Here is a 129,116-nt window from a genome sequence, read left to right on the forward strand (position 1 = left end):
TGTTTACAATAATGCTAAAAATAATCATGGTTACGAACGAAAAAAAATGAATAACGATATGCCCGTTTAATTTCTCATTCAGATAACACTTACCATATCGTGTTTAATTGCATTAACAGAATGGACCAGAGAACGTGTTTTTTCAATCCTGTTTCAGGATTTATTTTTAGGTTCAATCACCTCTTTAGACAGGTGCTTGACTGAAAAACCGTTCACAAACAATCTGGAGTGTTGATCGTTAGTTTTTAAACCAGCTTTGTTATTTTAGTAAAATTGTTTTGAGATACGGTTAATTGATTAGGGCCACGTTTCTCTCGTTTAAGCAAGAAAACAAAGCTATGCTAGGTAGCTTCAAATCCTAATGGATGTTTATTTACTTAAAATATGTTCCGTCATGGCTTCCCTACTATCGCTATTCATCTAGGAGGGTGAAAATATTTTGTTAGGCACCAATTTACACATTTACGTAGTCACTTTATTTTCAGTCGAAATGTACAAATAGGCGTTTTATTATTCGGGGTATTTTTTTAACAATGCAGTTACAGCTAATTCAGGAAACTCTTTTGCCATCGCATGTTCCGAAAGGTCCATCAGTGGAGAAGGAATAGGATACACAGTGACACCTCCTTAACTCAAAGTCCGCGGGACCACCGAAAAAAACAACGTGTTTACCCGCAGTTGGAGACAAGCGGACCGGCGGTAACTCCCTTTACTTACTTTAACATAGACTTGCCGGTTAGTTGTTGTAGCGCTACTATTGCTTTGTGCATAAACGAAATATAGACGCATGCACACACACACACACACACACACACACACACACACACACACACACACACACGGTCTGTAAATAATCGAGTCTGGACCAGACAATCCAGTGATATTGACATCATGAGCATCGATCCACCCAATTGGGATACGATGACATGCATCAACCAAGTCAGTGTTCCTGACCACCCGATCCCTTTAGTCTCTTCTCACAAGCACGGGTTGCTGAAGACATATTCTAACCCGGACATATCACGGATCTAAAAACCAAGTGAGCTGATGTCATGGACTGCTTGTCCGCGTCCGTCTTCCTCTCAGAAACCACTGGACCAGTGAAGCTGAAATTGTACATACTTTTTCTCACCAATGATGACATCCAAGATGCTCGAATCCTATTTTCAACATGGCCGCCATTGCAGCCATATTGAAAATGTTATTTATGGCCGATACTCAGACATTCTTTGTCCAAAATGTAATGAAATTTCCTCTTTGTATAGTTAGCTCTGAGGCTAAACAGATATGTTCAAAATTGGGGGTGCGGGTGGGTATATTTGAAAATTTTACCTTTATTTGAACTGTGAACCTTGCTGTAAATTTTCCCAACATGGATTTCCTGGCATTGTAAACATTTTCTCCTCAGAAACCACTGGACCGTTTCCACCATTGATGATACCTGAATTTGTTTAAAATGTTCGAATGAATCCGATGTTCAATATGACCACTGACAGCACATTTTGTTAAGTGGCTATCAGTGGCTAGTCACATTATAAACAGTAGGTTACATGTCCATGAGAGCTACAGTGCCGTGTCACTATTTTGTACCATCCGAGAAAATCATGAAAACGACCTGCTTCTATAACCTGCACGATAGCTTGACCCAGACTGACAGTCGAATTTAAGGAACTACATGGGATTTTTTACCATACCTGACACCCAAAAATAAAAGTCTGTTTGATTTTAACCATATCTGGACCCTAACTGACACTGTCATGTAACATTAAAACATAAAACAACACACACTTTTGATTTTTGTTTTTGACGTTGTAACCTACACGACCCTGGGTGACAATTCAAGTTCAGGAAAAATGAACGTATAACATGTTATTCTCGAAATAGTTGTAAAATATATAGAAATACATAAAAAAAGATACATCAACAAATTAATATAGCTAAAATGCATCAAATATATGTTGTAAATAGTACATTTTTCGTTGTCCCGATGCGTTTCCTGTGTTATGTGTTATACAGCAGTATTTAAATACCATCAGATATAAAACAGTTGTGAATTCCCTCTCCCACACAAACGCTTTCTGATAAATGTAAAACACCGCTTCACACAGCAGGCGAATTGTCATTGGAAATGTCAGACACGTATGAAATGTGCAACAGTATTTATACATCAATATTATATTGGCATTTTCTTAACGCGACCGTTAGCCCGAAAACAACGATGTGTTGAACATGGTTACTGGACACACGAGGTCTAAGTTAACAAGGGTCCTGGGGTAACGTCATCTGGATTAACAAGGGTACTGGGGTAACGTCATCTGGATTAACAAGGGTCCTGGGGCAACGTCATCTGGATTAACAAGGGTACTGGGGTAACGTCATTTGGATTAGTAAGAGATCTGGAGTACGTATTCTAGATTAACAAGAACACTGGATTGACGGGGTCTTGATTAATAGGGGCTGAGTAGTAACGTGATCTGGATTAACAACGATACTGGGGTGACGAGGTCTGGATTACCAAGTGAACTGGGATAACTGGATATAGATTAACAAGGGTACTGGGGTAACGTAGTCTGGATTAACAAGGGTACAGGGGCATCGAGGACTGGATTAACAAGGGTACATGGGTATCGAGGTCTGGATTAACAAGGGTACTGGGGTAACGTAGTCTGGATTAACAAGGGTACAGGGGCATCGAGGACTGGATTAACAAGGGTACATGGGTATCGAGGACTGGATTAACAAGGGTACATGGGTATCGAGGACTGGATTAATAAGGGTACATGGGTATCGAGGACTGGATTAATAAGGGTACAGGGGCATCGAGGACTGGATTAACAAGGGTACATGGGTATCGAGGACTGGATTAACAAGGGTACATGGGTATCGAGGACTGGATTAATAAGGGTACATGGGTATCGAGGACTGGATTAATAAGGGTACATGGGTATCGAGGACTGGATTAATAAGGGTACAGGGGCATCGAGGACTGGATTAACAAGGGTACATGGGTATCGAGGTCTGGATTAACAAGGGTACATGGGTATCGAGGTCTGGATTAACAAGGGTACATGGGTATCGAGGACTGGATTAACAAGGGTACATGGGTATCGAGGTCTTGATTAACAAGGATATTGGAGTAACGAGGTCTGGATTAACGAGGGTACTGGGGTAACGAGGTCTGGATTAAAATTGATATTGGAGTAACGAGGTCTGGATTAACAAGAGTACTGGGGTAACGCTGTCCGACTAACACGAGTACTTGTTGGGTTTTTTTCGGAATAAAATAATGGTTTTGAACTGACTTTGTTTTTGATATTATTATATTTTTTTTAACTGTACATACAACCATTTCACCAACCACTGAAGTAATATATCTATAAGTAGGCATGATTTGGCTGTTAAATGTTAAGGTACATCTTATTTGGTAAGCCCGAGAAAAACGATCGAGTAGTTAATAACACACCACTCTCTCGGTCATTTACAAGCAAGGTATAGGTTTGTTTGTGAGTTTGTTTGTTGCTTACGCCGAAATCAGCAATATTCCAGCTATATGACGGCGGTCTCTACATTATTGAGTCTGGACCAGACATTCTAGATTGACATCATGAGCATCGACCTACGCATTTTGGATACGATGACATGCATCAACCAAGTCAGCGAGCCTGACCACCCGATCCGATTAGTCACCTACCCGTGAAGAGCCGGGGTAGAATAGGTCTTCAGCAACCCATGCTTGCCGTAACCGGCGACTATGATTGTCGTAAGAGACGACCAAAAGGATCGGGTGGTCAGGCTCGTTGACATGGTTGATTCATGTCATCGTATCTCAGTTGCGTGGATCGATGCTCACGTTATCAATCACTGGATTGTCTGTCCCAGAATCGATTATTTACAGACCGCCATCATATAGCTGGAATATTGCTGCGTTAAACAACAAACAAACAAAAGAAACATTAGTCACCTCTCACGACAAGCATGGGTTGGTGAAGACCAATTCTAACCCGAATCCTCACGCAAACTAAAGGCAACTCGGGAGAAGGCGATCCCGCTGGTCAAATAATCAATTTGTTTTGGCCTTAAATCATTACTAAGGGGAAACACCGCGATTGTAATAAATTTGAGTAACACATTTTCTCAATCGCAACATCACACATGGTTATATCAGCAACAATGGAGTTCTTTTCTGTTTTTATATAATCAGATTGTACCCGCGAGGTAAAACGACAATCTGCAGATTCACATTTTCTTAACTTTCACAAAACTTGTCAATGAAGGCCGGCGTAAATCATCGCCGACTGAGATGGACTTTTAGTACACAAATTATTGGGTAATATACACAAAATATATTGTTTAGTCTTATTTTATGAAGTCAAAATTATTTAGAAAAATAGAAGAAAATAAGACATATTTTGGAACTATGACCTTGATCAGAAAAAATACTTAACTCTGAAACATCTTTTGCATAATTGGAGGTGGTTATTCATATTTTATATGTTTTCTTTTACAATGCATTTATGAATAGAAGCTAGGAAGGGTTTTCAAGTGTGAAGGGTGAAATTGTATGTTTGCTTGTTCCCCTGTAGTATTGATGGAAAAATGGACGAATGACGTCACGAGGAGAATGAAACACTATGACTAATTGTCAAAAACTTGAAAAAATGTGTCCTCATTGTATCTTGTATTGAAATCAATAACATAATGTTTTACTCTGACGAAAACCAGACAAGTTTGGGTCTCAACGTGATGATAAAAGTGGATTTTCCTTTAACATTATGCTGACTCATAGCGTCGTGTTTTTACAGACAAGAGATAATTTTCGTAATGGTGACTTCACGTGCTGTTACATAACCCAAACGGATAGGCAAATAACTTGAATTAACAACTAAAAGCGAACAAAATGAGGCCAAATTTTAGAAGCACTTTGTGAAGGAAATGGGAAATTAGACGAAAAAAGTTCACGGCCTAAATAGAAAGGCCTGAATTCAAACGGAAAGCCTGACTTGAAATTGCCTTGGAACCTCGCACATGTTCTGATTGCGCCATGAAAAATTAACTATCCAGACTTGTCAGTTACAACCGTGGTGGTTGAGGTCGGATATTGAAATTGATTACGTACGTGTCAACTTAGCTAAAGCATCAGGCGGGTTCGGGTTTTCTCCTTTCATTTAATCGCGGTCAATCGTCTTTCTAAGCACAGGATTATCTTTTCGTGTTTACTGTACGGGACCCACTGACTGTCGTTTAAATGGGCGGGCAGCAACCACATAAAATCGTTTGCCTACCTCTAAACTAACAAGTATGATAAATGACAACTTCCCCTCCCATACCCTGCGATCCCACCCTCGCTGCCAATCCTCTTGACAGCAGAGCGCTGTAGCACGTGATGCACGAGAGGCGCTCGTCCAATCAAATTCACCTGTACAAATCGAAGTCGGCATTCTATCGTCTGCTCGCACAAAGCTACTTTTTGCCCTGATGTGAGGCAGACTGGAATTGTTGGTTCGGTTCGGTAGCCACATTTAGGAACTACGGATTACCTGAAGTTTATTCTGTTTGAAAGTGGAGGAAAATTACTTTGATTTCACAGGTGAGTGAACGTGTCATGTGAAAATATTGTCGTATCTGTTGGTGGTTGAATGGGCTTTACGTGAACAGCACAATGGAAGGAATTTCACATTATATTGCTTACCTACCTTACTAAGAGTATATCATTATCATATTTCAAGCCATGTGAACACATATAATGATTCGTTTTTCATTAATTATCAAAATCGTGGGATTCTTGTGAATGATTGAAGAACGAATAATTTATCTCAACAGGATATTAATGACTAATTCTACCCATCGGTAAATTGTTTACAATGTAAGGGAATGGTTCTTATATAACAGATAAATATTTTCTGTGGACGCGTATCCAAGTCTTCCTTCTATTCTGTGTTAGCATGGGTTTAATTGACTGTTGATGTTATGATAGTGTCAATGTAAACTCACTTTAAATTAGTAACTGCATGTGTATCTAATAACTATATATATATACATACTACTTCATGTCCGTTATCCAGTTATGGCCTGATGAGACTCGTACGTGGTACGAGTTGAAAGCGACAGCCAATTAAAACTGTTCAATCTTACTCCACTTATTTAATTATTACTATATATATAATTTTATATAGTAGGGGTAACAACACATATGTAAGTCATAAGTCGCCGATTCAAGAAACTTCAGCTTGCTCGACTAATTTCTAATGTGACTAGTGACATGTCCGTTTTAAGGAGAATTTTGTAACGTGTCGACTCCCGAAGTGGAAGAATTAGCTAACCGACAAATCTGTTAGTAAATGAATTTAGTGTGGAACCAACAAACAAACAACAAATGGTATACAATCAACAGTTGTATTACAAAATTAACTAGGTTTACAAATCAGTACAAATTACGCCACAGCAATGACAATGGCAGTACTCAATAGTGGACCCGTGAAGATCCGGGGGTAGAATAGGTCTTCAGCATCCCATGCTTGCTTGTGACTTATAAAAGTCATAAAAGGTGACTTATGCTTGTCGTAAGAGGCGACTATCGGGATCGGTGGTCTGGCTCGCTGACTTGGTTGATGCATGTTATCGATCCCAATTGCGTGAATCGATGCTCATGATGTAAATCACTGGATTGTCTGGTCTAGACTCGATCATCATACAGACCGCCGTCATATAGCTGGAATATTGCTGAGTGCGGCGTTAAACAACAAACAAACAAACTGGCAACTAATCATCGTCCAAATACAATGCAATGAACTTCTACTGAATCTCAAAGAAACAATGTAATGTAGTTACAATCATTGTTAAACAATAAATAACACTGCCATGCCACAATCTAAACAGTGTAAACATCTCACTAAGCACTAAATGTAAACCAATGTTATGGGTTGTCCGCATGTTCGATGCTTACGTCATCCACGGATAAGATTGAACATCTACGTTTTGGCATGAGATGTTTAGAGGATATGTCATGTGTCCAGTGAAATATCACGCTTCTCTCACCGAGTGACTGGGGAGAAGGGAGATATTTAAATCTCTTTTCCCCCTGTCACGAGATGAGAGAAACGTGATATTTCACGAGACACACGGAGTATCCTATTTATCATATACTTTTTGTGTATAGCCACTCGTGAAAATATCTCCTTTCCTCCTGTCATGAGATGAGAGAAACGTGATATTTCACGAGACACATGGAATATCCCATTTATTTTATACTTGTTGTGTAGTTGTCTACCGGGAAAATAAATATTTCATTACAAATGTAAAACCTTGAAACGTAAATTCTCCCTACCTAACATGAAGGAACGTTTAATCACTCCTTGTAATTACGACTTAAAAAGTAGTTCCGTGTTTGCAAAATCTTAACAAATATAAACAAAAATAGCAAAATATATTTGAGGTAAATAAAATTCTTTATCATACGTTTGGATATGATTATATACAAAAATTAACTTTAGTTTTTTTTCTTCAAATCTACGAGACCGCTGTTGGAAGCGAAAGAAAACACGCTTTTCGAAACGAACAGTCACAATTGATGGGTTAAATGAAAAATTGTACAGTTTATAACGAAACATTTTCAAGAGAATAACAAAGGGCAAGAAGCGATATTAACTCCATAAATGACATCTGTCATTATGTTGCAAAGCAATAATATTATTGCAATGTGGAACTAACGCAAAATGAAGTCAATAGTTTGTGTACGGGATGGACATTTACGATAAAGGGAGACAATTTGTGGGGAGGTAACTCTTGTATGACAATGTTCACTGCAGTAAAATATCAAGTGTTATGTTCACTCCAGTGAAATGTCAAGTGTTATGTTCACTGCAATAAAAATATCACTTTTCTCAGCTCAGTCTTTCACACTTAAGTCGTTAATAAATCACTGACTTACCAGTTCTATCTTGATGTGTGTTATCCTGAATTGTATTTGCCACGTTTAACGTACATCATGCCACCCCTTGTAATCGGCTGTTTATCGTTTTATGATTAAAATCAAAATATCAGTATACCGTGTTCTAAACGTGTGTTTGTGTAAGGTTTGTACGGGTTAGTAACTTCTCGGTCCAGATCGCCTTAGTCCACAACTTCAATTCACTGAACGGATAGGCATTTCAGAGAAAACAGGCTTTGCAAGTTTTACAAGTTCGGGTACCATAAAAACCCATTTTACACATTTGTTATGCTGACATAGACAACAATTTCAGAATATATTCTTTTGGCTTGATCGTGGTAGTCATAAATTCTACATATTACTGACATTTGTAAGAGTAATTATTACATGTTTATTTTCATTCCACGATCTATATGCAGTCTCTATACAGTATCAACATAATTGTATTACTGTCAAATTTACACATTAATGTAAGCATGACGCCGCAGTCATATAGCTGAATATTGCTGAGTGCGGCTTAAAACAACAACTAGACGTAAGTATAAATACTACAGTAGGCACTTACTACTTCCTCTGTACGAGGACACAGGGTGGGGATTGACTGAACTCTCCAAGTCTCGATGAAATACATCAAAGGAGATAGAGATTAAAAATGTGAATTCTACCTAATATTCAAGCAGTACATCGGTACCATGTTAAACATCTATTTGTCCCCAGGTGACCACAACCACGCGTGCACTATCGCCTGTGTGGTTTTGTTGTACGGCATTGAGAAATATATGGTTACTTCAAATAGAATTCTAGACATGAACAAGAAAATCCCTTTAATCCTGACAGCATCACCCCCCGTGATGTCGTCCCGTGATTTACAACTACCCTGATCAACCAAATAATGGGTATATCTGATGTGACATCACTTGATATCAAGAGTGTCATTTCGTGTGATTACAGACATTCTTGATTACAACTTTCTATAATTTCAGAAATGTGGAATTCTTCAATTGAAAAGGTTTCGACACAATTTCGACAAAGGTATCAATATATTCATCCCTGTGCGAAATAAACATCCTTCCAAATATCAGACAAATATTTAATTATGCCCGAAGCATACCGACCATACAGCGCAACACATGCATATACAATCTGCGTTGGCTAACTGCCACATGTATGCTCATTGTCTAAACTAAAATATGTTCCTGTATGTACATTACGCACAACGGTGACAGGGAGGAGTCTTCTACAGGGAGCACTTTGTTACAGATTCGAGGGATGACCATATGTAATCAGTTGATGATGTCTACCAGCTGTATTGAACATCAGATACCCGTGGCTTTCTACAAATTCACTACTTAATACAGTGCAGCCTAAATGTAATGAATTCTACTAATCATACTATATATTTGACTATTGGCAATAATAATGAAATATACAGTTTATAACGCTTCGTGATAAACGTCTTGAAACTGAACACATGGCGACGTACAGAATTCGAAGCTCCATAGATCCGAATAATATATATATATATATATGTGTGTGTGTGTGTGTGTGTGTGTGTGTGTGTGTGTGTGTGTGTGTGTGTGTGTGTGTTACAGAACCACGATAGGGCTCTGCTGTTTTACAGAACGATGGGTGATAATGGGTTCTATATGCATGGTTAAATAATAATTCCAGTCCATTCAACACTCTATTCTAACAATGTACATACGGTGACTCCTTGAACTCCAGTGAATAATAAATACAGTAGTCATCTTGGAAAGGTTAGTCCTATCCTAGCTTCTGTTCTCATCTTATATTCCTTATGGCCCATGGCATGTTAGCAATGTTTGCCACATTTTATGATTTTATTTTTTAAAAAGGTTGTGTATCTAAATGATCCTAAATGGAATATTCAGGTAATAGAACATTTTAATTTTCAAATTTGATGCCATAATTTCATTAAACCTTTCGAAATATATTAAATTTTAATATTATTATTATTATTGAATTCATTTTTTGTCTCTTTGGCCTGTCATTGCAACATATCACATAATGGTCATACCATGACGAAATAACGGTATTCGTAATGTTGATATGTGTACATGATTCATATATGCATCTTCATATTCGAGTGATCAACTCTTACTGGATGTTTCGAAACACGTGGAATGTGACGGTATTACATGGATAATCTGGACTTTTTCAGACTGTTGATTAGCTTTGTATATAACATATTGGTCCCCTTAGTTCAGATGTTTTTCATGATGTGTTGGTGTTATAGTGGCGCAATATTGTTTTCGTGAACCTTTGAAATTGAAAAGAGTTGAAATATTAAATAAAACTGATGGAATTTTGAGTCGTGTTTGCACATTTTTCGTATTTAAGCCGAGAGCTTAATCTTGAGGATACAACTCGTTATAAGGCCCTGGGCTTAAAAAACTTGAATTCCCGGGAGTAGTTGTATGGCTTGATACGTTTTCTTGAATATGAGGTGTCATTTTAGACACCGAGAATGATATATAAATTCAGACAATCAACACATGTATGCGTGTTATCAAGTTGAGAGTATCAACATATTTTTATATTTTGCTAATTTAAACCACGTTTAAACATGGACTTGTTAACTTTGTAATGGGGATTAAGTGAATGTGTGGAGTTTGTTGTACATCGCAGTCTGCAAATGAACAGCTAAACAATGGATCAGACTATCCAGTGCATGGCCAAAGCGGTCGGGTTACACGTCGGAGTTTAAATATATGAAACAGTATCCCCTTTCAACCATTTGTAGCATAATGTAAATCACTACAACGAATTCGACGAAATCTTGAAAATTATGCAAGATGTATAAATTGTATATCTTAAGTCGTGATTTATATGCTTTGCGTGATTGTATATATTGCGTTAAAAGTTGGTGTTTATTTTCTGAATGTAAGAATGAATAAAACATTTCAACTTATTTAAGCTAACCGTTTAGGAAAGTGAGACTGCATGATGTCAAATATAAAAGGAAAATCTGCTGTATGAATTTAAGTCCTTATATTAAACTGAATGACTCAATCTAATCATGTGGTAACTGATACATTCTGGTGTTGCTCCTGGCTTGAAAGGTCACGATGATCTTTGTGTCACTATATTTAGTCATACAATGTATTACCATACCCCATGTAACTAAAATGTCCCAATATCTCATAATTTAGACATGACAAGGGACAACAAACAAAATGTAATATTTTCAGCTCAGCAGCCTGAAAGTCAAGTGACACTACGAATGTCGTGGGCTGTTTCCTTTTGTGCAGTCGTGCGTCACACGTTTCTCAAATACAACTGGCCCAATGAAACTAAAACACGTGCTTGCTCCAACTGTAATGTTTTCAGGAGGTCGTTTTAATCCGAATTACAATGTGGCAGCTATATATAAAACCCTATTTATGACGATTAAACTGCAAATCCTTTTCGAAACAGAATGAAAGTATAGTTGGTATGTTCCGTGTTTTGTGATCTTCTGAATTTTTACCTATATTTGACTTTTGCACTTTGATCACCTTTTAAATTTCTCCAAATGCATATCTTTGCACTGTGGACATCATCTCCTCGGAAACCACTTGACCCAAGAAGCTTCTTTTTCCATGCACCAGTGATGACATCTGAACTCAAGAGATTTGAACGCCATATTCAATATGACCGCCACAGCAGGCACGTTCCGTTTTTGTGTGTGTGGTATTTAAAATATTGACCTTGTTTTGACCAAGTTCTTTATTTCTCTCTTAATGCACATTTGGTTCTGTAAACGTCTTTTCCTCTGAAATTGCTAGACTGAGGGAGCTGGACTTTGGCAAGTATATTTCTCCATTTGTTAAATGACGGTCGTTTGTTGACATTTTAAACTGACAACTACATAGCCAGGAGAGCTATATTGCCGCTTCAGTGTATCAATCCGATGAAGACAAGACTTATACACAATCTGATGCATCCTTTTCCTGAATATATTTACGTCCCTTTAACATATGTGGTAGGAGTGATATGCCGATATGTTCATACGGCGCTGCTCATAATTAATGGTATATTCTATCAACACGCCAAGGTGTTCATATGCCATCAGCCTGCAACAGCTTCATGATTAAACCACATATGTAAGTACATCTGAGTTTGTTTAAGGAGGGGTAAGAGTAAGACTCGCGCGATGTCTTGTTTTGTCACATTGGCAACAAAATAGGCCCGTTCCTAGTGCCACATTCTGGAAATTGTTATTGTGCGATCTGAATAACAAAACAAGAATGGTTTAGTTTGCTTCAGCCGTGAGACAGCCTACTGTTCTAAAGGGAAGAATGCCACCTAATGTAATAGGTACCGGAATTGGAGCAGGTAATTGTCGTACCAAGGCATCGGAAAGTTACTTGATTTACCCTTCCTCAGACGGCCAGGGCACAATCTAAGCAGCACTTTATTAGCATACTGGTTCCCCGATGCCTATCAAGTACCCAACCCGTACTTTTCACAGGACTCTGGTGTTTTCAATGGCTAACATGCATGAGTAATATGATTATGTTTTAAGGCCTCCCTGAACAGTATTTCTGTTATATATGTACGGCGTCTCAACTAATGAAAGTGGTTCGCTTAAAGTAACACAGGCCACAGGCGTTTGCGAGTTTGATGGAACCCATATGAACAGGTATGGTTCTGAAATACTGCGGTGAGGTGAAATGGGGTTTAAGGTCGTGTTCATTCAAGATTGTTGCACATATATAGCTACGTGCATGCTCGAGTGTGGGTGTGGGTGTGACTGCCTTTTCTAGCCGGACAAATGCCGATTTTATAGTGTTACCATGCCGCAGTTTAACATGAACACCCTACTCATACACATTATACTGACTCCGCGCGACCAGTCCTTGTTTTATCCCCTTAATGACGAGCGCAAGGCAGGGTAACAACAAGTTTAACGTCTTTTGGTGTGACGCGGCCGGGGATCGAACCCCCGACAGATCGCTCTCCGGGACAGACGCCCTACCACTAGACCACGGAGGCTGTCTGAAATACAAAGGACCATAATAAGAGTGAGTGTGGGATTTGAACCCAGGACCTGACATCTCTAGGAGACGCATCTGTCCACATCATACTACAACGTGTAATAACTGATTTGACCACCCCTGCCGCGGCCTTGTTATGAATCATGTGGTTGTAATGGTTGCAGTAAAACACAGGTTACAAACTAAAAATCGTAATCGGCGATTCGAAGCAACGACCCGCGGATATTTTTAGCTTTGGCACTTATATATACCGAGACATTTATCACAATACTGACAATAGATTTAAAAGTGTTCATTCCACAAAGCGAAGTTAGCACTATACCTATCTCAAGGCTATGTTACGTTAATATGGAAGTCGTGTAACTGAGATCACTGTGGACCCGACCCCAGATTCAATTACTTACATGCTGCCGAACTGAGAGTTCACATTGTATCTCGTCTGTGCTTGATTACCTCACCATTGTGACCAATCAAGTGGACATATTATTCCCATTGAGAGCACTCTTATGATAATTATTTGACTCTCGGAAAATCTGATGGATTCGGCGGGAACGCTGAGTAATATTGCTATATTCGGCATTACTCAAAGCACTCACTCACTCGTGTGACATGTCGGGTCCATTTCGTCTCTCTTGATAGTTCCTTTCAATAGGCAAACACCACGAGGAATTCAGAAATCTCTGCGCATGAGGACGCCTTCCGTCGTTTTAGTATCCCCCCATTAATCTGCCCACCGATTGCATAACAGATTATTCTCGCCGGTCAGATTCTATTCATGCACTCAATACATCGGATCCAGTCAATAACGCGCCCAAGCCCCCTTTCGGAGTATCAGATCCAATGTCCAGGTCGATTTCTCTCTCAATGCGCTAGACAGCAAACCCAAATATTCTTCATCAACTTTCCTAGGCACGGCGAACCAGCACCCACTCCCCCCCTATTCAACCGTCTCATCACATCGCACTTCCGTTGTCTCCCCGCCTGTCGATTTATGCCGAGTGAGCGCAAGGAACAATGGTCGACATATCAATGGGGAAATGTACAGCAGCACATACTTTCAACGACCGGTTTGCAGTGCCTCAGTAGTGTGTCGAAATAAGGTCGATTTCAGTTTGAATTGGGAGGAATCAGACGCAGCCCTAAATAACTTTAATCCAGTCTATTGATTGTTACACGTCTGCCTGGATGATAGTTCCAATGAAATATTTGCAAGCTTTAGGGCTGCTATGATCATTATTCACGCGTAATAAAGGAATGAGTGAGTGACTATGATTTTACGCCGCTTCTAGCAACATTCCAGTATTTTTACGGCGAATAACACCAGAAATCGGCTTCACGCATTTCATTAATCTGTGAAATCGAACCCCTGCCTTCCATGTGACGAGCGAAGGCTTCAACTACAAGGCTATCCAACCTACATTTTGTACTATTCATTTTTCAGAAGGAAAGTGACCTTGACTTTAAGGTCTAATGGAGAGAACGCCTTTCCAGGGAGCGGGAGGTTGGTGGTTCGATCCCCGAACGCGTCATTTCAAAATACGTTAAACGATGCTACTTGTTGTTATCCTGCCTGGCGCTCTGCATTAAGGGGCTAAAACTAATGATTGGTCGTACACTCAGTACACTGAGTTTGAATAAGGTGTTCATGTTACAAGTGCGGCTTGGTATCTCATAATGTATCAGTACAATAAATCCGGACTAGTACACACGTCGCTGTATAAGAGCAATAATCCTCAAATCAACCCAATTTCACTTCACCTCACCTGACTCACCTCGCGTCTGCAAGTCGCTATATAAGAGCAATACTTCAACCTCGTGTAGGTAAACGTCATTTTACCTCACTTCATCTGCGATAACAATGTTTCGGGTCAAATAGAATTTGGGATGTACGGATCAACTGCAGCTTCGACGCATAGCGATATCTGGTGCCACGATACCAGTCACCTATTGCTAAAAAAATATAACATGTAATGAGGCAGGAAAATTAATTTTGCAATACTAATTTCTGACGGTATATACAGAATAATGTTTGAAGCCATTGTCAGTTTAAACTTACTCAATTTGTGTCTAGAATGTCGTTCGTCAACCCCTTTAAATAGTGGTATCTGGTTTCAGCTACTATGTTTAGTTTCTTTTTGAAAACAAGTTTTCTTCAGAAGACAAATGGAACGGACACAAATTGTGAAACGTATATGGTTGTCCCCAGTTTACACACGTTTCATTCCATAATGCATGTATCATTTCGCAACTTCATTATCGATTTTATATCGCATTGTATCACGACAACAGGTATCGTTGCAGACCTAAACAGTTGTATGCACCAGACGCAGAGTTCGGCCACGCTTGTATACGCTATTGCAATCTAGGAATAATCTGCCCCAAATCACAACCGAACCTTCGGCAAGAGGACGGTCAGAAATCGAAGACCTGATTAACGTCTGTCGGCGAGGGTTTTCATCCGTGTTTATCTCAGACACTTGAATTAGAAGGCGATAATTTGAAAGATGTCCAAATCACATTTAGCAGCAAATTATTTCAGGAGATTTGGTAACGTTAGTGATAATAAAGCAGCGCGATTTCCTAAATTAGTCGATTGATTGTTAGAAAATACTCTCGGTCGAAGAGTTCAGGCCAATTCGCTTTAGAATTGGCGATGATTGCCGATAACTACCGAATGATATACTGCAGGGGCTGATTACCTACAGGGATGGCGTCTGAGTTGATGGTTGAATCCAAATTTACGCCAGTGTGTCATCGGATAAAGAATGTTATTGGATTTAGTAAACGCTTATACATTTCCGATGTATAATTCTGGGAAGACCATAACAGCAATTTCAAAGAATCTGTCGCATTTTAGGTGCTCGTTCAGTGCAGGACCGATCGTAGTGACCTCCCTTACATTTGTACCCATGACTTAACACATTGCCCATTATTATTTCACAGTGGAACTAATTCTACTCTGACGCTGTTGTACAAGTAAATGATTGAGAGACTGGCGGACAAACAAAAACAGGCTTTAATGAAGAATGTGTTTCAAAACTCAATCGTCAACAAATTAGCTGGCCAGTGCAGAGATCAAGTATGTCCAGGTAACATTAGTATGGCATCATCCGCAATTATGTCCAGCTGTTCCAATGTGGCTTGGGGTTCTGCAAACTTGCAACATCCTCAACCATACAGGGCGACTTGTAATTGTGTTAATCTAAATATGCCATGAATGTTTGATAGGTGGAGGTGAGGTTAAATGGGGTTCAGCATCGCGTTCAAGATTATTACACGCATAAAGCAACGTGCACACACGCGCGCTAGCGTTGGTGTGCGCGTGCTTGTCTGGATTAATGTCAGTTCTATGATACTAGGCCATTGATATACCATGCCGAAGTTTAACCTGGATGCCCCAACTCAGACACAGTATACTGTCTCCGAGCCGAGCAGTACCCTCAATGCCGAGTAGATGCGATTCATAACTTTAAATAACCAGCTAATCACATTCACACACGGTTGACGCGAGGAACCCATGAAAATGAAATAAAGTTCAATCAAATAGTAGCTCAAAGACGCGGCAAATTGAATCCTTTCACCTGTGACTTTGGCACTATAACTCGTTGCAACATAATTATGCGTCATGACTGGAATTTCTATTCTTATTTTCAACTAACAGCCAAGGCAAGTCCAGATCAATCTAAACTAAGTCTAGTTTCCTCGATTCCACGTGAAAGCAGAAAGTCTTTTTTAATTTAAAAAAAAAAAAATTAAATTATTTTAAATAAAGCGACAAAACCTTTTCCATATCCAACAGACATTTCTGCATAAAGCATAGTCGTTTGTACAATTCCTACTATTGGAAATGTCCTCCATATGTCTACCATAAAACTTTTTGAAAGCTTTACCGAGGTCTTGAATGTTGTAACCTTGATCAAACAACTTCGGTGCAAGAGTCGCATGCATGCTCTTTGAAATCTTGGTAGAAAGAGAAATGTGTTGAAAGACTGGGTGCAACATTCGTACAGATGTGTGTCCCTTATCATGCCAGGAAACAATTATACGATTATTGATCCTTTGGCAATTTTTCCATGTCAACATCGTGCAGGGGATCTACGTCATGGTGATTCAACTGTAACAATGCTCTAAGTGTTCTTAAACCCAACTCACTCACGCATTCACCATGTGCGACATGCGGTGTCTGCAGTAACTACGTATTAGTGCTTCTAACTACGTTTGAAAACATGTAGCCGAAATTCTTCTGTGTAACCAAGGTAACACATTTACTACAAAGGAATGTTGTCAATCAAAAGTTTTAGATATAAAATGCACGACCTTGTTACATACTGTGAACTTTTCTTTCCATCCTCATGACACGTGAATGGGAAATGGAGTTGTTCGGACATTGGAATTGAACTCTAATATGCTTCAAATCCTATCTCCGCCTAGCTAAATAGCTCACTTGACACTTGGCACTCGGGGTGCTATCTTCAATTAGACCATTTATCTGTTTACTGACATAGTGGCATCCCAACGCTTCCCATGCCCATGTGCAAGTGGTTTGGTAGATAAAAACTAAACCGATAATAGTCACTGATTTATGGTAACACTTCAAGACGCGAGGAACGGAAATAATGATATGCTGACGCATGCGCACTGTAGGTGGAATGCCGGAATGTCCCGCGGGTTTATATTGTCGCAGGTAGTCAGGGTGAGCATTTTTCGTTCTGCTCAATCTACACATAGATGCTCGTTGAAGAAAAGGAGGGACCGCCAAGGGAAACATGTGTTTGGCATAAAATATCAGGCGTACCCTGAAGATACGCAGGGATTGTGTGACAGTGTAAAGAACACACACCATGACAGAACTAACATATCTCTCGGTTACTTAGTTTTGTTGGCATGAGGCTTTTATGTTGAACACAGCAGTTCACATAATTCTACATGCGTTCCTTATATTATTTTTTTCCATTAGAATATATAGCACACGTGCTCGGATAATCATTGTCATAAAAAACCAGGCATGTGTTCTGCGGCTAAATCATCACCTTTTTAAAGCAATAAATCTATTTATAAAAACAAAGTTGGAGAATGTTACTCTTCCGCCAGAAGTTTTTTTTATCACGCTGTGACACATTTTATATGTACATTTGTAAATATGTATGAAGCTCTCATTTGGTGTATATTCAGAATGCGCGATCTTGTCTCTTGCTTTCCATCCCGTATGCCTATAATCACGTGGTGCATGTGAGTAATAATGACCTGAATTTAGACTGCATATGAGGTTGAATCCTTGAAGTTGAATGTTATCACATGCTGCATACGACTTGCACAAGTGTTCCGCCAAGAGGTTTCCTCTCTGTGTTCCGGTCCTACACGGCCCGATATGTCACTGCCGTAAGTAGCCCACGTTTTTACACATACATGTCAAATAGTTCCTTTATGATACACTAGGCCTACAACTAGATATTTCCGCGAGCTATGTCGTTTTTTCTAAGGGATGAGTTTCATCGCTAATATTTATACAAAAAGACAGGAACTCGTCACTCCACTATATTTATCCAATACTGTTTGGTTCAAAGATATACAGCTGGGGTATAAATTCATGTTAACATATGAGAGCAGTATAACTTATGGTATTGTCAACGCAACGAGACGAAACTGATTTAGCAAGGTGCAGGATGTGACGAGGCGAAATCTGATTCTCAACAGTGACAATTATTATTGTTCCTGTAAAAATGAATACCGCTGATAACAGTCCCGTGAAGATTCCGGCTCAGAACTGGTCTTCAGCAACCCATGCTTGTAATTGGCGACTAACGGGGGTCGGGTGGTCAGGAAGCTGCATTGGTTAATGCATGTCCTGTCATTAAATTCTAAATATGTTAAAACTCTAGAACCTAAACAGGTTTTAATTCTAAAAATGTTTAAACATGTTTAGATTATGGGGATGTTGTGTTCAGGTGGTGTTTATGCTGTGAGACAATAGCTCATTTCAAGTGTTAAGACCCTAAACGTGTTCAGACAGAAAAACACACCAAGTGTGTATTCCGTTTTGGATTTGTACACATTCCCGGTCATGTCTCGTACGTATGTACATTCTAAACACATATTTTACAGTTTCTAGCAGGAATATTGCTGAGTGTGCCGTTAAATAATAAACAAACAAAACCATTGATAATTCATAGGGCTTTGCGAATGACTTTGCTAAAGCAAAAGCTAACTGATTTCGTCATGCATGTCGTAAAAGCCAACTAAAATTGGGATTGGGTGGTTAGGCTTGTGACTTGGCTGGTTGCTTGACATGGTAATATATTCCTAACTGCATTGTTAAATAACATTCATTCACTATCTGAGGCTATCACTATCTATTGCCACAACGGTTACTGTGGGTTCATACTCATGTATGATTTCACCCCCGCCTGTATCGAAAACTCCCTTCTCCAAAACATAAAAGTAAGGGTTTCCCTGATGCGTATTCCGAAGTTGAAAATATGTCCGAAATAACGTGAAACATGCCCAGTACTATAGACATCCTAATGCCCATTAATGAGTACAGCTGCATGTAAGTACATTGGTGTTGTGTGGCATGCGTCTGTACCAATTAGCATAATGTGTGATTTGACTTTCATTGTTGTTTTTTGTCCACACTGTTGCGACATATACAAAATGCAAAGGTTATGCCTAAATACATGTATCTTATTACCCCCACCCATAATTACTCTACTTTCAATCAAATTACAACCACACTGTATTGAATTTCACGTACCTGCCAAATAAATTAATGATATCCCCGGGGTCGTGATGGGTAATAAATGAAGTCGACGAAAACTACGTCCAATTATCTGCCATTTAGTAAGTTTATCTACCTCGATTTCTTATTTCCTGCCCAATTTGACTACACCATCGCGTTATAACCGTATCCTTATATCTGTACAGCTTTCTGGCCAGGCATGCCAAAGTCTTCGCCCCTAATGTGTATACGACCATTAGACATGTTGACAACCTACAGAAAGCTGATGTCTCTCTCTATCGATGTTGCTGGGTTGCGTGTTTGGTGTGCGGACATTTGTTTATCTGGGAGCCGAGAAAGGGTTTAGCGTCGTATTGATCTGAACTAATCGGGGGCTGAACAAACCATGCTCTCGTTTGGATAAAGAGGGAAATGGGTGACAAAGTGATAAATTTGGTTTTTTTATGCCCTACCTGCCGCGGTACATTTAGTATCAGTTTCTCCTTTGTTGTCAACCGCTGCAGCACCAGCTTGCTTACACAGGGGAAATCATTCGTCGCACTTCGTACATAAGGTTACTGACCAATTTAGCAAAGTTTGGATGTAATGTCCCCAGATAATTATCTGATTGTTAAAATCAATTTCAATCAATCGATATTCCATGAAATTTCAATTGCAAAATTACTTCAACCTGATCCCCACCCCTCCCTCAAATAAAATCTGTTCACTTTGTACAGGATTAAGGAAATTATCACACACGATGAAGTTTATTACAATCGCTCAGACGTGGTTTTAATCGGTCAAGACACCAGAATAACCTCACGAGTTTCGGGATGTATAAACATTTTGTATGTTGCAGAGCTTATTATTCAGGTGTACACTCCGTAATCAATGTCTCTATACTACTTTGTTGTACTTCAGTGATTTCTATTTTTCTCAGACCCCCCCCCCCCCCCCCTCAAATACCCCTCAAAAACAAGAAAAAAAGAAAAGAAAAACCCAAATCCAGAACAACTAAAGAAAAGTTTCCATTAACATCAGCTCAATGTAAGTGTTAGGAAAATGCGGAATATACACTGTGATGAATATAATGATTCGGTATAAAGGATATGTTTGAAGGAATGGATATGTAGCTGGAGTGGTATCCGCAGCTCGACACACCGTGTGAGAAGGACGTAGGAGGGAGGAGGGCCTTAGTTTTTATTGCTTCACAAATTTGACACGCGATTCACAGCCTAACCGCTTTTGATTGTCCGACCTCGTGTATTTGAGCATGGGCATTTGTTGACATAATTCAAGCGTTGACGAATTTCTTTAGACCAATTTAGCGGGCCGGCTGATGTGGAGAGCCGCGGTGACAGAGGGAGGCGGTGTAACAGGCGTCTCCATTGGCTGAGTCGAACCCCAGTCCCGAAAGATAAACTCAGGTTTGTCACGCGTTTTCTGCGACCCTAGGGTCAACAAAGTTTTTGTTTCGCTGTCTGATACGAGCCACATGCTCCGCCGTAACGGGGTGGGTGTTGGTAAGTAGCGTTGACACATGCCTGCCGAGGCTCCACCAACACGCCACAGTTTACTTTAGCACCGAGACACGCTCAGGGAGTCTCAAGACATTGGAGATCTCCCGGAGAAAGGGGAAAGCCTCTGACAACAAACCAATCTTTAGCAAACCTGCCTCAATCCCCCATTCACATTTTACGCTTTTATTCAACATCCACGTGTGACTGCCATTACCTCGGGGGAACAGTTTGGAAGAGGAAATAATACCAGAGTGACTTGGTCGGGTCTCCGGTCTACTCAACCACCTTCCGACTAATTTGAACAAGTGAAATTCCGATCAGAGTTGTATTACTCAGGTAGCTGGCGGCTAGTTTGGAAGGATCATTTTACATAGTCTGCCATATGACCTTTGCTTGTCCATGCTGTGATTTGTTGGTTTGTTTCCTGTTTCTCTACTGGATGGTTTACATGTAAAGTATTGAGTTATATTCCCACTGTGATATATTGGCTCATAACGCCCGGACTCGGTCCAGGATCTGCGTGCTCTACGAGTATATCAAATCATTGGATAACAAGATTGGTTAGCAGTCGGAGTCTACTACAGCCACTACTTGAGGGTAAGGTGTTATCGTTGCTCTATTCCCCAGTCGTAAACTACCACACGCCTGATTTGCTTCCCATTCAACCATGTGCGTTTAGGAGCGTGAAACGAGAGAATGAAAGACTAGAATTATTTTCTCGGTGTGTTATGCACAGGGTATAAATTGTTTGTTCTGTGAGGGAAATCTGCAACTAGCACGCGTCTTGGTTTAATGCCCGTGGGGAAACCCTCTCGATAGTAAAGGGCGATTTTTCCTGCCCCTCTCGCATTGAAGCAAGTGGCCTATTTTCAGATTCGCCAGTGAGCCCTCAAGCCCGGCGCCTTGTTTACTTGATGATATATGAGCTCTCAACTTGGTTTTGATTATCAGGCACAATTACCTCGATGGTGGGCGCTTGTAATGAACCATGGGCTCTCTTCGCGCCAACTGACGTTCTGTCGTCTGCTTCTCGACACAGGCGCGGGAAATTAGGAACATATGCTGTTGGCAGGGCTGAGAAACGCCACTCTTCTATTTATTCTAGTCAGTTTTCTAGTCAGTTTGAACCAGTAAGAATTTTAAAGAATGAAAAATCACCCCTTCCGTCCTCTACATGAAAGGGACAGAATGACTATAGGAGCTAGCTACGATTAGAAAGCCTCGCGAACCATCTCGCTGCCTTAGAGTGTTCGTGGACTCCATGTTCGGATTAAATCCTTAAGCTCCAGTTCCCGCACTGTCCTCGAAAACTATATTCACATGCCTCCACAGATTACAACATGTAGAGGACATAGTGAGCACATCTTTCACTGATCCCTGTAGAAGAAGTCGTGGCCGCCTCCTCTCTCGGCACTGATCGCACTCTCCTCCGTCAGTCGACAGCGTTCTCTCGCTCTTCATTACTCGCAGGCTCCAGGCTCAAACACGATCGATAGATAATTCAGCATAAACATTTTGTGATGTGAAATTGATGGCTCACAACAGGAGATGGCAGGCCGGAGACGAGCATGAAATCGCCATAAAGCATAGTTGTGGGCAGATTCAGTCTTTCTCCCTGACATGAGGTCTCAGGAGACCGTACGAGGATTGCCAACCAAGATGTTCCTTCAAAACCGGTAAATCGTCGCATGTCCTTGCTTTCTGAAACCTATTTTCGCTAGTCTCTCAGACCTTAATGTCATTGGCCTTGTGTATAGTATCTTCTGTGTTGTGTTGGCGATGGTGTGGTGTCGTGAAAATGGAAATTAGCTGGTATATTCAAAGCCATCTAGGGCAGAGCCTAATGGCTTTATTACTAGACCTAGCTTAGTCGTGATGCCTACTTGATAGAATTGTTTCATTTTATTTGATCGACAGAAGATAAAACCTTGATCCTCGCAAGGAAATTGTTTCAGTCTCACAAGGAGAAATCGGCATCTCTCCACGTGGGAAATCCCAGTAGGAGCGTTCTGTGCATTAGGCCAAACAGATAGGTACTCTTTAGAGGCATGAATGAAACCCGGTGGACAATAGACCTGCTGTTTTTAGTGAATTCTTATCTTTGATTTAGTATAGAAGACTTAGACCAAGCTGTGTAATTGCATACATGAGCTTCATCCTATTTATTAATCTGGAATTTAGGAAATTGTTCTGCAGATTTGCAGATTTTTGTCTGCAGCAGCTAGTGATGTCACGTTTGGATGTTACAGATTTTAGGAATTTAAACAAAGGATATATTGGATTCTTTATGTCCTAATACAAATGCCGATGAAACCAATTTCATTTTTATGAAAATATGTTATCGATGTTTTGTAAAATTCATATCTCACATTAATGTCCGAGTAAAAGGAACCTAAAGAAGTTAATAGTGAATGGTATACGCTATACTACTGCTTTCAATATGCAGAGTGATTTACAGCTGTGTGGATTAACTAATCTTTTAGCAAGGGTATAGTTGTGTAGCGGCGCCTACACAAATTTTGATTATCATTTAGTCTCAGCAAATATTGCTTATACATCTAAGTTTCTTTTTACTGCATGATCGGTTGCTACCTCAAACAGTTTGCATCAAGGGAGTGACTTGTTTTACGTAGTTTTAAGAAACATATCTCGACACCAAGAATGGGCATCACAGGGAATCGAACCAAGGGGTTGGCATGACGAGGCGATGTTTTAACCACCAGCTTACCACACCGTTCTAGTTTGCAGAAGACGAATCCAAATTGTAAATAAAAGCTCAATTGCAGTGCAAACATGTCCACTTGCGTTTTATTAGAGATTGAAATGGTAGGATAGAACATTCAACAGAGTCGAGTGTCATAATTTAAATCTATACAAACATATTTCTTTTGGATAAAGGAGGCCTGAATTTCAGTGCAGGTATTTAGATGTGATAAACTAAGCTGTGCAAACATTAAGACAAAAAAAATCTAGCAAATATGTTGCTTCAAGATTCGGATAATATTTACTCACACCTGCTGTAAATAACGTGATGTTCGATTGCAGAACATAAATATTTACAATCCTGATATTTACAGGACGTGTTTCTTTTAAAAAAAAGTGTTTATTAATTCCTTTAGTATATGCATTAAATAAATTGATTTACTGCATAAGGTTTAAGATTCTACCTGTTAAAACGTTTCTTTTTTACTAATTATGAACCAGCGCTCATGCTTGTTAGCTTACAATATATCATGATACATATTTCATAACAATGCTAAAATTATATTAAATTTTAGTGCAAACATGCATGTTTTATGTTAAACGATAATCAGCTATGCCAGCACATCGATGGGCCAAACAATGGCATATATACACACTTGTTATCCGAGGGTTAACTGCGAACATCATGTACACTAATGCCCGATGTCAATTTGAAACAAAACTAACCTTCAATTATGCAACACTTAGTCCTTACAGTATAATTACTCCCACCAAAATAGCTAAAAGCGTTCCGTACCAACGTGACTACTATCTCAATCGATGAACGTTGCCGCCATTTTGTAGTAAATAGTATTAACCGTGAGAGGAAAATTAGTTATCGTTGAGCTCGTCTGTCGGTTTGTAATTACATTTGGGGACGCCGTAGGCAGGTAAGCTTCATTTTCCTATAGAGCTCGCTCTTTATTGATTTGGCCTTTTGTTTTAGACATGGCCTGACAATAACAATATACACTTAAATAGGTAACTCTCTCAATGTTTCAATCTCCTTCGTAACATGCATTATGTCTTTAAAAGAGAAACGAAATGTTGGATAGTATAGCAAACGTGATAAACGAAATCATTCTAATGTGCATTCCCCGCTGTTTTCTCTTGCGTTGGCCTTGTTTGACATAATGTAAACATTTAATTTAATTTAAACCTTCGTTTTCCCTCAAGTAATACATCGTCTTTGGGCAAAAGACTTACTGCGAATGAGTGATTAAACATATCTTGTATTGATATACACAGTTATTAACATCTCTAAGAAATAAAACTTGGGTAACACTGATTTACTCGGCATGCGTGCGAGGTTGCTGGGTGTAGTTTTTGTCATCTTGACATTTAACATAAGTTGAACAGACAAACAATAATTCCGAATAAGACAACAGCTATTCGATAACGCGGTGACGTCACAATCCAAACAACTTTGTTATCTTTCCAACTCAACCATTTGCAAACATCATGATAATGGCTGAGAGTGTCCATGCGTTGTAATGTTATCCCAGTGAGGCATCCGTTCAAAATTAGGCTGCACTTCGTGCATGGATCTGAGAAGCAAATACGGATGATTTAGTTTCAAAATATGCATGTGGAATAACGTTTGGCTGGTCAGATTTAAAATGAATATGTATGGCACTCCAAACAAGATGTAAAATATCGCCCGCGCGTGACTTCGCATCGGGCAAGGTTTCATTTTCCTAATGCATTTGGCTGTCACTTCTGTTACTCTGCGCGGCTTTGCTCAAGTCCATTAACAATGCTTTGTGCGCCATGGCCAGAGACTTGCGCAATCAGTTACCTCTCCAGTTTTGTTGGTTGTTTCCCTGGCCGGGAGCATCCTGGCACTGAGAGGCTCATTGGTGGCGTCGGAACCTGGAGCTAAGAGTGTGACAAATTATTTGTTTGGTTCGGTTTGGTTGCTATGGAATTCACGTGCTTCGCGTGCTGACACGTCAGTTACAGGTAGGGTTGACATGCACTACATTTAGACTAGTATATATATATATATATGGCGGGAGATTAAGAAAACAATTAGGTGAACGGAACTTCCACAACATCGTATTTGGTACCTTACCGCCTCCGTGGTCTAGTGGTAGAGCGTCCGCCCGGAGTGCGGAAGGTCCGGGGTTCGATCATCGGCCGTGTTATACCAAAAGATGTTAAAAGATGTTGTTACCCTGTCTGGCGCTCGGCATTAAGGGGCTAAAACAAGGACTGGTCGGCTCGGAGTCAGTATACTGTGTCTAAGTGGGGTATTCATGTTAAACAGCGGCATGGTATCTCACTGGGCTAGCACTATAAATCGGCATTAGTCCGGACTAGTTCAAGCAGCCACACAAACACACACACGTGCATGCACGTCGCTATATAAGTGCAATAATCTTGGACGCAACGTTAAACACCATTTCACCTCACCTCTTTGGTTCCTACAGTGAGGTGTTGCAACGGCTTTATTACATTTAAAGAATTCTGGATACATTTCCCTTTTTTGTAGTGCCAAAACTCTCTACAGACTTGGATATATGTTAATGTACAAGGTATGAGAATTGTGGTAAGGAATGGGATTTTTAACACTCCAAAATCAAGTGAAGTTGAAAGACCCGAAAGGGGCTGTGAATTTTAACTTACTGAGCTTTGACATTTCGGTTACAGAAAAAATATTAACGTATTTATTATCATATGTGGATTCAGATAAAGTGTAATGCTTGACATGCAGTGGGATCTGTCTCCTCCAGTGTTTCAAATAACACGCTCGTTATCCAACACGGTACTGTGTGTGGAATCCGAAGCTACATGTTCAACATGACAGAAATATGACGATCCGTTACGTTGATGCGAAACATACACGTCGTGAGTCTAATGAAGTGCGTGCTAACGCTCGCCATGCAGGTCTCGCGCGCTGCCTGTCTCTCCGATGTTCCAGACAGATATGTCGTTAGATGGATGGTGTGACAGGAGATTTACATCTGTAAATATTCTATAATCAGGACGTCAGCTCCACATAACGACGCTGCATGCCTGATGGACTGCCGCATTTTGAGTCGCTGGCATTTGAATCAATCCCGGGGCTTTCCTCTGTGACGCAAGACTTACCAATTGTCATATAGCATATCGGTTTTAGGGAACTGTCCTCCCTAATAGTCCTTATTATAATTAGATTTCATAACTTAAAAACAATTCTTCTTTGCCTCGAGTGGCCAGACACTGGAAAGAACCTAGGGCAGCCAAAGTCAGACATGTTACATCAGTCCTGTGTGTCAAAGATGACAGATTAGTTATGAGGATAGCAGCCCGGGAAGTATGTGTACACGGGATATGCTCTGTAAACGGTTGACAAAGTGGTGCCTAAATGCACCGATAACCCAAGGGGCTTTGTGGTATATTATGTAAGACATTCCTCCATATTGTAAGTTTATCGCTCTGCAAATAAACTCAGACCTTTGGAAACCATTAGCGTTCCATGAAGTTTCGTACGTCTTCCTTTGATAATTAAAACCAGCAAGCAGAATCATAAATCCGAAAGCTGCTGATGAATAGACTCTTATTCTACCAATTTGAGCTGATTTTTATTACTTGATGCGAGAAAGCAAGTGCAACTCCTTTTACATTGTGAGCGCCATCTAATCCAATTTTTGTGGCAGAGGGGCAGCGGTCAGGTAGTTATTTGCCTGGGATTTGAGCATTAGAACATAATACCTCAATTCTCTCACATACACGCCTTCTGTTGTGTCATAAACAATAATAAGAGCGATGAATGCCCAATTCATGGCTTTTCTCAGAGTTTCAATTTACTTATTTGGACAATGAAGTCGATTTTCGCGTCGCGGGCCTCCAACTGAGCAGACAACACCCGAGGGAAGAAGCAGACGACAGTTGGAAGACCCACAAACGAGGGCAGCTCTCTGCCAGAATGATAGAACTAGGGTCAATGGTGTAGTTACAGGGATGTAACTGAAGCTATGGCAATAAGATTCCATGACACTCCGATTTGTATTACAATAGATCCTATGCAATAAGCCCAATAGCTCATACTGCGATTTGAGAGAGACAGATATGCACACATTACTGATGGTGATATAATAGGAATATTATTCCGACCGTGGAAACCGACTCTGTGGTAAATGGACGTTTATCTCTTTTGTAAACGTTGTTAAAGTAAGACTGCATAAATTTGAATTTCCTTAAGTTGTTAATTCCAGACTACTATACGATACTATTTACTAATACATTTATCATGACTCTTTGGTTCAGTCTTGGCTACTCGAGACGTGGCTTTCATAACATAACCAGACGGAAATACATATTTGTAATACTTAATCTGGAGATGTCAAACGAATCGTCTAAATACAAAATGAAGCCGCTGTGACACTTTTAGAACAGCTAATACCCTGGGATTAGCTAAAGATTGATTTCTTAGTATCACCTCTTGTCATCAACGATTCGTATGTGCAATGGTATTTTAAATCGTGTTGCATTTTTCATGTAACAGTGATAGGCATCTGAGCACATGCTGATCTCAAAATGACATGGGCACACTTGGCGGTATAACAATGTGACGTTCAGTTACAAGGTTATAGAAACAGACTACAGACAGGGTGTAATTGTCTTAGTGAGCGAGTTGACCTTATCACCGCTTTGTGTTTTGTGTGCATGCATGTGGTAGCTGGGGACGTCAAGAATAGGTGTCAACCATTGTAACCATGTTGGAAGTCGAACCCGAGTCTTTGGGATTAGCAGCCAAGACAATAACCGCCAGGCTAGCCCATCTTAGCAAAAATGTCCATTATACATTATCTCTTTCTTTTCCCCACCAGCAGTATATATCTGGCTGTGGGGTTAGAATTATTTTCGAAACGTTGGGTACCTCATTGATTTATAGACTTTGACTGTTCCACAGTTTTGTCCCAGAAGTTAAGTGGCCAGATGACCAGCTTGTTCATGGCGGGTCTGTTATCGAGGAGAACATTAAAATGGGTCAGGTGCTTGAGTCTTGACACGTAAGTGTTATTGTGGATCAATAAACTCAACATTACAAGTAGATCAGGTAAATGGTTTAGTCTTGTCTTGGTGGGAGGCGTCTTCCATTGACCTACACCCCTGGAGATATCTACCACGGTCATTCTAAGGATACCTGCGTAGGGTTGAAGGGTGTCGATGTAGACAGGTCAATGGTGTATGGGGTTTGGAGTGAGACTAGGAGTTATTCCCCGAAACGAAAATGTTTCATCTGGAACTGAACGCTGGGGTTTGAATATGTGTAGGCTGGTATTTGAGAGGTAGATTGTAACGCCCCAGGGTATGATTGTAAATCTGTTGCGAATCAACATAATTTCATTTCAGATATTCAAAAGTATTATGTTTAAAAAAAAATGTCTTATGGTGCAAAACTCAATTCATGGATCGCAACTGGTAACCCTTGATCTCATGGTGATAATACAAATGTGAAACTCATTTATGAAATGTTAATTTTCATAAAGTATGCATATCCATTTGTTCAGGATTAATGGTAGTTCGTGTTTCTGTATTTATTTGTTCAGTGTTATTACAATAACTCAGTTGAGCAGTGGTCTTTCAGTGTCCCGACGGGAACGACTAAACCTTATTTTACTTTTAGGCGGTGCGCCTATAAATGAGCTATTCGAATCTCATACAAGTTTCGATTTGGGCCTTTGAGCAATTCAAATATCCTTGACATTAGTCTGTCGGAAATATTATGAGATGAGTGACCCACACGCTTCTGAAAAGAGTCGATGATTTCTTTTTAAATAGTTCATCTGACGCAAACCCAGAGCGAACAAGAAAACGCTTGTATGCGCATACGAAGCGTGCAGCAACAGTCATAACCTGGACTAAAAGTTGTTTATGTCCTTCAAATGCGCAAGATACCCGGTAAATCACCATTTTCAAATAATTTTGAATTACTTGCGTACATATACGCATGAAACATTTCAAAACCCCTATAGTATCACAACACTGCGTAATTAACAAACGTATCCATTTGAACTTGCGTATATGTATTTCTTTACCGATCTATATTTACTGATCGAGTGCAGACATCACATGAACTCTGCTGCAGTGAATAATGCATAAAAAGGGCACTAAGTCTCGCTTATTGTTAATTAGACATGTATATTGCTCTTGTCAGTTCCGACATGTTAAACACTTGGATGACCATTAGAAGACACCTTAATCAACATTTCAAGCAGAATTATTCTTAAATATGTCTACTCATTGGTGTAAAATCATCCACTAGACTGGACCCAAGGGAGAAACATACATTGCATACCCAAAGAAAACTATCCATATCAGCGTGAATGATAACATGTGAGTAAAATACTCAATCGCTAAAACATTTATCTGGAGCCCTGAGTTACCCTAATGATGATAGCACAGGGTAAGGTGTTGATAGTTTCTGTCGACAGTCATGCTAGGTTACCACATCGGTCCAACCTTTCCACAGCAGCAATGGATGGCTGCACAAGGGTGTTAGTCTCGAACATATCACTGAAACTTCAGACAGGCTGTTGCGTCATTTGAAAACAAAATAAACTCTGATGCATCACCATGGCTTCCTAGTTGCAAATTAAAGAGGAGCTGGGCTCGTGAAAAGCGTCAGTCTCATCAAATTTATTAATGATTTTATTTATATATATGTATATGAAAACAATTACTTATTACCGAAAATACAATGTGTCAGTTTCTCCCAGAGTTTAGTTACAAAATCTAGATCTAGGCAGGAACACGGCACCAGACCTCGAAGCTAAGTCCCCGGTTTAGAGGTTAAACTTTACTAAGTCTTCAGATAAAGTTGAAGCTCGTGTTGCAGTCCATGAAATGAGCGCTGAGATTGAATCAAACGTGTTTATTCAGCTCAATAATCACACCGGCTTATTCTTGTATTTGTTTTTAAGGTCGTGTTATATTTAAGACATGTACATAAGTGTTAAGTTTACTGACTCCCGAATATATATCGAGGTTATTCGCTTATATACACGTACGTCATGTTGGCATAACAACTATTTCAAATCTGTTACACTGTATGTTTAGCAGCTATCATGTTATGTCTATGTGCCTTGTGTGTGATATTTATTTTACAGTGAGATGTACGTTTTTGTAATATTATAGATATTTGGTTTCTGTGGACTATATACAAAGAGTTTGAATGACGCCTTTCGACAGTTATCTGTTTAAGTACAGTTATCAGATATGTTCAACATTTATCGGAATATATGTTTTTAATATCACAATGATTATTTATGTTAAGACTTGTAATTTTATGGTTGTTGTAATTCACTTTCGCCAGGCCTTCAGTGCAACTCACCACTTGTATAACTGTAATATTATGATTGTCTAACCTAATGTATGTACCTTCAAGTAACGGGTTGTAACGGAAGGATTCACCCACGAACGTTTATAACTCGTTGTGGATGAGCGTTTTTGCCATGTTCATTCAAATGTTTCCCCGGGGTCCGCGAACACGACTGACAGTTCATTGACAAATGGCTGAATTCCAAGCAGCGAGGAAGAGCAAACATAGCGCCATACACAAACATCCCGACCCACAACGCACAAAGATCAACACCTCTACCCGGGCCTACCCAGGAGTCCGCGACCCTCTACAGGCTTAGCCGCCTGTCACTCGCGCATAACTCAGCCTCACCTGTGCCTTTTTCAAAGGGATTTTTGTCGCCACCTTATTCGCTTTTCACAAGGACTTGTAGTCTATTGATGGACGTGGATTTAGCGCACAAGTCTTCCCTAATGGTGTTCAGCCTCCCTGCTTGAGTTCCTTTGTCCAGGGGCATGACGATGTCGTGGTCATACTGTGACCAGATCGCCATCTCCTGTAAGTGGATTGCGTAATACAGATTGGGTGGATAGATTGCCCTTATAACTGTCATCATTAGTATAGAGCAAAGGTGAAACAGCGTTGTTCACCTGTACACCTTTAGTATGACGTTTATGTGTATGTAGATAACGTGTAGCTCATTCGCTCCACTGCCTGTTCACTTGGGGAATACGTCCCCTAGTAGGTATTGTTTACCATGGGACCCGGTCGTGTTGGCCTCTATTGTTTCACCTGCCCATTGTGTATCTAGGCCGTATCGTGTGTACGATCTGTAGCGTTCTCAATGTGTGCCAGTTTTAATTGCCGTGTACAGGTAAGGAGACTGGTGGGAAGGAACTCAGTTCCCACTCTGTGATAGTTATAGGAGGAGCACCGCCCGGACAGTGCTGAGCTGGTGTTGACACTTAGCGTTTGACTTCTAAATACTGGATTTGGATTATCTTGGCTAAACGGCAAATCTGGATTTAAGAATGTTTATATGAAGGAAGTACTGTGACTATTTGCACGGTCAAGGTAGCCTGTATTTGGCGAGGATTCTAGCTGCGTTTCTACTGCCTCGCTGGTAAACAATTTACATTTATTCTTTCATTTTCTCGTAAGTACAATTACTAACTCTTACATATTCACGGGATATCGTCCTTATTTTACTTTGTCTTGTATTTGTATTGTTCCCCAATGCAGATACACTAAACTGTTACAGGGAAATATATCCTTGTACATATTTACTAATCTTTATTGGCCCTGCTTGACCTAGAATACGCTTGGGCTTGTTTGACAACGTGATATAGTAATGTAGATAGTGTGTAGCTGTTGACAATATAGCCCGTCTCGTATGTTGGGATCAGATACCATCTACCACAACTAAACACAATACCAACACAACTCCGATGACCTTCTGTTGAGTATATATTATTTACGCCCATGCGTTATGCTGTGTATCAACTACTCCTGTACCAGAACCTGCATATTTCATGCCCGTTTGATATTTAATATTTCTACCTACATAGTATTAATTTAGCTGCCTGTGTCTTTATGAACAGCTTTGATTATATCCGTTGAAATGTGCTCGGCGCGGTACATAACTAGAATGTGAATATGTAAAATTATATACTGGGAATATTTGGTAGTTTTTATGCTTGTATGATAAACCATAGATACGCTAATAGTTGTTATGATAATGAAGGCGATGAGGCCACGTTAGGCCGAGATGAAGATTAGTACAAACTGATGAACAGTCACATTAGTATCACTCAGTATTTCACGCTAAAGGATAGTAATTGTTTCCTTTCCTGGCATAAGTTTAGAACTTGAAACCCCATTCACTACTTCTCACAAACTTTTGCAATCACAAGATTGCTGATATAACATTCTACTGACTTTGAGTTTTGTTATTCTCATGGAAACAAATAGGTGTTTGCATGGTGCCGATGGGATCCGTCATTTCATGATGTCTGTTAATGTTGAAGAAAGAGATTTGCTTTAAGTACGCAATTAATGTTGACCAACTGTTCCACGATCGAATAAATGACTTCCTGGTGTTTATTAAGTTGTTAAGATCGAGTTGTTATGTATAATTCAATAACTATAGATGATTAATAATTCCCTTAATTATACATTTTGTGCAATTAAAGTGTATTGCGTTTCGTCGTTGACCGAAGTTCTCTAGTTTCTGTAAGGGAAACGTTGCATTTTACAAGATAATTACTGTAATGGAAAATGTTAAATTGGATTTATTTCGCCGAAATTGCATCGGCACATCAGCTGGAGTGTTTTGAAATTATTTCAACTGATATCGCCTTTTCTGTTTTTACCGATTAAATCAGTTTGTTACGATACAAATTGTTGAAGGGTCGTAACAATGGCGAAACGATTTCTAATCAATCCATGTCACCGTGCTCACTGGCGATTAGTTAAACCGAGTGAGTTCTCGGTGCTTGTGTTTCTCCTTCGTTATAAAATATTCAAGACTTGCGCTTAATCTTTGAATAAGGCTACGTATTCTCAGCTAATTGGCGCCATTATTTCATTTCCAGGACCGGATCAAGTCTAATCCAAGATAAACAAATGGAAGAGCAGGTCTTGAGCTGAGAAGTCGCAATCATCACAACCGTTTGACGTCTGCATACTGGAGAAAGTGTCGTCTGCTTCCAAAATGGGGTTGAGGCGGCGGTATAGACGGCCTACGGACAATGTATGGTATATTGCAGCTTCATGTGTGATATTCTTTCTAGTCGGGAACTTACTCATGTTCCAAAGCTACCACACCTTTGTCGACGATGTTCAACATCGTGGCAACGTCCACAGTCCACACGTCGTCGAGGTGTCCCCTCATTCGTCACTAGTCAGAGATCTCACAGACGACCTACTCAGTAGATCGTACGGCAAGACTATCAACAATCAGTATTTTGTGTTCGAAAGCAGGCTAAGAAAGTTAATGGAGGATACTCGAGAGAATGTTTATGCAGAAGGACTTTCAAGTTCCCATACCCCACAAATCCAGGGAACGCCGGTTACCGGAGACTCTATGCTTAATTGTAACGACATAGAAAATATTACCGAAAGGGAATTTATAGCTTCCGGCTGGACCAAAGCAGTGTTCAAGGGAAAGTACAAAGGAAGGTCAATGGCAGTGAAAACAGTTTATATTGGTGGTCAGGATATAAATACGTGTATACAACAAGGTGTTTCAATGGAGGAATGTTACCACAGAGCTGCACAGAAGATAGTAAAAGAAATAGTTGTGCTGCAAGCATTGCCACATGAGAATGTCATAAAGGTATGTATACTTATAGTATTCGTGAGTAATTATTGCTGAACGAGGATTAAGCCGTGTTTCAGCTATTTGCTTCAGTGTCTGATTGGGGGAGTTATATTGACCCCACTGTTGGTCATGTGCAGTTAAGGAGTCTCTTTGTTACACATAAACCAGTGCAATGCTAGTGGGTCAAAACATTGAACAATATATATCACATATCATCAGCTCTCTTTAAGGAACCCATCTCACAATGTTCTCTAGTTTCTCACGCTGTATTTGGGAAATGTATTGGTATATCACCTCTTATATGTAAGGGAGATCTCCCGTTAGCCATTGGTTACGACAATGCGTGAAATTGTGAGACGGTAATGCATTATGGTAAAGTACATTGCACAATGTGTGACATGGCTGGTTATGTATCATCGTACATTGACGGCATAGTCCATGCCCATGCTCTCAATCATCGGCTTGTCTGTCTGATATACCCGGATGATTGCTGAGTACGGATTACAACAACGCTGACACTCAAATTGTGTTACCTGATACACTAGTGACATGACAGCCTTATGTCTTGGCTAACTTCAAATCTGAAATTTAGTCTCTTCTAAATTAAGGTTGGTTGGTTGTTTTACACTGCACTCCGCAATATTCCAGCTATATGACGGCGGTCTGTAAATAATCAAGTCTGTACCAGACAATCCAGTGATTGATATCATGAGCATCGATCCACGCAATTGGGACCTAAATTAAGGGCGAAGAAGCATCTTCCCCTACAAATCCATCAATGAGCTGAAAATAGCACCCCGGCTGTTCCCTTGTAGACTTACTGTTGTCCCGTACTGGATATAATTTTGATATTATTGCTGAAGCACATGAATGGATACTTCTCCTGTGTGGTGTTTGCCAATAACTGAAGTTGAAGGCTCCATGCCAGACCCATGCGTAGATACCCACGTTAATTTTGTAAAACTAATTCCGATGAAGTGGTGGCCACGTTTTCTTTGAAAACAAGTTTTGCTGCCGAGACACCAGTAAAGTCTGCCTCGTGCAGAGCAATGTGAAGTATTGTAAATCGAAGTGTTGTTCCTGTTAAGAGTTTGGAACAGGAAGCATTCAGTTTGTGTTTGTCCAGTGGTGTAGGGGCGTGAAGCTCTTCATTCCTGGAGATTTTGGAGTACCACAGACTGTCGTTGGCAACGACGGCCATATTGAATTTGGGCGAAAGCATGTCTTCATTCTCAAATCTAAATAAAGGAAGAAACACGGATATTTGATATCAAATAAATAAACACTGGGAACATTTGGAATATCATACATATGATTACCTGAAAACTTCTATCAGTAGAGACCAAATTTGTAAAGGTAATCACAGAATAGTTATGATTAATATATGACTACGTCCATAGTGACAGTGACTAATCTCTTTAAGGTATGCAGCAAATTTAGAGTTTTGAGATGAAAAGTTATAATTGTGTATCAAGGGTATTTCAAATGTATACGCAAAGGAAACTATCACTGTAGTGTGTCCCTATCCAGAAATAGAAAGATAATTCTTTCAAGAAACTGTTTGGTTCAACATTGGAGGTCCTGGTGAGACCGTGGTGATATAATGGGTTTATATCCAATGGGATGTATAGGACAATATGGACATAATGAAAGTAATGATGGATTTCTATAAATGATGACACTACCTTGGTGAATAAATTTATTTAATGCACTTACATTCGAGTGTATTTGTTCAGTGTTGTACGTAATGGGTGGGTGGTCTGGAAGAGTAGCCATTCTCAGTATTTACCTGGGGTTGTCAGATCAAATCTCGAAGACGCTGAATAGGAGAAAGAAACTTTCCAACCTACTCACCATTTCGTATATTTTAATCAGCTAAAAAAATGAAGTTTTATTATTCTGCTCAGTAGAACAGATCAAGGGTTAAGTTGAGCGGGAAGGCTGTGATCAAACATAACTAGGTCTCCGGTCCGGGTGACGCTAGCGGCTACAAAATAGTGTCAGTTGTTATGGAAATCTAACAAGGGGACTAGCTACCTGTGTCCTCCTTACTGTCACATCAAAGAGTGCCGCACAGGTAATGACGAGCGTCTGTTGACTTCCCCAGCGTTTAAAGGGGGACGGGGAAGGATCCCCAGCGTCCTTGTAGACACTAATTTGTGACTGAGCTTTCTGAATCAGGTGCAAATCTTTCTAGATTATGGAATTTGTTGATACAAGATTCAATTCAGTCTGAATGTTCTCTGTTAATGACGATATTTTGTGCTTTACGGTTTGCATTTAAACACAGGTGACAATTACAACAAAAGTTTCTCTCTGAGTTTCCTTTAGTGTTCTATATCATAAGAGCAAGTTTATGTGGGAGATCTTTGTAGCATTAATGCTGTTCATAAAGATCGGAGATTGTCACGCGACTGATATCTCATACCAGGAGACCCAGTAAATGAGGAAGTGAGTTTGTGTAATTTGGGACATGAAACTCGCGGAGTGGTGTGATTATGCTGGTGCAGATGTTAAAAATTCACCACACAGCACAAACACTTAAATGTTCTTCATTAGGGAAATAACTTTAGAAAAATGTCTGGTAATCGTTCGTACGCTAAGCCCAGTAATAAGCGATAATCATTCCAACAGCGGAAATAGAATATTTTGTTATTTAAATAACTAAATAACCCTACACTGCTCTGGCATGACTTTCAAATCGTGACTGTTTGTGGAATGGTTTAAAATAGAAACTGCCAAGTTGCTCCCCCAAGGGCCAATTTATGTTGAAAACGATTTTTACGTTATCTAGAATTGACGTGAATTATTGCAAACATTTATCTCAGTCTATCGACATTTTGTGTTGACACACGTGGGGCGACATCATGAATTTCGGTATTTGATAAAGATTCATTACAAACTTAATTGCTCGTGCTTCCTGGGCCCAGGGATGACACAATGGAAGATCAATTTAATGTCACTTGAATTTAGCTCAAAATTGAAATTTTATATTGGCAGTCTTAAATCGGGCATCCAATCGAAGTGTACTCAACACAGTTGCCACAATCTAAGTGGAAATTGGCAGAATACTGTTCTTGATGAGCTCTGGGCTTTTGTTAAACCTAGAAATCGCTGGCCCGGCGTTCAACAACAGCCCCTATTCAAGTGTCACAAACTCGATACCCATTCACCTTCGCAGTGCTAAAAGGGGTCCCTTCTCGAGTTGATCACGATTTTAGGGTCAATACATTTCTCGAAATTAGTCGTTAAAAAGTAGCTAATAATAGGTCGTTGAGAGCGAGTAGTTGTTCCCTCTCCAATCTTTGTTTACTTGCAAGATACTCCCTAAAGAGAGGCTCTTTTACACGGCATATTAAGAAAATAATGTTTAACATGCTTACAGAAACCAGTTGATGAATGCATGCTAGCGCTTAACTGTCAATACTCAATTGTTTTCCTCTTGTGAGGAAACGGCTTTCCAGCGGGAACCTTGCCAGCAAGACGATGACTATTAGCACGCGAAACGTTCATTTATCTATTTCATAACTTCCTGTCAAACTTGATTTGGTTACGTGAGCTGATTTGCCTGTCAAATGTAATAATACCTAACAATATAAGTGCAGTTAAGAGAGAGATGGTAGGTATTTTACGACGAAGTAAGCGTGTATGAAGCTTTAATGGATTTAGCTCCTGGAAAACTTGACTCAGAACAGTCACATTTAGGAAACCCATGTAATACATTTTTGTAATCATGTATATACGGTTTTGTTTGAAATACGGGTTTTCTGTAAAGTAATGAATGGTGTAGTGTAATGTACGTTTTGATAATTACTTTACAGCCTGAAATGAATCGATGCTCATGTGGACAGTTGTCATGATTGATGGATGAAATAACAGACTCCCATAATTACTCGATACGCTGTAGGTACATTATGACTATTATTGTGCATCCCTCGGGACACAGTATATTTTTTGTGCGTCAATTATCTACATTTGTGCGTCCCGTAAAACCCTGATTGAATATATGACGCCTCAGTCTCACTTACAGACTATAGAGTATCTATTGTATACAATAATTCCATTCCCCATGTCACAACTCTGACGTTACGAGTCTCCATAATGAGTGAGTGAGTAAGTATGGTTTTATGCCGCTTTTAACAATATTCCAGCAATATCACGACGGGGGACACCAGAAATGGGCTTCACACATTGTACCCATGTCGGAAATCAAACCCGGGTCTTCGGCTTGACGAGCGAACACTTTAACCACTAGGCTACCCGACCGCCCCCTCCTAAATAAAGAAATGATGTTATTTGAGCTGATACCCAACTTTCTTCCGGCTTTACAATGTGGCAAGGGTAGGGTCAGGTCAGGTGTCAGAGCTCTCTTGAACATACACGAACGCGCGCGCACGCTCGCACACACGCACACTACCCTGCCAATCATACAATCATATGCACTGGAATATAGTGATGCATGTTTGTATTGTTTCTTCTCGTTCTTTAGGCGACAGCGTACTGATAAAATAATTTCTGTTTCTTTGCTCCTTGCAAATGTGATTTTCAGCCGTCTCCGCTGTGCTGGATTAGATCTACGCCTTACAGTACATGTCGGCTTTATATTCAAGCAATGTTTTGGTACAAACACATGTTTTCAATTCATCAAAGACGATTTTGAAATATTTGAGTTCATGAAATAATATATTGACTTTACAAAGAAATTATTTCATCATACGCTGGGGATGTAACCAAACAGCAAATGTAAATTTTCGTTCACAACAAATGCAACATTTCCATTCTCCCAATTTCCAGACAAACCAGCCATGCCTCACACATGTCGGCTCACATACCATGTGCGCGTGCTTTCTCCCGCAGTTGGCCTGAACCGTCGTTGTGTTTCCTCTACCGAGGCACAAGGAATTATCACACATGACCTCTGTATATTTTCCTTGGAGAGATTGGAGTCCCGGGCTGATGATTTGTGTATTTATCTAGATCATATCGCATATCGGTGTTTCGCCAAGCATAAATTCTGATCTACCGCGATGCAACAAAGCGCGATGTTGCTGAGCTAGGTTTCAGTGATGTGTTGTCGAGGGAATAATCAAGAGTGACGGACAACGATATGGGTCGTTTTCCTCGAACAAATGTATCACGGTTCAAGATATTTGTTTTTGTGTTATTGGTTAATATTATATGGAGGGAAATTTTTCTTAAGTCCGCTTGCACATATATGTTATAATGAAAAATCCTATTTGAATTGCAGTGTAACTTTTGTTAATTGCAGCAGTACTGAAAGGCTATGAGATTAATGAGTATGATACATACCACTTATGAAACATCAACAATGGTAATTTGTTGTGGAAAATAAAGATGTGAGTCACATCAATAAAATAATGTTTATGAATTGATTCTTATGAAAGCTTAAACAACAATCGCGCGTTATCGATTGAAGTAGTAACGACGGTGATGATTAATTAGTACGTGATATGTATTTTGTCTCATTAAAATCAGATCTTTTACTCCGATATGATATCTCTCTCTGCGCGAAGGTATCGTACCAGAGTAACGCTGATAGGATCATTGTATATAAATGTGTTTGGTTCATGATGAATACATGTTCTTATCTGAAGGATGCCATCTTATGACCGATTGCTAACTGCAGAAAAAAATTCAAGCACTCTCTCCAGTGATTGAACAGGACTTCGAAGTCAGTAATATTATATCAGGCATTTACGGGGGTAATGACTCGATTCCAGCGGCTTGTAGTTGTATGAGACTAGTGTTTTAGAAATGTCTGTTTTCTACAACGGTGTATAAATAGAGCGAAGGTCGGTGTTTTGTTTTGTTCCCGAGTTAATCGATAAGTTTGTTTTAAACCAGCTCTCCTCAGTAAAAAAAAATCTTTAATCTTGAGATGACTGACGACAGCTGCAATTCGAAGGCGTTTTACTGCTTCAAGATCAAAACGGATTATATGAATTTTTCTCTATTCCTAGTGTTGTTCGTTTGAAAAAGAAAATATCTAGATTATATTTCGGGAGCGGTATTCAGAAAGCCAGACCAACTCATCATTTTACTTGCGACACTCAAATATTATCAGATCTGAAATTATTTAAAAAAACCTAAAACAATACTATATTATTGTAATCTATATCGACCTAAATCTGTAAAGAGCATGTCACCGGAAACATGAGTATTTATGTTGCGGCCTAGTACATCAGAATTATCAATTTAACAACCGGATATTGATGTGTAAAGCTCGCTGGGACAGTAAGTATTCATCATCTCTGCTTTACGATGCCATTTATCCTTATATACCATTCCAACCAGACGTATTAATTATGATAATGAACATTGATTAAATATGTTCTATAACAGATAATTGTAATGTCAGTCTCACGCCGAACCTTATCTGCCATGCCTTTCTCGCCAAGAAATGGCAAGCAGGGACAATGATCGCTTATGTAGCCTCCTGTACACCAGACTACTAATATGATCAAGAAAGCTTCTTTTTTTGTCTAAATGCTTGCTTTGCTAGGGTAATCCTGCCCAGTTACGCTCAGTGTGGTAGTCAGTGAAACCGCAGCCTCTGGCATAGTTCCGAATCTCCAATAAGACAAGCTTGGTGTTTACACAGCCTTATTTCCAGACGAGCTAAATTCCTTACACCTTCTTGGTAGTAATACGTGTTGTGTTATCCGGTGTGCGGCTAGATGGATTAAGTCCTAATTTATCGTGTTTGCTTGGATCGAACATATAAGTTACATGATCATGTTTACGAGATATGTGGAGAAAGTAAACGCCCGGGCTATCACCACCGTTGTACTGTAAACAATAACCGACAATCTCCCACATAAATAAAAACACTCGCAATATAATAGTGATTCAGACAGACAGACAGACAGACAGACACGCACACACACATATACATACGCGCGCGCGCGCGTGTGTGTGTGTGTGTGTTTGTCGGTTTTACACCGCACTCAGCAATATTCCAGCCATATGACGGCGGTCTGTAAATAATTGAGTTTGGACCAGACAATCCAGTGATTGACATCATGAGCATAGATCCACGCAATTGAGATCGATGACATGCATCAACCAAGTCAGCGAGCCTGACCACCCGATCCCGTTTGTCGCCTTTTACAGCAAGCATGGGTTGCTGAAGATATATTCTACCCCGTAGTTTCACGGGTCTATAGATACATGTAATAGTGTTTGTTGTTTAACGCCGCACTCGCCAATATTCAAGCTGCATGACGACAGTCTGTATTTTGTCGAGTCTGGACCAGATTAACGTCACGAGCAACGATCCTCGCAAGCGGGACATTTATGGTCACACACGTAATTTACATAGATATGCTCATTAAATAAATATATAATAAACCAAGTAACATGTGCAATTGTTGTCAGTGGTCTCTTAATGGTGACCTTATATTTGCACTTGTACCAGCCGTACATCACTGTTCAAGTTGGTACTTAAGTGTCTGCTATACACTGCAGCTTCTAAAGCAAGGAATGTCGTCCCGATCGTTAGTTCTATAGCAATAGCATGTTCCATCTCATCATGGGTAAGTCGGGAAAGCCCTGAAAGCATGCTATCCGGTTTGCTCACAGTAAACTGCTATGGGTCTCGAACGAAAATCATGATGGTGTGATGTTGGTACACCCGTATTCAAAATATTTCCTCTGTAGCCGAGACGTGAGATCAGTCCCTGCCCCACAGTGAGAAACTCGCAGTTAACCTCGGTCAACTCGCGAAACACATGTAGAAACTGACAACTCAACATCTGATCTCTTGCCGAAACGTCTGGCTAGTGAAGTTGTTATTGATGTAGGGTGGGTCATTATAGTGTGAATGCTATTTTAAAAGTACTGATATTGCGTTGTATGAAACAACACGTGACACCAGTATGCATTTTGACCACTTTTATATTAAAATCTGAAGTATCACGTGATATTGCTTGTTTATTGTTTCACGCCACTCTCAGCAATATCCCATCTTTGTGACGGTGTTCTGTAAAATATCGCGTCTGGACCAGATAAACCCGTGATTGGCGTCATGAGCAACGATCCAAGCAATTGGGATACGATAATATAATGCAATAAACCATGCCACCGAACCTGGTCATCTTGATCTATTTAGTCGCCTCTTTTGACAAGCAAATGTTGTTGGGGGCCGATACTTATACCAAGAATTCATACGGGTGTATCCTAACACTGGAATAAAACAGAAGCATGATATTATTGATATAACGTTGCTGTAACATTCTAAAAATACAAAAAAAATACGTTGGCATCTTTATCTTTTCTTTTGTGTTTAAAGAAATATTGAAAGTGTCAAACATGTCATGACTTGTGTGCATACTATTGAGATAAATGTTCATTTAACCACCCTTATATGTGAGAGAATGGTTTATCTTTAATGATATAAATTCCGAAGTGAGAAAACATTTTAATTCAGATATAGGCATCATGGTATTAGATGCTGTAGGCTAGGCGCAAGTGCAAACAACATGTCATCAAAGTCCCGATCTGTTGCTATTTCTTTATAATCATGTATATTTGCATATAGGAGGATATACAGGTCTAGCAGACTCTGTTTAGATAAGACTTGACAGGCATATGGGATGTAGTAACTGTCTCACGGCCAGATCTAAACTGTCTGTCTCTCAACGTGTCAAGTACGGCCATGTGGCCCACACGTGAAGTCTCCCGCACCCGTCAATACACCGAGATTACAATCAGATCTTCCGACTAGATCGTTGTGAATTGTGCTGTAGTTTTACTAAGTAAATAGCAGGACCTGCTTAGAAGCTCGGGGCACTCTGTGTACCTGATACCAACTGACCTGTTTCCTGACAATCGTTGATCATGGCATTTCTCAAAGTGTGCATCTGTCTTGAAATAGTATGATTGGTTTAGGAACCATTGACTGAAGGTTTGATTTGGTTAGTCGTAGCCAGTTGGGGGGACAGGGGGGGGGGGGGGGGGGGGGCAAGTGAAACCTGTACAAATATTTGCCCCCCCCCCCCCCCCCCCCCCCCCCCTACATGGAAGTTTATCAAGTATAATCAGTGTAAGTGCACATGTGTGTTGGTAAAGTAATATTGAGATTTGAGGGATGAAGCTTAAACTCCACGTGCTTGTTTCCATAAATAGTAGCACTTGAATTTGTACAAGACGTTCGAGTCCGATTTTCAATACTTTTCATCCATATTAAAAAAACTATTTATTATTGTTTATCTAACACATCCATGGCTTCAGGCTTTCCTCCAACATTACCCTGACACGCCGTGATATAATGGGAATACTGTTCAGATTGGCGTTAATCCCTCTCTCACTCTTTATTATGTGATGGAACTTGGTATGAATGTAGCTGTAGTTCCACAGCTGTAGCTGCACTGATTTTTGCATTTGCTAATCGCGGTTTTCATATTTTGTGCGGAAGGCTGGATGTAATCGAACATCTGCTTGTTTGTCATATGTTAGCAGAAGTTCATTTATGAAAGCTGAGTGGTTAAAATGAAAGAGGACTTTGTCCTATTTTTTGTTGGTCAGAGTTCACAGTATCTTGTCAATAGGTATGTTGTTGAACCTGCTTCGATCAGTGTCTTGGATTTTGTAGTTCATGTGAGGTTAGGGCAAGCTTTTTCCTAAATAAAGTCCAAAAATGATTATACTAAGTAGCGGTTTCAGGCAGGTGTATGTGAGCTACATTACATCTTTCGTTTTCGCGTCTATTGGTCCCAATATGAATTTACGTGATGATGTAACTATTGATTTTCTTCGTGTCGTCATGCCGTACGCCCACACAGATACCATCTTTGAGAATGAAATCATGATATAAGTGCGTTTAATTCAAGCAGAGGTATTAGAATTTAATCTGATTCCAGCGATGGAATTATATCCGCTGACGTCCTCGGCCTGCTTTCACCGACATCTCCGCCGGCACCTGGAGCGCACAAACATCCTCCATAAAATATTCAGTTTTAATCAGGAAGCACCAGTTCTCGGTGCATGTTTTCATTGCCTGGTAATTATCTTCTGTATGTCAAAAATTATGGTTTTTCGAATTTATTTTTCAGGTTATTGGCTTCTGTGTTCCCAAGCAACGGTATGATGGTGACAGCAACACTGCCGTTGTCATGGTTACAGAACTAGGAGAGACAATCGACCTGATCAAGCTACTACAGTTATCATGGGAAGACCGACTGAGGGTATGTTCCTGTTACATTTATAATTGCTGTATGTGTGCAGGAAGCACCCCGATATTCGGGGAGTTTGCTTGTTGAGTTGGACAAGGCTTACACTGGTTCAATATCACATCATTTACGTGAAGTTATTCATGAAAACCTTCGTTTGTAGGGTATAAATCAGGTGTTCCCATTTTAATACTGTCGTACTTCATTTTTTCATATTACGGCATTTTTAGTTTTTGATAATATATCCATATAAAAAGCACACGTTGTATTTATTTGTGACTAACTGACTCAAATCCGGACCGCCACTGGGTTAGAACGGGGTAATACTATAGCAATATAGTGATTGTCGTTGGACCAGGCGGTCAGACTCGGTTATGGTACCAAGACGTTTCTGGTTTTCAGGCCCGGAGCCGATTATTTACAGGCCGTCAGGATTCAGTTGGAACATTGCTGAGTGTAGCCTACAACAAGATTTGTCATGTATGTAGAGGTCTACACTTGTTGCATTCACAACGGCTGGCCACCCTGAAATACACATCTTCCCGAGGCAGAGTGTTAACTGACTTTAAAATTCCAGTTTTCACCTTAGCCGAAGCGTGTCCCCCGCCGTGATATTGCTGGAATATTGCTAAGCGACTTAAAACCATACTCATACTATTTCTGGGCTCGATCGTAGCGCCACCAGTGGCTATTACAAGTTGAGTCCCTTCTATGCCTCGCCTATGGACCAATCAGATTCCACCTCTCGTATCACTTGCATTTGCTTCAAACAAGACGATCTGATCGATATTCAAGATATATATTGTGATAAAAGGAGTCTTACATTGCGAAGTTCATCAAATCACGTGAGCACCTTGATTAAAAACATGAAACGATTTTGAAAAATATCTGTTGACAACGAATTAGCGGTGCAAATGCTGTGCAAATCCTGCAATCGACCGAAATCTTAATGACAGTTTACGGACCGGATTTTGATTTCGTTGCGAGATTGTGATTAGACTATACATAGACTCGTTCGTCCAGCCATAATGTAATTCCATAATACCATTCTAGTTCCGCAAGGGGGGAAACTGGACTTTTATAGTCAGTTTACTCACTTGCCTTGGGAAGATGGAAATACATGTACATGGCAACGCTGACCTTAACACACCGGAGATCTGAATGCAGTTACCCACACTTGTTTTGAGCTAATGCTTGTTCTTACCCTGTCTTAGTCATGCAGTTTGAAATATTTGGGGAGAAGTGATGTATAGTCGTTTAACAGTCTGGGATGAGTTGATATCAATGCGTGTTGCTTTTGGTAATGGTTCAGATGTACGTACAAAGTAGCTATATTTTATAAACAATACGAAAATATTCCGAGTATTTTGTTTTTTTTATTGCCGAGGGTTTTATGAAATATAAAACATTTAAATCGCCGCAGTTGAATGTATTTTGGTTCGATTAAAAAGTTACATGCTGTTCTGTAAACCGGTCTTTAGAAACGAATGTTTAGAATGGTCTTTAATTGAGGTAATCCATAAATGCAACCAACCACTTGTTCTACTATGGTGAATACGTCGGATTCTTTTCATGGACATTCAAGATCAAGCTCCGCTCTCAAAATGAAGTATATTAAGTTTAATGTTTCTGACAGACGGCATTTAGCCATGAAAGTCTGCTGTTATTCTGACACCCAAGCAAGTTTATTATCGAATCATTCTGTCTAGCATGGTAGCAGACGATCTATCATCCGGAAATTTATTTAAGGCAAGATGGCGGCCGGTGGAAATGATTGATATGCAGTGATTCTGTATCTAAAATCCATTAGATTGCACGACCTCTTTTCCTTTTCCGTGGCCAGATCTACTCTTTGATGCATCAGTCCCTTATTTTTCTATCTTGGGATTTCGATCAACTCGTCCCCAGGTACTCGACCCGTAACTCCGTCACCCAATTTCTGCTAGGTCTGAAGCAGGAAACAACATATTCAAAGAAAATGTCCTGTCATGCATTTCCATCAACCTTCGCCTTAGATGTGGACAAATTACTTGCCTAGATACTCGAGATTTGTCAACAGAGCCTTTGATAGAGACGTGATTATACAGACTCCACTGTCAAAGGGGAAATAAGGGTGACGAGACTTGCCATCTTGGAAATAATGATGGAAATTTTGGTGAAATTAAAGAGATATTCGATCTTTGATGTCGTGTTCTTTGATGTAAGAAAATGAGAGAAATTAGACTTGAGTTTTTGACAGGTAATGATGACTGCACGGAGAGCACACCGGTAGCGTATTGATGGGATCTCTTTATAGGTAGGGATATCAAAGATTTTCCATTTAGCCAGTCTAGCCTGTTTCTGCATTCACAGTACATGTATATGTATATATAGAAACAGCACAAGATTACTGTCAGCGGTCAAGAACGTGTATGCAGAGGGTTGTAGACATCAGCGGAAACCTAGTTAACGTGGACCGTTATACGAATTGTGTCAGCGGGATTCCATGTACTTCCATTATATTTTAAGAAAGATTCAAGTTTACCCTCTAATAGTTTGATGAACGCACTGACAATATAAAAAAATAACGAGAACATTCTTTTGAAAGTCTAACTTTAAAGGGGAGGTAGCTGAGGGGCCGACAGTGTGTTGGGTTTTAGGTCGGATTTGTTTGATATTCTGTTTCTTGAACTTACCTTTCACGTGTAAATAGCAACCTCCTGAATAATATACTTCAACACTTCTTGTATTATCGCCAACGACATGTTTATAACCGACGCTGTGGTCCTCAAAACGGCGTTATTCAGCGTTTTACTGTTGCTTGATCAGACGCAGTAAGTCAGGCTAAACAACGACGTCCACCATTCCTATCAACTTTTTCTTATTTGGGTAAGAAAGGATTTACGAGGGAGGAGATAACACACGATAACTATGTGTATATTTACGCTGGCGTCGCCCCTACTGGTCGTAAATCCAGGCTGAGTAGCTGGTATGGCGCTCTGCTTCGGGGCTGAATATGCCTATAAATTCACCCGTAATTACCAACATAACGGTTACGATTTTGATTCCGGTGAATATAAATCAGAGGCGCGATAAAGCCAGGAAAGCCAACATCTGTGTGACGACTATATAAACGTAATCTCCCGCCAGCTTGGGGAATAAGTCTGTTTATGCACACGATGGGCTTCTTTCAGCTACGGTGGCCTGTATGGGATAAAATCTTTTAATGCCGATGACAACGATTAGAAAAAGCAAGATAGTGTTGTGCCGAACATATGACAAGTCGATTATTTCAAAACTATATGTAAAGAAAAGACATTCGTGTGTGTGGGTGGGTGGAGAGAGAGAGAGAGTTTATCCTCAAATCGTCATGTCTACAAAGAGAAGGTCCCTCATCTTTGTTTTCCGCAGTAACTTATAAGCGGATGGGTAAACTTTATATATGACGCCGGTCTGTAAATACTCAAGTATGGAGCAGACAATCCAGTGATTGACATTATGAACATCGATCTACGCAGTTGGGATATGAGATGCATCAACCAACTCAGCGAGTCTGACCCCCCGAACCCGTTCGTCGAAACACATGACGATCATAGGCGCCTCTTGTGTTACATTGCAGGCAGGATTTTTCGGCCTTAAAAATCAATGGGCGCACTTGCTGTTGACTATGTTGAACGGTTGGAGATATACTACCGACAGAAAATAAGAGAATTAAAGATGTAATGACGATAAATGTCTGTAAAATATATTTCAACATGTGGTGTGTCCACCATGTTGGGCGATACACACACGACGCCTTGATGGCATACTGTTGATTAACTTGTGTTTGGTTGCACTTTGTATTGCCCGCCATTCCGCTTGAAGAGCTACCGTCCCACACCATGACACTGCCGCCCCCATACCGATCATGGCATACCACTCGCCGCTACGTCGCCAACAACGTTCTTTCTGCCATCCTACATGACGCAAAACCTTGATGTGTCTGTAAACATTGTTGTGCAATGAATGTAATGAGGCGATCTAACCTAGGTCTCATTGCAACCCCACCCGTTGGACAGCACTTGTCCCACAGTCAAGAAGTTACACTTTCGATTTGCCAAACATTCAGGCAGCTTGGGATGCTAACGTGGAATATGTGATACCTCTATTATCAGTATAAGAGTGCACAAGATGCCCAGAGCATGATCTACGGAGTCGTCGCCCCCATTATGATCATTGGAGTGTGGGCACCATAACGATGCTCGTGGTTTTTCATCAATGTGATAGAAGTCTACCATGTGCGTTGTGCTTTCCTCCCTCCTTATGCCAACACGCCATGTCACTGTATATGTAATACTCTTCAAAGCGACGAAAGAAAAACCCAGCTCATGCCTTATTTTCAGTATATACCTTGGAGTTTTTGATTATTTGAGTCAGGACAATTGAAGGTATCACCTTTACCTTCACTCTGTTAGAGGAAACACCCCCGGGGACGTAGGTATATCTGGTGGGCACATCGTTCAGCAAGGTGCGAGTTGTTAGCGGGCTTGCGATGACAGCTACAACACACAGGGAACAGAACATGGCTATTCTCAGGCGAGCCTTGTGCTGGGAAAACGCGGCATGTTAACTGAAAGAAGCGACGAGGAAGCGGTAACCTTATCAGTGTACGTGTGTGCAGGACCATGGGTGTAATACATAGGAAATGGAGTGCTAAGTCATTTAACAATGTTCCCCCACCACTGTTATCTGCGGAGGGCAAAAAAAATTGGGAGAAAGAAGAACTGGAAATTCCCTCAACGATCAGCTAATCCGCGATCCGTCAGCGCAGTTTCCTAATCTATTTACCAGTTCCATGTTGAACACGGGGAATCCATTCTGACGTCGTATTGGGCGTTTGAATCAACTGCAAATGGATTTCGAATAGACCGACGATGTCGTCTGCTCTGAATGGCCGTTGACTGACAGCAAGAGAGAGAACATTGTTCTCTACTCGTGTCGTCTGTTCCGCAAGGGTTGCTGGGTAATTGGCGCCTAATGAGCCGTGCATCATGCGACATTCAATTTGACATTAGCATTTGTGGAAGGGAGCTGTTTATGGGCTCGCCAAGTAGTAAAACTGAAAGACCCATTATGTGGCTGAGTCTGCTAGTCTCAGAACGGATCTAGAAGACGGATACGTCCGATGTTACTCTACTGTCCCGTCTCCCATCTTTCTTTGGTCGAGTCGTACCTTTTCGGCCGACCACGGAGAGCTGTACAAACAGGCCTGACCTTTCGCTTTCCCATTGGGATAATTTGAACACAGGCCGTAGTATTGAAAATGTTGATTTATTGTCATGTGGAGTTGTCTCCCCTGCTGGTTTGATTGACGGGCGTCCCTCACTGTCATCACGTGGCGGCCAGACAACGAGCTGCCACGGTTTACATCGCCTGTGTTAGTTTAAATGTTTATTTTTACCACGAGGGGGTTGTGAAGACAGAACAATATTATCACAGCGTCTTACAGCGAAGGCTATATTCACAAGCCTATTCCTAAAACTGCAAAGGATAAGATTACGGTCGTGAATCGTAAACATTCATATCGAAATGATATTGATAAGGGAGGTAATACAGGACGCTTGCTGTCGAGGTTTGTGAGAGAGAAAAAGATGCTCATGATGTCAGTCACGATTGTCTGGTCCAGACTCGATTATTCACAGACCGCCGTCATATAGCTGGAATGTTGCGGCGTTAAACAAACAATTGAACAGGCTCACGCTTTTTCTTGGTGAAGGGTTTGGTGGCAGGGATTGTGTAGCCACACCAAATCGGGGCGGAGCAACCGAACCGACCGTCAATATTGTGGTCAACGTTCTTCAATGTCATGTTTATGGCATTATTGCTGATGGAATATTTAAACTGGGATGAACCCTGTCTCACCCACTCACCCGCATGGTGATGAGTCGTTTCGTGTGACGGGATACAGTTGTTGTCGGTTTACAAAAAGTATCTGTTCCCGCCCATGCCTATTAGTGCAACAGTACCTGTCGCGTGCTTTGAGTGACAGATATATTTAGGCCTGTCACACCTGTCCGACAGACCTGTCATGGGTAACCATCCTTGGCTGACGTTTGATTGACAGAACAGAAGATTTTTATCTCTAACTAAGCCGGCATCATTATCGAAACCAAAGACTAATTTGTTGAGATTGGGGTGTATAGTAGCGATTAACAGATGTTGGAGATACAATTACAGATCGAATTTAATGTCAGATGTGTTAGGATATCATGTCAAAAGAGACATCAGATGAACGTATCAATATGGAACAATTTCCTTTGTGTGACATTTATCCATATATTTGCCTGAACATATCTTCTTCTATGTCAGATGTATACCAACATGGTCGTGCCTTGGCAGGAGTTCAGAAACGAAATTAACTACCCACATATTGATTTTTAAGTAACACTATCTTCTAGTACTTACATACGCTTCTTGAAACATGTCATCAACATTGTAATTTGGTATCAGCTTGCTGTGACATGTGACAGTTGACATAGGCACGTTATGAATTTTGTGAAAACCTGGTGGGCCTGTTATGAAGCTTGTAATAACCTGGTAGGCAATGACATCCGTATGCCATTCTGATTGATTATGGAGAGGGCGGGACGTCGATGATGACATGGCAAGTCCAAGACATCACGTACATGTGGGATGATGAAGTGCATGGACAGGATCACATGGTGGCCAGCGCATCTCCTCGGGCAAACAACAGCACACGTAATACATGGAGACATTGCGGTCTTTGTCGTATATGCGATGCTGTTTTACTCTTCCCAACTACCAAGTGCGGGGCGCGAGTGGTCCATAATTGAGGCGCCTGAATTCGCTGTGCGGAGAGTTGCGTCCCTCAGTCGTCCCTCAGTCGTGCCAGGAATCGCCGATCGTGGGTTCACCCCATTTATTGCTCTTGGTTTGCCAGCACCATACCCGTGTTCGTGGGTTTGTACAAGGTATTTGGTCTTCAACCTGTCACTTTAGTTTTTTTTGTTTCAACCAAATTCATCAGAAGGACACTGACGCACAGTTCGTGATGCAGCTGGAACAATTTCAAAGTGGTATTAAACCCAACCCGCACACTAAATCTCAGGGAAATGTTAAGAGTGCGTTCCAAACACTCACTACCGCAATACCCTGAAGTACTGGGGATGTTATTGTCTGTCTTGTTTTGGAAAGGAATTTGCTTTTATGTTGTTTAAGGCTTCTTTGGTTTGTTAAAACTAAAATGAACGCGCAAACGTGTGGCATTTGATCCTGATGTTGTTGCAACCAGCGAGTCTCATATGACTCTTATACCGACTCTTTCTTACGTTCCTCGGGGACGTCAACACATCATTTTTTTATTCGCAGTATTTCTGCAATTTCTTATGTCAACGTGTTCAATTTTTTATTAAGCCCATCGACACCATTATTACATGTCTGCTAAGGCTTCTTCGTTATTATGAACTAATTTACGACATCTTAACCCCACTTCTGACACCAAAAATGCCAGCACTTCACCACGCACCAGAACAAGTTTTGCCTCAAACGTACTTGAAGTATACTAGACTTGGGCCCAGTCTGCCCTGGTCACACTGACAATGACGTAACTGCCGGTGCCATGAGACGTGTGATGTAATTAGTCCCTCTCGCCCCCCGATGTCAGTAACGCCGGGGGAGCAGATTATTATGTTGTAATTGGGAGGAGAGAAATAATTGAATCAGAACTCGGGCCTGAGGTCCCCCGAGGCAAAGCTTGGCGAGTCGTGGCTGGGAGCTAGACTATGTAAGATTGTTTGTATGGAGAGACCTTATCATCGGAAGTAATTACGATGTGTCTTATATGTGAACTCAATGGGAAATGTTGATTTGCCCAGATTTGCCCGGGTTATTCTTGGTGACCTTGTTTGTCTGCTACATTCGCGTTAGTGTTGGGCTTACTGAATTCTGTTGGCGGAAACATATTTTAAATTTTCACTGATAATATCTTATGGTTTGGTGGCGATTAGGAACATTTTTTATCACGTATAATTAATCATACATATCTATATAATTATCATACATGTAAGAGACATGTTCGTCTTTTAGGCGGGACAGATACATGTGTGATCAAGGGAGTTTTCTTCAAGGACTTTTAGAAACCCATTAGGCGGTTTTATATTTGTTTAAAAGGAAATTTGCTTTTGGGGTCAGCTTTTTGTTACTGCATGGTTCTTTAAGTCTAACATACAATTTATAAGAATCTAGAATTCACTGATACAGGAAAGAAGCAACAGCTTCGCTGAAACTGATACATTGATTTCCTGGCCTTGTCAAGATTTCAAGTTTCTTCAAAATCATTTGCCCGAGAAATTGCCATTCAAGATTGTAAGATGATTTAAAGTCAGCCGACTTGATAAAATTATAGGGTGTGAATGGGTTTGACGAGCAGACTGGACTCGTGTTGCCATTTCGATTTAGTGGACATGTCCTCGAGCTGTTTGTTGCCTTTGCGTGCTCACTACAACCCGTCAGTGCGTGGAGCTTAGATATTGACTTGCATGCTGGGCGCCAGACAAAGCTGAAGAGTAGAAAATGAACGAGAAAGGCTCGATTTTGTAGCTTAATGTCCGTTTTCATTGGTAATGGGGCCCCGTCGCCCCAGCTTTGTCTTGGACGAAGATAAGGTTTCCTACTTAACAAAGAGTCCTGCGCTCAAGTTTCAGGTTCACCACGACATTTTGAGACCTTCAGCTCCCTCGTCGCCGGCCATGGTTTTTGAGGGTGTCAAAGATGTTTGTGAACTGCAATTTGGATCGTGACTCATTCACGTGAGCGTTTAAAACCACTAAAAAAGCAGGAAACAGCTCCTCTGATGTCGTCCAGCCCTCTCTGTCAATGTCGAAAGACGGCCATTTTGATATGGGGCAATGCGCATGACACGTCACGTGATAAAGTTTGATTAATCAACGGCGTACATACGAGCCGACATGTGGTTTATGAGACGTGATCACCTTTCTAAGTAGCACAATCCCTCTCTCTTTGTTAAGTTACAGGTGGCGCCAAATTCGAATTTGATCCTATTCATACTGACAGGTTTCCAGTTTCACCGATGAAGTGTGAAGGAGCAGTTTCGCCTCAGCTAATTAGCAGTTTTGCGTTAACAATGTACCGGTATGGCAAGCTCACGCAGTTCGTTTCATAACATATTTGTGTCTGAAATAGCAAATGGTTTGCACTAAATTGTAGGTCTTAAGATTAACATGCACTTTTGCTCGCAATATCTCACCAGCAATTGGCGACCCAACTATATTTCGAAGGAATTCATTCAATGTGACGGCTCGTACCCATTGTTTATGATGGCATTGATGAAATTTTCACTCGTTCGAGATTCCCGATTTCCAATCGTACACCATGAACATTTTGAGCTATTCAAATGTGATGAATCAGAAATAACGTTGACAATCAAATACGTTTTTACCCCGATGCGTCAAGATTTGAGGACACCCCCACTGTAGCACCAGGGGAACGGTTTAGTCAGCCGATCAACGTAGAGGGGCTTCTAATTTCTCGGTACAATGAGCGAAGCATTCACACATGCATCTTTGATTTCTGCAGCTCGAACGAAGCCAATCAGTATGTTCGGAATGTAAACGATAAATGAGACGCCATATTATTTTGTTGTGGATATTTTATCCTCCCCTGTGTTCACATCCAACAGTGAATACCTTCGTAGAAATATTTGTGTTGTGTGTGGGTTTTCGTTTGTTATTTGAAATGTCAGAATCGAGGTGGTAAAGAAATGAAACCGACTACTTTTAGAAAGCTGACAGCTTATTGGGTCACCATGCCTCTTCATTTATATTGGTTGGTCAGTGTTCGCCTGACGCGACCTTCGCTGGAGGTGTCATCTGATCTTGACGCAGAGGTGTCGTATTGGAGTAAAAAGACCGATTTTAATCAGATTGTAACTTTGGCAAAACGATCAGGACCCTGTACCCCATGCTTGTCGTAGGAACTTACTAATGAGGCCATGTTTGTAAGTGTTAATTCGCAGCCCCATGAAAGAGAACTTCTTTAAATTCTCGTTGGAATTTGATAGCCGTCGCCGCCGGTCGTGTTTCTAATGACTACTACACAAAGACAGTTGACATTCTTCCATATGTCCCTTGGGGATTCTTTTGCACATGTCATGAAAAGGTCAAGGTCACGAAATAGAAAAAAGTCACATCGGAGGCTTGTTGTCTACACGTTTTCAAAAGGTATTTATGCGTCATTAAACTTGGTATATACCTTCTATAGAATAAGGCCCTGTATAGGTCAACGAAGGTCAACGGTCAAGGTCGGTGTCCAGCTTTTTATGAAATATGGTTCTGTCCTTGTGAGGTTTCTGAGGCATGGGTACCTCTACAGGCACGAAACTTGGACTTACATATTGACTATGAAATCTTATATTACATTTTTACACTACTCTTCTCTCTAAAATTAAAACAACTAATTTTCTTGATGCTGATGTGGAATAGAGCTAGCTAGAGCTGGCGAGACTTGCTATTGTATACATGTATAGATTGTTGTTGTTTTTATAAAATAAATAACTTCTACAGTCATGGTGCAGGACTAGCACGAAACAGTTTGTGCATACATGGGTCTTTACAAAATGTAACAAAGGTAATTTCTATCAAAGGTCAAGGTCATCTTTGTGGTTATTATTATTGTCAGTTACTGTTGCATTTTTACTTGTACAATTGTTGGATCTTGATAGGTTGTTTTCATAAATGTCAATTTCGGGAAGTGATGTTTTTGGACTGTCAGTACATGGTGGAACATTAAGACTTTACACTTGGGGTAATAGCGGTGACGGAACTGCTTCGATATTTCCTGGTAAATGCTAACACCTCTAGTTATTTTTTAAGTTTACATACTCATACGTATGTATTTGTTCACTGTTCAGTTTGATCAGTGATTTCTGTGTAAGCGGAAACAGCGCCACTGTGACCAATCAGTATAAATAAGGTGTGCTTCATTTGAAATGTACTCGCAAGAATGTCGTCTGGCAAAGTCTGCATGGCGCCGAGTGAAGTGCGATCTAGCGATGGTCCATGCTTATTCAGCCATGTAGTTCTTGTTTTGTCTCACTATTGCTGAGGATTGCTATGAGGTTTATTTGACTGGTTTTCATTTCATTCAAGAGGCCCATTACGTTAATCCTATATTTCATGTGGGTATTTTCCCCTCGTCTTACACATACCAGAGACTGTTTGTTTCCGATCATCTTAGATAATACTGCCACCTTGGGGCATAAACAGCTGATAGTGACGTGACAGGCGCGAGGCGCCCTGCATAAACAAATCACCCTCGCGCTAACCAGACGCCATCAAGACATTGGGGTTCCCCAGGGTGGAGAAACTTCAGAAACACAAGCAAGAGAAATGGGAGACCCTTAACTGGTTCTTTCCTGTTGATATGCGTAGCGATTAATGGGTAGTCATGGGTGAGGTGATCGGATTTGAAGGTCTCTAAAACATTCAATATCACGCCTTAAATTCTTAAGTTTTTGCAGGTGAAATCCCGGAAGTGATGTTTAACGAATTTTTCTTTGACATCCGCTTAAACTGCCGAAGACAACACCTTCGCTTTAAATTTCCCCTGTTCCATGGCGAAAGGGCAGCCGAATATCTTGGTGTATGGATACAATTTATGAAGTTCGTTCTTCACATACCTTCAGTGTTGTACGAAGCTGCTCGAGCCCTCCCTCGATGTATAGCCTGCCTCGATGCAGCAGCATCTTGCTCTTGTATATGAATATATCTAATGCGGCAAAAGGAAGATCATAATGTACTACAGACACCAATCTTCGATGTAATTGGACATAGTCACCTTTTTCGTAATGAATATTATGTTTTGACATGAGGGTATTAGGGTATCTTTGCAAGGGGTGGCGAGATTTTCCAAACCCCCACAATTCGATGGACTGAAAAATGGTAACCTCTTTAGGCAACAAGCGCGAAAGACAGTAATACGCAGTTGCGATCCAGTGAATCTGTCAATACCAGACCAAATTTATGGTAATTATCGTCATGGTTTCTTCCTTTAAAATCTGACTAATCTGGACTCCCCTCTGGCTGAACCGGACTAAACTGCCTGTCCAGACAGATAACGTTTTAGTTACATGTTCAAGTAATAACACCCTCCGCCACCCAATTCCCAAGCGTTGTTCAGGTGCAGGTGCACATGAGCCAACTATGTCGTCATTGCGTCAGTGCTGTAGCCCCCACGTGTGTAATAAACACACACATACAGGTGTAACAAACACACACATACAGCTGTGTAGCAAGGGCACACTCCCAAGACGGCTGTGACAGCCACGACGGCGTTCTCGCGGGGACAACTCTCGTGTCAGTCCCTATTTGTTGCTTGACAATTATTTGACTTAGTTTGCAACAAACACTTGTCAACATTTGTCATGACATATTGGTCACCTGAAACTAATTTAGAGACCATGCCAGTGTTAGTGTGTACTGTTCAGGTATTGGGAATATGCAAATAGGTCAATATTTTTGGAGCCAACCTAGTTAATGGTTTGAGAGGTTGGGACATGAGATGGTCTGTTCGGTCTGTGTGTGGTGGCAGTAGTTGCATAACGATGGAGTTTCGTGATCATGGTGGTAATGATTATGATAAGTATGGACCTATTGAGGATCGTCATCGCTACAGTTTGATTTTATTCCGGGTGTTTCTAATAGATTTGTATAAAGGACCAGTCGTGTATGCAGATGATCAACAGGACTCTCTAATAGATCTATTAAATTGTCAAAATGATTATAAAATCGTTGCAAGTGTCCTGAACCCCTACCTTGCAAAAGCAAAATATGTTTCACAAATTATCTCTGACATGTTTATTAAAAGAACCAGTCTCGTAGACAACGTTCAGATATCACGTTAAATCTTTACTACAACTATTGTGACTTATCAATACATTATCTACACTAAACTTATCAATACAGTATTAAAGTGTGCGCAGCCAGCCACCTCATGATATATATAAATGTTTATATACTGTGAATGAAAATAATATGTAATATCTCTATATATTATGTATATCTACCTCTCATGTCTATAGTTGTATTTATTCCCATATGTAGATATTTTGTACCCTGCCCTACGAGGGTGTTCTGTACAATAAAAATTCTTGATTCTTTGATACAAGACGCAATCTTCTTTCAAGTTGTGTATAACAAGGTATAGTCTTTACAGACCCTGAAAAAAGATGCCATGCAAAACTTTAATAGTTTGGCAAGTCTTCAAATTTCTTTTAATAATCCTTCACATTAAGACAGATTTAAAGGCTTTATCTTGACAAATGATAGTTTTAAATACAACCAAGCAGGAAGTATGGCACAGAATAGGTTCCCAGTACATCAGCCTTGTTGCAAAAGACGATGTAAAAGGGTATAGGTTGGTCAGGATGTGTAGTGTGACGAAGCTGGTTGAATGGTGTAACCAGATGTCGTGGCGCATTGTCATGCTGTTCACCTCTGGTTTCCTGTGTATACAGACTGCTGTAATAGTTGAATTCTTGCTGATTGCGGCGTTATGTACAGTTCACTCACTCAAAGATCATCTGCGGTATGACATGAAGATACTGAGCACCCACTGTTCACCACCCTCCTTAACGTGTAACAGAGCGGGAACAAGTGGAGGCAGTTTGTACTATCGTCAACAAACATTTCTAGAACGGCATTCATCCACACATATAGCAGCTTCACGTTAGTCGGCGGTCCGGGGCCTGTGTCGACCGGAGCACGAGCTGGTTTAATGCGGCTGTTTTAGTCAGCGTTCACAGTGAAATTCTGTTGTGATGCTGCGGCGAGATATATAGACATGGACGCACACCGTGCACGACTTGATGACATATTGTGATAGATGAAGGTGCATTGAATATTGCCATAAAAGATTGATTCAAGGAATATTAGGTTGTAAAACTGTAGGACGAGTTAGTGTATTGTTAAATTATATTGTTTCAAATGAAGTCCTGTTATGTAAGAACTGGTTCTTCGCAAGGTTTTTATATGATCTATATATAAGCATGTTCTTCATTTTATCCTCCTCAGTGTTGATCATTCTCATATGAACATGTGCGCAGAAGGAATTCAAGAAATCATAGAGCGATTGACAACTCGATACACATACTGTTCCCTGGAGGTAACGAGGTCTCGCTGTGCACAGTATATCGTAAAGTTCCAGTTTCTTGTTTCTATCGTGCTAATGTACACTCTTTTGCTTCAGATTTCTTACGACATGACGAGACTTCTTCGATTCATGTCGACTACGCCCTTCGGCTCGATGGCAATGAACGACTTCCGGCGGCAGCAGTTTGTGTTGGTCAACGGCCAATTGAAGCTGTCAGATGTTGATGACGTGGGTTTTGATGAACCCAAATGTCAAGAAGATCGGGACTGTTCTCTACATTTCTCCAGCTCCAACTTCACAAAAAGGTAACAAGATTATACAAGACGGTTTTTGTGTGGGTGTTAAATTGTCTTTTAATATTTAGTATGAGGCCTCTATGGGACCAGTCATTTGATATTCTGGTGTGTGTGTGTGTGTGTGTGTGTGTGTGTGTGTGTGTGTGTGTGTGTGTGTGTGTGTGTGTGTGTTTTCAAGTCCGCGAGTCGTTGCAGTAGCCTTTGATCTAGCGAAGAACTCTCAAACAAATACATTTGAAATAGAGAAATTATACAATCTCATTAAAATCAGATCTTAGTTCTCGTTATCGCTGAACGAAGATCTGAGGACATCCCATTAAGGGTCACGTCAGAACGACCTGTCATCCAACCAATCAGTGCGTGAAAGATCATGAAAGTGACAGTAGGAATGTGTTTTCGAATCATGCAACCACGAAATATTTAACACGGGGTATTCCGAACGACAGTTACGGGTTTTATTATTATATCCATACAATCTAGGCCATCTATAAGCCATTCCAGAATGTTCTTATCAGTTTTAATTGTTTTAATCGAGAATACGTCAAAATATGTTTCGAAGCGAAGTCGCCAGTTTGAAATTAGTGTTGTAAAGCTCTAGAAAGCTGCCTTCTGATTGGCTAATGCCGATTTCTTGTCAGTCATTTCATTGGTCGGTCAAAATTCGCGAAAGGTCGTTCTGACGTGACCCGTAATGGGATGTCCCCAGATCTTTGTTTAGCGGAAGCGAGAACTAAGATCTGATTTTAATGAGATTGAGAAATTATACAGACTCTGTATTGTAACTAATGCAGATATTGTTTATAGGGTCCTTTGCCCAGATATAACTTTCTGTAAATGTACATGAACATCCCGACTTTGTTTAATTCACCATTAAATATCACGAAGGCATGATATTGACACGTTTTGTGTTTTGTGATGTCATTTCTTGGTGTTATTATTGATAATAGCTATTTGATATCCACGGCTCATTTTAAAGATTGAATCATGAGAATCTTTTCATTAGCACATAAAAAAATACCTCAGATTCTAAGTCGTTAGACTACCCAACAAGAAATTGTTATATGAAACCAACAATCGACAAGGATACAACACGTAGCCAAAAGGATAGTGCTGTTGTTTGTGTCTCCGATGCCGACTTGGGTTCTGTTCCCTGTTGTATTGTATGGCCTAAAGCAATGCTAAACGAATATACTCACTCATATGTATGACTTATTTTGCAGGATGCCTTGCCTACATGGTCGGTGTAATGGTTTCAACGAAATGCGAAACACTTTTAACGCTGGCAGGCACTTCACAACGTTCCTTCTTCCCCACGGCGCACCGCCACTTCTGAAGTCGCTCATCGACCGGGTTGTGGACGCCTATGAAAACCTCAGCTTGGACTCACGACAGCTCGTGGACAACATGGAAAAGATCGTCAGTTTATACAAATCAGGCAGTCATCTCAACAGGACTGCTGCGACCGTCCCCCGACCAGGTACCGTAGATACTTTGAACTCAGTGCTCTTTCAGACCTCGATTTTAATCAGCTGATAACATATTCGTGCATATCAAAGGTGGTACTTATTGACAGAGAAATAAGGACTAGGGGTGTAGAAGCGAATGAAAGTAGTTGTAGTGGTAGTAGTAGTTATAGTAAATGTAGTCTTAAACGCAGCCATTGCGGTAATACAGGTCATCGAATTATATCGGTGAAGTGAAATGGGGTTTAAGGTCGCGTTTAAGATTCTTACACATATATAGGGACGTGCATGTGTGGCTGGTTGTACTAGTCCGGACTAATGCCGAATTTATAGTGCTTGCCCACTGAGATACCTTGTCGCAGTTTAACATGGGTACCCCACTCAGGGAATTTCCGCTCTCCGGGCGGGCGCTCTACCACTAGACCACGGAGGCGGTCAATGAAAGTAGTAGTAAGTAGAAAGTAACGGTAGTTGATATTCCAATTACATCACAATGAAAAGTACAGTATTGCAGTTTTTGACAGGAATACACATTTAAGAATCTTCTATAGACTCCTTGTTCCCACAGAGGCTACTTTGTGGTTATCAGTGCCTTTTGTGAAACTGAGATATTGTCCAAGCAAAACTATTAGTAACTTTTGTTAAAGGAATCAGAAGTGTTCATATGAATGAGAAGTAGACAAATTTCAACAAAAAGTATGACAACACTCAATGCACATGTAAGGATGAAATGAGTCAAAGGAGTTGATTTAGTTGTTTTCGGGATGCGTTTTTTTAATATTTCAACATGAGCAAGTCTTTAAACAAGGCTGGTGTTTAAAGGAGATGCAAATAAACTGAAGTACAAAAGAAAGTACACACCCCTAAAATATCATATATTACGCATATGGTTGAAAAAGTTGTTACATTTTTGGCGCTATCGTAATGTAATGAACAAAACCATTGAGAGCATATCGCAGAAACGTAACCTTGACATTATGATAGGCAACAAAAGCACACATTGTGAAAATGGCAATTTTCTCCATTTGCACGTGCAATGTGCGTAGAAACAGTATAAAAGGCAGTGGATTCTATCGTTCATTACACATTCAACGAAAAAAACACAAGACAAATGCCACGTTTAACAGCAGCGGAGCGAGAGAGAGCCGTGGGAATGTCCCAAGTGGGGGCGTCGAACAGTCACATCGCAAGGACCCTTGGCTGCACCAGGCAAACCATTATCAGACTCCTTCGTCGTGTCAACCAGACTGGCCAGACATCCGACCGCCCAAGAAGAGGAAAACCGAGAGTGACGACCCCTGCAGAAGACCGGTACATACGCACATTACACCTGCGCAACAGGTTCCTCACCATGGCATCAACAGCGTCGACAGCGTTAGGTCACCACATCAGCAGGAACACAGTCATGAGACGACTACAAGCTGCCGGTATCCGGGCTTATCGACCATTCCGTGGGATGACCTTGACCGCTCAACACCGTATCAGCCGTCTTCGCTGGGCAAGAAGGGTCAGACGCTGGCAACGTCGTGACTGGTCACGAGTCCTCTTTACCGATGAAAGTCGATTCAACCTCTACCATGCTGACGGTAGAGTGAGAGTCTACCGACGTGGAGGCGAGCGACTGGCTTGAGCATGTGTCCAACAATTGCATCCTTTTGGCGGAGGCAGCGTTATGGTTTGGGGAGGCATTTGCGGCGAACAGAAGACGGATTTGGTCATTCTCCACCAGACCCTGACAGCCCAGAGGTACAGGGACCAAGTGTTACAGCCGGTGGTGATCCCCTTCATGCAGGGGCAAAGGCAGGGGTTTCTTTTTCAGCAAGATAACGCCCGACCACACACCGCTAGACTCACTATGGACTTCCTGAACCGTCAGAACATTCAGCTTTTGCCTTGGCCGTCACGCTCTCCGGACTTGTCACCCATTGAACACCTGTGGGACCATCTCGGTAGACAGTTGCGACAACGTGCACAGCCACCAACCACCATACCACAGCTGGAACAGGCTCTGCGAGAAGAGTGGCAGCGGATCCCTAATGACGTCATCCGACGGTTGACCTTTTCCATGAGAAGGCGTGTCCTGGCTTGCATTAACTCAAATGGGGGTCATACGAGGTACTGAGACCACTCGCATGGCCTTCATACCTGGGACTGTCATCATTTCTACAAGTGTGATTTTTGATGAGTGACCGCCTATGGACGTTATTGTCAACTGAAAAGTTTTATGTGGCCACAAATCTTTAAATCCATTCTAAACATGTTTGAAAATGACTCAACAATGACATTGAACATTACAATCACAATAAAGTTTGCCCTGTCTTCTTTTACTGTCAGAATAGTGGGGTGTGTACTTTCTTTTGTACTTCAGTTTATATATACAGTATAAAGATATGATACAAGATTTATCTTGGGTCACGGATTTGCCCATACTGAAGTTTCATTTGAAGTTTAAAAAACGGCTATGTAACCCGTTAAACATACTTAAATTTAATCATATCAGAAGTATAAAACATGCAAGTGGAAGTCAGCCATTTGAACATGTCTGATTAGTTTCATGCCAATACTTGAAGTTTTCCGGCAACTTTAAACTTTTGACATTTCCAGTGGGCCGTGAAGAGCCCTTGTCCTACCCCATCCTTTGTTTTCCGTCCGGGTCACCGGGTTTCACTGTACATCGCGGGTTTTGAATGTCCTGATCAAACTTGCTTGAAATGTAATTAGGCCCGAGGCTAATTCACCCGTAGATTCAAACACCTTAGTTTTCCCTACGTATAAATGTCATGTGTTTACCGTTATATAATGTTCTAGTTAATGAAACATCTGCCCCCTGCCACAATCAAATTAAAGATAATTGTCTTGTCCTATTTTCAGCATTCATTCACTATAAGGAGAGTGATCTCCCCGGACAGTTCGACTATAGGTGTCGCTTCTCGATGTCGGGAGGCGGATGTACACTGTCAGTGTTTGACCGACAGGAAGCTGAAGACCTTTGTAACCTTGACCCAGATTGCAAGGGATTTGTCTTCACAAACCAAAAAACATGGACAGGTTAGTTTACAAGTATAAAGAATTAAAACAAATCTTCTTCAATCTTAAGAGATCATTTATTTGATGGGTTTTTTTATGAAACGTGTATAACATTGACCATATCGTAGACAATCTTATCTGTCTTTTTCGCCTTTGAGAAGGAGGACTTCGTGAAGCGTTTACCTTATTGGGCAAGTTCCTCGTAGCATGTGAGTGCGTGTGATCCTTGTAGGAGTGACCCATTTGTTGGCCCCAAGTTCTGCTAATCTGTAGTAATGGATCAATTATGATCCTTTATGTAGTTTCCTTAATCTTCCACGCCATAGGGTGTATAAAAAGACTGTATATCAGTGTAATACATAAAAGGAAAAGGGATAGGGGGCTTAATGTGAGAGTCGGAGATTGAAGAGTGATGTTATTGCTCATGCTTAATGCAATTGTTATAGATTTGTGAAAGCTCGTTTTATGCCCAACCTCCTTTTTCCACCATTCCATAACAAATAAGTGTCTTTGATGTGAGTAATAACAAAAAAATTCACTTTCAAATAATTACTTTTCCTGTTACAGGCCGGACGATAGTGCATTTAAAGAACGGAGTAGCAGCCCCCACACATAATTCCAAAACAGAGCTGTATTTGCGACCATCCTGAAACGCCCTGGACAGAAAAAAAACGCCGGTTCGCGATTTTCTGTGAAATACCATTGCTGTGATATGGATCGGACAATTTCAGTTCCCACATTTCATTAATGGTGCTCTTTTGAAAAATCAACCCCACTCTCTATCCATCACCGGGACAATCCGCCAGAAGGAATCGGATTTGATCAGAGTGAAGCCCGAGCGAGCGGATCAGCGGAAGTTGCAATGCGTCGGCACGCCACGCACGATCTCCACGTGCTTATGACTCATGCTTCTTGTAGAATCAAGAGGCTATGTTGCAGATTGGAAACTTTCGTCGAAGGTGTGTGGAGGGTTGTGGCAATTGAGTAGAGCAGGGAAGGAATTGATCTTCTTCAGGAAATAATAAGGGTGTTCGTAGATGGATGCTAGCACATCGGAAATTGCTCTGACTGAAACGTGCTTTCTTGGCGCCTAGCTGCCACAGACACTTTATAGGGCTATTATTGTTTGAGGCCAATTGAAAACTGCAGAGGGAAGTAATTTGACATATTTTTGAAAACTCGAATACAGACTGTTATTCTCCCTTTAGTCGTTGATAGGCTTCGTGTAACTACCAGAGCGAATACGGTGTTAGGAGCTTGATGATACTGTGGTTGTGTCCGGGGATTACATGGGCAGACAAGGATCAGGGTCTGTGGACCAAATGAATACACGCCTTGATAAAAGCAGTGAAAATACCAAAACCAGACGACATCAAGTGCGTCGCCATTTTGAATATCCCCTTAGTAGAGATATTCTGTTAGTTTAGGTGATGATCGTGATTATTCCAAAGCCTGGGAGATTGTGATGTTTACTTTAGCCGAAATCCAACAATTGATTCCGTAAGAGAGCCCCAAATCCCCTAAATTGAAGTTGAATTAAAGAATTATATCCCCAGACGGGAAAATCCATTGTTACAACTTATTACGAACTCGGGAGCGTTCCCAGTGACGTAAATCCAGAGACTGTTTTGTGTCCTGCAGATTCAGTGATTGGTGCTGTTGGTGTGGACTCGAGAGAAGTACAGAACATATCAAAACATTCCATTGTGTTGTTCAGACGGTTTGAGTGAAATCGTCTATAAATAAGCCATGTTCATTGTCATAATGTTGAACTTGCTGGTAGAGTGCGTTGTCAGGACAATCAGTAGGTGTCGGCACTAAGCGTGTTGTCGGGAGTTCGCGTTTTAGGTGTGTGAGGAGTCTTCGTCAGTGATGTAAGGATGTCGATATTTGTTTGTTTAATATAAATCATTTTTGTAACTATTGTTTGTTGGCTTTTTATTTACATTGTAATCAAGCAAGGGAATCATACACCGTCACACAGACACGGAGATCTATCTTACATGTATACAGGATTGTGGAAACTAGTACACTCATTTCCACCCACCTCTAAACAGTCGCAATTTTGTCACAATGTTTTGTTTCCGGATAAATCAGCAAGAGATTTGTCAGGCACAAAATGGGCTGGATGTCTGTCTGTCAATCAGTCAGGTACAATACTAGTAAACAGACGTTGAGATAAGCTGGTAGCGAGCTATTCATAAGATATGTCAAATATGAAGAAATATGTGTTGAAATTTGATTTCTGTTCGTGGTGAATAACAACAATTTATACTTCACTCGTCCAACAGACATGGTCGGACATGATATTCCCAACCACTACACCAGGTGCATCTCAATATACCAGCATCAGAAACAAACGGACACACAGGTCCGTTGCTTTATGTGCCTCAAATGCAAAGGTTGTGTCTTTTGACTGAAATGACGTGACTGTATCTTTGGACTGAAATGATGTGACTAGCTCAGGTTTGTTTGTGTGTTTGTTTGTTGTTTAAAGCCGCACTCAGCAATATGCCAGCTATGTTACGACAGTCTGGACCAGACAATCCAGTGATTGAAGTCACATGCATCGACCAAGTCAGCGAGCCTGACCACCCGATCCCGTTAGTAGCCACTTACGACAAACATAGTCGCCTGTTACGGCAAGCATGGGTTGCTGAAGACCTATTCTTTACTCAGATTTGCACGGGTCCTGTATCTTAGAACTGAAATGCCTTGACTGTATCTATAGTCTTGAATGTCATGGCTAATACTTTTGTAATTTCAATTAAATTCCGTCACTCGCTTCAAATGTTGTGACTATGCCTTAAACTGAAAGGCCACACCTCTGTCTTTGGATTAAAATGCCATGGCTCTGATTGGCTACAAGTGACGTAGCTGTGCCCTTACTGCGTTAGGCCTGAAATCACCTCGTACCTTTGGCCTCGGGTGTCTTGCCTCACATCTGTTTTCTGGTTCTTCGCCTGCACAAAACGCTGGGATGGCCTTTGTTTACTAAAGTCCTGGTCCTGGTTCATGGTTTGGGTGTAAGGGCTCATTCACAAATTCAGGATTTTTACTGCCGTCTTTGATAGGACCATTCCCGATTAAAATTTGTCAAAAGTCTGATCAAGATGCTGTGGTTCGTGGTGGGAAATTCACAAACAATCAGATATTGTTCAGGAAGCGTCCCGATTCAGCCGTTTCCAGCCGAATTCGACCCGATTCTCCCGTTCTCAATCCGAATCTGATCCGATTTGTAACTTTCGCATGGTAAAAAACGACCGAATCTGTCCCGATAGCGTCCCGATTCTCCCGAGTGCGATCCGACAGAGATCAGACAGTGACCGGACAGTGAACCGACAAAGACGGTTCGCATTCGGCAAGATCTGGACGCAAACGGGACTCAATCGACAAGAAATTGCAATTAACAATTCATGCCTGTTCATCACGACAGCGTAACGACATTGTTACGATTTTGATCCGATACAGCAGAATCAGTCACAACATAACGGGATGCACCATACTGTCGGGAGTGCTTGGCCGACCTCTCTGGACCTTTCCCGATCCGTAGGACTCTGTTACTGTTACGAATGGATACGACTGCGTTCAGACAATGATAGGACAATCGTCACATTCCAGATCATTAAGGATACAGTGATAGTAATCCGACTTTTTCACTCTTCGTGCCGTAGCGCTGTCTGATCTCAAACGGGAGCCATAATCGGCAGTGTGTGAACCTGGCCTAAGAAAGGTTTCATTCAGGGATATGTTGCTTTAAACATAGATGATATTGACAATAGAACCAACATCCACACGATTCTCACCAGAATATCCGTCAAATAACTCCATTTACATAATACACAGTAAGCTAAACTACCACAAAAATGACGCGAACAACCAACAAAGTTATTAAGTACGTGAGACATGTTACGTCAGTTGTCATGGGAAAGCTTCTTAGGTCAGGGAAAATAACTTTATGTAATCAGATACAAGTAGGATCTGTTTTATTTTAGTTTAGTTATATCACGGCGTGTCAACTTGGTGAGAGAGGAAAGCCCGAAGTATTGCAGGTCTAAGACGTGTCTTATGTTTCACGAATGAGCTTCACACCACAAATATATTTATTTTTAAAACAATATACGAGACAACCGCATTTGCGTCTAACGCAGAAACGTCCCTTTATCGTTCAACGATACATTCTTCTTGAGTTTGAATCCCATTATATGATCATTGGCCTGTCAACACCACAATCGTGCTCTTGGATTTCACTGAAGTGGTAAACATCTTGCATATCCCGTGGAGAGTCTGGTTAAGAATTACTCCCAGCAGTCTGTGCTAGTCGCTCGGTGACTTGGTTGAAAGCATGTCATCGTAGCCCGACGACTCATAATTTCAGTCGGGGCGGTCGGGTAGCCCAGTGGTTAAAGCGTTCGCTCGTCACGCCGAAGACCCGGGTTTGATTCCCGACATGGGTACATGGTGTGAAGCCCATTTCTTGTGTCCCCCGCCGTGATATTGCTGGAATATTGCTAAAAGCGGCGTAAATCCATACTCACTCACTCACTCATAATTTCAGTCACTTGCTTGTCTTGTCCCGACTCGTTTAGTTTCATGTCGCCGTCATACAGCTAGTATATTGCTGAGAGGGGCGTTAATCAACACACGCATGCACACACACGAACTGCACGGCCGGGAGTCTTTCTCGCCGTGATATAAATGTAATATAAATCAAGACAGGCCATTGCCACTAATCCGGTTACGGAAAAATAATGAGGTCGGGGGATTTTACTTGACAAGTCTGAGAGAGACCTTGTATGGAATTTTCTAGTTTAGGTACATGCACGTGAACACTCCAACGGCATCACCATTATCATGTCAAAAGTTCGAGAAATTCTTCCCCACCGCGTTAAAGCCATTATGAACTGCAATCAGTCGAGGCGTTGAGAGATGGCAACAAGATGCTTCCTGTCCCAAACAACATACGACAGCTTCCTCATTTCATCTGTTTATTCTGTTACCAGGCAACCAAATTGCCCGCAATTACAAGAATCTCGTAGTATTAAGTAGTCATTGTGATCAAAGAATTTTAAACTGCACGAAGCTCTCCAGTTGGATGGTTCTTGTCAGGACTAACATGCATTCAGCCCAGAAGACGCTCCTGCAAGTTTTACAACCCGGCAGTAATAACAGGGCACTCTAGTGTTCGTGATCGAGGCCACACTTTAGTGTATTTGTGTCTCAGATTTCTTCACCAAAGTAAAGAATTGACAGCGATTTGTATAAGGTCACGTGGACATAAATTTCAAGTGATAATATTTCGAGGTGTGTTTCCGTCGTCCGTCCGTCGCTAATTTTTACATTGCGACATATGCTGAAACACCCCAGCGATGATGTCTCTAAACAGTAAACACGGAATTCTGATTATATTTGAAACAAGGCTGCCATTCAGCCATATTGCTTTTGCGGTTACTACGCCAGTAGTAGTATTATGAAATTTGCCATGCAGTAAGAAGGCGGTATTCCGACTAACACATACCACAGTCGTTGGCGTATTGTGAATATTCCTATCGCTTCTGTTCTCTATCTATTCTATGTTCTTCTCTTTCCCCAATTACAATCTTTTTACATTTAGTATCTGGTCAAACAGATTAATAAAGAGACCCTAGCAGCCTCTAAATGAATTAAATGTAGAGAATATCATGCAAACGTCCTGGTCGATGTATGCGTCTTATTCTTCTTGTACTGTATTACGTTATTGAACAGACATTTAAACCATATCGAATTTCAGATTATTAGCACCAAGGAGCTCTTTTGTAGCGTATTGAATCTCATGAAATCACCTAAGCAATGATAATTTATACACAGAAATGGGAAGATGGATAGGAAGTCTTGGTTTTCTTGGAAAGTTCTAAAGTAAGAAGTTAACCAAAAAATGCTCTTGATACAAAAAATGCTACATTTAACTAATGTGGATAAAGATACAAAGGTTAATTATGTTTCCTTCTTTTCGAAAAGTCTGAACAAATAAGAGTAATAAGAAAGGTATAATCTATGCTGCCTATTCTGTGATCTGAGAGAATAGCTGCTGTTATATTTCTACAAGGGGTAGATACACACACTCACACGCTCACACATACACAGGCCCACTTACTCATTCTCAGATTCACAGGCACACTTACTCATTCATTCACAGATGCACAGGCACACTCACCCACACACTAACTACCACAGGGACAGATACACACGCTCACTCACTCATTGATATACACACTCACTCATTCACAGATTCCCAAGTACACTCACTCATTGAATGACATACACTCACACAGAAAGACTATTCAACATCTAAACCTGTAATGTGTAATAAAAGTGTTCCCTGACAATTGCTGGCTGAACAACCTAAGTGAATCCTAATAAACACACCTCCGTTTCACACTCTAAATAAACAAAACAATGGGAAACCATATAACTATTCAGTCGGTCACAATTAGTGTTACCATAGGAACGGTTTGATTGGTTCAAAATCTGGCAATCATACAGCTAACGCCAAGGTTCCTTGCGCAAATGCGGTGCTCACGGTTTCCTGGGAAAGATCGAGCTAAGCGTTGACAGATTTCTTGCAAAATCTCGACGTCTAAAAGCAACGTTTATTGAAGGTTTTGATGAGTACATTAACATGCTTCCGCTCAAAGCATTTTGTGAGATTGAAACTGAAAGGTTAAAACGTTTTCAAAAATTACTATCAGGCTTAGTGGAAGACTTCTTAGACCGTTCTGTGATTCACCTCCACAAGTGCTAAACTGACCCCTACCACGAGAACCAGTTCACCCCATACGCGCACTTACTCGGTCTAACGCGGCCACCACGTTGACGCCATGAGGCACTGGTGTCGTGTGACAAAAGCTGTAATATCGATAAAATGGTAAAAGTTCAAGGTTTAGTTTAAACTCTGCAAATGAGTCAACTCACACACCAAAGGTATAGACCCGGGGTAGAATAGGTCTTCAGCACCCCATGCTTACCGTCAAAGGCAACTATGCTCGTCGTAAGAGGCGACTAACGGGATTTGGTGGTCAGGCTCGCTGACTTGGTTGGTGCATGTAATCGTATCCCAATTGCGTAGATAGATCGATGCTCATGATGTCAGTCACTGGATTGTCTGGTCCAGATACGTCATATAGCTGGGATATTGCTGAGTGCGGCGTTAAACAACAAACAAACAAACAAACAAACCTAAGTTATAAGCATGTAGGGTCATTCGTTATTACGCTGGTAATGATAACGGTATATTCAGGAGTTTGACTTGAACCACCGATGGCAGCTGCGAGCTATCGTAGTTATCGTCGTATGTGTTAAACAAGCGGAGTGTTTATGTTAAACACGTAACAATGAGGGTAATATGTCTGGATGGTGGACCAGTGGCTGGTCATCTTCGTGTTTCTTGCCATGGAATTATTTCCGTGTTTCTGTGTGTGTCTCAGGTTGGACACAGATGAACGCCACTACAACTGCATCCGAACACATATTGTCATATATTGAGAAGAGATAATAGTGTGGAGGGTTGGGCGTCCAGTCATATATGTCTATTAGCTGTAGTACTCTTTTCAGAACCTGCTTAAGGATGAGCGCAAACGTTTAGGACGTTGTAGAATATCATAATATTACTAAGATGCATTATTCGTGGCACTCAATCTCCATTGTTTTGTTTTGTATGGATGTTGTAGCTTTTTACAATTCAAATATAATAAAAAGAAGACTCTCTGCAGTAATCTAGACATGCTAAATCAAATGAAAACCCAACGGGTTTTTTATAGCCCAAAAAGTGACGTTGCACGGACATTACATGATGGTGTGTTTCGGCGCCAGGCTTTCATGTTGTGTTTTTTCCATCTTTTCACCAAATTTCTGCAGTACCTCATTCTTTCCACACAAATCAATTCCAATCAATGCTGTTAGGAACAATTCATTTTTGGTATTAAATTTATATGGATGTCAGCAAAACTCAGATATTTACGATATTACTACGTTTGCGTTTCTTTTTCTTCTTTTTTTGCAGAATATATTTAGAAATGGTGGCCCATTTCGCTCTAATGAGAAGGGGTGAAATTACTGAAACTTTCTCATTCTACAGATACGTAGGATTAGAGGTTGCACCCAAACGTGTACAGACCAAAGCTCAAGCCTGTTCAGCATCACAGGCCAGAAAGGCGGTTTTATCTGTAAATTGTTTTCAAAGGAGCTTTGGCAACATCAGTTGTACAATTTGAAATAACTGATTCAATGATAACTCCCATTCTATACTACGCTTCAGAAATCTGGGATACGTCTCATTGTAAAGTTATGCAATCTGTTCATGCGTAAATATTTCTTAAGAATTGGAAGAACATTATTTAACGGCATGTCACGGGTGGATGTGGCAGATTCCCCAAGCAACATATTTACATGACACGGGTCATCAAATATGAGCGTAGAGTTATTCAGTTTCTACGCCTATGTATATTGTGTGTAAATCTGAAGGTTTACACTATATTCGTAATGAAATGCATGTTTAAGTTGTGTGTGGTCATTAGTCGGACAGAGTATATCTATAAGCTCGTTAACGAGTCATATACTATTCATATACGTGTAAGTACTCTACAGACCAATAACATAATATATATGAAAACCAAATGTAATATGTTGTGGGCAGAAACATTTTGATTATTGTGAACCCCTTCCTTTTAAAAATGCGGCATCCTCCTTTGGATAACGTTTGAGTAATTCGCCTTAATAATATGTCTACATTTTACCAAAAATTATGTTTTTGCATTTTCTGTCCAAATGGGTGCTTTTCTAAAATTTCCTGAAGTCCCGATTGCTGGAAAGTAGGTTTTTTTCAGTGGTTCTACGTCCAAAAAACCAAGTGGCTTTAAACCAGAATGTTCTACGTTCGAGTCCAATTAAATTCTTGAAACAGGTCATGTGACAAGGAGATAGGACAACTTTGTTCCAAATCATTTGGAGATGGAACCATATGGTTCTCATTTATCATCTGTAGAATGTGAATGTTTGGAGAGATTATTTTGTGATTTTAGCTAAAATTCTTACTTGATGAATTCATTGCACTGGGCTGTCTGAATGATGTGATCTCTCCTTTAAGTGAAAGCTTTGGTCCAGAATAATAAGAATACACCAATTGAATCTGCTAATTGGGACAGAAGAGTATGGATCTGAAAACAAATGTCCTAACTTCCTTGGTAATCTTACATAAAAATAACATTTATCTGTAAATGAGAAGATGGATACCTTTTGCTTTAAAACATATATTAATTAATTTGTCTTGTTTGTTTTATGTGAAAAACATATTGTTTGTAAAGTTAATATTATACAGCACTTCAAATTTAAAAATGTTATTTACTAAAAACTTGTAAATATTATATGTACATCAAGTAAACAAAGTATTGAAACTAATAAGCATGAACGGCAAGTGTGACCCGGGGTAGGTTTTGTCCCCTCAGATAAGTTCACCTCGTGGGGACCCGGTGTAGGTTGTGTCCTCTCAGATACGTTCACCTCGGGGGGACCCGGGGTAGAGCGTGTCCTCTCAGATGCGTTCACTTCCTGGGGACCCGGGGTAGAGTGTGTCCTCTCAGATGCGTTCACCTCGTGGGGACCCGGGGTAGAGGGTGTCCTCTCAGATACGTTCTCCCCGTGGGGACCCGAGGTAGAGTGTGTCCTCTCAGATACGTTCACCACGTGGGGACCAAGGCTAGAGCATGTCCTCTCAGATACGTTCTCCCCGTGGGGACCCGAGGTATAGTGTGTCCTCTCAGATACGTTATCCTCGTGGGGACCAGGTGAAGGTTGTGTCCTCTCAGATACTTTCACCCCGTGGGGACCAGGTGTAGGCTGTGTCCTCTCAGATAATTTCACCCCGTGGGGACCCGGTGTAGGTTGTGTCCTCTCAGATACTTTCACCTCGTGGGGACCCGGGGTAGAGTGTGTCCTCTCGGATACAGTCACCTCATGGGGACCCGGGGTAGGCTGTGTCCTCTCAGATACGTTCTCCCCATGGGGACCCGGGGTAGATTGTGTCCTCTCAGATACGTTGTCTTGTCCAGGCTCGTTTTTTTCAATGACCGCTGTCATATAGCTGGCATATTACTGAGTGCGAGGGCCGGTCGGGTAGCCTAGTGGTTAAAGCGTTTGCTCGTCACGCCGAAGACCCGGGTTCGATTCCCGACATGGGTACATGTGTGAAGCCCATTTCTGGTGTCCCCCGCCGTGATATTGCTGGAATATTCCTAAAAGCGGCGTAATACCATACTCGCTCACTCACTGAGTGCGACGTTAAGCAACAAACAAATTCGAATCCTAGATACTGCTGAACCTGTATTGGAAGTAAGAGGATACTCGCGTGGTCAGACGTGGCTGATGGCGTGGATCGTTGCCGATATCAGCCAGTGGATTGCCTGGTCCAGACTCGATTCCTTGCCGACCGCCGTCATATATGAGGAATATTGCTAAGCGCGTTGTAGGAGGCCCACCCCTGAATGCACCATGGAGTGATTTGAACCAAGGCTCAACTCACTCTAGAGTGAACATTTAAGAGATTGATTTGAACCCGCAGCACCGGCGTTAAACAACAAACGCACACTAAGCACTGAAATAGGTACCAGCGATCGCGGGCAGATGGACTTCAGTCGCACACATGTACGCATGACATAAACTTTACAAATATGTTCAGCTTATATGAGTCTGCACATGGGAAAAGTAAAGACAGTTCAAGTGGCTGTTGTTTGTGTTGGACATGTTTAAGCAGATGCTCTCTGACAGACACAGACAGGCAAGCATTGAGCGTACAACAGAAGAGTCGCGCTGAAAGAACAGGCTGGAAACAGGAGTGAGTGAATGGTGTTTGACGTCGCAGTGAGACAATATTTCAAATATATAACTATACCGCCAGTAAATAAACAAACAAGGGTCAAGTCAGCGAATGATAAGGTCTGACACAACCGACGCCATCAGGAACATGATGACACAACAATTGGCCACACCCGGTAACACACTGCGGAGACCGCCCCCGTTGTTTTGTCAATAGAACGCTTGCCCGGAGCGCGGACGTCGGTGTTCGACGCACTGACAGCGTCATACCAAAAGACGTTCAAAGATAAAACAAGCACTGGTCGGCTCGGAGTCAGTATAATGCTTTTCACTAATATCATGTTAAAGTGCGACATGATATCTCAGTGGGCTAGCAACATAATACCGGCATTACTTTAAAGGTCACACATACACATGTATGTATAGTATCTATACTCATCTCATTAGTGACAGTAAACGTCTATTATTACCTATTTTCATAATAAACAATGAAAACAGAATTTAACGTCAGCTAAATATACTTTTGATGAGCGATACATACATCGTGCAGTCAGACTTTATTTAAGAATTATATAAAGCATAAACCGGTGTGCACACAAGGCAGATATACACAAAATGACCTTATCGGCGTTTACATTTATAAACATCCATAAACGAAATTATTTTTGCGCAATAATCCAACACGAGCCCCTCCTATTCTATTTTCAGGAAACAGAAAGGCGTTCCCTATTTTTTATCAGTGTATGGAAATATTAACACAAAAGAAATTGCCTGGTTAGCGAATCAAATGTCACGGAATCACTTGAAATGTATTTTAGGGACATGTCTTTACATAGGGTACGGTAAAAGGCGAATATGCTTGTCGTAAGAGCCAGTTCTGGTTCCTACTGTGTCCTTCAACAACCTAAATAGTCTAACATATGTCTGTTTGGCCTTGTGAGGAAGCAACGAAAAAGCAACAGGATACATTTTACCATTTACAAGACAATGAATAATATACACTTGGAGCCACAAGCTAGGACAAACAAAAAAAGTACCATCCATAAACAAACTGTCAGAGTCACTCATGATTTCTAACATCTCAGTGGTAGCAAACACCAGTAGTCTGTCGTCTTCCCCGTCATTGATGCACAGAAAGTCTCTTCCATCTTCTGTCTGTGTCCACGTTCCTTCCAAGTTGACTGCTTCTCTGGTTTCTGGAACTTGTGGAATAGTCTTGGCTCTGTTTCTGTACAGGGAAGCTTGAACACTTGCAAAAGAAGGGGCAGTCGCAGCTACTTCTTCATCATAGGTTGTAAAAACTTCACTTTGAACCTCTATGCCGCTTGGATTTGAGTAGAGCTTGGATTAGTTAACAGCCTGAGATGGACAATGCCCATTCATATTATAGGGGCGAGGCAATTAAGCATTTGAATTATTGTAGGCGAAATGAGGTGTAGGCGAAATGAGGGCAAGCCCGGCTAATGGGATCGGATGATCAGGCTCACTGACTTGGTTGATGCATGTAATTGATCTCAATTGTGTAGATCGATGCTCATGATGTCAATCACGGGATTGTCTGGTCCAGACTCGATTATTTACAGACTGCTATCATAAAACTGGAATCCTGCTGAGTGCTGATGAACAACAAACAAACATAGGGTACGTTCGCCAACAGTGTTAATCCATATCTATATATCTCTATACATTTCTATCTAGATTGGTTTTGTTTTCATAAAATAAATATGTTCCACGGTCATGGCGCTGGACTGTTTAACGTTATACGAAACAACTGAACTTCATGTTACGTGTACGACTTTGTTTGATACCAAACATGGCGGAGTAAACACTTGAGTCGAGTTCAAAGGCACCCGCCTTTCTCTAATATAATAGATTATATACAGCGTTTGCGATCTTTTGAATAGGCATCTGGGTCACACACACACACACACACACGTTACAAATGGTTAAAGTGGGATCGCCCCTTGATGATATACATCTATATGATTGATATAGACATGAAGTTCGAAGTGTTATGGCTTGGATGATGTTTAGCAAGTAAGTTATTCTCCTCTAACTTGTTTTTTTCAAGCATGGTTCTGGAAAACTACCGATAGCGAAATGATTTCGATAAATTGAGACAATGTGGTTCAAAAACATTTTTGCTTCGTGTCACGGCTCTCTGTCTGTATTTGTATAGACAAAGCTGACGTAAATAACGATAAAGAAGTAATTGATTTACAAATCAGAAGCCAATGTAAATGTTCTATTATCATTTCTGTCCAACCCAAATGTCACAGAGAGGTACACAGAGATCACAGGGAAATCAACAACGGTCTAAGGGAGATAATCTATTGAAGGACAGGAACACGAGGCGCACGTAAAATGATAATAATGTAATTTAAAAAACCTGCCACGTTTATGAGACATATTCTTCACACAAAATGGAGAAGTAATAAGAACTTCACAGCAGGGCCTCTCCCTGCGAAATATTTAAAGAGGAGATATTTATGCAGAAACATGAGCCATCGTAAACAGTGTTCTCAGAAGCCATTATTTGGAAAGAAAGTTAGATCTAATTGTTTAGCTTCTTGTGAATTCGGTTTCTTAACAAAACTTTATATGTTCACGTGACAGCCACGTCTGGTACAATATGTTGTAGTAAGGTAACGATTTCACCTACTTACTCTTGATAAATAATTTCTGTTTCTGTGAAATAAACTGATGGATCGTTTACTTCTGACGCTAAAGGGTAGATTGTACGAGTGACTCTTTTAGTTTGTTGATTACCTCCCTTTGACCGTTGTTCCGTTTTGATCTCAACACGCGAGTGGCATTTGACGTTAAACTTACCAACTGCTAATACACATTATACAGGAAATCATACCTGTGGTATAAACGGTTCTATGGTGATCAAAATCTGTTGTCCCAGTTTTTTTGTTTGTAATCAACCACAAGTGAAATGATTATTTACATTGTTTTATTATAAGAAAATAATGATGGTTATGTACAATGCAATGATAATTCCAGCCCAGGTTTAGACGTGCCATGTATGAAACTGGGACATTGTCTATGTGTAACGTGGCTTACTTCAATTACAGCATCTAATTTAATAAAGCCTTGCGATTTTACGCGACAGTCATTATTGGTGTCGGGTTCACCGCCATAGCAGCACGCTCAGAGTTCTCTCCCTTAGTTGGGGCAACAGGAAGGTTGCATTTACAGGGTTTAACTCCTGTTCCATGGGGGTGTCCACATTCACATCCACTATCGGAGGTCGGGCCTGCTCTCTTCTTTGGCCGGCTGTCTAAATTGACCTCAGTGTGTTGCCTCCCGCCCTCACTGTCACGAGTCTCGCTGTCTAGGGAAGATGCGGATCCCATGGCAGAGTCTTGATATTCAGATACACGCATTTCTTCTTTGTTCATATCTATAACTACCGATTCAGGTTCCCTTGCACCTGCGTGTAGTTCGTTTTGGCTAAGTAGTTTCTCGTCGTCGGGTAGGTTCTTTTTGCGTTTGAACTGACGGAGTAGACATTTCTTCGTTTGCCAAACAATACTGAGCAATAGCAGAACCCATCCAACGACACACCCAATTTTCCAATCTGAAACAAATGAAGCAAAACAGAATCGAGTAAGATATATACTCCACATGAAATGTGTGTGCATTACAGACAATAAATCTGTGACCATGACCTTCCATTGAGGAAAGCATGCATATGCGTCATAAAGGTGACGCAACGCAAAAAATGCCTAAGACCAATCAACGTAAGAAAGTTTTGAAGGCGTGAACAAATGTTACAAAGAGGGAGGGGAAAAACCAATCCTCCCCACATATGCGAGTGCATTGTTGTTTTTATCATACCGTTTATATCAATACATGAATGCCATCTTAATCATTACCAAATAGTAACATATACCTTTGATTTCGTTTTGGAGATGACTTATCCTCTTCAAATGGATTTCCGTGTTCCTGTTCTCCGACACGTTCATTGACTCCGTTTTGTTATGTAGCTCAGAAATTTGTTTCGCGAGCTCTGTATTTTCGATTTTCAAAATTCCATATTTTTGCTGTGTGTCAGTGATCTGTTCACTGAGTTGCATGATTTCAGCGTGGCTCTTGTTCAAATGTTCCATACACTGCAATTCCTGTGTTTCGAGTTTCGAGTTTGTTTCGTTTATTTCCGATAATCTTTTTCTCAACACCACCTCTGAGCAGAACGCAGCGCAGTCACTGGGCATGGTGGCCAGGCCACATTCACTCTCCCTGTCCGAGCAGAGAAAACATCGCTCTCGTTCCTGCACACAGTATTGCCGGCCGGCTTCACAACTGTCTCGGAAACACTGAAACCCATGTGTCAGTCCAGTATGCATGGAAAGAACAACGAAACACGTTAGGTACAACTTGGGCGACACCATCTTGGAACGAACTCGCTGTCAACAATCCCGTTGCAACGACACACGTGATTACTGTGTTGTAGTATGAAGTTCCGATCTTTTTTGAAGAAACATGTAATCAACAGGAAGGCACTACTTGCACATCAAACGTTCAACAGGGTCCGTGTATAAATGGCAAAAGTTGCCTGAAATTGCTTATATCGCACATGGGAAAACCCCTTTCCCTTAAAAAACCTGGAAAACCCAATCTATTTATAAAGCTTACCCCGCGTGGAGCTAGAACATTCGATATAATGCAATGCATATGCGAGGATACTATTATTGATGACATTCGTAAATAAGACGGCAAGCAACAAGGAGATATTATATCAATACAAACATATTTTCAGTCATGCATTTATTGTACAACATACACGTTTAATTTTATATGAACCTAACGTCAAGGCGTTATGCAATATAGCTGCTTGTCACGAGGTCATGTGGTACATACATGATCAATAGGAACAGGAATAGTATGTTACCGTAGTCAGTTACCATGCTGGATAATTTACACACAAATGGTGTGGCATACATTTAAAAAATCCGTTTAATAATTCACAGCTGCCCTACCTTCAACTTGCTATACCTATGGACATGTCGATGTTTCGCAATTGTAGCTGAGAATTCTGAGAAACCGGCTGATATATGATTTACACCTGGAGAGTTGTCATTATTATATTAGGGCTCATAGGCAATGTATTCGCTTCTATATATTAGACTAACATATAGTATGTGACCTATTTTGTCACACTTTACCTTTACGTCCTCTTGACATTCATTTCCTAAATGCTGATTTAGAACAGAGCTAGCTAACCTTGCTTTGTTAAATTTTATTTTCATGAAATACATATACTCTGGTTGCAGGACAAATTATCATTAACCGGATTTTATGATTTTTTATCACATCATGTGGTAAGGTTTGTGTGTACGGAGTTATCGTAAAATGAGGTCATTACACTACTGGGATGTCGAGAATGTGGCTGCCTGCCCATCGCCCTACCCCGAATATTAGTTGGAATATTAATTGCTGATAGCGGCGTTAAATAACATTCACTCATTAGACCAAAATAAAAACAAGAAACTATTCAATATTAACTGTAACTGTGACTATGACTGTCATATTAACGTTTGTTGTTTGTTGTTTAATGCCGCATTCAGCAATATTCCAGCTATATGACGGCGGTCTGTAAATAATCGAGTCTGGACCAGACAATCCAGTGATTGATATCATGAGCATCGATCAACACAATTGGGATCGATGACATGTATCAACCAAGTCAGCCAGCCTGACCACCCGATCCCGTTAGTCGCCTTTTACGACAAGTATAGTCACCTTTAACGGCAAGCATGGGTTGCTGAAGACCTATTCTACCCCGGAATCTTCACGGGTCTGTGGCAGAGGTACTATGCACAGGAACTCGATGATAGCGTGTATAACATAATATAATCGTATAGAGAAAACAATCACATCCCTCCATATTCATAAAGACCTTGTCTATATGTTTATAGAGGGGTGTGATTTTTTCTTTACGAATATATTATGTTATACACGCTATCATCGAGTTCCTGTGCTACTATGCTGGCTGGCTGCCGGGTACATGGAACTCTGGGTAGGAGAGTGCGGTTTATCCGTTGGCTTTATCCTACCCATTATATGATAAAAGAGTTGTACACACCGGTTGTAGGTGGGGCAACCTAGGTCAAACTGATATGGACTGTCTCACGCAAGCTGCCACAGATGACCCGGTTCGACATGTAGGGTGTGCATCACACTCGTATTTGAGCCGCCCCTTGTACTCTTAGGATGCTTTGTCAGGCCCATACAATAGAATAAATATAAATAAATGTTGCGTATGTGTTGAGTATGTATCGGTAATGCGCGAAACTTCCACAACAGCTGGCGACTTTTCAAATGTTGTCGGCCAACAGCATCCTCATCTTTATACAATACACACAGATAAAAATAGCTTATTTACGTGTCACACGTTACATAAGCGGTGTACAATTTATAACGAACACGCTTATAACGAACTGACGGATATAACGAACTTATTTTTTAGTCCCGACGATTTGTTGTATAAATGCTGTGTATATGCTTATAACGAACTACGGTTATCACGTACTAAAATTAGTGGTCCCTTCGAGTTCGTTATAACCGTAGTTTACTGAATATATAAATATAAAATGAACATTATATACTCTAAAGGCAACGCCTCGCATTAATACTTATAAGACACAATAAAACAATAAATACATGTATACATTATAACGATAATTTTCGTATCCTGTACAAAACAAAGGGAGGGAAAAACTTATTATGAAACCGTCTGAATGTATGCTGCTCTGCAGTAGTAAGAAAAGCACTGTTATTTGAATTAGAGTTATTTGCTGCCAAGAGCCTCGTGTTTGATTGATCTCCACTACGTGGTTCACCAACTTCCGGTACAGGAACAGAAAATCCACCTGGGCTCTGTGTATTGTGTAGACTTGAGGAACTGTCAGAATACGAGGCCGTGGAGTCCAAAGCACTATCGCCAGATACCTGGCTGTCTCTGTTTCCGCCATTGTCAGCTACAGTGATTAGACATTTCAATTCTGTGGCATCGCGTCCAATTCCGTAAGTTTGGTCTTCAACGAGATTGTTCTGCTCATTTCCTGAAATCAAATAGGTGTAAAATAAACCATTGCCATCTACGCTATGTTTTGTATGCGTCACTTTTTTTGTATGTGTCCTTCGCCGTGATATTACTGGAATATTGCCAAAAGTGGAGTAGAACTATTTTCTGTTTGCATGCCTGTATTGGGTCTATAACGATCCATTTCACGATATGATGTGTATGCACAATGGATATCCAGTATATTTTATCTCCATTCGATTATGACATGTACCTTGACTGGGTGGCTTTTTTAGCGTCGTCTCGTTCAAATCTAGACTGGAAGAAGTACCTGTTTCCTGTATGAAATTAAAAGTAAATGAAGAAATCCGAGGTATTTTATTTAGTCTTCTTTGGTGACTGCTTCAGTCTAATTCAAATGAGATAAAAAACGATGCTATGTTGACGACAAGGTCTAACGTATATATCCTAATAGAATCGAGATTCAATGCACTGGATAATCGAGGATGATATGCATGTGGACATAAAGTTGTTGATACTTGAAAACCCGACACTTGACACTCGTCAACTGGAATGATGGGAGTACCAATCAAAGCGCTTTTGTTATTGAAGAAAATATAATGAACAACGGCTTGACAACGGTTACGCTTGCTCATACCGTCAAAAGATATTCTTCATTCATGAACATCGGTCTATGCAAGTGACAAATCAGTGAGACTGGTGGTTTTTTTAAAAATCATCTCCCCTTAGAATTGGTCGTCAGCAATTCATGATTGGAAGAGGCGACTAACAGGATCGGGCGGTCGGTCTCGCTGACTTGGTTGATGCATGTCATCGTATCCCAGTTGCGTAGATCGATGTCAACCACTGGATTGTCTGGTCCAGATTCTATTATTTACAGACCGCCGTCATATAGCTAGAAAATAGCCTGGTGCGTAATGACGTAAATTCTCTAAAAGCGTTGATTTAATAAAGAGTCCAACGATAATGTACATATTAATACAGTAGAGTACTAACCTTTTCGTTTTAGTAGCGTACGGTATCTGCAAAATTTCACTCCAAGTACTATAACCAGGAATATTGAGACAACGAACAGACTAGCAACGGCTAGAGCGATTGACTTCCACCTGATCACAGAATCATCAAACTCCCATTTCTTCAATTGTTTTCTGTTGAGATCTGTGTCATTGGTTACGTTTCGAATGCGTCCATACAATTCCTGAATTGTAGAATTATATGCTACTTCTCGTTGGTACATCGTCCGACGGGTACAGTACGAATCACAAGTAAGTGGGATCTTATCTGTTCCACACAGATGGAAAACGTCCTTGCAATGATAACAGCGCTGTCTGTTGTCTTGACAGTATTACTGGCCCCGCACGCACAGGTCGTTGTGACACCTGAACGTTGTCAATGTAAATGCGGATGACACACACGTTAAGAATACAATCTGAAATAACATCGGGTGTCTCGCCATTCTTCCAGTGATCACCCAGCAATCTTAGTGAGGTCACCACACCAACTCTAGGTTGTACAGATTGATACCTTGTCGACGTCAAACAAGTTTTAAAACTATAGGAATACACTGTAATATTTAATGTTCGACAATAACCGTGTTATAAATGTCATTGAATTATCATTTCTTGGCTATATCACCCCTTTATATAAAACAATTCGACATTTAGACAGACGTAGCTTAAACATGGTTTCTTGGTAGTTGATGGGAGCGCCTAAACACAATAGACACCTTTATCAAAACAGCAGCTAGATGTCTATTCGTATGAAGAGCGAGTTGATATATCTGCATGCCCGATGTTCGCATTTATAGGCCAGCGAGTGGCGCACCTCAAATCATTTACGAAGTCAGGAGAGTTGGAAAATCCCAAATAGCGTTGATACGTAATATATATTAGGACGTTGTTGCGAAAGAGGAGAATAATTATTTTTTTTGTTGCGTTCGAGTGAGTTGGTGATTAAAAACTGTAAGACGCTGACAATACTGTTTTTGTACGACTTGAATCAAAACCTGTTTGACTTGAAACACGACAACCTTCAACATAAATAGATATTGGGCATACCAATGACCCACTTAACGACCTATCCCACAGACGGGTGTCTTCCCGAGGCAAGAGAGTTAACTGACTTTAAATGTCCAGTTCCACCCTTGCCGAACTAGGCTGGAATTACTGGGCTCGATCGTAGCGCAACCAGTGGCTATAACAGTTATGTCCCTTCTAAGCCTCTCCTATGGACCAACCAGATTCCACCTCTCGTATCACTTGCGTTTGCTTCACACAAAATGGTGGCTCCCGGTCAGGACGATCTGATCGATAATCAAGATCTATATTGTGATAAAACTGCAATCTACCGAAATCTGCACGACAGTTTACGAACCGGATTTCGACTTCGTTGCGCGCTTTTGATTGGACTATTCACAGACTCGTTAATCCAGCCAAAATATAACTCCATAATACCAGCCTAGTTCGGCAAGGGTGGAAACTGGACTTGTATAGTCAGTTAACTCTCTTGCCTTGGGAAGATGGGTGTATGCTGGCGTGTGTGTATCTTACCTGGATCGTCAATACATGTCACCTCATGCATGCATTCTGTGTTTTAATGTATTGTGGCTGAATAGATACTGATTCTGATCTCTTCCTTATAAAACAAATCTGGTTGTATCTAAATAGTACAAGCCCAAAGATATTTGCTAGCCCACTGAGATACCATACAGAAATTCTAACATGGACACCTAACTCTGAAACCAAGATGTACTCAGAGGACAAGCATTGTCGCCTCTTGAGACAAGCATGAGTTGCTGAAGACCAATTCTAACCGAGATCTAAACTCAATATGACATAAAAGGGAACAATATGACATTAAAGGGACATTACCTGTGATTCTTTTATTCTCTCTCTCTCTTTCTCTCAAACCCACCAACTGATCCTGTTTGGATAAGGGACACAACTCTGTACAACACAATTGTTGCACATTAGACCAATGATGTCCCTTACCACTATTTGAATAAATAACATAAAACATCAACACATATTAATGCACGACTGTTAGTTTTATTTCACTGAAGCAATAAAATAATTTCAAGGATCATCATATCATATCCTGTATCCTTCAAATATTTAAAACAGTTCATTAATGAGAGTTACATGATCAAATATTGCGAGTGAATGCCCTCTAGTACCTGAATATCATCATGGCAAGGTAAGTACAACAACATAGGCACTGATCATGTAATAGCTTTAGGGGGGCCTGGGATGTCTTTCTATTCTATTAGTAAATGCTTTAAAACAAATATAAAATGAGGAGCAAAAGATTTCTTTTGGACCCACAACACATTATTATTTTGAAAAATTTAAGGCTATATAATATTTTTTTTAAATTCCCAGCCCCACCATGGTGCCTATGGCCACAGTTGGACCAGTTGAAGTCAAAGCCAACCAGCTCGAACATAAATTCTTTCATGGACACGAACACTTTGAAACTTTGTACCTATGAATACATACCTCATACATTGTACCTATGAATCCATACCTCATACATTGTACCTATGAATCCATACCTCATACATTGTACCTATGAATACATACCTCATACATTGTACCTATGAATACATACCTCATACATTGTACCTATGAATCCATACCTCATACATTGTACCTATGAATCCATACCGCATACATTGTACCTATGAATACATACCTCATACATTGTACCTATGAATCCGTTAAATTATTGGTCTAATAGAAATGATATATTACCCGGTAAATACCAGCCATGATAAATTTCTAATCTTAAGTCTCAAAGAATGGTTTGATACTGTCCCTCATGAAACGGATGAACAGAAAGACAACCAAGATGCTTCATCACTGTACATCCTTACACATGATTAATGACATCACTGTATCAGTACAAACTTCTACATCTTCCAACACAGACAGTACGTTGCATTCAGAATAATCATATCCTCATATATTTGAATTGGAACTGATTTTCTCGAGCAAGGCAAATATGGCATGTTTTGCTTAGTAATATTATGTGAAAATGATCTATAAAAAATGTGATAATAATTTATGCTGTGCATGAGCTAAAGCCAAATTGTGAATGAATAACTAAAAACATTTTTTACTAACGTTACAATTTTGTCTGTGTATTGACAATATAAAGACATGAAATATTCAAAAAATGTTTTCATCATTTTAAAACATGTCATGAGAAAAATGTTTAGTGGTTGGTTTTGTCTGTATACAATCGATGTCAAAACTGTCCAGGATTACAAAGCGAAAAGCCCTTCAATGACCTGACTTTGCCACCATGATAGGTCTTTAGTTGTCTGTCTACCAAAAAGAGCATAACAAAGTAACAAAAATCCTGCTGACCATGTCATTTTGAAAATATTCCAATCAGTGTTTACTTTTTTCAAGGCCCAACAAAAGTATCAGTATCTCTATACACTATGATACACGACACAAAATAAAGCGATTACTTAGCTTGAATATGCATTTCTCTACATACAAACTGTATATAGCTGTGGTCAGAAGTCACATGTGGTTATAGGTTGACTGAATCACAACACCTTCAATACAGGCAATACATCAATGATTATGAGAAATAAATATAAGTAACAAACAAATAAATCACAACAAAAAATAATAATGTGAGAATAATGGGTGATTACAAAATAAGGAATACAGGTTACTAATCCAACTAATCCAATGTATGAATACAGTTACTCTTTGTATTACTGGCTTCACATTTTCCTGAATACATATTACCTGTTGAGACAAATGCAGACAACTTACAAAGCACAGTTACAACACAGAAAGTGATAACACTGTATCAAATTGCCTTTTCAGACTGGGATCTCAACTGGCAATTAAGGGGAGGTAACTCTAACAGACATTTCGGACCATCACAACTTCTATTACATGTCAAATCAATTTTTCTTGTTTCCAAACTTTAGACTGAAACACCTGTTACATATATGGCTAACTTAATATTTCCTAAACAATTGCTCTTGAAACAAAATTAAATGCAAAATATAAACAAACAAACATCAACAACAAAAATGAACCAAATAGTTTTTTAAAATAAACCCCAAAACAAATGCAGTTACATTTATTTATTTCTAATTTTCAGACATTCAGACAGGCACAAGAAAGACAGTCAGGTTAACCTGTGGAGAAATGATAACGTAATAACCATGAGATACTGTTCATTCAGCTTGTGGAGGATGAGAAAAATACAAGCAATTATTAACATGCTAAATTAGAAATATAACATGAGAAAAATATTCCTCGTAAATGAGTTAAACATAAAATTTCATAAATGGAGATAAATCCAAATTTGGATTGAAGATGAGTCAAATCAATGAGTCAGTTGTATTATTTATTCTGAGGCCTATTGCTATGAATGTGTTATCTTGTATTTTTTTTAAATTGTTGACTTGGTGGCCATTAAACACATTTAACTTCAAAGCAACCATTTTTTAAAGATATTTCTTAAAAAGTATTGGTAATTGGGTAAACATAAGAAGTACGTGTTTCTTTTATATTCTCTCCCACACTGAACTTTCTTGCCATTACTGAAATGTCATGAAGAATATACAAAATGTTCTCAAAATGTTGATTTCATTTCACATTTCAGAATTCATCGTCAGTGGACCTGTAAATGAAGTAAGAGTGAGTGAGTGAGTGAGTTTAGTTTAATGCCAATCTTTGAAGTATTCCAGCAATATCATGGTTTGGGACACCAGAAATGGGTTTCACACATTGTACCCATGTTGGGAATTGAACCTTCAGCATGATGAGTGAGCACTTTAACCACTAGCCCGACCAAGTAAGATTGAGTGAGTGAGTTGGGTTTAACGCCGCTTATAAGATTATACCAGTTATATCACTGCGTGTCAGCTTAATGTGGGAGGAAAGCCAGAAGTGATGCAGGTCTCAGACGTTTACCACTTCCGCGAAACCCACGAGCACGGGTATGATGCTGACAAACACCTAGGAACATAATCGTGGCGAACCGGGTTTCGAACCCACAATCATAGGTTTCTGGCGTGCCCAGGGGATGCAACTCTGCACAGCGAATCGTAGCACCTTAGACGACTGGGCCACCCTTGCCCCCCTAACCAAGTAAGAAGACATAAACAATGAGGATAACATATTGATGCAGGTGAGCTGGCTGCAAATGGGCGGGACTGACTGCCTCAAAACTGAACATTATGAATGAAAAAGGCTTACGATATAATCATGTTATACCCCCAAAGTATACAAATATTGAAAATGTTCATTAAATAAAATACATGTCATTTATATAAACATTACAAACAAATAAAAACAATGAGCACTATGTAATGATACTTATTGTGTCATTTAATTAGCATAGTAAGGGTTAACATCAGGTTCATATAGGTGACAAAACATGATTATCTTCAATACACATAACAGAGATGTAGTTCAAGCTATCTGACAGGGGCCACGACAAGGTCAAAGGATCTAGGATCACAATCCTGCGGATCCCAGGATTCAAACCCAGGAACGGCAGATCCTGGCTGCTGTGTAAGGGATGTAACTTTGCAGAAGGGGCAGTGGTGCATAAGATCACTGGGACTTTTACAACTAGAGTATGATGATATCTTGAATGTTTTGTTTGTTGGGTGGGGTGAAGAGAGGAAGAGTTAACCATGACATATTCCTTGCAATCATCTGAAGGGCAGGGGGGACTGGAGGTGTGTGGTTATGACTAGACAATACCTGAGGATGCCAGCGCAACAGCTGATGAAAAGGTTCATGTCGAAAGAAGTATCATAAATAGATGCTGTGTCAAGACACAAACATAGCTGTTGTGACGCAAACATACCTGTCTTGTCAAGACACATACACCGCTGTAATGTCTGGATGCAATACTGCTATGTCTAGACATAACACTGCTGTTGTGACATGAACATTGCTGTTATGTCTAGGCACAACAATGCTGTTACGACACTACATAGCTGTTATGTCTAGACATAATACTGCTGTTGTGACACGAACAAAGCTGTTATGTCTAGGCACAACAATGCTGTTATGACACTACATAGCTGTTATGTCTAGACATAATACTGCTGTTGGGAAACGAACAAAGCTGTTATGTCTAGGCACAACAATGCTGTTATTACACTACATAGCTGTTATGTCTAGACATAATACTGCTGTTGTGACACGAACAAAGCTGTTATGTCTAGACCCAACAATGCTGTTATGACACTACATAGCTGTTATGTCTAGACATAATACTGCTGTTGAGACATGAACAAAGCTGTTATGTCTAAGCATAAAACATCACTGCTCTGACACAAACATAGCTATCATGCCAAAATGCAAACTTGACTATTTTGACATTCCATTGTGCTACCAATGAACAGGGAATTTATAGAAACAAACAGGTCATCATGAACTGCAATATATGCGAGAGTTAGAAAGGGAAAAGGAAGTTTCACATAATCTCACTCCACAACAGAGATGCCTAGTGATACAAACTGATGAAATAACTAAATTAATTTGATCATCAGAGCATTAGGTTTAATGCAACTTCAAAAGTAAAGAGTCTTATCATGGCAACCTTTACTTGTATAAAGTCTTATCCAAGAAACATTTAACAGTAAAGGGCCTTTTATGGGCAACTTATAAAAGTATAAAATCTTATCTTGGCAACTTTTAGCTGTATTTAATCTTATCCTGACAACTCTTAACAACATTATGTCTTATCCTGTCAGGATTTATTCTTATCCAGATAACTTTTACAGTATTTAGTCTTATTCTGTTAACTTTTACAGTATTTAGTCTTATCCTCATAACTTTCACAGTATTTAGTCTTATCCTGGCACGTCAGCTGATTGTTGTAGTTAACGCCTAATGTGATGCAGATCATAGACGTATATCACTCTGGTGAAACCAACAAACACAGGTGGGGCATGACCAACGAAGGACAACAATCGTGGCTAATTTGGGACAGACAAAAACGACATAGAACACCACATGGAGCAAAAACAAGTATGCTAAACAAAGGGAAATCCCAGCACAGGTATTGGCCAAAAATAGATTCATGGTTAAAGACACACATCATAAGGTGTTTGTAGCATAAATAAACTCTAGACACTGAAAGCATCTCTTGTTTGCAAGGCACCATTGTAGTGTGTGTCCCTCGGTAGGAAATGAGATATCATTATGTGAAGTTTTGGGAATTCTGTGTGCACACATTATATTGATGTCATGTTCAGTGATACAGGACAATGAGTACTGGTGGATACATTTAGATAATTATATAAAGTAAATGTGTACTGGCCACTGACCAGTTGTGACAATTTTTTAAAGCGTTATTTCTGAAATATTTGGAAATGAAAGTTTACTGTACCACTTACTCTGACTGTTGAAACAATGAGCAAATGCTCTGTTTGAAGTCCATGGAAAAAGGTTGAGTCAGTTTCTGTTATTCCACTGAGATGGGGATTCAAGACAGTGGAAATAGAACTTTCCCTGTGACTTACCATTCCAGTCATCCCTATTGTCTTATGCAACATCATCCCTCGCATCTCCACAGGTATACAAATTACATTTCTTATAATTTCTGGTATGATATATTTTTTAATCAATGCATCGACTGCCAATGGACATAAACCAATATTCCTCAAATTACATTCTTAACATGTTTACAAATAACACTATTTACTGTAAAGTTTGTAATATCTTCAGGTTATGTATGTTTCAAGAAAAAGGCTAACTCAGTTGTAAAATCATATTTTTTCAGACAGACCTAGTTGGAGTTTTGTTTATGTGACACGACTGCATGTACCATTTGAAATTATTTTGAGTTTTCTGGTGTATTTATAATATTTCCAAATGACTGAAACGAGATAATATTTGAGATAAACCACTCCCTTCAAATAAGAAAATGAGCTGAAGAAAAGCAAGTTGCAATATAATTGGTCTTCGTCAATAATTGGTCACTAGCCTGATCACGAAACAAATAGGCAATGCAAAAATACAATTCAAGTTACAAATCTGAACTTTCTAGTCTTGAATGTCAGGTAAAATCACTGATCAACGCAACATCCAGGTTTTACCTCGAACATAGCCTCTACCATGTATTCAAGTAGCTTAGCTTTTCGTTGAAAACCAAATCTATATTGTGCTTGCAATTCAAGTTAAGGACACATTGTTGAAAATAACACCATACCCAGCAGACCTGTGAATTAAGCATGTTAAGTCCATTAAGACAGACAGCAACATATTTCAACTTTACAGAATATGCAAAACAATCAATCACCACGGTCAAGACATGAGGTCTGTTTCCACACATTTGTGTATATGACTTGTTACAGTTTCATTGAAAAACAAATAACTATTTAACTTAAAAAAAAATTCAAAAAATTCATGAGCTTTCAAAAATAAAAATGGAAACAACAAAGTTCAATTCTGAAATAGAAAATGAAATGAAAAGTGTGAACAGCATAAAACTGCCAGAATTGTTACCATGGTTACAGGAATATTTGTGACCAGATTTGGCAGGAAAAAAGCGAGCAAATATAAAAGTAAAAGTGACACACAGTCACAACAGCATCTCTACTACTCACCTGTCAACAGACCCGACACAATCCTATATTTCAGTTAAAGATGTCTGCCAGTATTGATTTATGTATACTTACATAAGTTATGTCAGTGTTTTGCCAATTTGAAGGAAAGCAGCTGAGAATTGTAAACTTAGCATGAGACAGGCCAACTACATATTCTTCTAACCCAGAAAGTGAATTAATTACAGTCCGTTTGACTCCAAATGAGAACGATGAATTGCAAAATAACTTGAAATCCAGAAAAGTGTATGAAACATCAATACGGTACTTGACCATGAATACCCTGTACCCAACAAAATCTGAATTTTGTTTAATTTAAGACCCATGACGGATGAAGTTCTTTAAGTAACTATCATGTAATTTTGTATAGAAATGTGTACATGACACGTAGGGGGACAAACCGTGGAAGGAACAGCGCAAGCACGGTCTGCACGTGCTACACAGTGACCGTGTTCATTCATTGACAAGATGCGCTACTCAGCAGATGTTAAACAGTTGATGTTGAATGTGTATGATTTCTTTAGAAGTTAAGCAGAAAGAGCAAAGGCTTTTTATGCAATTAATAAATTCTTGAAACGAGCTTCAAAAGCTCTTGGTATGTCCCCTCGGAAACTTTAAAATGTTGTTAGTCGACGAGATACAAATAGTCAGGCCAAGGAGGTAGGAAACATGTCAAAACCACGCAAGGTTGATAAATTAGACCGTTTTCAGAGGGATCAAGTCAGACGTGCAATTGTTAAACTGCACTCAGAAAATAAGTACCTGTCCCTAAGAATTTTGAAGAAACACCTTGGAACTGACCATGATTTACGTGTTACAAAGTACAAACTATGACAGCTGTTGCATACATTTTGTTACAAATACAAAAAGATAACTGGAGAAAATAGGGCTGTGTTGTGTGAACGGTCTGACATTGTTCATCTCTGAAATCATTCCCTTCGTACCATCAAGCAGAAACGTGAAGAAGGATATGAGCCCGTCTTCTTAGATGAGACATGGGTAAATGCGTCACACACAGCCAGCAGTCAGTGGGTACCCAGTGGTGACTGTAAGGAGTCTGGTAGAAAGTTACCAATGAGAAAGGGTGAAAGACTCATAGTTCTCCATGCTGGTTCTGCTAGTCAGGGTTTTCTCCCAGACTGTGACCTCGTCTTTAGAGCCCAGGCCAAAGACAACAGGGACTACAACACAGAAATGAACGGCAATGTATTTCTGGAGTGGGTGAAAGATAAATTAGTCCCTGCTTTGCCTACCAAGTCTCTCATTGTCATGGAAAACGCACCGTATCATAGTGTGCAGGATCCAGAAAGCAAGACTCCAACCTCTAATAACCGTAAAGGAGACATGGTTACTTGGCTGCAACAGAGAAACATTACCTTTCCTTCTCGAGCGACGAAACCACAGCTCTATGAAATCATCAAAACTATGAAACCCGACCCCGTGTATAAAGTTGACAGTTACATCAAGGGTCAGGGTCACGCTGTCTTACGACTGCCACCTTATCACTGCGACCTGAATCCAATCTAGTTGGTATGGGGCATCGTCAAGGGTGACATTGGACGATCGAACACAACGTTCAAATTAGGAGACGTTAAAAAACAACTCGTAAAGGAATCCCTTGGTCGGGTAACAGTAGAAACATGGAGGCGTTGTGTGGCCACAGTCATTGACGTGATAGAACCACGTTATTGGTCACGAGATGGACTACGGCCAGCAACAGTCCAACCTATAATAGTGGCAGTCGGTTCAGGCACCAGCAGTTCCGACGACGAGATCTATGGCCGGAGCAAGACAGATTGCGACTGAAATTATCATGAGACGGCCCCTCTAGTGCTCTGTCATTTCCCCTACCACAGAACGTGCAGTGCATGCGTGCTTGCGCTGTGCCTTCCACGGTTTGTCCCCCCTACGTGTCATGTACACATTTCTATACAAAATTACATGATAGTTTCTTCATCCGTTATGGGTCTTAAATTAAACAAAATTCAGATTTTGTTGGGTACAGGGTAGCCATGGTCAAGTACCATATTGATGTTTCATACACTTTTCTGGATTTCGAGTTATTTTGCAATTCATCATTCTCATTTGGAGTCAAACGGACTGTAATATCAAATTATTGTTGGTTCTTTAGCTCTGCCTTGTTGCCATGGTTACTTCGGTGTGTGACATAACAATCCGATAATGGCATGAATGGGATGTCATGGCAAAAAGTTAAGTGAAACATTGAAAGGAAACTTTTTTCTAAACTTGCAAAACATAACACAATTTTTTCTTCCAGGTTTTACCCATCAACCAATCAAGCATATTATTCTTAATGATACTTTACTGAAATGAAGTAGAGTTTGTGAGACTAACCCAAATGCTTCTAATTTGACGCAGTGGTGAAAAATGCATTAAAAATAGAATAAAAGGCGTTCGTACATAATTTGTTAATCCAAAATAAAACATATTACAGACATCCTTAACTGCTGGTATAGTTTGTGAGACGAGGCGAGGGAGTATGGTTTAATACAATATTTAGTCATATTCCAGAGAGCTAGCAGTTTGGGGCACCAGAAATGGGCTACACATTGTACCCATGTGGGATGGCAACCCAGGCCTTCTGTTTGACAGTATTATAGGCTGAGACAGTCGACTTTTAAACTCCCTTCAGGACATTACACTATTGTTTACATATCAAATTACCGACATTGTGAAATACATACTGGTTCAAAGAGATGCTAGGCCATAGTTTTTCAATAGATATATCTACAGATTTGTTTTTAGAAAGGTCGAAATATTATATAGTTAATGATTATCCGATAATTTTATATTTTATTTGATAAGGCATAGTATAGGTCAGTTTAGCAGGAAAAATATATTCAAAATATGTTGGGTATTTACTATCTATACAATAATTTCATTTCTGACAGAGATTTTGTGGCTATTGCCTTTGAAGCTTGGCTTTTAATAGTTGAATATCTTCATTACATAACAAAAAATATCCCCTCCATCCAAAATTCGACGCGAATCCATTTTTAACATGTTTAAAAGATTCCTTCATAAATGTATAATTTTGTATCTTGATTTGTTTTCACTAATATGTTTTGGATAACACACATCTATATAATCAATAATGATACAAAGGCCGCATAGTCCCATTGTTTTCTTCAGCATTTACTAATTGGGCAAACATTAGTGCACACACGTAAAATCTAGGTTCTTAAAAAATTCTAAAAAATTAACATTTTTTTCATACAAACCATTGACACACATGCACATATTCAATATTGCACTCGAGACATCTCACATATACTGACCTATTTAAGCACGTCTAAGGAAAAGGTCTTGGAAAAAAATGACTAAATTCTGAATTCTGGATTAACTTTGTTATCAATCCACAACATACACACTTGTGTGAGTTCTACTGAATATGTTCACTAAAATACATCTGCATCCGAGCTGATAACTACAAACTGTTTTTATTTTCATGGTAGCAAGATCCAAACATGAAATAAAGACTACAGACTCATTTAATGTATTGCTCAGTCTCATGAAATACAGGCCAAAGATCAGCCAAGTATACATTTCTTCATTTCTATTTTGTTCAGGTAGCAAAATAAACATCATTTTGCTAATTGCTGCAACTCATTTCATTCCTCTAAGTTCCATAATGTAATATATTAAGAAAGATGAGAATTCTTTCCCACTAGTTTCATCACCATGTTACATAATCATGATAATAATCAAGTTACCTGACCATATTACATAACAAAATTTAACATGTCACTTAATAAAATCTTGTTACTTAATAACCATGTTACACAATAACATGTTACACAATAACATGTTACTTAACCACATTACACAAAAACATGTCTTTTTCTAATCATGTTATTTAATAACCATGTTACTTAACAACCATCATACATGATAGCACATTACTTAATAATGTTACTTAATAACGATGTTACATCATAGCATGTTACTTACCCACATTGCATAATAACATGTCACATTATAATCATGTTATTCAATAATCATGTTACTTAACCATCGTACATGAAATCAAGTTACTTAATAATGTTACATAATAACCATGTTACACAACAGCATGTTACACCACAACATAGCCACTTTATAGCGATGTTGCATTATAAACATGTTACTTTGTAGCATTGTTACATCATTATCACATTACTTGATAACAATGTTACTTAATCACAATGTTACTTAAAACATGTGACACCACAACAAAGCCACTTTTTAGCGATGTTGCACAATATTATAAACATGTTGCTTTGTAACATTGTAACATCATTATCACTTACTAACTTAATAACTATGTTACCTAATCACCATGTTACTTTTAACATGTTACACTATAACAAAGCTACTTCATAACATTATTAATAACCATGTTACTTTATAACCATATTGTTTTGCTAGACATCCTGAAGACAGGACCACACAAAGTAACCATTGCTGTCTTTTGTGGATACTTGATACTGCATACAAAAGAAGGGTATATCTGAATACAGGAAACTAATATTGATGACACTACAGCATACATACTGATTTCATATCCGAACTAATAAATAATTTGAATAGCTTTTATGATTATGAAGTAGCTTATTGAATATACTTTGTAGAATCATCAAAAATCATTAAAAAACTGGATGGTGTCCAAACCACCATATTTTCTTTCCAATACGCTAAATGCGATTATGCTGAAAAGGGAGTACCATCGAAACAATGATACTTCAAACAGGGAGTAAAACACTAAGATGATGAAAATACACCAGAATGCCACCACTTTATAAAGATATCTCCTCACAGACTCTTCACTATAAGTTTCTACTGTGTCGTAGATCATATCTTTGGCTTGTTTCTCAAAGGGAGAGAACTCTCTTTTTTCATAATACAAGCGGAGCTGTTCTTCTTTTTCGGACCAGCGATTTTGACACCAGTTGACGAGGCCTTCGGACGAGGTAGGGAAATCAACAACTGGCGTGGAATTCACATGGAAATGTATTTCTTCGGGGAAATTCCCAGTAAATACATCAAATTCCCCAATGGGCATTGTTTTGGGATATGCAACACTAATGTTGAGAACAGAATCGAGAAGTTTTTCTGAAAAAATGAGAAAATATAGAAAGGTTAGAAATTGTTTAATAACATAATCAGTGTCAAACTCTATTCAATGATAAAAAGGAGAGTAATTAAGTTAATAGTCATCAGGGATGCACATTGATCGAGCGGTCTTCTAGCAAGAATAGTGGTTACATAAAACACTAGGATCTCTGAAATTCAAAAACAAATGATTCAGGGTTGTGATTCTCCTGCAAAAAGAAAGAATATCAACTTACAAACTGTCGACTGCATGGGCGTTCAGACATTTCTGAACAAGGCCACTGTGCACGATATTTTCGACAAATAAGCCAGTTAAACAATGTTTCAGACTGTAAATTATTATGCTGGTCTTAAATAAGATGTGAGTTTGATATTAAAAAATGATTGTTACAAATAAAGAGAGTGTTTGAAAGAAATAGAAAACCAATTTCCATTTTAAAAAATCATGTTTCACTGTTATTTTTTACTAAGTTTTCTTAGAATGATAATAACTTCTGTGAAAACAGGATATACCAAATTAGGCAACAGGATACACCAAATACAGATACGATCAACCATAATGGGTCAAGTGTTAAACAAGTTAGCAGAATCTTACTTGGGAAAAATCTCATGATAAATGGCAGCCTTTTGATGAGCACAGCCTATATGTAGTGTGAGTGCAGTCAAAAGTACATCTGGCTTAGATTAAATTTTTCCTTTGTTCCACAATTTACTTCTGGAAACCATGATGTGGGAAGTCAAGTTGTGTCAGATGTTTATGTGATGATAAATTAATGTAGCCAATTTAGGGAGTGGTCATTTATTATAGGGATGGGTGGGAATCAGGGGAGGGTCACCCAAAAAATATGAGTCTCCAGGGGTAGGTCCTAAAAAAATATTTGGGGAGCATCCTGAAAAATTGGACACATTATAATATAATATAAAGTGCTTTTGCATTTTGCCTTAACAAGGACATGGGGAGAGTGTTCCAAATATATGACAAGCAATACGGAAGGGTTATTATTTCTATCAAAACCTTTGAAACACCTACATCCCCTTCGTAAAAAAAGGACGGACGCTAAGGAAATTTAATTTGGTCCTGTATTGAAACAAATGTGCAAGAGTCCAGTTTTGACAGATTCATCATCCAGGACACAGTATCATGTTCATATTTTACTCACTGAGCAATAATGCTGAGGGAACACACAAAAATATAAAAAAGGGATCCTTATTATCAACCTATTTCACTTCAGTTTCTTTAATTCTTAATTACAACGTATAAATAATGTTCTATGAAATTGACTACAAACATTTCTTTTTCCCAACATGCACATCTCTTTTGCAATGTGTCAATTTGGTGCGGTTGTTAACAAGTTAACCTAGTACAATAGAGCACTCAGCAAACACCTTATATTGCCATTTGCTGTTAAGTTTTTAAAAAATCTGAATGATTTTTATCTATCTCTGAAAATGTACTCTCAATACAGACCCATTGGCATGAATACAAACCTTCTTTCATCTGCTGGACGAGAAACACAAAGCCCGTTGTTCGAGGGTGAAGGACGTATCTATATTTAGGGAAGCCATTCTTCTCTGCAAACTTGTCACTCTTTGACAGAGTATTTGCAGTGAAGTCGGTACCCTCAGGAAACAACAGAAACTGAAAAAACATACCCTTTTTTATAGATCTGCCATTCTTTCTGGATTGTTTAAATAAAGGATGTTGAAGATGAAAGACGTCCGTCCATCCATATTGAGATATGTATAAATCCATTTCAAAGGACAGCTCACAATGACATATACATTGGCCAAATCGCATTGCAATAAACTGACATTTAAAAAAAAAACACCTTAAAATTGTATTATGGTTATGAATCTTCTCCAAAAATAATACTCTCACAAACTTTATCATGTTTACCATAGAAATAAATCAGAGCAGTGAATTTGCTACTTTACTACAAAGAAAATTCTTTTGTTTTTATGCTGGTATTACCAGCCATATCAAAGCCAGGGACACCAATAGCATTTGCTTTACACATTGTGCTCATGTGGAGAACTGGACCATGGTCTGATGAGTGAACGATATTAATGCTTTAACCTCACTGGCCCCTAATACTCTAGAAAATGTACAAAGTAAACGGTCTTCACCTGTAACCTGTAGTTAACCTTGCGGAAGTATTTCAGTGCTGCAGTGATGACTGGCTGGTCTACTTCCCACCGCCGCTTTAAGAACAGGAACGCCGCACCCTGCATAGCCCAGCCTGAGGAACAGATGACATGTCACTGATTGGTAGATATCTTATTGAACATTGAGTTGCACCAAGTGCAGTCCCTTACAAAACCCAGGAATGCCGTGCTCTGCATCGCCCAGCCTGAGGAACAGATGACATGTCACTGGACAGTGAGTTGCTTCAAGAACAGGAAAGCAGCACTCTCCATCACCCAGTCTGAGGAACACATAAAATGGCATTGATTGGTACATATTTATTGAACATTGAGCTCAATCGAGAATAGTTACTTCAAGTACACAAAAGCTGCCCTCTGAATCGCCTGGCCTGAGGACCAGAAGAAGTAGCATTGATGAGTATATACTCTAGTTGCCGTAAGCAACACAGAACTTTCCATCTCCCAATCTAAGGAACACACAAATGTCTTGCAAACTCAATATGAATAGTTATTTTAAGTTCTTTCTTCTTATTATTTCACTTCACAGTTTTGCTCGAAATGTCTTGTCAAAATAAAAAGATGCTGTGAAGGCCACTACTGCTGACAAATATCTGATTACCAATCAGATTCAAGCATTCTCCCAATTCATGGTAGAATGAGATGTGATCCATACATTATGCCCAAGCTGTTACCATGGTTACAGGAACCTACCTGGTCCCGGGACAAACTTGAGCTGGTCCTTGAGTGAGATCTTGTAATGCCTGAGGGAGCCGCATCGGAGCTGGTAGGACATGAGGAACAGCCAGTCAAGTCGTGTGCGATGGTTCATCAAGATCAGCACACTGTCTGTTGGCTTGGAAGGTCGACCTTGGACCTTGATCTTTACCCCCAGCATCAACTCATACATGGCCTGGTGGAGAGACGCATGGTGATCAGAACATAAATCAACTTCCTTTCAAATCATTACTTGTTTTTGTCAGCTCAAGGTACTTCAATGTATAAAGTTTAAAACTGATGCATGTTTAAAATCTTACATGTTCAACAACTGAATATAGGGTTGGTGATATATTTTGCTGAAGGTTTGCTAAAGTGTGTCCAGTGGTGGTGGTTGCAGCGACACACAGATGATGGTTTGGTCAGAACCACAAAGTCCATGGTTGAGTCCTACGTCACACAGACCATGGTTGAATATGGGTCACATACCATTTTGTTTGTTTGTCTGTTTGTTTGTTGTTTAACGCCAGACTCATCATCAATATTCAAGCTATATGATGGTGGTCTGTAAAATAATTGAGTCTGGGCCAGACAATCCAGTTATTAACTACATGAGCATCGATCCACGCAATTGGCATACGATGACATGCATCAACAAAGTCAGAGAGTCTAACCACCCGATCCCGTCACCTCTTACTACAAGTATAGCCGCCTTTTATGGCAAGCATGGGTTGCTGAAGACCTATTCTACTCTGGATCTTCACAGGTCACATAGCATTGTCGTATCAATGGACCATATAGACCATGGCTGAGTCCGGGTCACACAGACCATGGCTAAGGACACATGGTTTTGAAACAGATCAAGCTGATTTTGTTGAGCAATTTGTAACCATGGATGAGGTTTGAGGTCTCCAATAGGAGACTAAAATACAGTCAAAGCAGTGCACACATCTAATGTCTCCTCCAAAGAAGACAGCAAAATCTGTTCCATCAGTTCCGAATGAATCCTGGATGACTACCTCTTGACAGGTGAGACCCTTAATGGCCAATATTATGCTTATCTGCTTAGGCAACTGCGCAAAAATATCAAGGCAGTTGTAGGAATTGAGCGAGTGAGTGAGTTCGGTTTAACACCGTTTTTAACAGTATTCCCGTTATATCGCGGCATGTCAGCTTAATGTGAGAGGAAAGCCCGAAGTGATGCAGGTCTCAGATGTTTACCACTTCGGTGAAACCCACTAGCATGGGTACGGTGCTGATAAACCTAGAAACATAATCAGAGCGAACCGGGATTCGAACCCACAATCATAGGTTTCTGGCGAGCCCAAGGGACGCAACTCCGCACAGTGAATCACGGCACCTTAGACACCTGGGCCACTTGCGCCCACCAGTTGTAGGAAAACTCCTCAAGTCTACAAGTCTGTTGTTGCCATGGCTGCAATGCATGACCGTGATTTTCAAACTCATTAAACATCCTACATATGCATCATGTTCATCAGATTTGGCAATCTAGACACTCTGTTATTGTTGGCAGAAGTGTGTGGACCTCAGAGGGGATTATGTTGAAAAATAATTTGCAAGCAACTCAGTTCATCACAGTCATGATAGTTAGGTTCAGCACTTTTCAGCCACTCCTTATAACTCAAAAAGTGCATTTTATTGCAGGATAAAGCAATTGGTGCCTTTGATCTTTTAGCGAGCATGTTAATGCATAGAAATTGTGTGGCAACATCTGTGAGCATGATAAATGAAATCAATTGAAACGCCCCACTTTGAGCATGGCAAAAATATATACCGTATTCACTGTATAAAGCAATCCGCTCCAAAGAGCACCAATCTGTAAGTATACCTGATAAGCACCCCATACTAAGCAGAAAACACAGCAGTGTAGAAGGGCTAGGAAATTGCCTTATAAGTAGCTATTGTAAAAAAAATAGTTTGTTCTGTACAGCACGATCTCTGCCAACAAATTTAACTTGAGCATGGTCTTAACTTTTTGTGAATCTTCTAATTGCCCAGGACACTTACCATGAATTACTACCATGACTACAACAAATATGTTAAGTGAAAAACTATCTCAGACATACACTCTGAGCATGGTAGGGAGGCATTTGAATGTTGGCACTCTCATGAAGCTTGGGTCACCAGATTTAATTTTTGTTAATCATGATGTTGATGAATCACATTTCATATACAGATTAACTGGTTGTTGCTTCACCAAGTTGAAGTGTATCTTAGGTGTATAAACGGAATAGTAACTTTGGTAATACATTACCAGTGTCTATAGTCTAGCTGTGTGATTCACTGCCACCCAAACTCCATGATAAAAGCAGGAACATTTGAGTGATACATAAAATCAGTGGTCTGAGAAACAGCCATAGCCCCTACATGCCCTAACACTGAAACAGCTCTGTCCTATCTGTTAATGGAATGTCCTGGTGTTTCTCAATTAGAATCATGGTCATGAAATACACCGTCTGACCTGGTGTAAATGTCTACTGGAGTACTTGGTGAGTTCCTCTGCCTACTGCACACTGCATGGTAAACAAGTTTTGAACAATCATACAACCACACTGTCACATCTGCATGGTCTAACAACAAGCTAGATATTCTTATTTTATTATCATGATTATGTTCACAGATTCATTTACCTGTTTACAGCATATAAACAAAAAAATCCCTTAAATATTGAATATAACTAGTTTGATTTCTAACATTTTTCATATTACATTTCAATTAAATCATGTTAATGTCCCTGTTAAAAAAAAAACATTTGTGAATGTCAGAAAAGGGTGATATTATATATTATATATAAATTGTCATGATTGTAGTATATGTAGACTTGTAACAATTATTTTCAATATATCTGCTGCTTCTGAACTTTTCACAATTGTGAATTCATGCTTACCTTGTAATGTCAGAGAGAAAGTGAGATGTCTTGCTATTTTAAACAGGTATATTAAATTCATTACCATCTTTCATGTTTATGCATATCAACAGCATGGATCAGTGTGACAGATGTAGCAGACAAGGTGGATCATGTCATTATATGTGTCTTGTCTATGGTAAGTGAACAATTCTTGTTATACCCACGCAATTGATGATTGACCCATCAAGATGCCCTGATTATCTTTGTAAAGTAATGATAATATTACATGGATAGAAATGTACTGTTTCAAGTGTGCCACACATCTTATCTAGGCAAGAGACTTAACTGACTTTAAAAGTCCAGTTTCCACCCTTGCCGAACTAGGCTGGAATTACTGGGCTCGATCAGAGCGCCATATGTCCCTTCTAAGCCTCTCCTATGGATCAATCAGATTCCACCTCTCGTATCACTTGCATTAGTTTCAAACAAAATGGCGGCACCCAGACAAGAATATCTAATCGATAATCAAGATCTATATTGTAATAAAACTAGTCTTACATCGCGAAGTGCATCAAATCATGTGAGCACCTTGGTTAAAAACATGAAAAGATTAAGAAAATATCTGTTGAGAACTAGTTGGCAGTGCACATGCTTTGTCAATCATGCCATCGACCAAAATCTGCACGACAGTTTTTTAATTACGGGTTTTGATTTCGTTACGCGACTTTGATTGGAATGTCCATAGACTCGTTAGTCCAGCCAAAACGTACCTCCATAATACCAGCCTAGTTAGGCAAGGATGGATACTGGACTTTCATAGTCAGTTAACTCCCTAGCCTCGGGAAGATGGTGCCATAGGGCACCAGGGCTTTATGTGAAGCACAAATGTGTGTCTAGCATGCACACATGTTGAGATTTGGACACAGAACAAGAATATACAGTCTCACTCAGGATGCATAATACTTATTGACATACAGCACAGTCATTTCACCAATCAATCATGACCACTATCCATATGATCTCTGAAGTAATTGTCAAAATGAACAGTACACTACACCATTTCATTACTTTACCTGACCCTAATATTGCCTACAAGGACTCATACAGGGAGACTACTCTCGGGCTTCTATTTGGGTTGCCAACGGTGCCCGCAAGGGCTCACTAGCTGCTGTGAGTTGATTTGGTCGCTAACGCTAACTAAGATACCTGCAGCATTTTTTATTTCAGAATGCATGGATAATGCGATTGCTACTCCCTTGTTGTCATCCATGTTTCCTGGCATAACCCTACACCTCTGTATTTGTCGTCATTCACTTGATGCTCAGTTAATCAATATATTACAGGTATAATTAGGGGTATCATCACTCAGATTAACTGACATAGGTTAACATTCGGCATTTCTTGTATCTGAGGTAATTATCCAATCTAAATCCAGGTCTGAAGTGGAGTGAAATGTATGTTATGTAATTATTACGTGATAGCACAGCAAGAGAGGAATGATCAGCTGAGTTACAAAAGGAAACATCCATCAAAGGATTAACTGAAAATATGTTGATTGATTAATCACTGTTATCTTGCACAGTTGATTTGTCTAAGTAAGTGTTTACATGTGTAAGGTTTACGAAAGCAGACGGAATACACCCATATCTGGGCATAAAGTGCCTAAGTGAAACAACATACCTTGTTCAAAGGATCAGCCGATAATAAGTTGAGTTATAATATTCAGAAACGCTATATATATTTTAAAATATTAGATTGCTATTAAGACATGTGACATCAAACAAGTTTCTTTGTACAGGTGCAGATGTACGGAATATTGTTCCTTTATGTGGATATTCATGGATTCATTCTTCCAACAAGGTAATTGACTAATATTATACATATAACTTTGGTTGGTTGTAATTACGATATTTGCATTTTATTTTCATTCATTTGCTGTAGCATTGAACAGAATCATTCTTGTTCCTCTATGTTTTCATTGGGAAGTTCTTCAACATTGTTCAATGCGAGATGTTGGTAACTGAGGGCTGGGAGCGCCCCAAGAGAGGAAGAGGCATATTTTGGGTTCTGTGTTATAAGATCGAAGTCCAGACGGGAAGTTTCAATGTGTTGTGACAGGATAAGAAATAATCAAATATTTCTACCCCTGAATGTATCTAAAAGTTACATCTGACGATATAATACACACCACACGAAGTTCACCAACCCAAGTACTGAATCATGTCATAGGACTTTTCTGAATTTCAAAAAGTAATATTCATGAAGTTTTGCAATGACCCAGCCTGAAAACTACTTGGTCTAGTGTTACGTTACTCCCACAACTAAGCAAAAAATGCTAAATCTTATTGCATAAAACTATGAGAACAAGCCTGAATTAAACTGTGATGCAAGTTAAAAACATGTTAAATGCTAACTGCTAACTCATGTTGGCGATCATGGCCTAGAACACGAAGACTTTCACAAAATAACAAGTTTGTGACATGTATCGTAATGTGATTCAAGTGAAGCAATATGTATTATTGCAGCATGTATTGATACATAAAGGTGTATTGTGACCCAATTATAAAGAATATTATTTGGAAAATACAAAAATAACAAATTTGACAAAATCTCAGTGCCACTGCAAATGTTTGACTAACACTCTTTGATTCACATTTCTTACATTACATGTTTAATGCAACCTGAGTCATGGGATTTCCGAGTTAGGATATGTCCACAGCAGTGTATGCTGGTCATACAAGACGTAATGGATCAGGTGGTCAGGCTCAGTGACTTGGTTGATGGTGTGTCAACCTGCCCCGAGGGTGTGGATCATTGTTCATAATATCAATCACTGGACTGTCTGGCCCAGGCTCAATTATGTACAGGCTGCCATCATATAGCTGGAATATTACTCAGAGCAGAGGTTAACTTGGTGATGACAGGTGAACATCCAACCAAAAACAGACTATAACGTATATCCATATCTGCTTATTGTCCTATGGCAGACTGACCTTTGTTGTTTTCAAGACAATTGGCACAGTGCAGTTAAACCTGTGGTAACAGTCCACCACATGGGCAATATGCTCAATATGCTCAAAAGGTATCCAGTTTCCCTATAAGCTTACATGAACTTTCAGCTTAGGTGAGCTCATAAATCGACACATTAAACACTGCAGTAATCCCAGCAAAGCTGCTTTTATTACTTAGACTGTTGAGACACTTAGGGAATAGAGATGATAGGTTTTCAATCACTCTGGATAGTTACTTATTAGATCTCTTTCACCTTACAAACTCAAGGTGTTGTTGTCTTCATGTTTATCCCAAATAAAATAACCCTTCACAGTCTGGTCCTGTGAAGATGCCCAGCATACATGTCATGGTGAGCAATGATTACCCAAACTGAAAGTAACTAAGAATGAACAAGGCAAAAAGTGAGCAGGGCTCATTAGTACCTCCAATTTCGATTCCAACATATTTCTAACTTCAAAACAAGAAAAAAAGCAATATTTTTTCAGAAAATCCACTTATGGAAATCAAACTTTGCAATGCATCTCTCCTATTGGTATATAAACTGTACCCCTAATTGGAAAAGAATCCATTAAGCAGTTTTATTGTTATAGGTCACACTAATGTTGAAGTAAAAAAAAAAGAAAAAATCTAGGTCCAAAACATGAAAAAAATCACATTTTGTCAGAAAATACACATATCAAACTCAAACTTTGCACTGCACTTCTATTGGTATAGAAAGTGTTCTTTAAATTTGAAAAGAATCCGTGTAGTAGTTCTCAAGTTATAGGTCGCACAAATGTTGTTGTGAAAACAACTCTTTCTAAATTCAAAACATAAGGAAAAATTCCTATTTTCTCAGAATATGCAGAAAATCCACATATCAAACTCAAACTTTGCACTGCACCTCATCTATTAATATGGAAACTGGTCCCTTAATTTGTAAAGAATACACAAAATAGTTTTCAAGTAAAATATCGCACAAACATGACAAATGGTAAGTAAAAACATTCTGTTAACATGGTTAAAGTAAAACAAAATGAACACTCATGATGATGCACATTCAACATACTTCCTGAATCAGTGCATCTCAAATTTCAAAATGAAATGGCTGTGTTCTGGGCATCTAAGTCTTTTAAAATATGGATGTTGTAGACAAGGTAGAGGCCATTTGTGAAGCAGGATCAGAACTCTGTGCAATTTGCTTCATGATCATCCACTTTACCATCTCTTGCCTTCCATCCCTTACACTCAGGATGTTCAACATGTTTGTTCAGAGGAGATACAAGGAAGCATTTTATCCAAGATTGGACAGTTTCATTTCATTATTCAGAGAATAAGTAACAAGCTTCAAGTCTGAGGTATTACAGATTATTTGCCCTGAATTAATTAACACAAACATCAGTTTGTAACATTGACTGAGGGATTGAAATATAATATATAACTAAGTGGGTGGCTAAAACCAACAAAACTTAGAAATACTAAGGATGACGAACACACAGTCCTTGTCGTACTACAACTGTTAAAAGACAATAATTTAGACAATTCTTATACCACATCGAAGAACCTCCATTTAGTCTTGATTTTAGTTATGTAAGAAAAGGGAGAAATTAAGGTCTATTTGTGATCACATGTTGTGATGTCCATGATCATGATGATATCAGCTGATTTTCTTTATCTCTACCCTTGTCTATGTACGTATAAATGCATACATGCATGAGATCATGAGCATGATGAGGAAATATGAGAGAATATGGATAAGTATGCCTAGATCTATCTACATATGCTTGACACATGGCATTTACAATTCTGTTCATTCCAGAACATTCACAAGACTTAATCAAAATTATCATTACACAGATGTACCCCTCTGACCACAATACATTTATATGATGCTAACAATAGAGCAGAAAATTCTGGACAATCATCAATGTAAGTTAATGAAGACACAATGCTAGCGTGATTTGGCGGATGATCAGTGTACGCCGCGTTTATCACGAACTTACAGGCACATGCAAACGAACACTCACTTACCACTGCAAATGAGAACCACATGTACAGGAAAAAATCCAGAATACTCCTTGCCCATTTTGGCTTCAGTATTATCAAGGGAAGGAATGGCATCAAAAGCACTATGGAGCCAAAAAAGCTTGAAAAATACAGAACTGTTGTGAACACGATTCCTCCCGCTAGATTCCTCGCTCCCGGCATGGCTACTGTTTCTCGATTCACCAGCAGACTTCAAACGGAAACAGGATGTCAATTTGAACGAACATTAAGTCATGCTGTCAACAATCATGCGTTGTAGGTAATCGTTGTCATCTTTGCAATAGTGAATTGTTGATATTTCAAATCATATTTGCAGCCTACACAACCATCGACCCTTCCATTGATTTTAAAACAACGAGGTTAGGAAATAAGAGTGACCTCCCCTTGCCCTGCATATTTAGCAAGATGCAGATTAGATCAGGGCTGGGCAAGGCTATCTGATTTCGGCGTTCACATGACTGATGAAGCCTTAATCGGTATTAAGGTTGACAGTGATTTGTAACAACGGGTGTATATCTAAATAGCCATTGTTAATTGAAAATAGTCGAACATAGATTATTTTAATTTCGTCATCTTTTTCAATATGATCTTCAACATGTTCGTGTGATCACATGTTTTTTACTAATGTGTTTTATTAGTTCCGTTGGTGCAATTATATTCATACAAGTAACATAGCCGCATTATACATGTACTGCATCGAACTTTACGTTTGTTGAATGTGACAGCAAGGACATTATAACATGAAGGACCATGCACTTTGTTTTAATGGATTTCTTAAATATGAACATATAAATCACAAGGGATATGTATGGGGATTTAATTTATCAATAAATTTTCACCATTTCACGTTGTATTATTTCTTCTGGCAATACATTCTCCGACATAAAATTTGGCGACGCAAGGCTTTGATCCTTTTATACTCATAACATGAGTGAGTATGGTATTACGCCGCTTTTAGCAATATTCCAGCAATATCACGGCGGGGGGACACCAGAAATGGGCTTCACACATTGTACCCATGTCGGGGAATCGAACCCGGGTCTTCGACGTGACGAGTGAACGCTTTAACCACTAAGCTACCCGACCGCCCCTATACTCATAACATAAATGTGTCTTTTTGCTACTATTACTCTATTTTCCTTATCGTCCCAGGTTAAAATACTTTTCTTCCTTGTCGATGTACCATTCGCAAAATAGATTAATTAACTAGTGGAATTTACTGTGATTTGTGTGTTTTGCCTTTTTTGCTTTCCGAAAGAATGTTTGAGGATGTCATCATATTTACAATTAAGGTTTTGGGGATAGGATTTGAATGACGCAAAACCCAACGAACAAAGTATACCATATCGATACTAAGAAGTGCGCAATCTGTGACGAAATCCATAAGAAAAGTCATTATACATACCCGGTAAATTAAAATCTCTCAAGGCCAAGCTGAAGATATTACATTGTATATATCCCAGTATTTCATTCATATGTATATAATAAAATATATTATACATGGTAAACTATATAAACTAGTGTCCAAAAGAAACGATACCACCTGTTTGCAACGACATAAAAGAAAAACTAAACAATGCAGAAGTTTAGGATTGGTGTTATGCTTTTGAGAAAACCTTTCACAACATCTGTACAAAAATTTCATTTCAATAAAATCTGTACAACTAATATGACAAGCCTTTAAAGATGGGTGGGGTCAAAAATGAACATTTCGTTAGAGCACTGATCACAGAAACAACGGGAAATGTCACACCACACGTCTCAAAGTCAAGTCAGTAGCGGGTATGTCCACCGTGAGCATCAATACATGCCAGAACACGCCTACGGACTGATGACGTCAAACGTCTGATGACGTTGGGAGTGATGCGTTGCCATTCCTCGAGGAGACATCGTTCCAAGTCCTGGACGTTGACTGGAGGCACACGGCGACGTCGGATTTGCCGATCGAGGTGGTCCCATAAGTGCTCGATGGGATTCATGTCCGGTGAACATGCGGGCCATGGCAAAACCTGTACGTTGGCGTTGGCAAGGAAGTTCTGTGTCAATCTTGCTGTGTGTGGCCTTGCATTGTCATGTTGGAAAAGGAGTCCACGAGGCTGTTGCTGAATAAAGGGCACCACAACAGGCCGTAGGATGTCATCAAGATAACGCTGTGCATTCAGGTTTCCACGAATTACGACAAGCATCGTTTTGACGTCATCACATATGCAACCCCAAACCATTAACTCTCCACCTCCAAACGGCCGGACCTGTTGGATACAGTTAGGCGCCAAACGTTCACCAAATCGTCGGTATACAAGCTGCCGTCCATCGTTTCTGAAGATGAGGAATCTGCTCTCATCAGAGAACATAACACGTGCCCAGTCCCGCCGTTGCCAACGTCGAACTCGCCTGGCCCAGATCAGTCTGTTGTTCCGTTGTCGAGGCGTCAGGAGCGGTCCGCGGTAGGGATGACGTGGCCGGTTACCATACTGCCGTAGTCTCCTGTAGACGGTCTGTCGACTGATCCTGTGTCCCAGTGCTGTAGCCGCCGTGGACGTCGCTGTTACGGTGCGGTTCCTCAGGTGTAATACCCGGATGTAACGATCTTCACGGGGCGTGGTTACTCGTGGTCTTCCACTCCTGGGCCTGTCTGACGTCTGACCTGTCTGACGTAACCGCTGCATCAACCTGGTGATAGTGATGCGTGCGCAGCCCAACCTTCTGGCGACGTCGACGTGTGACGCTACTTGTTGGACCATTCCAACGGCTCTCTCTCTCTCTCGATGGCTGTCATACGTGGCATATCTTGTGTTCTTTTTGTTGCTGTGATATCAACGTGTCTGATCAGCCGTTTTATACAGTTTTTATGCACGTGCAGAACATGCTATAGAGGGAAATGTCACTTTCACGAAATTTACGTTTTTTCCCGGAAGTGATCACGTGTTCCCGGTATTTTTTATCGACTATGCTGTGTTTGGGATGTGCAATACGAATTGGCATGTTTTCATACTTGACAATTCACTTAGTAAAAAACAATTTTGAAAATAAGTTGGTATCGTTTCTTTTGGACACTAGTTTATATATTTTTACGAATTTCACTGCCGACTCCTGCTGTTAGAATAAATTTACTGTACATTACAAGTGCCAGTCAAAACGGACCTGCAGTAACTTAGTTTTGGTCAAGACGAACACAGTGATTTGGGTTGAGTCAAAACGTACACGGTGTTGTAAAAACGGAAAGAAGAAATATCAAATGAAAAGAAAGACTATATACTCATTGGTTTCGACCTTTATTTTTATTCGTCTTTACATTGCCATATGTTGACATAAATCCATCCCTATACGATGCTTCGCACATACAATGCACCCACACACAGCCTTCATGCTATTGTCACACGTGTCCATTTCACGTACTGACGCATTCACACACACACACACACACTAACACACGAACACACGTCCTTGAGGTTCATTGTCGGAAGAACACTGCAACACTGATCATCCGAGAAGAACACTGAAGAAGTGATCAACCGGGAAGAACTGATGACTCCTTGATAAGGATGTCTCTTTTCGTGCGACAGTACAAATTGTTGCAATCTGCCGAACACAAATCCACGGATTATAAAAAAAAATTGAGCCAACATGCAAACAATTCCCAACTGAGTAATGCTTATAGTATTAATGTGCAAATGTGTGAGGAAAGTTCAGTTGACAATAGTCGTCAGTGGGAGTTAAATCTGTTTAGAACTGTTCGGGCCACCCTGGAATGTTTTCAGTTACACATGATTGCAGAGTTGCAACCCTTATGTATGGACCTCTGAAGATTCTGGTTGAGAAAGGTCTTCATCAACCCATGCTTGTCAAAAGACGCGACTATGCTTATCGTAAGAGGCGACTAGCGGGGTCACGTCAGGCTCGCTGACTAGGATGATGCATGTCATGATATCCCAATTGCGTAAATCAATGCTCATGATGTCAATCACAGAATTGTCTGGTCCAGACTCGATTATTTACAGACCGCTATCATATAGCTGGAATATTGCCTGGTGCGGCGTTAAACAACAAACACACATTCACTCACTCACTCACTGGCTAAAAGGTAGAATAAAGCCACTCAGTCACTCATGACTGGCTACAGGGTAGACTGAAGCCACTCACTCACCCTCTGGTTACAAGGTACATTCAATTAATCCACTCACTCACTTGCTTGATACGAATTGAAGTCGCTCACTCAGAAGCTGACTTGAATTCAAATGACTTAATTGATATGGCGTATCGCCGAAAGAGATATATGTTGATGATACACAGTGATTATACTATCACGGAATGATGGCCGCTTAGTGGATAGCGTATCATAAAATGATAGCGATATTAAACAGTGGTTATCGTATCATTGAGTTATATTGGTGTTAACCTGTGAGTGATGTAGGTCACACCGTGGTTATGTTATCGTTGAATGATACCAGTATATATGATCAACAGTGCATATCGTATCGTTGAATGATGTAGGCGATAAACAGTGGTTACCGTGTCGTTGAATGACGTAGACGATAAAAATGTTATCGTATTATTTTACTGATAGGGGTGATATACCGTGGTTATCGAATCATTGAATGGTGTAGACGATAAACAGTTATTATCGTATGCATTGAATGAGGTAGGGGATTAAAAATAGTTATCATGTGGTTGAATGGTGTAAGACAAACATTAGCACTACTATCATTGAGTTGAGTTTAAAGCCGCTTTGAACAGTATTCCAGTTATATCACGACGTGTCAGATTGATCTGGGATGAAAGCCCGAAGTTATGCAGGCATTAGAGATTTACCACATTGGTGAAACCCAGGAGAAGCGGTGTGGTGCTGGCAAACCTAGAAACAATATCATTGAATGATGTTGTGGGTGGTAATCGTATTGAATGTAGGCGATAAACCGTAGTTATCGTATCACTGAATTGTTGACATCATCCACCTCGTGGTGATTCCTCGTTACAACAGGTCTGTAAATAATCGCTTCCTTGATGATGAAAATGTTGTTGGTTTAACGAGTGCTTCCGTCTGACCCGATATCGCACTCGGGTTTTTCCTTCCGCTAGATTTTAAAAGCGTCTAAGCATTTGAACACATATCATATATGAAATCTGTTTTTAGTTCATTGGAGTGTCTTGTTGCCTTCCACGAATGCATGTATTTGGCGTGAGTGAATCATGAATACTGCTAACCTCCATTTCATGGTTAATAATCTCTAGTGACCTTGATTCCGGCCAAATATTATGAAACACGATTTAGTGACTATAATTTATAATCTATAATTTTCATTAAACGCTTTATCTCTATACAAGTTCAGTTTAATCTTATTTAAAGCTTATTTCCATCGAAATGTAAAATGTATGTGTCAAAAAGCACCACAAGATCACTAGATCAATACTTCACGGAGGTGTTATAAACAGGTGTTGAGTAGGGCTCCAGAAACGACATCACTAACAGTCAAGATTGGTATGGATTGCATGGACGCATACATATGAAATAAAAACACAAACATGCCAAACGATTTGTTTGTTTGTTTGTTTGTTGTTTAACGTCGCACTCAGCAATATTCCAGCTACATGACGTGAGTCTGTAAATAATCGAGTCTGGACCAGACAATCCAGTAATTGAAATCATGAGCATCGATCCACGCAATTAGGATATGATGACATGCATCAGCCAAGTCAGCGAGCCTGACCACCCGATCGTATTGTGCAAATGTTCAGACAATATCTTGAGGATATTCTAGTTCCTGACGGACCCTGCCCATACTTTAATAGTGTTTAATGGATGGTATATGAAAACTCCATGAACTCGAACTCATCTGAACCATATAGACATACGTCGAGTTATCCATACTTCGAGCGAAGTGTCAGTTAAAACATAGCACAGATGAAGTTTTACAGAACCAAGTTACATTGTCTTAAACGAGGTATCGAATAAAAGAACAAAGAAATAGTGTTCTTAATATATATATATATATATATAGTCTGGCAACCTATGAGTCATCTGGCTCCAGCAGAAGTAAGAATACATTGTCGTTTATATCTAGAACGATCCCAGCTTTAAGTAGCGTTTATCTTGTTTTTCCTGCAAAGCCCAAAATAATGAAATTCTAAATGGAGAAAGGCAACCGAGAGATTAAAACAAAACACGTCAAATGAAAACTATAAAAAAAACCAGTCTACCAGACATAGAAATACATACTACATTTTTAATTGGTTAGCGGGATTTGTTCTTGACATCCCTGCCTTGAAAAATGGAACTGTCTACGGATCCACTCGACCAGAAAATACAGTGACATCTGAAATCGTGATATATGGTCCATTTAACATGGCTACGATATAATTCATTCATCAGATGAGGTGTCATCGTATACCACCTTTTACTTTCACCATTATCTTTCCCTTGATTGCATTATGTCCCTTGGTTCCCTTGTTCCTACTTTGAAAGTAACGTATTTTCTCGCGTGACATCTGTCTGGGCTTCGGCCCACGCACAACACAGATCACAGTATCGATCCGTTACCGAGGCCACCACGAATGAAGAGAAGAGAAATAGAGGTTGGGTTAGAGAGGTGGGGATAGTGGGGTGGGGGCAAAGGGGGAGAGAGTGGACAGCAAGATAGTGATGGGCAGAGAAAGCGAGAAAGGGAAATAGGGAGAGAGCGAGAGTTGATGGGTAGCTGGAGACATGTTGTCAAAAGGCGGCAGAGGGAAGTTGAGAAGAGAATCTTTTTGTTCTAGACTGGCACAATGATGAAGCCAAGTCAGCTGCCCGGAACATAAAAAAAGTGTGATTTTATTCAATTGTTTTTATTTCATAAACGAATCAGGAAAATGTATATGCCCTCTACAATGAATTGAGCCAGCGAGGGATACGTTATTAACCACCTTGTGCTTGTCCTTCTGACCAACTATCTCAGCGATCACAGTAAATGTATCAGTATCTATTGGTCAGCGCCATGGCCGAGTTGATATGTCACATTAGCCCAATGCGTCAACCAATAAATATCAACATCAACACATCACCCACGGACAGGTAACTGCATTGCACTACACGGAAATAGTTTAAAACGCTTGAAACTTGGGAAAACCCCAAAATGAGTATACATGTCATATTTATCACATAATGTTGAAAGTGCTAAGCTGTGCATGAAAACATCCACCCACACATTCATCCAAACCCAGCTGCGTGGTTCCTCCACATGGACCGCCTGTAAGAAGGTTGGCTGTTGGGCGATGGACCATGGGCCACATGTCAGAAGGATGGCTCTTGGGCGAATGGACCATGGGCCACATGTCAGAAGGGTGGTTGTTGGGCAAATGGACCATGGCCCTCATATTACTGTTGGGCAAATGGACCATGGTCTCCATGTCAGAAGGATGGCTGGTGGGCGAATGGACCATGGGCCACAAGTCAGAAGGATGGTTGTTGGACAAATGGACTCTTCTGGGTTGTTTCCACTTTTACGCTGGCGAGGAGGGGAAGCCATTCCGATAGCGCTCCTTTCACGATTCAACAAAGTATCTTTGTGTCACCATTAATCTATGTTAAAGTAAGGGTTTTACGACAGGCTTAGTGCTATGGTTGCTTTGTGGAACGCGGTGGTTAAGGTTAAAAACAATCGAAGAGATCGAACAAAATGACAGCGATCCCTGTTAAACTGCTACGCGTAGATACATGTGTATATACATAGATGTGCACATCATAGGATAAGAACATTACAGGTGTTTAAGGGCAGTCAAGGTATTCTATCTTAAAGTAAACCAAGGGGTCAAAATGACCGCGTAAGGAAACCTTACTGAATTCGCGTCGTGTTACAGTTACACAACAATGTTGTTGCATTTTCATATTAACAGTGCATTTCAGTGCTGTTCAGGGAAGGTATTCAATGTGGCATTCACATTACAGCATACTAATACTGATGATGAAGCTTCATGTTCCACGTTTCACTGTAAGTTGATGACTTGGCGATTTCATGTTCAGTATTCACAGTACAGTTATGGCTGATGGCTTGAACGGTTCAGGACCACTAATTCCTATTTCAGATATGGCTGATGGCATGGCAAGTTCATGATCAATATTTCCTTGTTCAGGTATGGCTGTTGGTCTGGAAGTTCATGTTCAGTATATCACTGTTCCGTTACAACCGATGCGATGGCACACACACAGTTGAACTAGTTCATGACAAGTTCTTAACCTATTCACAGTCTATTTATGGCACGTGACCTTACAAGATCATGTATGCTCGGTACAATGGTCGAACAAGTTCGCGTTCAGTATTGACAGTTCAGTTCCAGCTGATTGTCAGTCAGTTATGACTGTTGTTCGAACAAGTTCACATTCGGTATTCACAGTTCAGTACTAGCTGATTGTCAACAAGTTCACGTTCGGTACTCACAGTTAAGTTATAGACGACTGTCAACAAGTTTTCGTTGATTATTCACAGTTCAGTTATAGCTGATGGTCAACAAGTTCACGTTCGCTATTCACAGTTCTGTACAGCTGATGGTCAACAAGTTTATGTTGATTATTCACAGTTCAGTCATAGCTGATGATCACGTTCAGTATTCAGTTTCATTTTAGCTGATGATCAGCTAACTGCAAGTTCACGTTGGTTATTCACAGTTCAGTCCACGTTCAATATTTACAATTCAACTAAAGCTGATGGTCAACAGGTTTACGTTCGGTTTTCACAGTTTAATTCAAGCTGAGTGTCAGCAAGGTCACGTTAAGTATTCACAGTTCAGTTATAGCTGTTGTCGGAATGAGGTCACGCTCTGTATTCAAAGTTGTTTTCGCTGATGGTCAAAGCAACAGCAAGTTCACGTTCGGTATTCACAGTTCAGTTCTAACTGATGGTCAACATGAACAGGTACGATATTCACAGTTCAGTTCTAACTGATGGTCAACATGAACAGGTACGGTATTCACAGTTCAGTTCTAACTGATGGTCAACATGAACAGGTACGGTATTTACAGTTCAGTTCTAACTGATGGTCAACAGGACCAGGTACGGTATTCACAGTTCAGTTTGAAGCTGATGGTCAACAAATTGCAGGTTCACGTTCGGGAGTCACAGCAAAAGTTCCTGTTTAACCTTCACACAGATGATTGATCACTAAGTACATACAATATAAGTGGTTTGTGTTAAGATATAACATGACCAGATGATGACCAGCTGATGACGAGTTGATAAGGAATAGATGATGGTGATATTGATGACAATCCAGATTCACACGAAGACGTTCCAGTAGAATAATTGGTTTATGTCCAGCATTATAAGATGAGCTTTTGTTTATGCCCCGCGCCTATTCGTTGTAATCCATTCGTTGACTCATGGCTCCGAAACATATTCATCACTTAAACGATTCCCGCAGACATTATAGTTGAAGGCTAGGCCTTTATGACTTCATCATGTTACAATTTGGTTGTGAACGATGGCTGAATCTGCTCTTGTCCAAGCATTCTGATCTGGGTTTCATCAACAGCAGACGCGTGGACGACTCCAGCCTGTCTTTGAGAATCCTCACAGCATGATCGGCAACCGCAGCAACATATACAGTGGAATCCTTTCTTAACAGCTGGCACAATCAGCCACAAAGAGGGCGTTATTGCAGCATTTGCGAACCCACAGTACTTGAGCAGGTCGGGGCAGGATTCTCTATTGAAAAAAGACATGATGGGAGAGCAATGTACTGGTAACCACATCGCAATGAAGAAGAGGGCCACCAGGGTACTTGCAGTGGTGTGACTCATCGGGTTTTCTAGGAATCTGTCACTGTAACGTCTCTTCAGCATACACATAATCACGACGTTCGCCCAACAAAACCCGAATACGAACGCAGATGGTAGCAGGAATCCGAACACTGTATAAATCCATTGTTCTGACATTCCCAACGTGCAACTGTCCTTCCTGTTTCCTTGCAAGAAATCCAATAACTGTTGCAAATCATTACTTGTGTAGAATAGAAGTAGCGTAAACGCTGGTCCCAAGATCCACGGAGAGAGCAACATCAGACAACCAAAGCAAGTATTGGCAACAACAATTGGAGACGTTAAGCTTAGAAATCTCTCAAACATCAGCATAAAGATGAGAAGGACCAGAATAACTGCTAAGGACAACTCTGTTACATGCCAGTATTTACAAACATCTGGAAGGTCTTTAAACAGTTCGATATCAAATCTGGCGGCAACGTGGAGCGGGATGACAGTGACACCTTGGATGAAGTGTACAATAGCTATGGACAGGATGAGCTTGAAGAAGAGCTTCCGTCTTGCCTCGGCGTCCTGAAAGATTGCGATGATGAGGAGGAGGTTCATTAGGACAATATAGGAAACGCAGGCGATGGTGACGCTCAGGAGCAAGATCCCCATCACTAATTCTTCTTTCATGGTGAACACCATGTTGGTATCTATCTGATCGCGTCCCTCTGTATGACGTGTCTGAAACATTCAACATCAGTCATAACATGTTTTGTTTGCCAAGTGACATTCTTTCTCGGCACTATTTTAATACTGGGCCACAAACGTGTGAGAAATGCCATCCCACAATAAAACTGAGATATGCATTCATCCTACTGTGAAAATTGCACAATAGTTGTGTACCATGTTCAGAGAAAACAGAGCATTTTATACACCACATGTACTTGATTTGCGTAAGTAAAATGGGGTCCACATGTAATCACTCATAATTTAACTTATGAGCATATATTTGCTATTGCATTAAGGGACAACCTTCTCATTATAACTCACATATATACCGAGGGAGATAGGAAGGGTTGACTTGTTTCGTGGACACCGAAACTTACCCAAGTTTACAATATATTGGTTTATCCAGCTGATGAACCAAAGGGTACTACTACTGCTACTATAATATAATCATATAATCCGGGTCAAGAGTAGATCCACACTGCTACTACTATGTAACAAACAAACCCCATTTCTCCTTCTACTACTACTACTACTACTACTACTACTACTACTTAATTGATGGACTACTAAGAAACAATAATTACTACTACTACTACTACTTAATTGATGGACTACTAAGAAACAATAATTAGGATGACTTGTCTCTGCTAATCCTGGTTTCGTAAACTGCAAGTAATTACTATTTAAAGTTAAACACTTATTTTTAAACTTGCTCGACTCCTTATGTTTGTAGATGAAAATATTCAACTAGTCAGGCGAAATAGAGGAAATATGACTAATACATTACTAGCCACGGAGTAAGACAGACAAACTTTTCAATTCGCAAGGTAGGTATAATGATACTCCGCTTTTATAAATATTCCAGGCATATTACGACAACGATAGTTGCTTGACAAGCCATCACTTTCACCACTAGGCAACCCCACCGTAGGCTTAAAACAATGTCTGAGGTGCGGTGGGATAGTCTAATGGTTAAAGAGTTGGTTAGTCACACCGAAGACACGGTTTCGATTCCCCACATGGTTACAGTGTGTGACACGTTATTCTGGTGTCTCCCCGGTGTGATATGGATGGAAAATTGCGAAAAGCTGCGTAGATGCCAACATACTCACACACATTAATATATATGCACCACGTGCCGGATGCAAAGACATAATCTAAATATGTCACATACACCTCCACTATCCTCTCCGCAGGTCATTGAAGAACGATGTTTTCTCCAGTTTATGTATCGATCCCTCAGTACCACAGCGCCAGTCAAAACGCAGTCGATACTTCTCCAAAATGGCGACCAAACGACATCAACAACATTCTACGCTGTAATTTCATGGCACATTTAGAGATACATCGCGTCAGTAAACCTACAGTTAAATCCTAATGCATTGACATACCGCAACGACATCCGAGGTTGAGTGCTGGCAGACATAACACGCATCACTGTTAGGTATTGGTTCGCATACAAGCGGGGGAAGTATTCACTTACAACAACTTGAGGGTCGAATTCCCGCAGATTCCACAACGGTAGCGGCAACGATGGTTGTAGCTAATGCCTTGAATGTGCACTGCTGAAAACGCCGGGTTCTTTACATAGACTGGCAGTTCGGTCCGTGGCTGCATCGAATTCCTCGGTAGCCTTTCGATAAGATATGCTACTCGTCGCTGGTTCTCCCCTTCACAACAGAGAGAGTTGGAGGCACGCTTGACTGCTGGCGACTGACGTAATGCGGGGTTCGTTCAGCAGACACTGGCACCGCCCACAATCCAGCGGTGTCGCTAGCTCAAAATTCACAGCACTGTGGAACATTATCTGTAATGATATGCATTGGTAAACATAGTCTAGGGCTCTTTCTTGAGCAAGTTTACCAGCGGCTGCATGGGTCCGACAGACAGAGCGCTCGGGTAGGGGCTGATATCTTGCTATCTAGTTATATGCGTGGGTGACATTGCAGGATTTGGCAGATAGAACAAGAGTACTTTTTTTTGCCTGTCTACACTTTGCTCGAGTTCAGAACATTACAGAGCCTTTTTTTTAAAAATCAGACCGAGGTTTTCGTCATGGCAGGCACACGTCGTTGTTGTTGTACTACGTAGTCAAGAATGTCACCGGGATCACATCCACCTGTAAATGAGCAGGTATGGGCCAGGCAACCCAGTGAATGATAACGTAAGCAACGTCCACACCGTCAAATACATCCTACTTTTGACAACAAAAAACAAACAAAAAAAACACTGTAAAAACACACACAATCATCACAAAATCCACACAAACATAAAAACACATACAGGAAAAAATAGCAATACAAACAAACAAGAAAACACCTTTTAAGAAAAAAATCCTTTCCTATGTTTTCTCAGAAGTCCCAAAACAGCAGTCTGCAACAAGCATATGTGTATCTTTGGAAGCTCTATAGACACGAATTTTCCCCTAATGAAAAGAAAAGTAATTCAAATTGCTCAAACGCACACAAAGCTCCGGCCAAGACTGCACCCTCATCACAAAGCCGCATCGGCAGTTGTCGATTTTGCACCGGTAATCTACTTCATATCACGTGACTAATACCCCCACCAGACCACGCTGATCAATAAGCCCGACATGCATAGCGCAAGGCAGTAAATGTATTTCCATGGAACTGTCAATAGTGACGTGGTCAATTTTTGACACGAAAATCACTAATTCCATTGAGACAGTCACACACCATAAATGTGAATATTGCATAGCTTCACACAGTGGTAACAGCAGTGTGGCGAGAAAAAGTGTAGCCCCAACGGTCCAAGACACCTCAATTCGCCAAGCATGCAGAGTTTCATCTCTTAGTTGTTGAGGCAACAGCTGATCAGGGATCCAAATCCTAGATATGCCAGTATCCATAGATTTGCTATGTCCTACATTGCCGGCATCATGCCCATGCTGGGTGGGCTTTAGCCAACTTGGTAACTAAACTTGAGAAGTGGTCTTCAGCAACCCATGCTTCTCGTAAGAGGCGACTATGCTTGTCGTAAGAGGCGACTATGCGTGTCGTAAGAGGCGACTAGGATCGGGCGGTCAGACTTGCTGACTTAGTTGATACATGTCATCGTATCCCAGTTCAGTAGTTTGATGATCATGATCACTGGATTGTCTGGATCAGACTCGATTATTTACAGATCGCTGTCATATAGCTGGAACAATCTCATTAAAACCAGACCTTAGTTCTCGATACCGCTGAACAAAGATCTGAAGACATCCCATAAGGGATCACATCAGAACGACGTTTCATCCGACTAATCAGAGCGTCGCTTACCAGATTATGAAAGTGACAGTCGGAATGTGATTTCTACCTCGAAAACTGTAACACGGGGTATTCTGAACGATAGTTACGGGTCTAACGACTGAATCCATGCAATCTAGATCATCTAATAGCCATTTCAGAATGTTCTTTTGTTCAGGTTTCAAATTTGTAGTCGAGAACTGTTCAAAATTTGTTTCGATGCGTAGTCGCAAATTTGAAATTGGTGCCGTAATGGTCGGTCAAAGTTCGCGCAAGGTCGGTCTGACGTGACCAGTATTGGGATGTCTTTAGATCTTTGTTTAGCGTAGCGAGAACTAAGATCTGATTTTAATGAGATTGATAGCTGGAATGGTGCTAAGTGCGGCGTTAAACAACATACATACATACCTCTGGCATTTCTCCTACTTTCACACTGTGACATAACTAACAATATGTTCAAAGTGGCGTTAATCTCAACTCACTCACTCATTATGTCCAGGGACAGTCACAGTACACTATAAAACGCATTCGTGACCAGCTAGTGTTATTCCGGGACAAGCCGAATAGCGACTTGTGCCCCTCTCGTGGCCATTTTTGCGCCCGGGTTCCGTCTTATCGCAAACGGGCTTACCTAAAACAACTGTCAACTCGTTGCGTAATGGTTCACACATTTCCCCCATATATTATATATATTTCATATGCAATTTAAAGCACATCGGGACGTGCGGAATTATGCAGAATGTTTGAACACATTTAACTGTGTCTTTGGTATAAAAATCAAAATCAAAAATTATTTCTGAGGGATTCTTTGACGAAGAACTTGAAATCATACGCGCATTCTGATTGGTTTGTCGCACATAACATTCATCGATAGGGGGGACGAGTCTTCTTGCAGGTTACGGAAAGGGGCGAGTTGTGACGAATGTATAAAATGGTGGTCTGTTGACAGAATGCAGGGGAGACGACCCTCACTCTAGTCCTGGCAGAGTGCATATCGTTGTACCTTACATAGACTAACATATAGTCTCTGAAATCTTTTATTGCACAATACATTTCTCTCCTCTAAAATTAAAACAAATGATTTTCTTGATGCTGATTATATAACAGAACTGGCTAGACTTGCTTTTATATAATTCTAGATTTTTTTGTTTCCATAAAATATACTGAACCGCAAAAGAAACGTCACTATGGATGGATATATGAGAAACCTTATTTTGCCAAACACTGTAAACATACTTTGAGACATTAAAAAGAATGGTGCTAAGTGCGGCGTTAAACAACATACATACATACCTCTGGCATTTCTCCTACTTTCACACTGTGACATAACTAACAATATGTTCAAAGTGGCGTTAATCTCAACTCACTCACTCATTATGTCCAGGGACAGTCACAGTACACTATAAAACGCATTCGTGACCAGCTAGTGTTATTCCGGGACAAGCCGAATAGCGACTTGTGCCCCTCTCGTGGCCATTTTTGCGCCCGGGTTCCGTCTTATCGCAAACGGGCTTACCTAAAACAACTGTCAACTCGTTGCGTAATGGTTCACACATTTCCCCCATATATTATATATATTTCATATGCAATTTAAAGCACATCGGGACGTGCGGAATTATGCAGAATGTTTGAACACATTTAACTGTGTCTTTGGTATAAAAATCAAAATCAAAAATTATTTCTGAGGGATTCTTTGACGAAGAACTTGAAATCATACGCGCATTCTGATTGGTTTGTCGCACATAACATTCATCGATAGGGGGGACGAGTCTTCTTGCAGGTTACGGAAAGGGGCGAGTTGTGACGAATGTATAAAATGGTGGTCTGTTGACAGAATGCAGGGGAGACGACCCTCACTCTAGTCCTGGCAGAGTGCATATCGTTGTACCTTACATAGACTAACATATAGTCTCTGAAATCTTTTATTGCACAATACATTTCTCTCCTCTAAAATTAAAACAAATGATTTTCTTGATGCTGATTATATAACAGAACTGGCTAGACTTGCTTTTATATAATTCTAGATTTTTTTGTTTCCATAAAATATACTGAACCGCAAAAGAAACGTCACTATGGATGGATATATGAGAAACCTTATTTTGCCAAACACTGTAAACATACTTTGAGACATTAAAAAGATGAAATTTGGCAAAACTGATAGTCAAGGGTGAAAGTAAAGTGTCAAATGTTCTTAAAGTGAAACACAACACTAGCCTCTGAGAAAATGACATCACAAGTCAGTATCTCGTATGTCCGCCATGTGCATTGATGACTGCCGTGCAACGTCGATACATGGAATGGATGAGGCGGTTGATGAAGGCCATAGGCACTTGAGCCCACACACTGAAGAACGCCTGACGCAGTTCAGCTGCAGCTGTCGGCCTTGGTCGGACGTCATTCAGCCGTCTTTGAATCTCGTCCCACAGGTGCTCAATGGGATTTAAATTGGGACTGAAAGCAGGCCAGTGCATGGTTCTGATGCCATTCTGCTGGAGACAGTCTCTTGTTGCTCCTGCAGTGTGGGCACGGGCGTTATCATGCTGAAACTCGTGGTTGCGGCGACGTGCCAAATGAGGTATGGCGTGTGGTCTCAAGACTTGATCAATGTACCGAGCTGCTGTGACACCATTGCCTCTCCCTGGACCGATATTCTGGAAGACCACAGGGCCGACCCTCTGTGCAAGACCAATTCCAACCCACACCATGATGCTCGGACCACGCCACGAGTCTCTCTCAACAACAAAAGCATCTGAATAAAGTTCCCCATGGCGTCGCCAGACTCTCTGTCTGCCATCTGCTGTTGAGATAAAGTAACGGCTTTCGTCTGAGAAGAGGACTCTTCTCCACTGCTGTTGGCGCCAATGCTGGTGCTATGTTGCCCATCGAAGACGGTCCCGGCGATGACATGGTGTCAGAATGGGTCCTCGGTGTGGCCTGTGACAGTGGCGGTGTCTGCTCGTCAATCGTTGACGCACGGTGTCCGAACTAATGTGTCGCTGGTGTGTCCCCATGGTCTGTCGAGCAGTTTCCGCAGCAGTAACAAAGCGATCTTGAAGATGCTGTCGCACAATCTGACGATCCTGACGTCGAGTGGTGACCCTTGGTCTTCCGCTACGTGGGTGGTCATCTGTAGTGTTGGTGGTCTGGTACCGTTGCTGGAGCATGTATATGGTCCTTACGTGGACTGGAAATGCATTGGCTACTTGCCGGGCGGTTTGTCCAGCTTGCAATCGTCCAAAGGTCTGGTGTCGCTGATTTCTTGTCAATCTTGGCATGTGGTAGCAAATCAATAACGAATGAATGTTATCCGATTTGGGTGGATTTTTATAGGGCAAGAAATGGGAGAACGCATGTACATTTCAATTTGCACGGAACGCACGGGTTACCATGGCCGTTGCCGTGATGCGTTTGGGCGATCGGTTTTATTGTCATCTGCTTTTAGAAACTTTTAGAAACTGTTAGAAAAATTACCCAGATATTTAAATGACAACGTTTCATGCAATGTTACTTTGGGTTACGTTTCTTTTGCGGTTAAGTATACATATATCCCACAGGACTACACAGCAACGATCAGTGCTCCCATCATTGACCACAGGTTTGCTTGGTCCAGACTCGAATACCTTCAGGCCACCGTAATATAACCATACTATCACGTAAAACCATTACCGATCGCTAACGAAATTGACGCACGAACGCTTTCACACATAGGTGTAGGGATCCATTGTTACAAGTCATAAACGTGTAATTTAATTAAAAGAGCAGGCAGGATGCGTAACGTTTAAAGTTTGACCATACGAACCTTACATATATATTGATTGATATTCCTAAAGTTATATACGGTCCAAATACTTGTAAAAGGAAATAACCGAAAGTGCCCATTCTTCTAAAAAAAATCAACTATTAAATACCCAAACGTCATCGTCATGCAATTTCTAAAAGATGAACAACTTGTTGACCTGACCAACTATGCGATCATCTGGTCCTGAACACATCGGTCGTTCTGATTATTGTAATACTAGTATAAACATAATAAGTATTGTGTATGATTATTTTCAAAAAGCTAAATTTAAGGAAACAAAACAGAAGGGCCCCGTTCCTCAAAGCGATCGTATCACTAAGCTAGACGATCGTAACTTATGACAGTCGTAAAGCTACGGCAGCTTTGTGGAAGGGCGCCCTGGAATGTTATGCAATGATCAGAGATGAATATCAAGTTAAGCCCTCACCGGAATAGTGCAGCAAATGATTAGCAAGACATGAACTCAACCCTGCTGCAGTGATTTTGTCCCACGACAGCTGGCTATCCTAGAGGGTAAGCACACGACCAAGGTTGGACTTCGTTAAAAAGTTTGAAAAAAGACACATTCTAAGTATCCCCAACCTGTAATGGCTGCAGTTTAATAAAACTTATTCTTCGCAATTTGTTTTGTAAGGGAGACAACTACAGTTGACTAAACTGCGCGATATGTGTCATAGCATATTGGGCATTAAAACACATCTGTGACGTCATTCTATTGTTTGAACGCTCCATTATGTTTCAGGAATGGAGAGTTGCTTGTCAACTGTACATTATCTTAAAGCAGCATTTGAATTTTTCAAATATTTTCAAATACAGAATATTTTGTCAAAGTGTAAAAGTAGGGATGAGTTTTAAGTAGGGGAATATCCTCGTAACTCTCCATTCCTTAACAATAATGGGCATCGGCCCCTGCGGGGCCTCTGCTCCATTATTTTTAAGGAATGGAGAGTTACTCGGACATTCCCCTCTACATAAGAGACCATATCATAGATTCTATATTTACTTGCCCAACATTATTTGTAACTTACTGTAATACCACACCGTTTCTGAAAATGTCCCTGTCCATCCTACAACTAGCATCTGACTGAAGCTTTCACCAGAGTCCGAGGATACAGCAAGCTGACAAGATTTGCTCCGCAGCCCAGGTGAGAATAACAGGCCGACAGATTATTAGCGTATATATTAACATTTAATCGGTAGGATAATTTGAATGACGACATAAACCCGGAAGTGTTGTCTTGTACAGAGCTGACTAAATCTACAAGGGTGCCTTGCGATTTCATATTGTATGTAAACAGATACCATACATTGAAATGTTTAGACGATATAAAGCCACAAATGAACAGGTAAGGCTTCATAAATGGACATCCGCGTGCTTCGCTGTGTTCCGGCGTTAGTCCGATTAGACACCGGGACAAAAGTCTGTGTCTGAGTGACTACGGGACCCTGCGAAAGTAAGAGGCCTGTTTACTGTATGGGCACAAGATGCTCTATTTCTTTGGCTCACAGCCGAGTCTTCTTTGTGGTTACGGAAAGGGGCGAGGTTAGCCGATTGTGTCTGGGCCCCGTCTCTAGTATCACAATATATATATATATATATATATATATATATATATATATATATATATATATATATCATTTAAACTTGTTCTACCGTTGGTACGCGACGCACGCTAAGCGCAATTCGGTCTAGGAGGCATTTATAAGCTGGTTCCCGGCTCCTTATGCGCGTCGTCAACTTGCGCCAAGTTGTATTGTGATATTAGAGACGGGGCCCAGCTCAAGGCATTTAGTGCTGACGACACATTGCAACACTTCATGTGAAACGTTCGAGATGAACAAGACTCCAAAAAGAGGTAATTTCACAATCGCATGATGCAAATCAGTAATAGGAAAGAATACGAAAGAGTAACTTACTTCAAACAGAGCAATATAACCTTGAAACGCTTATTTGGTTTATAATCTTTTCGGAAAATGGCTGTGTAGTGGGGAGTAAACAGACGACTTTTTGCACGAAATGGATAGGCCCTTTATGTCACACACCACAATGAAAGCCTAGCTGACCCAGAAAAAGACTGTGTATACATAAGGTAGGACAAGGTTTCTATCTCATTCGTCACCACTCGCATCATCCCGGAATCACACAAATGGTTCCTGTCTTGTCAGACGTGCTCAAGCAAGTTATTTATGCAAGCTCCTTGCAGCGATAACCACTTCACCGAGTTCTTCTAAACGGGATAGTCAACCTCCTCACAGCGACAACGACAGTGCACGTGCTGGGATGCAACTTGGAGCTTTTATCACATTGATTCAGTAACGGTCGTTAACTTTAGTAGCCTATCGAATGGTAATTTGGAATAATCATTTCTGTTCTGCCAGCAACTAAAATACTCACTTAACAGAAATGATTATTCCAAATTACCATTCACCACAGATATTCGATTGGCTACTAAAGTTCTGAGTATTTTCTCTCATGGTTATAACATATACTGATGGCTAAAAAACCCTACCTAGAAAATATACCAGTCTGTGATAAAAAGAGCCTCTCCTGGGTGGTTGTGCAAGCAGGAATTTGAAACACTGTAAGTGTTAAAGTCTTTGCAAGTTCCCTCCAGGAGTAATGAGATGCAGTAGAAATTTGGATGGATTAATCGAGTTGATTATTATCCCCTACATGCCTATTGTGATGTTCGTTACACCTGGGGGCACGGGTGGCCCAGTCGTCTAAGGCGCCGCGAATGGCTGTGCAGAGTTGCGTCCCTTGGACATGCCAGAAACCTATGATTGTGGGTTCGAATCCCGGTTCGCCACGATTATGTTTCTAGGTTTGTCAGCATCATACCCGTGCTCGTAGGTTTCACCGAAGTGGTAAACATCTGAGACCTGCATCACTTCGGGCTTTCCTCCCACATCAAGCTAACACCACGATATAACTGGAGTACTGTTAAAAGCGGCGTTAAACCCAACTCACTCACTCACTCGTTGCACCTTGTCATGTGTTCAGTAGTTAAATATCTGGGGTTATAGTGCCATCATGTTAATTTTACTTCATATGGTATTTTCATTTACAAGTTTTTGACTTTTTGTATTTTATATTCTTTGCTAAAAACTGCAATAGACATTTGAAGTTAATAGCACATTATCGTTGTTGGAATGTAGCGATCAAAAAGTTGTACTTTTAAGTTTTCACACATGATTCTTTGTGTTTATCTGCAGGTACCAAGAGTTGTTTCCCTTTGATCTACTACCGTTGAGGATTGGGTGGAGGTATATGTTGGATAACTGGTGAGCTGTTTCACCTAGCCAATCAGTATCTATGTGTCTCTAGATATTGTACAGTCTGTTTGTGTCAGAACACCTGGCATGGCTATTTGAAGATCTGTATGTCAAAACACGAGTGTTTCAATGATGATTTAAGGGATTTTATGTGTGCTTTGTTAAGACGACACACATGATATATAAATATGCTTGTAAATTTTTTATATCTGAATTCAGTCAAACTGTAGAATAACTCAAAATTTCAATTTACAAATTGCTTGATTCACAGAGTCAAAATAACAAATTGCCCAGAAAACTGGCATTTATTTTTGTCATCATAGTCTACAAGTCTACCAATAAGTAAACACAGCCTAAAATTTTGTTATTAAATAAATTGACAAAACTTAAAGGTTAATACAAAATATGGTAAAATACACAATTACCGGTATATATTTTAAGTTATAGATATGAAGTATGATTTATCCTAATTTGTTCTTATGCGTACAGCAAGTAGAATTAGGCTGTCTGTCAAATGAATCAGTGGAATTGTCAGACAAACATTAGAGCTCTGTTTGGGAGTATGGCTTGTGGTTGTGGGGACAGCATGTCGGGTATGGAGTTGGAACTGGTGGTTGTCCAGGGTTCAGAATTAGAGGTGGATGTATGGGTGTGGGATTTGGGCCTTTGAGGTTGTGGGTCTGATGGTGGGAGTTTTGGTTTGGGTATTGAGTTGTGGGCCGGGGCTGATTCAAAGTGTTATAGATATGGGAAAGGTCCTGGCATAGGGATAGGGGGATGGGTCAAACATATATTATTTATTTGTTCACTCCTCAGAGTTATATTCTCTTAGTAGGGCTGGGACGATTACAAATTTACTACCCAAGTACCCAACCCCCTGTTACCCGACCCTACCTGGGTACCCACTGTAGGTCTCAAGAGATGTCTCAAAATGTCCGATTGGGAATTTATTTTACCATAGCCCTGTCAAAACATATTTAGATACAAGTATTAAACAATCTGGTAATGCATATGCTAAAGTTGATTGAAGTTACATCTTTATTCAACCATATGAAAAGTCAGAGGGAATGGGTGCATTGTCAGAAAGAAATGCGAACATTAGTGACGATAGAGTTCTAGATAATTTTTGTCATTAAACAATATATCAAGTGACTAACCACGGGTCTGGGTAGTCCTGTGGGTACCTGGGTCCTCAGTACCCACCTGTCCCAGCCCTATCTTTTAGGTTTGTGTGTCCTCTTTGTTCACCATTGTTCACTCATTTTAGTCATGTATTTGTACTTTATCATGTCACAAACCAAAAACAAGGCCAGTTGTCAGTCATATGATGTGAATAT

The 129,116-nt window shown here is 40.2% G+C and overlaps 6 protein-coding genes and 1 long non-coding RNA gene across 16 annotated transcripts in view; 2 read left to right on the top strand and 5 right to left on the bottom strand.

Moving 5' to 3' along the window:
- The first annotated feature begins 5,454 nt into the window (after positions 1–5,454).
- On the top strand, positions 5,455–65,558 carry LOC124120165 (extracellular tyrosine-protein kinase PKDCC-like). 8 transcript variants are annotated; one of them, XM_046482902.2, is made up of 7 exons: positions 5,455–5,587; positions 33,787–34,529; positions 44,588–44,719; positions 58,946–59,154; positions 60,366–60,622; positions 63,480–63,656; positions 64,203–65,558. In XM_046482902.2, exons 2-7 carry the CDS (start codon positions 33,906–33,908, stop codon positions 64,283–64,285), a joined length of 1,482 nt encoding a protein of 493 aa, XP_046338858.2. In that variant the 5' UTR covers positions 5,455–5,587; positions 33,787–33,905; the 3' UTR covers positions 64,286–65,558. The 8 variants fall into 8 exon arrangements, with proteins under 8 accessions (XP_046338858.2, XP_046338917.2, XP_046338900.2 ...); XM_046482961.2 differs by lacking the exon at positions 5,455–5,587 and adding an exon at positions 18,183–18,306; XM_046482944.2 differs by lacking the exon at positions 5,455–5,587 and adding an exon at positions 20,948–21,069.
- An 11,864-nt stretch (positions 65,559–77,422) lies between these two features.
- Positions 77,423–79,959, bottom strand: LOC124120155. The gene is made up of 2 exons (XM_046482892.2): positions 78,382–79,959; positions 77,423–78,066 (listed from the first exon to the last, which is right to left on the bottom strand). The coding sequence occupies exons 1-2, from the start codon at positions 78,878–78,880 to the stop codon at positions 77,588–77,590; spliced, it is 978 nt and encodes a 325-aa protein (XP_046338848.2). The 5' UTR covers positions 78,881–79,959; the 3' UTR covers positions 77,423–77,587.
- Positions 79,960–80,470: 511 nt separating this feature from the next.
- On the bottom strand, positions 80,471–82,867 carry LOC125384426. Its single transcript, XM_048403497.1, has 2 exons — positions 82,531–82,867; positions 80,471–81,553 (listed from the first exon to the last, which is right to left on the bottom strand). Exons 1-2 carry the CDS (start codon positions 82,769–82,771, stop codon positions 81,162–81,164), a joined length of 633 nt encoding a protein of 210 aa, XP_048259454.1. The 5' UTR covers positions 82,772–82,867; the 3' UTR covers positions 80,471–81,161.
- A 1,694-nt stretch (positions 82,868–84,561) lies between these two features.
- LOC124120145 lies at positions 84,562–91,402 on the bottom strand. The gene is made up of 2 exons (XR_006858787.2): positions 85,214–91,402; positions 84,562–85,017 (listed from the first exon to the last, which is right to left on the bottom strand). It is a non-coding gene; the product is annotated as an uncharacterized LOC124120145 (long non-coding RNA).
- Positions 91,403–93,188: 1,786 nt separating this feature from the next.
- On the bottom strand, positions 93,189–107,356 carry LOC124120132 (lysocardiolipin acyltransferase 1-like). Its single transcript, XM_046482884.2, has 5 exons — positions 106,998–107,356; positions 99,104–99,302; positions 98,375–98,487; positions 97,736–97,886; positions 93,189–96,247 (listed from the first exon to the last, which is right to left on the bottom strand). Exons 1-5 carry the CDS (start codon positions 107,172–107,174, stop codon positions 95,772–95,774), a joined length of 1,116 nt encoding a protein of 371 aa, XP_046338840.1. The 5' UTR covers positions 107,175–107,356; the 3' UTR covers positions 93,189–95,771.
- Positions 107,357–113,818: 6,462 nt separating this feature from the next.
- On the bottom strand, positions 113,819–119,189 carry LOC124120103. 3 transcript variants are annotated; one of them, XM_046482853.2, is made up of 2 exons: positions 118,940–119,189; positions 113,819–117,468 (listed from the first exon to the last, which is right to left on the bottom strand). In XM_046482853.2, the coding sequence occupies exon 2, from the start codon at positions 117,427–117,429 to the stop codon at positions 116,443–116,445; it is 987 nt and encodes a 328-aa protein (XP_046338809.1). In that variant the 5' UTR covers positions 117,430–117,468; positions 118,940–119,189; the 3' UTR covers positions 113,819–116,442. The 3 variants fall into 3 exon arrangements, with proteins under 3 accessions (XP_046338809.1, XP_046338818.1, XP_046338801.2); XM_046482862.2 differs by having other exon boundaries at positions 118,848–119,189; XM_046482845.2 differs by lacking the exon at positions 118,940–119,189 and adding an exon at positions 118,569–118,824.
- A 7,070-nt stretch (positions 119,190–126,259) lies between these two features.
- LOC124120092 overlaps positions 126,260–129,116 on the top strand; it is a 5,556-nt gene continuing 2,699 nt past the window's right edge. Inside the window, exons 1-2 of the mRNA XM_046482835.2 lie at positions 126,260–126,359; positions 127,720–127,788. The gene's annotated coding sequence lies outside the window, so the exon portion shown is untranslated. The remainder of the gene's footprint in view (positions 126,360–127,719; positions 127,789–129,116) is intronic.

This window comes from Haliotis rufescens, unplaced genomic scaffold (assembly GCF_023055435.1).
Source record: "Haliotis rufescens isolate VD_foot unplaced genomic scaffold, xgHalRufe1.0.p SCAF_3, whole genome shotgun sequence".
NCBI lineage: Eukaryota > Metazoa > Mollusca > Gastropoda > Lepetellida > Haliotidae > Haliotis > Haliotis rufescens.

Coding starts and splice junctions, on each gene's coding strand:
- LOC124120165 (XM_046482902.2), top strand. CDS start 33,906: ATGGGGTTGAGGCGGCGGTATAGACGGCCTACGGACAATGTATGGTAT. Junction 59,155..60,365: donor AGCTCCAACTTCACAAAAAG/GTAACAAGATTA, acceptor CTTATTTTGCAG/GATGCCTTGCCTACATGGTC. Junction 63,657..64,202: donor AAACCAAAAAACATGGACAG/GTTAGTTTACAA, acceptor TTCCTGTTACAG/GCCGGACGATAGTGCATTTA.
- LOC124120132 (XM_046482884.2), bottom strand. CDS start 107,174: ATGCCGGGAGCGAGGAATCTAGCGGGAGGAATCGTGTTCACAACAGTT. Junction 99,303..106,997: donor TGTGGTTCTCATTTGCAGTG/GTAAGTGAGTGT, acceptor TCTCTCCACCAG/GCCATGTATGAGTTGATGCT. Junction 97,887..98,374: donor AGGTTAACTACAGGTTACAG/GTGAAGACCGTT, acceptor ATGTTTTTTCAG/TTTCTGTTGTTTCCTGAGGG.
- LOC124120155 (XM_046482892.2), bottom strand. CDS start 78,880: ATGGTGTCGCCCAAGTTGTACCTAACGTGTTTCGTTGTTCTTTCCATG. Junction 78,067..78,381: donor TCTCCAAAACGAAATCAAAG/GTATATGTTACT, acceptor CATTTGTTTCAG/ATTGGAAAATTGGGTGTGTC.
- LOC125384426 (XM_048403497.1), bottom strand. CDS start 82,771: ATGTACCAACGAGAAGTAGCATATAATTCTACAATTCAGGAATTGTAT. Junction 81,554..82,530: donor TACGCTACTAAAACGAAAAG/GTTAGTACTCTA, acceptor ATTTGATTTCAG/GAAATGAGCAGAACAATCTC.
- LOC124120103 (XM_046482845.2), bottom strand. CDS start 118,610: ATGTCTTTGCATCCGGCACGTGGTGCATATATATTAATGTGT. Junction 117,469..118,568: donor GTGCATATATATTAATGTGT/GTGAGTATGTTG, acceptor TGAATGTTTCAG/ACACGTCATACAGAGGGACG.